At 45.5% G+C, this 120,473-nt stretch overlaps 2 protein-coding genes and 1 long non-coding RNA gene across 8 annotated transcripts; 2 read left to right on the top strand and 1 right to left on the bottom strand.

The window, feature by feature from the left end:
- Positions 1-785: 785 nt before the first annotated feature.
- Positions 786-43,038, bottom strand: LOC132534618 (uncharacterized). Of its 2 annotated transcripts, XR_009546337.1 has the most exons (4): positions 42,866-43,038; positions 41,919-42,031; positions 5,770-6,088; positions 786-2,592 (listed from the first exon to the last, which is right to left on the bottom strand). It is a non-coding gene; the product is annotated as an uncharacterized LOC132534618 (long non-coding RNA). The 2 variants fall into 2 exon arrangements; XR_009546336.1 differs by having other exon boundaries at positions 786-6,088.
- On the top strand, positions 34,167-68,648 carry SLC26A9 (solute carrier family 26 member 9). 5 transcript variants are annotated; one of them, XM_060178733.1, is made up of 22 exons: positions 34,167-34,426; positions 41,963-42,056; positions 42,222-42,366; positions 45,456-45,595; positions 45,721-45,831; positions 46,974-47,149; positions 48,540-48,704; positions 49,764-49,916; positions 50,231-50,313; positions 51,276-51,423; positions 51,647-51,760; positions 51,888-51,965; positions 52,926-53,021; positions 54,731-54,837; positions 55,536-55,605; positions 55,731-55,823; positions 55,947-56,060; positions 57,172-57,453; positions 60,607-60,661; positions 61,635-61,780; positions 65,328-65,399; positions 66,495-68,648. In XM_060178733.1, the coding sequence occupies exons 3-22, from the start codon at positions 42,242-42,244 to the stop codon at positions 66,540-66,542; spliced, it is 2,376 nt and encodes a 791-aa protein (XP_060034716.1). In that variant the 5' UTR covers positions 34,167-34,426; positions 41,963-42,056; positions 42,222-42,241; the 3' UTR covers positions 66,543-68,648. The 5 variants fall into 5 exon arrangements, with proteins under 5 accessions (XP_060034716.1, XP_060034714.1, XP_007523183.2 ...); XM_060178731.1 differs by lacking the exon at positions 34,167-34,426 and adding an exon at positions 41,336-41,782; XM_007523121.3 differs by lacking the exon at positions 34,167-34,426 and having other exon boundaries at positions 41,938-42,056.
- A 7,232-nt stretch (positions 68,649-75,880) lies between these two features.
- Positions 75,881-114,404, top strand: PM20D1 (peptidase M20 domain containing 1). Its single transcript, XM_007523122.3, has 13 exons — positions 75,881-76,137; positions 78,312-78,398; positions 88,480-88,712; positions 89,127-89,213; positions 90,695-90,828; positions 91,086-91,205; positions 92,435-92,510; positions 92,849-92,910; positions 93,168-93,246; positions 96,054-96,125; positions 110,302-110,470; positions 112,454-112,553; positions 114,067-114,404. Exons 1-13 carry the CDS (start codon positions 75,969-75,971, stop codon positions 114,188-114,190), a joined length of 1,512 nt encoding a protein of 503 aa, XP_007523184.1. The 5' UTR covers positions 75,881-75,968; the 3' UTR covers positions 114,191-114,404.
- Positions 114,405-120,473: the final 6,069 nt, after the last annotated feature.

Genomic DNA, 120,473 nt, shown 5'->3' with positions numbered 1-120,473 from the left:
GCTTCCCCACTGAACATGGGCATTCACAGGTCCATCCATACTCCCAGCCTGCCTCTCTCTTTCTTTAGTGGGGCGGGGTCCTGGGGAATCAGAGCTCCAGGACACATTGGTGGGGTTGTCTGTCCAGGGAAGTCTGGTTGGCATCATGCTAGCATCTGGAAATTGGTGGCAGAAAAGAGAGTTAACATAAAAAGCCAAACAAGTTGCTGACTAATCATGAACCTAAAGTACAGATGAAAAGTTGGGGGTGGGGGTCTCCATTCTGTAGATAGCTTGTAGGCATATTTTAGTTATATTCCAAAGGGCTGTAACTATACTAGTTTTTTGTTTGTTTGTTTGTTTGTTCTGTTTATTTTTCCCTGAGCCTGAAATATGATTTACAGGTGGATCCAAATTATTGTCTGGGGAGATGATGTCATGGCTGGGAAAAGGACCAGAAAGCTGGATCAGGGAAGAGAGTAGCTCCCAAAAATGGGTAAGGTATATAAATATTGTTGACTGTAAATCCCATCGATTTGATGTGATCTGGGCCCATATTCAGTTTAGGAGCCTATGTGACCTCTGCATCCCTGTAGGTCTGAGCTCACATTCTGTCGTCATGAGTAGGAATGTTATAAGCTGCTCCAATATCAACCAATCTTCCTCAGGTGTAGCATAGAGTATGTTGTCCATCCTCTCTTCAGAGGATGGAACATTCTCTAATATTGTTAATTCAATCTTTTTTTTTTAATGTGGTGCCAGGGCCTCAGACATATGTGACACACCACTCAGCAGCCTTACTCAGGCCAATTTTCACATAGTTTTATTTTGAAGGAGAGAAATGACAGAGTAGAGAGGCATCACAGTCCTGCCCCACTACCCATGCTGCTGCTGCTGCTGCGATCCTTGGTGCTTCCATGTGGTGCCAGGGCTGGAACCCAGAGCTTCACACACAGTAATGCATGTGCCCCACTGAGTCCCAGACTATCTGGGACTATCCCTAGTCCCAGACATTTATTTTTATTATCACTCAAGTATTCATATTTTATAATTTCAACCACAGCCTGAGCTTGAGAGTCAAGCAGGCTTGGATTTGAGCCCTGGCTTTCTTTTCTATGGCTGTGTGACCTTGGGCTTATCTCTCAGTGTGTCCACTGTCTCTTCTGCACAGTGAGCACAATGTGGGTTCTAGTTATGAACATATCACACCTCATTTACAGCAAGTGCTTGATAAATAGTGGATTTTATGGGCCAAGAACACTTGCTGTGTTAATTTTAGGTCTATTTGTGAATGGATGCTCAGAAGTCTAGAATCCCTAATGAAGGCCAAGGCACAAGAAATGAGAACAGAGCAAATGGATGAGTATTCAAATAGATGAAAGAACTTGTAGGGTCTCCTCTGGCCTTTACTTCTGCCCCTAAGGGCTCAAATCACCTGACTGGCACTGTGGTTACTTAAAGCTTAAAATGCCATTGACACACCAACTCTAGGTCTCTGGAATTGTGCAGATGGTAGCTGGACTCCAAGGTGATCTTGCTCCACCCTCCAAACAGGACATGAAGCAGGTAGGAAATCTCTGTGGAAGGTAGCCCTGTGGCCCCTAGTTCAGTCTAAGCCCACTACAGCTGCTCTGAAGACAGCGGCTGGCTGGGATCAGAGGTTGGGGAAGATGGGAAGCTTCACCAACATCTGAAGTCTTGGATTCCTTCCTCATGAATCTCAAGAATTTTTTCTTAACCTTAAAGTCCCAACAACACTTGTCATCTATGTAGCCATTTCCCATGATTAGAGGAAAATAAATGCATCTGCAAATTCTAAAAGGAGAGAGTGTTACCTTTAGACCTTTTGAGAAGCTTTTTGAGTCCCTGATATTCTCTCTCTCTCTCTCTCTCTCTCTCTTTCTCATTTTCAGACTTGATCTGGGGAGAGAATTACCTGATAATCTGTGAATCACAGAATAGTACAAGCAAAGTCAGGGGATCTATTCAAGCGCAGGTGTGCTCTGGAGTCAGTATCTATTCTCACCTGAATTTCTTCTCCTGAGCAACCGGGGCAAGAACTGTCTCCAACTCCCCTCTCAAGGTTGAGGAAAAGGCCTCATGAAATCACAAATATGTTAATCATTTGGAAGACCTGACATAACAGTAGAAAAAGCACTAAGTTTGGAGTCAAGATACCTTGCTTGACTGGCTGGTTGAATATTGGCTGGTTTATTGAATTTTCCAGTACTGTTCTGACCACTTTATAAGTGTTGACTCATTTAGCCTTGTGAACTAGGTGTTCTATAACAGCCTCCCTTACACAGGTGGGGAGACAAGTTAAGGGAGGTTAACTATGTGTCCAAGTTGCAGGCGATGTGAGTACGTGACAAAGCTGACATCAAACCCAAACAAGCAAAGTCCAGAATCTAGACATGCTCTTCTGCCTTCTGCTTGAGAAGCTGAAAGCCAACTTCTGCCATTTACTCCTCTGTCCCTCATTCATTCATTCATTCCACATGCATTTACTGAGTTCTTTGTTGTAGGACATAGAAGATACCATCACAGAGATGCATTTTGATCAGAGAGATGGGCCATGACAAGTTCTCAAGGGGGTGTCCACAAGGGCCGGTGCTATGACAGAAGAAAGCAGGTGTTTTAGTCCCTCCAGACACCCATAACAAAACACCACAGGCAGTTATAGCTCACAGTTCTCAAGGCTGGAAATGCAAGATAAGGGTGTCAGCATGGTTGGGGATTGTAGTGTGGACCCCTGGCAGAACGTAGGCTGCCAGTTTCCCACTGTTGAAATGAGAAATGCTCACAGGGCAGAAAGAGAACCAGTTAGCTCCCTGAGGTTCCCAGCAGAAGGACACTGATCACATCCAGGAGGGCTTCACCCCTATAGTTTATGTCTTCCCAAAGGCCCCACATCCTAACCTCAGCTCCTTGGGAGTTAGGACTCAATATCTAAATTAGGTTGGGGGGAGTGTATGATTTGTGATCAGTTGTGTGATCATTGAGCCTCTGCTCTCTGACCATGAAATGGACACCCTGGGGACTGCCTGGCCTGATCTAAAGGAGGTGGCTGAGTGTCTGTTAAGATCTTGTTACACACACACACACACACACACACACACACACACACACACACACACACAATGCTATTCCCTGGTATCTGTAGGAGTATTCTTGTGGTATTGGTTCATCCTCCCCTGTGTGCACCATTGCTGCATGGTCCTGCAGGCATCTATCAACACACTGTGGGTTTTGAGGACAGGAAGAGATCTCAGCTCAGAGGAGGAAGGTAACAAAGGGCTAATCATCCCTGGCAGTCATCATGACTTAATGGGCATGTCTGCATGGTGCTGAATTCATGCTTCTGTGTATAAGTTAGTGGGATCCCATCCACAGAAAAGGAGCACAGCCTCTGAGAGGAAGAACCTTGCCCATAACTACTCTCCAGTGAGTGAAAGAACCAGAAAGGAGTTTATATTTTCTTTCTCCTTATGGCTCCCAAAGCCACCATCTCTCACCTGGATATCTCTGAATAGTATTACCCACATTTACTCTGTCAGCAAGAATTTCATGAGACCCTGGACTGTGAATGAGCTAGAAATGCCTCTCCTTGCTGAAGAGCTATGAAGAAAGGAGACAGAAGGCCAGGTCCCCACTATGCATGACCTACAGGACTGTGGGAAGGACACTGGGGATGGCCCACAGCTCCCAGGCTGCAGGATGATGTAGTCTGATTTAGTTTTAGAAGAAGTAGTATCACTGCTTTGCCTTTTAAAACAGCAGTGGAGTTTGCTAACAAATACAATAGTGTTGGTTTTTTCTTTGTTTTTCCTCCTTTAGAAGAGAATGCAAAAGAAAAGGACAGGGAAGGGACAGGTAGACTGGAAGTAGAGAAAGTTATTCAGCAGGCAAATGACTTTTTCAGGTGCTTCCTTTTGGCCTGGCTTCAGCAGTTAGCACCTCTTATCACAGAGACAATGGTAACAGGCTGCAAATGAAAATAGCTATACAGATCTCCAGGCTCCACTGAGCTAGGGGTCGGATTTCTCCCACTTCTCTTCCCAGTCCAGGGAGAGAAGTGGCCCACTGCTATAGAGAGAAGGACACCTGCAGCTGTGTTCCTGAGTAGCTGGAGGAGCAATAGAGTGCATACATCACCATGCTCAAGGACCCATGTTCAAGTCCCCTATCCCTATCTTCATGAACAGTGGAGCAGTGCTGCAGGTGTCTCTGTGTCTTTTTCTTCTCTCTTCCCCCCCCCCTTTTTTCCTACTTTTTATTTTATAGGGCAGAGAAATATTAAGAGAGTAGGAGATAGAGCAGGGCTGATATAGATATATAGAGATAGAAAGATAGACACCTGCAGACCTCTTTCGCCATTTATAAAGCATCACCCCTGAAGGTGGGGACTAGGGGTTCAAACCCTAGGCCTTACACATGATAACACGGGCACTTAACAAAGTATACCACCACCAGGCTGCTCATTATCATACTCTCTATCTCCCTCTATCAAAAATAAAAATGAAAAATAAATAAATAGTCCCTGGGAGTAGTGGAGTCATAATATAGGCACTGAGCCTCAACAATAACATTAGTGGCAAAAGATAAATAAACAATTTTTTTAAAGTCCCTAAGGAAAGTCCCTTTAGCCACACCCACCCTGAGACATTCCCCAGAGACTTCCAGAACTGGATAGATTTGTATGTTTAGAGATATTGGGACAGGTCTGGAAGACAGAGGAGCTGCAATATTCATGCTAATGATATGTAAATGCAGCTGATTCCTGTTCCTTGACTTGTTTCTGCACAGCACACTGCAAAGAGGCAGAGAAAGAGAGAGAGAAGTCAGAGAGTAGCTCACTGTGTAGGCCATGTACATGACCCTAGGATTAAGCACCACAGTACCTCTGGAGCTATGGTGTCTCTCCCTTTCTCTCTGTCTCTCTATCTGAGTGAAAAAGTGGCCCAGGATCAGTTAAATCACACATTCATGCATGTGAGACCCCAGCTCCTGTAAAAAGAGAAAAGAAAATGAAAGTGCCCACCACCACCAACTGCCTGCCCATACCTCCTAGACACAAGTGACCCCTGAGTCTGACCTCAGACTCACACAGCTCTGAGTGCCAGAGTGGGGAGTTTTCAGGACAGGTGCTGTCCCCTAACCACCCCCACCTGTACAGATTGACCCCCTGGGTGCTATTATTTGCCACAATTGCTCATAAATGACAGCACCACCCAGCACTTGAACCCCTCCTGGCTCATAGCTTGCCCAGGGATTAGCTCCTCTTTGGAGAGCCCACAATAGCCCTCCAAGGCCTTTATGCCTCTGTTTGCAGCAAATATTGAAGCTCTCTCCTGAAACCCATTACAGGCCAGAAGGACAAAGGTTCCCCAGGCTGGGGACAGAGTCGGTGCCGGGATGTTCTGAGGCTGTGCCCGCACCTCACCTGCCGCCTCTTCTCCAGTTACAGTAGGGAAGCAGCAGGCAGGCAGAGGGAGGTGGAGCTGGGCATGGGGGTGGAGGGGAGACATGGAAGGATCTGGGTTGGGGAGCCCGGGATGGAGTGAGGGACACAATAGCACCAAATGCTTCTGGGCCACCAGGCCTTACTTAAGCACTGTCATTTGTGCCCAGGACACCCACTGCCACCCTCACCCCCAACCCCAGCTCCAGCCTCCTTGTCAGGCTTCCTGTGAGCCATCCCTCTGCCCTTGGTGGCTTGGACTTCATCATCCTCTCTGCTAAAAAGTGACCGGTTTCCCAAGTATCTGTGTCTCTGCTCAGCCCACATACCTGGAGTTCTAGGTGTGGGTTTCACTATTTGCCTCCCCTTCTCTAACTCCCAGAGAGTGGTTTGTTGCTGTGCTTTCAACTCCAAGAACGTGGCAGATGAAGACAGCAGCACCCAGATGACAGCACCCAGATGACATGTTCAGCACATGGGCACTAAATTTCTGCCTTTGAGTCCCTGGAATCCAGCTCCAGTGGCATTGTCAGGAAGAGTCCCAGGAGTCTCTTTGGTTTCTGTGAGGTGCCTCAGGTAGTGGAGAGCACTGGGCCAAGTGTCCATCAGGGACAGTGGGTGAGCCTAGGTACTGCCTTGGTACTGCCTCTGACAAATGAAGAAGAAAAGCATAAAAACAATGGAGCTAAAGAAGGTGAATTCACCATTTTTAAAACATTTTAAAATATTTTTTAAATTTATTTATAAACTGGGACTATTGATAAGACTATGGGATCAGAGGGGTACAATTTCACACAATTCCCATCACCAGAACTCCATATCCCATCCCCTCCACTGAAAGCTTTCCTATTCTTTATCCCTCTGGGAGCATGAATCCAGATCATTATGGGGTGCAGAAGGTGGAAGTTCTGGTTTCTGTAATTGCTTCCCCACTGAATATGGACATTGGCAGGTTGATCCATATTCCCAGTCTGTCCCTCTCTTTCCCTAGTGAGGCAGGACTATGAGGAGGTGGGGGCTCTAGGACATATTGGTGAGACTGTCTGCCCAGGGAAGTCAGGTTGACATCATGGTAGCATCTGAAACCTGGTGGCTGAAAAAGAGTTAAGATATAAAGCAGAACAAGTTGTTGACTAACCTTGAACCTAAAGGCAAGAATATTGCAGATGAAGATTTGGGGGGTCTCCATTTTGGAAAAAGCTAGTATGTCTGTTTTAGGTATATTCCAGAGGGCCCATGACTTTACTAGTTTTTTGCCCAATTATGACAACATCTCCCCAGATAATACCTTGGGTCCACCTACATGTTAGCTGTCAGACTCAGGCAAAAATTAGTAAAGCCTCGGGCCCCTTCAAATATACATAAAATCGACCTACTAGCTTTTTCCAAAGTCAACAACTTGTTCTACTTTATACCTTAACTCTTTTTCAGCCACCAGGTTTCAGATGCTAGTGATGTTAACATGACTTCCCCGGGCAGACAACCTCACCAATGTGTCCTAGAGCCCTACCTCCCCATAACACTGTCCCACTATGGAAAGAGAGGGACAGACTGGGAGTACGGATGAACCTGTCAACGCCCATCTTCAGCGAAGAAGCAATTACAGAAACCAGACCTTACACCTTCTGCTCCCCATAAGGATCCTGAGTCCATACTCCCAGAGGGATAATGAATAGGGAAGATATCAAGAGTGGGGATTAGATATGGTGCTCTGGGGGTGGACACTGTGTAGAAATGTACCCCTTATCCTATGGTGTTGTCAGTGTTTCCATTTTATAAATAAAAAATAAATAATTTTTTTAAAAAGGGAGGGAAAGCTGGATCAGGGAGGAGAGTAGCTCCCAAATATGGGGAAAGTATATAAATATTGTTAACTGTATATCCCATCGATTTGATCTGAGGTCCATATTCAGCACAGGAGCCTATGTAAGCTCTGCATCCCTGTAGGTCTGAGCTCGCATTCTGTGGTCATGGCAAAGAACATTCCAGGCTGCACTAATTTTAGGACCCATCTTCCTTGAGTGGTAGAGTATGTTGCCCAACTTCCCTTCAGAGAATAGAACAGTTCCTACCATTATTGATCCACACTGAGAGCAAGGTCCTGTAGGAGCCCACAAAGGGGTCCATTATGTTTTTACTGATGGAGATGACCAGTAGCAGTGGAGAGAGGGTCTAGGCCCATCCTGTCTGTGTGGGAATCCCAGGGCTCCCTGACTAGGGCCCCAGGTGAATTCACCATTTTTAATAGTTGAGTATTTCATTGTGTATATATACCACAACTTACTCAGTCACTCATCTGTTGTTAGACACCTGGGTTGCCTCCAGGTTTTGTCTATTAGAAATTGTGCTACTATGAACAAGATTTTTATACACAAATCTTTTTGGATGGGTATTTTTGGTTCCTTAGCATAATTCACCTTCTTTACCCAATCTTGGATGGAGCTTGAAATCATGTTAACTGAGATAAGTCAGAAATAAAAGGGTGAAGATGGGATGATCTCACTCATAGACAGAAGTTGATAAACAAGATCAGAAGGGAAAACACTAAGCAGAAATTGGACTGGAGTCGGTGTATTGCACCAAAGTAAAAGACTCTGGGGTGGAAAGGGGAAGGTTGAGGTTCTGGAACACGATGTCAGAGGAGGACCTGGTGGGGGTTGTATTGTGATGTGGAATTGTTGTGTTGTTATGCATGTACAAACTCTTGTATTTTACTGTCAACTGTAAACCATTAATTCCCCAATAAAGATTTTAAAAGAAGAAGGAGGAGGAGGATGAGGAGGAGGAGGAGAAGAAGAAGAAGAAAGAAGGAAAGAAAAAACAATGAAGTTAAAGAATAATGTTCTGGAAATAGCAAAGAACTGAAGCATAGGGTGGCATGGAAAGGAAATGGGCATAGAATGCTTTAGCTCTGGGTGAGGGAACCTCTTTATCAGAGAGAAAAGGCTCCTAGGGCAGGTGGAGAGTCTCCTGGAAGCCTCCCATCCCCACAGCATAAGTAAGTGGAGAAAACACGAGTTTCTGCCTCAGGTCTGAGGGAGAGCAGGCACCTCTGGGAGCAGGAAATGAGAAGGAAGGCAGCTGGGAGACCTTATCCCTGTTACTGAAGGACCCTGGTTAGATCAGCCTGGATCCCCATACTGGGGAGTTCTCTTTTTTATGCCACAACTTCCTTCTCTGTGAAACGGTAATAATCCCAGTGCTAACTCAGAGAGTTGCTATAAAGCCTAAGGGAAATATATAAAATATCTAGTGCTGCTCCCAGACAAAACAAGTACTCAGTCAAGACAATCTGTCCTTCCTGTCAAGTTTCTGTCCTCCCCCTCACCTGGGTTCGGGGAAGTACACATTATCCTCCCATTTCACAGAGGGAGAACCCAGAGAGGTTCCAGAACTTACTGGAAGTTATCCATGACTCAGGAACTGGGCTTGGACACCAGGCCTACGATACTATGGCTTTTACTCCCATTTCCTTGTGGGTTTGGACCTGATTCATCCTCTCATTGTCTTGTGTTGTTAAACCCAGGCCACCACACAGGGCAGACACAGATTTCTCCCATGTCCTGTGTCCCATAGCAGTGCTTGGGTGGCTGATGCACAGAGGGAACAGACAACAGTGTAGAAGCAGCCCTCCAGCCCTGCCAGGCCCCCAGAGAAGGCTGGACCCAGAGGTGTCTGGAATGTCCCTCTGTCCTGTCATGGGGACCAGTGGGGACCTGGGTGGCTCTGGAAGCCCTGAGGCTTAAGAGAGTAACTTGCAGTCTTGGCACAGCTGAGGGTGCAGACTTAGAGGACAGGCAGCTTGGTCTTAGGGAAGGAGGCCTCTGTGGAAATGTGGAAACTTGCAGAAAACCCAGCTGGCAGCTAATTTTCTAGATATTTCCCTGCAGAAGAAGTGGAGGCCGTTGGTGGAGGAACAGGACCAACCACAAGATTGAATAGCTCCTCAGGAAGGAGGGGATCTCCACAGGATTTTCCAAAAACTGAGACCCACTCCTACCAGATTTCCCAGAGCACCCTCACCTTACCACCCAACACCCCTCAGGGAGCCAGGCCTGCCCCTGCAAGGCTGTATAGGCAAAAGCCAGAGCTCTGCCAGTGTATGCACCTGGACTGGATTGTTCCACTAGAGGAAAGGCTTTCCAGGTAATAGGGACTCTGACCATGTCAGCTCATGAAGGCAGGCACCAGACACACAAAAAATGCTCATTCTTTTGAGGAGACACAGTGAACTATCTTTAGAAAACCCTGGAATAGAAGTTTTCATGGCCTTCTTCCTGGGCCCTGTTGGCACCTCACAAGTCCCTTCCTCCCATCTCACTTCAGGCATTTCTGAGGTTGTCTAATCTCTGATTCTTGGGTCAAGAATCAAACATAAGTCTCTCCAGGTTCTTGGAGGATGATAAGGTACCACCCACAATCTTTTCTGGAAAAAATGATCCTAAAAATATCTCTCACCACTTCCTTGGCTCTCCTCTTGGCCCATCTCCAAGCCCTTCCTCAGATTTCCTGCTTGGACTCAAACCTGAGCATTCTTGGCTGCTGTGCCAGGAGAGAGCCCTTGTGTGAAGAAGCCCAAGAGGCGGGGGCAACTGGGGACCAGGAGGTGAGAAAGCAATTTGCAGTTTCAAGGGCCTGCAGCCAGGGGCCTTCCTTCTTGTCCAGCCTGGCCTGTAGCTTCTATAGGGAAAGAGGTTTCACTAGTCCCATGGAGAGACAATCTTCCAGGTCCAGATGGTGGCACACCTAATTGAGCACACAAGTTAACAATGTGCAAGGATCTGGGTTCAAGCTTCCAGTCCCCACCTGCAGAGAGAAAGCTTTACAAATGGTGAAGCAGTACTGCAGGTGTCTCTCTGTCTCTTTTCTTATCACCCCCTTCCCTCTCAGTCTCTGGCTGTCTTTATCCAATAAATAAGTAAAGATAACTTTTTAAAAAAATTTAAGGAGAGATAATCTGTCCAGAAGAGAAAATCTGCCTGGTAGATAAAGAAGCTTGGTTGCTGGGACAGGGCAGGACAGAGAATGGCCCACCTCCACTCTGAGTGATCGGCCCCTCAGCAACCTTTAAGGCTGTCCACTTGTCCCTCTAGTCTCTGTCTCTCTGTCTTTTATTTCATATCTCCCTTGCCAAGCCTGACAACTCAGCTCAAGTCTCCTGAGTTGTTTGCCATCCCCAAGTCCCCCATCTAAAGGTGAGTAGCAAACTCTCCCTATATTGCCTTTCCATCCCAGTATTCTTGGGAACCCCATAACCCCTAGATTCATCAATGCCCCCACCCTCATTCTGCCCCCAGGGGAACTCTGGGAAGTTAAGGTACAGGGATCCTGGTATTCAGAACCTTGAAGGGCCTGGGTCTGTGCTAACTATGGGTTATGGTAGGGCAGCCTCCTGGCACTTCTGAACCCTGCTTTACTTTTTTTAATCTATCCTTTATTATTAGATCACTTTATTATGAAAATGATGAGTTGCAAGACTGTTATTACAGGGATACGGCTTCACATTTCCCCAAGGTGTCAGCATGCCTCACCCACCACTGAACCATTATCTTCTTCCACCATAGAGCCCTGGGTCCCCAGTCAGCCCCTCCTGTCTCCCCACTTTGTCTGCTGCAACAGCCCACAGATTATAAAGGTTCCGCCCTGTATTTATTTCTTAAATCCTCCCTGTGAGTGAGGTCATCCGGTATTCCCCCTCCTTCTGTGAGCCTGGGTTTCTTTCTCTGTGAATTGGGACCAATAATCCCCACTCCCCAAAACACTGTGGCACTGGAGTGAGATAACTTACATGGAGGAGCCCAGGGTGAAACCTTCACTCAGAATGTCCTCTGTGTCCCTACACCAGAGCCCTGCCCAAGGGAAATGACATTCCCTCTCCTCTCAGCTTCTTTGGTGCTCAGGGAGGTGACTTTCATATAGCTCATCTCCACCACTGTCTTTCTTCTGGGTAATGATGCTGCTCTCCAGGAAGGGAGTATGGAATCAGAGTGTAACCTGTCAGCCTCAGCTGGTCCAGCCACTCTCCTCAGTCTGCCTGCCTCAGTGCACACACACATGCACACATCTGCCCTACCAACCTCCTGAAGCCTACAGACTACCACTGCCATCCATTCCCCACTCATTACCCAACACAGACCCAGACTTGCTGAGAGCACATGCTAGGGCTCTTCTGCTTGAGCTCACCCTTAAACAATCAGCTCCTAAGTGGTTGGATGTCCTGAAAGACACTTCACACCAGTTACACCCCAAAGTCCTCTCTCTCTGGGCTCTGAAGCTAGCTGAGGACTGTAGAATCAGGTGATGACATAATAACCTAGCAGAGATCCAGGGTCAGGGGAGTTCCAGTTGGTGGCCTGCCAGTGCTCACCCTTCTTACCTGGGGATGCTGGTATGTGAGAAGCCTGGACTGCTATTCAGACCTTCGTATTCGCAAATGAGTGTACAAGGAGCTGGGACGCTTTAGAGTGATTTTTACTCTTCAGAGCACAGAGAAGGTTATACCAGGAAGAGGCCTTAGTCAACCATTTATTCCAACATCCCACTTCATTTTCTAGCTTAGGAAACAGAAATCATCTGCCCAAAGTGCCTCCACAGTAAAGAGTGGAACTGAGGTCTAGGTTTCCCAGCACCCTAACATTGCTGTGAACCCCACCACGAGGGAGAGCTGTGGAGTTGGGGGCTAGATGGTAGCTCACTGTAGAGAACATGCTTCTATGCATGAGGACCCATGTTCAAGCCCTCAAGCGGAAGCAGTGTGGGTAGTATGGCAAGCGTCTCTCTCTCTCTCTCTCTCTCTCTCTCTCTCTTATCCTCTATCCAAAAAAAAAAAAAATTTCAACCAGGAATGGTAGTGTCATGAAGGTACCAAACTAGTGATAACCCTGGTGGCAAAATTTTATAAAACACAGAGCCATGGAATTTACATAGTTCTCTATAGTTTTGTTTGCTTGCCTGTCAGGTGGAGATTAGTAAAACTTTAATTTTACTACTGTGGAAGGGGACACACAGGGGCTGTGGCACCTGCCCAAGGTCACACAGCTGCCACACCTGAAGCCTAGTCCCTGGGGAGTCAACCAAATAGAGACCTGAGCCCCTGAAGTTATATTGAGCTTGAGGAAAGGGCTACTTTGCCTCCCATGTGGGAGTGGTTAGGATGCTCACTTTATAAATTCTTGTCCTTGGGCTATACTGAGGGGACTATCTCAAAGTCACACAACTAGAGCCCATGAGAAATAGTGCTGGGGACCAGGCATCATGGAGGCGTTGGGCCATTGCCTCTCTCTGTAGCCCTCTTGCCTAGAAGAGTGACAAAAGAGGATGGCTTCTGGGATCCATTCTCTTACCCACTCATACAACAAGAGCATGGTGAGTGACCAGTGTGTGCCAGGCAGTGTGCCTTAGAGAACAGGACAGTACTGCAGAGCCAAAGGGGACTGGGTTCTTGTTGGAATCAGGGTACACTCTGACCCTCACCTCTAAGCCACTAATCTTTATTCCAGTCAGAATATATATATCAACAAGGAAGTGATCACTCCTGTGCTAGATGCTGTGAAAATACTGTGCAAAGACTCAAGGAGCCCAAGAAAGGGTTCCAGTCTAGGCTGGAGGTGACAGGAGAAAGTGGGGTGAGCTCAGAAGAACGTGTAGAGGTAAATCTGGCAAAAAGGGAACAAAGGGCACTGCAAAGGAGTGATGGGAGGAGATGGGAGGGACAAAAGCAAGGGAAATAACAGCACATATACACTATCTGTACATGCTTAGGAAAGATCAAGGAGGGTGTGTGCCCAGCTGCTTCTTCTTCTTCTAGCGTTTGCCTGCCCAGCTGCTAAGGCTGGTTATCTCTAGAAAATTAGATTATGGAGGTTTTTTCTTTCTTATCTCACATTACTATCTCTGCTTGAAAGTTTGACAATGAGCAAGAGTTACTTTCATAAGTAGAAAAAAATAATACACAAGGAAAGAGCAGTCTGTATATGATGAGGAGCAGAAAATTGGAGGGGTTGTGGAAGTGGAGGAGGAAATACAGGCAGCTGTCAAGACACCCAGACCTGGAGAAGGGTCTCTGACTCCCCCCAGGCTGCAACCTGGGGCTTCTATTAATTGGGTGAGAGCTTTCCTGAGGAGCCTCAGGACAGCCCAGGGGGACACCCATCATTCCAATCAGAGCTCCACAGAGCTAGGCAGATCTGGCGGCGGGGGGGGGGGGGGGGGGTGTCTAGCTTCCCCCAGATAAAGCCTCCCCTTTTAGGCTGGGCACTGTGCCAATGTGACTCCACTGGCAGAGACTGGTTTAACTCAGGTTAAAATAAGGGGTGAGGGTGTGTGTGTGTGTGTGTGTGTGTGTGTGTGTGTGTGTCTTCTGTGTCTCAGTTTCTTTTTCACAACCTCACTCCCTACCTGGACCTGAGTTAGACCAGCAGTGAAGGACAAAAGGTCTGAAACCCTTTGAACAAGGTCAGTTGCCAATGATAACAATAATAACATCTGATCTGACTGACCTTCCAAAGGAGTTTTCTATCGATGTCATTTTTTTTAACACCCTTAGTCTTGGTAGAATCTTCCTCTATTTGTCCTCTGTCAGAGAAGAAGGAAGTAACTTACAAGCTGTCACTCATGTGTGTCATTCAAACATAGACTTAAAATGTCTTATGTTTGCAGCAAGGCCATTCAGAGTGGCTGCAATTTGAGAGACACCAATAATGTCCTCAATAGAAAATTCTCACTCCTTCACTGGGCTGTGGGGCTTTATTCTGAAGCTGAGCACTGCTTATCTTCTCCTTTCTTCTCTTTTTCTCTCCCTACTAGGAACTCCCAGAGAAGTCAGGAAGGTTAAGCCTTGAGGACTTCATGTAGGGGTATAGTACAGAGCTCCTCCGTGGGGATCACCCACCAAGATGGCACCATCTATTCCTTTCCAGATCGTATTCTGGGAGAGCTCGGGAGTGCCAAGGAGTGGGGGCAACCCCAATGCCCATCCACAGACAACTGGATATGAAGCTATGGGAAGTGTATCCACTGGAATACTACTCTGCTATTTAAAAAGTGATGTTAATGGCTAGCAAAATATTGGGTTATCAGGAAACTCATGAACGTCTATGTATAAGTGAGTCATGATTGTGATACAGAACTTTGGTGGTGGTTGTGGTGTGGAAGAATAGATTGTAATCTAACAATCTTGTAACAAATGATTAATAACAAATTTTTAATGTAAAAAATGTGATTCATGACTTTTCAGACAACCCAAATAGCTTACTTAGTGCACTGCGCTGCCATGTGTGTGATTCAGTTTCAAGCCTTGCCCCCACTGCATTGAGGGAAGCTTTGGTGATGTAGTCTCTCTCCCCCTACCTCTGTTTTTATATATATATATCAACCCCTTTCCCTCTATCTTAAAAAAAATGATAATGTATCCTTTGGTACAAAACGGATAGAATTAGAAGTGATTATATCTAGTGAAGTAAGGAGGTGAGAGACAACTACTGGATGATTTTGCTTTTTGTGGAATATAGATAATTGAAATACATAAAAAAGAAAGGAAGAATTGGAGAGATAAAGAAAGAAGGAAAGAAGAAAGAAGTCAAACTGTCACTAAGACTTCGTGAGAACTATGGAAGTCATCTTGGGGCAGAGGAACCACAGAGCTTTGGTAGTGGGTGTGATGTGAAGCTATATCCCTATAATTATGTAATCTAATCACTAATTAGTAATCTAAAAAAATAAAAATAAGAGCCAGGTGGTGGCGTACCTGGTTGAGCGCACACATTACAGTGCACAAGGACCCAGGTTCAAGTCCCTGCTTCCCACCTGCAGGGGGAAGCTTCACAAGTGATGAAGCAGAGTTGCAGGTGTCTCTCTGTCTCTTTTCTTCTCTACCTCCCCCTCCCCTCTCAATTTTTCTATCTGATAATATAAATAAATAAACCATATAAAATAATAATAGTAAATAAATAAATTGCAAGATAAACATTGAGCAGATACTACGTAAATAAATGTATTTTTATATCAATGATAACACAAAAGTAAAAATTATATTATAGCTCCCAGTCTCCACTTTCAAGAAGGAAGCTTCATGAGTGGTAAAGAAGTGCTGCAGAGGCCTTTCTTACTGCTGGGGAAATGGTTCTATTGGTAGAGCACCAGGCTTGTATGCCTGGTGTTCCCAGTTTGATCATGAGCATGCATGTACCAGGGTGGTGCTCTAGCTTCTTTCTCTCACTCTATCTCTCTACCTCATGTGAAACACTCTCTCCCCCCACCCTCCTATGTAATAAACAAAGTAAATCTCTTAAGAAAATAGATAACCCAGATGGCAATAACAGGATAATTAATTAGTTCTCTATCCATCTGCAAATCTGAGTTTAAGACATTTTAAGCCAGGTGTTTGAAGGTGACTTACATGTATTATAAAACATCATTTAAAAAACCTAGTGATGTCAAAGAATTTTACTTTAGTTGGTGAAATTTTTATTTTTTTATTTTTTATTTGTTTATTTATTTTTATCAGAGCACAGCTCTGGCTTACGGTGGTGGTGTAGGGGATTGAACCTGGCTGGGACTTTGGAGCTTCAGGCATGAGAATCTCTTTGCATAACCATTATGCTGTCTACCCTCACCCTAGTGAAATATTTATTAACACACATAAAGTCATGCAGAACAAATCATTGTGTAAACAATAAGGACCTGCTAATAAAATGTGACTTTCAGTAAAAAAAAAAAAAAGGAGCAGAAAGGGGATGGATGGGGCACTAGTTGGAGTGCATCTGTTTCAGTTGGGAGGCCAGTGGGGAAAGGAGGCAGGGGGCCACACTTCTGGGTTACACACGCTCCCCACCAGACCTTCCCTAGACTCAGTGAACCTCAACATCTAGAGGCAAGGCCTCAACACATGTATACTTAGGTTTTCAGTCCTGCAGGTGGTTGCAAAGTATAGCCACATTGGAGAGAGTAAACTAGTGCAGATGAGGATGGGAGCTGGGTTAGGATGGCAGTTGGGGACCCCAAGTCCAAGAGGGCAGGACTGGAGAGAGAAGCTGATGACAGCAGTCTATGTTCATTCATGGTAACTTCCTGATGTGACCAGCCCACTAAGAAAGAGCCAGGCCTGTTGTGGAGGCAGACTCCCCTCAGCTCATTCAGTCTGCCTGGGAATGATTCTGTGGGGGTAGAAGGTGGTGGGGAGACAGTCCCTTAGCACCCTTCCCACAGCGAAAGTCCTGACACAAGGGCCAACTAGGACTTAACTTCTGGGTCCACAGAAGAGACTAAGAATGCTTTTCTGGGTCCCCACATTCCATTTCTCAGCAGTGTCACAATGCCTATGTCTCTCCACCGGGTACACACTGAAGACAAGGAGGCTCAGAGAACCCCAGATCAATGGGGAAATTCAGACATGTGGCTTTCACTCTGGGATTAGATAGGAGGGCTGGGATGAGAAGTACCTTCCTGTTACAAATAAAGAAGTGCCTCCCTATTACCAAACACTATGTATGGGGATGCCACATTCACACATGCTATTGAAGAAGCATGATTTGTCCAAGATCCTGCCTCTGGTTCCTTCAATATACCAAAACATTATGCATTGGTTAAAGAAGCTATGGCACATGTGCACAATGGAATAATGCATAGCTGTAAGAAGTGATGGCAGATTCTCCTTTGCTATGATAGGGATGGAACTAGAGGGAATCACATTGAATGAGATCAGCCAGAAGAAGGACAAATATCAGATGAGCTCACTCACTGGTTGGCTCAAAGGGACAAGGCAAAGAACAGTATAAGTCAATCCTCAATGGACTTCTGCCTGTTGCAGCAGATTTAAGGATCAGGATGGGGGGTTGGGGATTAGGGGGAGGTTGGAGAATTAAATCTCTATGAGGGGATTAGATGATGGTTTGGTTGAGGATGAAATGTCTGGATACCTCTCTTGGGAAAATGTGGAAATGTGACAATAGCTACCCTGTAAATCACCATTTCCTCAATGAAGTGATACTGGAGTTGGAAAAGCATCAACACAGACTTCATTCACCACAGTTATTTATTTGTTTATTTATTATAGTAACTCTGAGCTGCTTTGGACAATTCATTCTACCTCTCCTCAGTTTCTACCAGCACAGAATTTCTTTCACATCATTAAAGTTTATGGTTTTTTGAAAACATATTCTGAACCAGTACACTTCTTTTTCAAAAGTTTGATTTATTTTTATGAAAGAAACCAAAGCACTGGTCAACTCCAGCATAACCAGTGCTGGGGATGGAAACCAGGACCTCAGGCTTGCAAGTTCTGCACTCTCCCACTGAGCTGTTAAATGCTGATGGTGTTTGTGCTATCTCTGTGGGTTGAGGCCAAGAAGAAATCTATGGCACCTGTTCTCAGAAAGGCCACCTGGTGGGCCACAGGGCCACAGTCCTGGCCTCTATCCTTAGGGAGCCAGTCAGGGGAGCCTATTGGCCCCACTCAGAGATAAAAGTGGGAACAAGTCAACACAGGGAGAGGCAACAGCTTGGGGAGGAGGTCCAGTTACAGTGTAACCGGACTATCAGTTATCTAGTGTAAATGGCCAGCTATCAGATTCTCCTGCTTTGGGCTGGGGGGGGGGGTGAGGGGGAGAGGGTGTAAAGAAAGCAGAGCCCCAAGTGACTCAAGTGGGGGCAGCTGTGAAGGCAGTGCTCCGAAGGGCAACTCTTCAGCAGGAGGAATCCAGGGCTGTGAAGCCAAGCTACCCCCCCCCCCTTACAGATCTGGCCAGCCCAGCCCTGTGTACCTTCAGCCAGTCAAGGGCAAACAGAATGGGCGCACTGAGCATGCCCTTGCAAACACAGCTTCCTGGACTGAATGGAGATTAGATTTGGAGACAGGGGTTGTTGATGGTTGGGGAAAAAAGTGGGGGTGTGGGGGAGAGGAGAGTTGCAACAGGGTGGTCGAAAGGTACAAATTTTCAAATGTTTATACCTTTCAAAATGAATCCATTGCCGGCAAATAATTCACCACATAATGGCTGAGGTAAGGAAAAAGTTGTAAAGAAAACAAATCCTGAGAATTCTTGTCACAAGAAAAGCATTTACCTTCCTCTCTTTCTTTCAATCTTTCTTTGTTAATTAATATTTTATTTATTACTTATTGGATAGAGACATTAAGACTTCTTTTTTATTTTTTACTTATTAGGTAGAGACAGAGAAATTGAAATGGAAGAGGAAAGTGGGAGAAACGTTAGGGGAAGAGGACTCTGAAACCCAATTCCATCAGGACCCAGAAACAGAAGAGGAAAAAAGAAAATACATTTGGAAGTAGTAATAGGTATGGCTATGACGTAAAATGGAAAAGAAGACAGGACCATAGAAAAATGGGAGATAGATAGATAGATAGATAGATAGATATAGAAGTAATAGTCAACCCATATCTGTGACCTTGGGAGAATCCCTGCAGTTCCCAATGAAGGGAATGGGGGGCACAGAACTCTGATGGTGGGAATGGTATGTAATTGTATCCTTGTTATTTTTAAAATCACTAATAAAAATTTAACATAAAAAATAAAGGGAAGGGGGAGATCATGAAGGAAAGAGAGATACCTTCAGCACTGCTTCACTACTTCATCACTTGTGAAGCTTCCCCCCTCAGTTGTAAATCAGGGGCTTGAACCCATGTCCTTGCAAACTGTAACATGTATGCTCAACCAGGTAAGCCATCTCCTGGCCCTTTTTTTATTTTCTCTTTTCTTCTTGCTTTCCTTTGTACCATGCCCATATGAGTTGTTGGATATTAGCTGAGCCTGTTTTGCTCATCATGTCACAATATAACTCAGACCATCATGCTGTAGATTTAAACATAAACAGTGATGGTTGTCAACTATTTTGGAATGAGGCTGGTGGGTGGTGGGCTGACTTTATACAAAGCAGGCTCCTTCTTTCCTGGTGTGTCACTTCTTTTCACTGTGCTGCCAGGAAGAAATCTTCCCAGAGCACAAACTTCATGATTTCACGTGTCCAGATGAAGCTTTACAGAAGAAAAACAAGCCTGTAACAGGGGCCAGGCGGTAGCCCAGAGAGTTAAGCACACATAGCAGGAAGCACAAGGGCCGGCATAAGGATTCCAGTTTGAATCCCTGGCTCCCCACTTGCAGGGGGTCGCTTTACAAGCAATGAAGCAGGTCTGCAGGTGTCTACCTTTCTCTCCCCCTCTCTTTCTTCCCCTCCTCTCTCCATTTCTCTCTGTCTTATCCAACAATAACAACAATGGCAACCAAATGGGAAAAATGGCCTCCAGTAGCAGTGGGTTCCTGGTGTAGGCACAGAACCCCAGCGATAACACTGGAAGCAAAAAAAAAAAAAAAAAGATAAAGAAGAAGAAGAAGAAGGAAATCACAGCACTTGTTAAATGAGAAAGGTGGGGTTTACTGGGAAGGAGCATGAGGACACTTTCTGAAGCTATCATCAGGCTTAATGATCCTCAATAGGCATTTGCCAAAACTCATGTAAGACATTGAGACAGGAGCATTTTGTCCCATATGTAACCTACCTTACCTCAAAAGAAGTAATGGCCAAAATATTGTCAGCTATTGCCAATGGCAGGGTGTTGAACTGTTGACCTAGAGAGATGCTGATGTTTCACCTTACTTTGAAATGTGCCCATGTAAAACATAAGAGTGGTTGGTGGTTGGAAAGAGGAACAGATTGTTGAGGAGACAAGCAATAAAGCACATTTAACAAGACACTAATGGTGGATTCTAGGTAGTGGGTATATGGCATTTCTGGTAGACTTTTTTCAGATTTTCTGTTGGGGTTGAGGAGTTGGCTGGAGGCCTAGACCACTTGGGTTGGCAGATGCTGACTGAGTGAAGAGGGGTGGCATTCCTCACCATAACTCTTCTCAAGCTCCTGAGTTTTCCTATCAGGTAGACCTGATGGCCACTTTAGATACTGCTGGCCATTGGTCATAGAGTGCTGAGTTTCACTATTCCCTGTCTCGGAATCAGAGTCTTGCTCCTCTGATAATGTTCTTATTTTTATTAAGATTTATTTTATTGAAAACCAGGCAGTGGCACACCTGGTTAAGCCACATATTACAATGCACAAGGACCTGGGTTTGAGCTCCTGGCCCATACCATACAAATGGTGAAACAGTGCTACAGATGTCTCTCTCCCTTTCTGCCCCCCCACATTTCTCTCTGTCTCTACCCAATAATAAATAAACAAAAAATTAAAAATAAAGAAAAATATTTATTTTGTTTATTTATATGTCTGTTTATATTTTATCACTGCTCCAGACTGACTTTTCCAGATAAACAGAGACTGAAAGGGAGAGATAGACAGAGTGAGGGGAAATGATCACAGCACCAAACCTTTCTTCAGTGAAGTGGAGACTAGATTTGAACCTGGGCCACACATATGTCATGTCAAAGCAATACACCATCCAAATGAACTACTTTGACAACCCTATTTTTATTTATTTGTTTGTTTTTTATTCATTTATATCTCTAATTTCATGAGAGAGAAGAAGACAAAAAAGAGGAGGAGATAAAGAAGAAAGAGGGAAATGGAGAGGGAGAAGAGAAAATGAGATAGAGGCCACAGTATCAGCCCTGACGTGTGCAGCCCAATCCCTGAGGACTGAACCCAGGGCCACAGTGTGGAAGTGCTGAGGTGCCTCCCAGGTCCAGCAGATTGTCCTCTCACTGCTATATTCAAAATCCAGAATCCCCTTTCTCTCTCTCTCCCACATACTTCTGTAGGTGAGAGGCAGAGTTCAATATCATGCTTTCTCTAGAAGGTTCCACAGGAATCCCCTCATCCCAGGAAGTTCTTTGTACCCCACAAGTCCTACATGCTGCTTTTCTAAGGATACCCCCAGGGCCTGGATCCGTGGCTCTCCACACGTGGGTGTTCTCATGCTGGGTGTGCAGAGCTGTGTTTGTGTAACTGGTGGGGCATCACTATCAGGGTGCTGAGGCCACACTGCTCTTTCTTCACAAGCCCTTTACCCCACACTCCACCCAAGCACAAGGGTGGCTGGTTGTTGGGGGGGGGTGGCTGAAATATCCAGCCCCATCCTCACTCCTTTTTCTCCTCAAATACCTTTTCTCCTCAAGATACCTTTTTCTCCTCAAATCCCAGCTCCCCCAGATAAGGCCAGATCCACAAGGCAATTTACCCTGCAATCATGGAGTGAGGGCAGCAGGCAGCTATGGCCTAGCTTTGTGGGAAGAACATCACCCACCCTACTGGGGTTTCTCAGAGAAATTGAGGCCTGGGTTGGTTAAGTGACTCACCCAAAGTCAACACAGGGAGCTGGGCAGTAGTGCAACGGGTTAAGCGCACACGGCACAAAGCACAAGGGCCTGCGTAAGGATCCAGATTCGAGCCCCCAGCTCCCCACCTGCAGGGGGTCACTTCTCGCTTCACAAGCGGTGAAGCAGGTCTGCAGGTGTCTATCTTTCCCTTCCCCTTTCTATCTTCCCCTCCTCTCTTGATTTCTCTATGTCCTATCCAACAGCAACAGCTATGACAACAATAACAACTACAACAAGCACAACAACAAGGGCAACAAAATGGAGAAAATGGCCTCCAGGAATAGTGGATTCATAGTGCTGGCACCAAGCCCCAGTGATAACCCTGGAGGCAAAAAAAAAAAAAAAGTCAACACAACACCCCCTCCTCCATGTCACTTTCTGAACATAAGACAGGCAGGGGCAGAACCAAGAGCACAAAGCTGGAAGTCAGGAAACCCAGGGTCTTATCTCAGCAGGCATATCCCAGTGTGGGTAACTGATCCACAATTTCCACATATGTAAAGTGGGGCTGACTAGCTTATGTCCACGTCACAGGGCTGTGACCAGCAATTAGATGAGATAATGCAGGTGGAGCATTCTCTGAACTTTGGGTGCTCTAATGCCAGGCGTATGGGGAGCTTTCTCTTCCTTGTCACCAGCTTGCTTGCCCAGAGACATTTTATTTATTTTTTTTTCCATATCTCACCCCCTCCCCCGATAGCTTTCCCATTCTCTATCCCTCTGGGAGCATGGACCCAGGGTCATTGTGGGTTGCAGAAAGTAGAAGGTCTGGCTTCTGTAATTGCTTTCCCGCTGAACATGGGCGTTGACTGGTCGGTCCATACTCCCAGTCTGCCTCTCTCTTTCCCTAGTAGGGTGTGTCTCTGGGGAAGCTGAGCTCCAGAACATATTGGTGGGGTCTTCAATCCAGGGAAGTCTGGCCGGCATCCTGATGACACCTGGAACCTGGTGACTGAAAAGAGAGTTAACATACAAAGCCAAACAAATTGTTGAGCAATCATGGACCCAAATCTTGGAAAAGTGGAGAGGAAGTATTAGGGAGGTACTCACTGCAAACTCTAGTGTACTTCTGCTTTCTTACTTTGGTGCCATACTCCAAACTCAGTCAATTTCTGCTTTGCGTTTCTACTTCTTCTTTTTTTTTTTTTTACATGCATAACATTCCCCAGATTCCCATTTAACAATACAACCCCCACTATTTCATTCATCATTTTTCATGGACCTGTATTCTCCCCACCCACCCACCCACACCAGAGTCTTTTACTTTGGTGTAATACTCCAATTCCATTTCAGGTTCGACTTGTGTTTTCTTTTCTAATCTTGTTTTTCAACTTCGGTCTGAGAGTGAGATCATCCTGTATTCATCCTTCTGTTGCCCAGAGACATTTTAAATGACCACAGAAGTCACTAGCCCACCCGCAATGCTCCCTTCTTCTGACTCTAAGAAAGTGATAGTGTAGGTCAAACAGGACAGCTGCACCCTCCCCACAGGAAGTTCTTGCCTACCAGGTGTATCAATTCAGTGGCTTCTGCAATTAAAGAAGCACTGGGGGTGGGGGGAGCAGGGGGACAGGGGGTGGTGGTACACCTGGTTGAGTGCATATGTTGCAGTGCACAGGGACCCGGGTTCGAGCCCCTGGTACCCACCTGCAGGGGGAAAACTTCACAAGTGGTGAAGCAGTACTGCAGGTGTCTCTCTGTCTCTCTCCCTCTCTGTCACCCCCTTCTCTCTCAATTTCTTGTTGTGTCTATCCAGTAAGTAAATAAAGATAATAAAAAAATTACAAAAAAAAAGAAGCACTAGGGGTATAGGGTGAGGGGTGGAAGGAGACATTGATCCTAAACTTCAGCTCTAAATCCAAGATCTAGGCATGTCTAGTGAGCCTGTGAACCAAACATCCTCTAGAGATGCTTACTGGAGAGAGGAAGATGCCTTAAGGAGGAGTTTCTGAAACAGAGAAGAAGCCTGGAAAAGGGGCTGCAGCCAGGCCTGGAGATGGGACCAGTGAAGGGTGAGGTGGGAGCACTCAGAACCAGTGTATATGTCAGACTAAGCTGTCACAATGAGAATCCCCAAAGAGTAAAATCTGTGGAGCTTCTCTCATACAAGTCTCAAGGCAGTGGTTCTAGCTAGCTGAGTCCAGTCTCCGTCACCAGCACAAAAGGAAGAGGGAAGGATGTGGAGAACATGTGCCCTCTCTCTGCCCAAAGACCCTTTCGTGTCACCTTACCACCATGGGGAAGGCTCAGTCACACAGCCACCCTTCATGGTGATGGAGACCACAGCCCCATCCCCCCATCTCCCCATATCTCTGGGGTAACAGTGTACCACAGACAGGAGCAAAGTCAGCAGCCACATTTCTGTGTGACATGTGGGGTGACTATGGGTCTCATCTCAATGGCCTGAGATGGTGGACTTCCTGGGCTGGGGCTCTGTGGAAGGCAGAACAGAACACATTAGGAGTAAAACACCTGAGTCCTATGTTCCCAGAAACAAAGAAGTTAGCCTCTTTCAAATCATTAGCATCAGATCCCTAACAGTACATGGACAATTATCTAGTTGTGATTATCATCCAAGAATGGAACAGAAGGGTGGGTACAATCAGAGCAAACAGGATAGTCTTCATGGAAGAAGTGTGCCTTGAACTGAAAAGAAAAGGAGAGCTTTTCAAGCTGGATGGAGTGAAGGCACAAGAAAAAGGTAGCATTGGTGGCCTGCGCCTTCTGGAATGTACCAGATTCTGTGCTAACAGTTTTTTAGAATCTTTCTAGCACTGCCCACATTTTGCAAATGAGGAAATGGAGTGCTCAGAGAAGTTCAATAATTTGCCCATGATCACACGACTTCTTCCCAGGAAGCCAGAGGCTATCCTAAAATGCCTCAGTTGCAGTCTGCCCTCAGCCTCCAGCAGCAGCCTTCAAACTTCCTAGATAGACTCATACCCTTGGCAAGTGGTCCTCAAAGTCACATTACCAGCTGACAAGCCCCTGTTGCTATGAGCTCCCTGCTTGGGGGAAGCAGCCTGGGTCTTGCCCACAAGCCTGGCACCCTGCCTTGCGCCCAAAGATGTCTTCAGTGGGAATCACAGCCAATGAATGTAATGGCAGGATGAGACAAGCTAAGTGCTCAAGAGGTTCTGGGGAACAATGCAGCTCTGTGAGCAGCCGATGGCCCTGGAGAGCTGACAAGAACTAGCCCCAGCCAACCTGGGCATCCTGGAGACCTGGCCCTGCTCTTCGGGGGCTGGGACAGGTACTTCTGGAACCCTGGACACAACAGCCTCTCTCAGACCTACCTTGGCCTGCTGGTTTGGAGAAAGTGTCTCTGGTGAAGGCCTGAGAGACTGACCCCTAGTACCTCCTGTACCCTCACACATAGACTGTGTTCTAGGGGAACTCCATGCACATTTCTCATCCTCTTCTCAGAGGCAACATGGGGTTCAGATTGATTGGAGTTGAGCAGTAGAAAGAATCAAATCACCCCAGGCTTCAGCCCTCAACCCAGAATAAACAAGCCCATCTCTAGGCCAGAAAATTTACCACTCCCACCCACAGCTCAACCCTTTATCAGTGGTTCTGAGGGAGATTGTTGGAAAGAGGCAGAGGGAGGGCTCAGGGTGCTAAGAGTCTGACCTTGGAAGGTTAGGAGGAAAAAGTCAACAAGAGGCTTACTTTGGGCAGGCACTGACAAATTCTTGGACTTGACTCCCAAACACAGTCACCGGGGAAACACTCAGAGCACACACACACACACCTCACACTCTCTCTTCTCTCCCACAGGGACTAACGGCAGCACCTCCCTCCCACACACACACACACACACACACACACACACACACACACTGCCACTGCCACTGCCACCACAGAACTTCCTCCAAAGGCTGCCCATGCCTGCCTGTATCTGGGCCATAAAAGTCTGCTTTAGTCCTCAGGCAGGAGGCCTCCAGGATCTACAGACCAAGTGGCTCCACCATCCCAGTAGATGGCCAGGTGCACAGAGGCTGGACTGAGGACCAGAGAGGACTACAGTCGTGTGTGTGTGTGTGTGTGTGTGTGTGTGTGTGTGTGTGTGTGTGTGTGTGTGTGTGTGTGTGTGTGTGTGTTTGTGATGTAGAGAGTGCTGGAGCATGGCCACACCTCTGCTCTTGCTCTCTCCCCACCCACCATATATTCACACACCCTCTCCATTGGGCACCTCCTAGAGGCAGACAGACAGGAACATGGGATTCCAAGGTCAGGGAGCAGAAAACACTGTGCTGGCTCTCCCATGCGACAACAACTTGAAAGAAGAACTTTCCAGGGCCCATTCTGCCACTTGGCCATACCTGGAGATCAGGTGGGGCTCTGGCACCCAAGATGACTTATTCCCCAACTCCTCACTTATCTCACTTCTCTCTGAATTGGGGGTGGAGGCCCTCTGCACCCCATCCTTTGAGGCAGCCCCTGTAGTATGTTATTTGTAGATGTCTGGCTTAAAGTCTCAGGGGCAGCAGTAGTAGCCTAGACTAGTAGTCCCTCTGTGGAGCTGCAGCCCACCTCAGAGAGCACCCAGCTTCCAAGTAACAGTTGAGCATTGCTGAGAGTGAGGAGCCAGAGAGAGTCCTCACTTCCTGCCTTCTTGATGGAGAGAGAGCTTGGTTTGTGCCAAAAGAAAGGATTAGATTGGGGTCCTGGGTGACCAGAGAGCTGAACTCCCCCAGTTCTTTCTCTGCCTCTCTGGGGATGGGACTGGGGGGGGGGGTAGAACCATGAGTATGCCCCTCCTACGAAAAGGGAAAGCAGAACCAGAAGCCTCAGCTGCCTAGAACTTTCCCAAGGTCACAAAGCAAAGCCTTCTGTGCTAATTCTCTTGCTGCCCTGCTGGTCTCTGGACTCTGGGTTCCTCATCTGTAAAATGATAGTAAATAAGACTTTTGTCAGGCTGACAGGACAGTAACAATTCAGAGGTAGGCCAATGAAAACCCCCCAGGCTTAAGATATATTTATAAATGCAAAAACTAGCAGCCAACTGCTAGTCATTCTGAGCATCAAAAGAAAAATTTCCACACCTGGCAATTGAATAGGACAAAGATCTGCCCAGACACCAGGGTGGCTACTGACACATGCCTTCCCCTGCTTGCCCACAGAACCCAGCTTTCATTGAAATATATAACCAGTGCCCTCCTGCCCAGATGCTCTCACTCTTTGCTGACATGCCTCCTTCTGTCTGCACTTTGAGGCAGATAGCTTTTTTTATTTCTTTATTGGGGGATTAATGTTTTATAGTTGACAGTAAATAAAATAGTTTGTACATGAATAACATTTCTCAGTTTTCCGTAATCTCTACTAGGTCCTCTGTAATCATTTTCCAGGATCTGTACTCTCCCCCCTACCCACCCCAGAGCCTTTTACTTTGGTGCAATACACCAACTTCAGTTCAAGTACTACTTGTGTTTTCTCTTTTGATCTTGTTTTTCAACTTCTGCCTGAGAGTGAGATCATCCCATATTCATCCTTCTGTTTCTGACTTAATTCATATAACATGATTTTTTCAAACTCCATCCAAAATGGGCTTAAAACAGTGAAATCACTATTTTTAATAGCTGAGTAGTATTCCATTGTGTATATAGACCACAACTTGCTCAACTATTCATCTGTTGTTGGACACCTGGGCTGCTTCCGGGTTTTGGCTATTACAAATTGTGCTGCTATGAACATAGGTATACACAGATCTTTTTAGATGGGTGTGTTGGGTTACTTAGGATATATCCCCAGGAAAGGAATTGTAGAGTCATAGGGTAGGTCCATTTCTAACCTTCTGAGAGTTCTCCAGACTGCTCTCCACAGAAGCTGGAGCAATTTACATTCCCACGAGCAGTGCAGGAGGGTTCCTTTGTCCCAACAACCTCTCCAGCATTTGTTGCTGTTACCTTTTCTGATGTATGACATTTTCACAGGAGTGAAGTGATATCTCATTGTTGTCTTTATTTGCATTTATCTGACAATTAAAGACTTGGAGCATTTTTTCATGTGTTTCTCAGCCTTTTGGATCTCTTCTGTAGCAAATATTCTGTCCATGTCCTCTCCCCATCTTTGGATGGGGTCATTTGTTTTCTTGTTGTTGGGTTTGGCAAGCTCTTTATATATGTTGGTTATTAAACTCTTGTCTGATGTAAGGCATGTAAAGATCTTCTCCTATTCTGTGAGGGGTCTCTTTTGGGTATTGGTTCCTTAAAAAGCTGTGCAGAAGCTTTTCAATTTGATGTAGTCCCATAGGTTTATACTTGCCTTAGTCTTCTTTGTAATAGGATTCATTTCATTGAATATGTCTTTAAAATGTACGTGGAAAAGAGTTCTGCCAATATTTTCCTCTAAGTATCTGGTAGTTTATGGTCTAATATCCAAGTCCATGATCCACTTTTAATTCACTTTTGTGTTTGGTGAAATATAGTGGTTCGGTTTCATTTCTCTGCATGTTTCAACCCATTTTTTCCAACACCATTTGTTGAAGAGAATCACCTCTCCCCATTTAATATCTGGGCACCTTTGTTAAAGATTAGATGTCCATAGGTGTGGGGGCTTACTTCTGGGCTTTCAATTCTATTCCACTGGTCAGTGTGTCTATTCATGTTCCAGTACCAAGCAGTTTTGATGACAATGGCACTGTAATACAATCTGAGACTGTGATGCCTCCAGTTCTGTTCTTTCTTCTCAAGATTGTTTTGGCAATTCTAGATCTTTTCTGGTTCCAGATAAACATTTGTAGTATTTGTTCTATTCTCCTAAAAAATGTCTTTGGGATCTTGATGGGGATAGCATTAAATTTGTAGATGGCTCTGGGTAGTATATTCATTTTGATGATGTTAATTCTTCCAACCCATGAACATGGGATATCTTTCCACTTTTTTGTGTCTTTTTCTATTTCCTTGAAAGGTGACTCATAATTTTCAGTATACAAGTCTTTCACTTCTTTTGTTAGGTTTACTCCTAGATATTTGATTGTTTTTGTTGCTATTGTAAGAGGAATTGATTTCTGTATTTCATCTTCTAACTTAGTGTTTGCATACAGATGGCTCCTTTTTACTGTCTATTCTTTTCTTGGTGACTATTTCATAATTTTTTATTCCAATAAACATTCTATAACCTTTGTGGCATGCTGCCTTGTTCTCTCCCAGATTCCCTGTACACCACCCCCAGAAGAAGGCCAAATATTTCTTCACTAAATTCCATTCTTCTTCTCCCTATCCTATGGTTGGTGACACTCCCCTTGGGCCCCAGTTTGGGGTGAGGGAGCCGGGAGCTTCCCCCTCCTAGGGTTCCTTTTAGCACAGACCATCCTGTTGAAGAAGTTTTCTGATCTCAGACTTCCTGATACTTATTATTAGAAATCTTACTGAATTTTAACTTCACCTTATGCTCAGAAACCATGTGTGTTGTTTTTTTGTCTGCCAGGTACATTCCTTTGACTAATATACCATGAGGTCTGCATTTCAGGCTTTTTTCCATTACTACAAGAATCCTACTTAGGGCAGTCTGGGTATGTCATAGACTTTACTAGCCCACAGGCAGTGGAGGGTTGTATGGCTACATGAGAAACACCTATAATTCTGATGTCTGGCTGCTGCCCTAAGGGTCTGGAGATTGTGCATGTGACAACTAAAATAAACTCAACATTTTATGACATCAGAAGAATGTAACTTATGTAATGGCATTTAGATAATGACAGTTTTAAGCACCCTTCCTCTGATGTTTTCCCCCCTTAGAATGTATTTTGATCTTTATTTGTGTGATATAACCACTGTTATTTTTTAATCTTTTGCTATCTTAATTTATTGGATAAAGACAGCCAGAAATTGAGAGGGAAGGGGGAGATAGAGATAGAAAGGAACAGAGAGACACCTTCAACCCTGCTTCACCACTCGCAAAGTTTTCCCCTTGAAGGTGGGGACTAGGGGCTCAAACCAGGGTCCTTACACATAGTAATATTTGCTTGTGCTCAACCAGGCACACCACCACCCAGCCCCCAGAACCACTATTATTTGCACCTTAATAAATACTCCTGGAAGTTTAGGGTAGAAATGCACACATTTGACACTGTCCCAGCTAGGGATGTCCTATGTGTGTGTCCCACTGGCCTCTTCTGATCAACTGTATAATGACTGGTTGTCGTCATTCTTTCTCCACCCTGAGACACCGCTAATCTCAAGGACCTGGAAAATGGCTTCAGTTCTCTCAACCTGTACATCCCCATAGCAGTTTGCCCCTGCTCAACCTGTCATGGTGTGTATTCTGGGAAGCCTCCATTTCTGCCTGTTCCTTTCAAGGGCTTAACCGGCTAAGGGCTGGCTCTGACTGCTTCCCACTGTTTAGCACAGAGCTGGGTAAATGGCTTCAGTCCAGGGTCCCTGAGCTGAAATACTGGACACAGTGGAGCCTGACATTTTCATGCGGCCTCCCCTCTCACCTGACAGGCAAGGCCTGCCAGCTCATGGCTGGTCCCCTGGTCCTCTTGGTGTCCCTGCCAGTTCCCAGGCATTCAACAAACAGGCAGTCTCAGGCCAGGTCAGAGCCCCGTTCCTCAGGGCAAGGTGGTGAAGACCTTTCTGTCTTCAGCCTTGAGGTGTTTGCTTAAGTCACTGGACTGCTCTGCCCAAAACATGATCCTGCCCACACCCTTGGCACAAGCCCCATGCAGGCACACATGCAAGAAGCCAGCGGAACAGATAAGGCCAGAGCCCAACAATGATAAAAGGTGCCAGAAGTCAGTCTCCTTCTAGGGGGTCTGACCTCTGCTCGCACATCTGGAAATAACTATTCCTTCACTGGTGAGCCATGTGAGGATGCTACTCTGGGAGGGCTTTTATTTTATCTGTGGCACTCAGCAAATCCCCAAAACCTGTTTGGTATCAGACATAGAGAAAAAGAGAGTTGGCACACCTGGTAAGACAGTGCTACAGGTGTCTCTCCTCTTTCTATCTCCTTCTCCTCCGTCTCTCATATATATGTGCAGGAGAAATAGCATAATGCTATGTAAACAGACTCTCATGGCTGAGGCTATAAAGTCTCAGGTACAATACCCCAACACCATAGACCAGAGCTGAGCAGTGCTCTGGCAATATAGATATACCACCAAGCACAGTGGAGTGCTTTTATACCAGAGATAGCCCTAGTATAAAAAATTAGGGTGGCCAGCAGTGGTACACCTGGTTAAGCACAAGGATCCATGTTCAAGCCCCTGGTCCCCACCTGCAGGGGGAAAACTTCACAAGTCATAAAGTAGGACTACAGGTGTCTCTCTCTGACTCTTTCCCTTTCTATCTTTTCCTCCTCTCCTTTAAATTGCTCTCTGTCTCTATCAGATAAATAAATACATAAATAAATAAATAAATATTAGGGAAATTCACAGGTGGCTTCCATTTCACATCCTCCTGTAAGTGACCAACCATCCTTAGTGTTTTAGTGCTCAGGTCTCCAGGCTTTAGTAATGGCAAGAGCTCTGTGTCCCTTTCCAGGAGAAATCTCCCCAATTTCCCTTCTCCTCCCCTCACATGCTAAACTAGGAACCTCTTCTCTGCCCTTTTGTGACACCCTGTTTTCATATGATGCTGTCTTCTCCAAGGTCAATTCTTTTCAGGGCACAAAGTGTTTTGTCTACCTCATTATTCTTAGAACAGAACTTTGACATTCAGGTTTTGAATGAATCAATTAATAAATGATTGAATGAATGAACTTTCAGTCCTAGGGATGACGTAGAGAAGGCTGCTATCAAAGAAGAATCTAGACTAGTGCAGAGAGATGTAGAGAGATGATGTTTAACTGCTTAAACAACAGTAAAAAACAGAAACTGATTTAATAGACCTGAGACCGTGCGCTGTTGGGGATATTGATGTGGTTCTTTTTTTCTCTTTGTTTGGGGTTCGTCCTCTATCTCTGCTCTCTGTCCACTACTACAAATTTTTGTTTTCCCCCATCAGCCTGAGCTCTGCCCCATAGTTCAACTCCACCCCCCAAAATTTTCTAAGATGAGCTTTTGAGTGGTCTCTCCACTGCTTCTCCCACCCTCTAGGCTTTCTGGGCCTCCCAGCCATGTACAAACCCCAGATTCTGGGACCTCTACCTATTTTCCATGATAGCTTCAGAAGAATCTTTAGGATCATTTGTTTTCAGTCTGTACAATCTACCTTCCCAGACTACAGGTGCCTCTGTAGGGAGAGAAGAGCTGTTTGAGACAGTCAAGCCCCAGAATATTTTCTGCCCCCCCCATCTTAATCCAGGGTACCCTGGAAGATGCACCTGTTAGGGAGTCTGAAAGCATCTGGAAGATGGGGTGTCACATAGAGTCTCAGCTTGGCAGGTGCAAAGATGAAAGTGATATGATGGAGTAAACTTGGATTTTGAAGTAATAATAACCAAATCAAATTCCTCTCTTTTCTTCTGGTCTCTGTGACAAGTTACTCCACTTCAGTCACCTCTGTTTCCTCCCCTGAAAAATGAGGGCAGTATGCCTCACAAGGTGAACGCTACAAAAATTAAATCAAACATCCCGTTTGAAAGCTGATTGTCCCTACAGAAAGGCAGTCAGACTCGAGGGAGACTGAGTCACATTTCCACTGCACACACTGGGCCAGTTGCTAGACCAGAATGACTGTGGGAAATTCTTTAAAATCAGAGCCATGCTCAGTTCTGGCTTATGGTGGTGTTTGGGAATTGAACCTGGATAGGACCTTAGAGTCTCATATACAAGCCTTTTGCATAACCCCTATGCTGTCTCCCCAGCCCTGCCTGTGGATCATTGAAAAGAGAGAGAATTGCACCTGCAAGCATCCCTGGATGCTCCAGCCAGTTGGACTTTTCAGTCTCTGTGAGGAATCGTCTGTCCCAAGTTTCAGGCAAGTCAGCCTACCCACACCACTGAACACTGGTGGAGGCAAATGGACAGCTTCTTGACCTCTGGCTCTGCTTTGCTTCCAGACTCTGTCAAAGTGTCATTGCACAAGACTAAACTACTCTCTTCATGAGTGCCAGGAACTGTGCTTGGGAATTTGGACACAAAAGTTACAGTCTAGTTGCCTCCATGTGGAGTCCACAGTCTTTATAGAAAGATAGACAATTGATGGCATAACTGCCATCTTGTGCCATGGGTGTATTGTCACCACCATGTACTGTGGAAGCATGGCAACAAAGCCAGTATAAGGTCTGGGGAAGGGTTCTGGAAGGAAGTGTCTAGTTCCCATCCCCAGCCCCCCTAGGGCAGGCTGCACAGAAGGCTTGCTGGCTTGCCTTCTAGCTTTCCTCAGCTGTACCCAGGCCCGTGGCTACACCCCAACAACTCTGAGTGACCTGGGTGTTTCCCTAGTCCCCACAGCAATGCAGCTACAAACTCTCCCTTGGGTTGGGCGGGCAGACAATTCATTCTTTCATTCATTCAATAAATATTTATTGAGTGCCTATTATGTGCTGAAGCAAGATCATTTTGTCTTGGGGGGCAGGGGTGGGAGAACCTTCTGCTCTAACTTCCTGAGGTGACTTATGGAAGCCCCTCACTTCCTGTACTGACTCCAGCCCATCCTGGAGCTGATTTTCACCTAGAGAAAAGGAGGATGATTCAGGACTAGAGCAGGGCTACCCCCAGATGTCACTAAGGAAAGGAGATCTGTTCATGGGAAGACTCTCCCTCCTAAGGGGTTGGTATGTCAAATGAATGCTCACAGCTCACCACCTTGCTGAAGTTCTTTCTCACACTGTGCTCAGGAGCAGTGGGGAGGGGGTTGTAGGAGAGGGCTTGAGAGGCAGCTCTAACAGCCCCCCTCCCAACACATACACACAAAGTCAAGCTGATTCTTCGGACAGAGGCCTCTGAAACAGACATCACCTATCACTTCTTATGAAAGCATTATTTTAGCCCCTCTATTAAATCCCAGAACCCTGTGCTCCCCATCACCCCACCCCACCTGGGACATTATGAGGGCAGAGAATACATTCCCCATTACACTGGCAGGCAATGTTTGGTATAGAGCTTATAAGTGACTTAAGGTTGGGGACAGACCTGGGACCAGCTCTTCCAGGAAGCCCCAAATCTCCCAGGAGCCACCAGGGCCTCCTTAACAAGGCCCATCACCTTCCCCCCAACCTCCCCACCCCCAGGGGTTCAGATGTCCATTGTCCCTACCCCACCCCCAGCTCTCCAAACTTCAAAGCAAGCAGCCCCAGTACCCACCCCTGGTGACCTCAATGGGTCCTATTGTCTAAATGGCAATTTGCTTGCCCCCCCAGCCCCAAATGCAGCAGGACAAGTGGGGAGAGGGGTCTACCTGGTCCTCCTCCTCAGCCTCTGCCACTGCCTTGGGGGAGCCTTTGGGACAGGATTCCCCCCCCCCCCCCTGAATGTGACCTATTGTCTTGGGCTGGATTTAGGAAGTGCCAAACTCCCATCAAACAGCCCTGCTCCTTAGGTAAAACAAAAAAAGGGCTGTTCATTTGGGACCTTTTTCCCTCTTATCTCCTTTTCCTATCTCCTCAGACTAAGCCATGGTGTAGTTTTCAAAAACCACTTCCCCTGGGAACCAATCAGAAGCTGGGGCTCACCCCGTGGCCCTGGGGTAAAGTTATTTATAAACGCCTCCCTGGATTATTTGAGCAGAGCCCTTTCGCACACCTCTGGAACACCTTGCAGCTACTGCGCCCCAGACACACCTGCAGCTTGCCCAGCTGGCCCCACTCACCCACGGTAAGTCCCACCCAGCCGGGGTCCCACCCAGACTACCCCAGCGGGTGGTGGGGGTCAGCCCTGCAGAGGGTGAGGGAACAGACTTAGCGGAGGGATGACAGAAGCAAGCAATGGTGGAGGTGGCCTGACTGAGCATGAGGAGCCTGAGAGCAGCCCCACCCTGACCCACTCAGCACCCGCTGGGTCCTCCCTTTCTTTGAGTACCTTGGCTACAAGGCAGGAGGCTGAAGTGAGGTGTCTAAAATGGAAGCCCTAGCAGAGGGTCTGCCAGGCCCCAAAATGGAATGGGGTGAATGAAGCTGCCAGCTCTTTTGCACAGGCCTCCTTGACTGCAAAGAGCACAAATGCTGAACCTCCCTCAGAGTGTGGCCTTTGAAGCTGCTGGCTGGACCGCTCCCCTTTCTTTTCAAATCTTTAGAAGCAAAAAGCTTTCCACACTTGGCTCAGCTCGTAAGCCTGCTCTGCAGGCTGCCCCTCTCCCCTTGCCCCCCAGATGTCCTCTTTCACATCTTCTCCAGCTTGGGGCACCTGCATGGCTGTGAGTCCCATGAAGCTGAGAGGCTGGGAGAGGCAAGAGGAGATTGAGAGGAAAGGGCCCAGGCCAGCTTCCCAGACCCCAGCCTCTGAACCCTTCATCCTGCAACACAGGGAAGTCCCTGGACACTCAGAATCTTGGGGAGTCCTAGGGTCCCTGAGATCATGCAAATCCTGACTCCTCCTTGCATAAGCTCCCCACTAACACTTGTGCCACTGAGGCTGAGCACCAAGAGAAAGACCAGCTTAAAGGCAGTCCCCCTCAGATTGGCATAGCCCCCACATAGACACCTTCTCCACCCCCCTCCAAACCTTCCACATACACTCACACGCAGGCAACCTCACCATCTAGTCCCTGCCAACCTCTTACCCCTTAGGAAACCTGGGGAACAGCTCACATACCCTCTTCTCCAGGCTGGCCTCCTGGGTGCTTCTCAAGACTGGTCCAGTCTGGTCTGAATGCTCACACCTGGGGACAAGGACTCCTCTCTCTCCTATCAACAATCTAAGGAAAGTGTGTTGAAGCAGACCAAGCAAACAGTCTGGCCACCAGCACCTGAGAGATCATGGGCCAGCTCGGCACTGACCAGGCTCTTTAGCCCTTGCAGCAGAGTGGCTAGGTCATTCATGGGCCTCCTGGTCCACAGCCTACATACACCAAGGGGACCAGCCCCCCAGTCTGTGTGCAGACATCTCAGTCACCCCTTAAGTGTCCTTGCAGGGACACCATGACCTTGGTTAGATTTCACTGCTGGAAAGTGTTTTTCAAGTCTAGCCTCAATCCCTTTCGCTGGAGCTTGTCCCCTAAACCCAGCCCCTGTCCGCATCTGCAGCAGGTGAAAAGATGTGGGTACTTGGGGTGGGAACAGAGGCTTTTTCTAGCAAGTAATATTAGTCCCTAGGGCATCCAAGGGCAGCAAGACAATTCAGGAGGCACTTCGTCCACCCCACATGACTAGGGTAAAGAGGAAATGAGAACCTGCCCAAGAAGAACTGCTACAATAGAAATGAAAGAACACAGATAAAATGCCTTTGAGACCCCCCAGACCTCTCTGTTCTCATTCCTGATGAGGACATGGTGCCCAGCTGAGCCCCCAGCCCAGGGCTCTGACCCTGGACAAGGAGGGGAGGTAAAAAGTGAGCCTCAAAATGACCTTTCCACTGCCCAGAATATAGTGAGCACCCCAGCAGAGCAGTGATGAGGCCAGGATGGATTAGTAGCTCTGTGCCTGGCACTTGTGCAGCAGAAACAACCCCAGCCCAGGCTCACTTGGAGCAGGGCCCAGGAGGCAGTCAGCCTGAGCCCCAGTGGCAGGACTGCTGAAACCTGCTCATCATTCCATAGCTAGGCTCCTGCATCCCTGCTCCTAAGATGTCCTGCCTTCTTCTCAAAGGTGGGGTGGGGGGTGATCTGCTTTTTCTTTCACATGTCCTGGGACATTATGGAGGGACTGAGATGGAGAGTGGGGAAAGGAGTGCTCAGCAAGACAGAGTCACCTGCCTGAGGCTGCAGAGCCAAGAAGAGAAGTCTTCCCAAAGTCAGGTGCACAATCAGGTACTAGAAGCACAGCCAGCATTTGTCCTCTCTTAACTCTGCCTTCCTGCTGGCTGTGCACTCACAGGGGGCTCTGGTCACGGGGTTCCCAGGGTACACACAGACCCTGGCAGAAAGATAGGGGGAGAACCATCTAGAGGGCTGTGTTTAGGGTAAATGCTATGTGTTGGGAGGAGGGAGAGTCCTGGTGAAACTCCAGTCGGTGACCTCTCTACAGAGTCTGCTTGCCCTTTGACCCCTTCCTCCTACTCCCTGGATCTCTTGGCTCCCCCAGATTGGACCCATTCTGCTACCAGGCAGCTCAGGCTCCCCTCCGTCTTCCATGCTGGTCTTCCTTCACTCCACAGCACAACCCCCCCCCCAACCCAGGCCTGGCAGGCTCGTCCCTCCTTTCCTGCACATGGGGGAGGGGGCAGGGGCACCCTTTTGTTCCTCCTAATGTCACATGGCATCTGCTATTCTTCCCAGCTGGGGGTGGGAGGTGGCAGTGGAGGGGCTGCCACGCCCAGGGCAGCCAGGCCCAGCATGGAGTAATACTCCAGAGTCAGGACCTGAGTTTGTTCAGCCAGGGATCCAGCCCCCAGGCTCCCTGCACCTCTCTCCACTTCTCACTTCCTCTTCCACCTCTGCTCTACCAGCCAAGGGTTGCACAAGGCCTCTCTGGGGGTCCCCAGGAGCCCCCTAACTATCTGAGATCCCAGAGAGCCCACTTAGAGTCAGCTGCCTCCCCATCATGCAGGCTCACCTTCTTCCGCCTCTCCCTTCCCCCTTTCCTCCTGGGACCTGAAGGACTGGCTGGGGATGTAGTAACCTCCCCTTCTAAGCCCCACCCCAGCTCTCCTGTTCTCGGAATTAGGAAGTGTGGCCAGGGCACCTCCTCAGCAGGTACTGGGCCTGCAGACCTGCCGCCAGGACTGTCATTGTCTGGGGAAGCCAAGGTCAAGACAGGAGAAAGGTGCAGAGCTCAGGTCTCCTTGCTCAGCTTGGGTGGCCCAATAGGGACTCCCCGAGTGCCACTCAGGGAACAAGCCCCAGAAAGGATTTGGGTTATCCCTGGAAAGTTGGGACCATCCCAACGGGAGATTTGAGGTGGAGCTGAAGGCTTAATTCCAATTCTTGTGGGGCCTCTTCCTAAGATTCAGGTTCTTCACTCACAGTGAGAGGATGGAGGTTGGGCAATAGCTCATAGGATAAAGCACACATGCCACCACACCAGAGGGCCTGGGCTCAAGGGCCCCCATGCCACATGTGAGCACAGTGCACAGAGGAAGCTTCACATTGGAGCAGTGCTATGATGTGTCTTCTTTCTCTGTCTCTTTCTCTCTGATATTGAAAAGACAGAGTCTGCAGGGAGCAATGGAATCAGTAGGGAAGGAGAAAGATAGAGAGAGAGAGAGAGAGAGAGAGAGAGAGAGAGAGAGAGAGAGAGAGAGGGAGAGAAAGGAAAAAGAAAAGCCTCATCTTCAACATGTCTGAGACTGGCCAGCTACTGGCTTCTCCTTCACCATGTGGTATAAACTCAGCGCCCTTTCCTCCTAACACTCCGTTTCCGAAGTGAAATTGCCAGAAGAGATGAGCTTTAAACTGGTAGAGGGGGCAGGATTCATATTCTAGTAAAATAAGGGAGCATTGCTCCTGGCAGCTTGTAGAAGCAGAAAAATCTCCAGACATCTGGACTCTTGTGGAGGCAGCTGTCTTCAACCCTGAGTTACCCACTTAGAATTCCTGTCAACAGTGTCCCCTGTCCTCTCTGCAGGTGACAGCCAGGCTAGAGAGGCCCAGAGTCAAATCTGAAAAGGGAGGGGGACAGGAAAGAAAAAGAGGAAGAAGGGAATGGATGAGAAGAAGAACTCCCAAAGTCTGGAGCTGGGAGACAGCATAATTGTTATGCAAAAAGACTTTCATGACTGAGACACTAAAATCCCAGGTTCAATCCCCCACACCACTATAAGCCAGAACTGAGCAGTGCTCTAGTAAGAATAAATAAATAGCAAGAACCTCCAGAGTCTCTAAGATAGGTCTAGAAAGATCTAGAAAGACATAGTGAGGGGCTGGGATAGAACTGAGACCAAGTATATGTTTTTACATGTGTGAAGCTCCAGGTTCCATCTTTGTAGCTACCCCCAAAATATAATAAATAAAATCAAATAGACCAGATGGAGAATGAGCCAGGGATTCTCGAGTGAGGGAGAAAGTGTGGACAGAGTCCTGTAGGTAAAATTGAACCAAGGTTTGAGAGGGTGGGGAATTGGGGATTTTAGGGTGGAAGGCCAACAGGCTGGGTGGGACCCAACCAACAGAGTCCACCAAAAGAGGGCTAGAAACACTCCTTTTAACTAAAGGAGTTGGACATGTTCCTCCTGGAAAAGGAAGCTGCGACTGGAAGCTGGAGGTGTGGGCTGGAGGGAGGTGAGCAGAGAGAAGGCTAATGCAATAGTGCAGGTGTGAGATAAGATTTGACTGCTGAGGGGGTAGGAACTGGAGGGACACTAGGAAGACACAGCAGAGGGATTCTATGAGCACAGGACTGCAGGGGCTGGAGTAGGAGAAAGGTCAGGGCCAGTGAGGGTGAGCCTGGGGTCGGGGGGCAAAAGGAAAGTACCATGAGGAAATGGGAGAGACAGCCCAGCCCATATGGGCCACCACAGCCTAAAGCTGGGAGGCAGCTTGGGAGGAGTCTTATAGATGACAGTCCTACCCAGCAGCATGGAGACAAGATCAGGTTCTATCGCTCTCGGCATTTCTGTGGGGTTTTGTTCGTTTTTGCTTTTTATCTATTTATTTTTTTTAGTATATTGGGTAGGACAGAGGAATCAAGAGGGGATTGAGAGGGGGAGAGAGAGAGAGACAGACAGAGAGAGAAAGAGAGAGAGAGCACTGCAGCACTGCTTTATTATTTGTGAAGCTTTTACCCTGCAAGTGAGGAATGAGGACTTGAACCTGGGTCCTTGTAGAGTGTGTGCTCAATTGGGAATGCCACTACCTAGCCCCTCCTCTCAGTATTTTTGGCTACTTCTTGGCAAAGGGTCTTCCAGAGACATGGGAGTGGTTGTCTGAAGCCAGGTGGGAGCTCTGAGCTCCTCCCTGGGGTGGCACTACCATCCCTTGCTCCCCAAAAGCCTGCCAGGCCAACCTGGAAAGTCAGGCTGGTTTAGAGCCCAGGGAGGGTGGGGATGGGAAGGAGGGAGGAAGCCACCCAGCCTCACCAGAAGGTGAAGGTCTGGCAGGCTCAACACAGTCTCTCCAGAGCAGAAGGAAGCACCCTCCCATCTTAATCACAGTAATCACTGCCGTTACCACTGTTAGTACTGACAGGTATGTGAGTCCAAGGCCACTGCACACATGAACCCCTTCCATCTGAGGACTGGGGGCAACATTCTCCACACATCCAGATCAGTAACTGTATCTCTGAACCCAGGCTGCTCTACCTCTTCAAACTGTATGTTTTCCGTAAACTGCTGTCTCTCACTTCTCCCACAGAAACATCTCTCATGCCACAGCCCTGACTCACTTCTGCCCCCTGTCTCCTCCAAAATACCACATATTGATTCACTCCACAAGCATTTGTTGAGTACATACTAAGTGCCAGACCAGGGGCTGGGCACAGGCACTGTGGGCAGGTCCGTTCTATTTCCCTCCCAGCCAGGATGTCACCAGGGGTTTTGACGGGGACAGGTGGACCTTGGGGTGCTGTGCCCAAATGCACCAGCCCAACCTTCACCCACTTGGGTACCATCTCATTATTCTCATTAATGAGACAGTGTAATTAATCGTTCAGCCTGTAACAATAACTCACATCATTCTTCACATTCTACCCACTCTTTCTAACCCATGAAACTCATTTGGCCTCCTAACAGCCCAAGAGGTATGACCCCCATTGTGGAACTGGGGCTCACGGAGGTCTGTCACTCACCCTTCCTCACCAGTAAACCAGGGCTTGGGAGCCCAGTTTATTCTCTCTCCCTCTCCTGTGTTCTCTTTCTTCCTTTTTCCTTTTCTCTCGTTTTTCTTTTTATTTTTTAAATTTTCAATTTTTTTAAATTTATTAATGGATAGAGACAGAGAGATATTGAGGGGGAGATAGAGAGGGACAGAGACACCTGCAGCCCTGCTTCACCACTTGTCAAGCTTTCCCCCTGCAGGTGGGGACTGGGGCTTAAACCTGGGTCCTTGCTCATTGTAATGTGTCCATTTAACTAGGTGCACCACCTCCTCCTGGCTTCTCTCTCTTTTTTAAATAGAGACAGAGGGGCGGGGGTAGACAGCATAATGGTTATGCCAAAAGACTCTCATGCCTGAGGCTCCAAAGTTCCAGGTTCAATGCCCTGCACCACCATAAGCCAGATCTGAACAGTGCTCCAGTGTTTCTCTCTGTGTCTGTGTCTTTCTCTCTCTTAATGTCACTCAAAAAAATAAAAAATAAATAAAATACTTTTTAAAAATAAAAATAAATAGAGACAGAGAAGGCAGAGTCAGAAAGTGAGAGACCACAGCTTTCTTTAATGTGACGGGGGCTAAGCTCAAACACTAGTCTCACACTATCAAGCAAGATACTTTGCTGTTTTCTGTGTTCCTTTCCACAAAAGTAAATAAAATAAATAAATATAATAATTACTGAAAATACCAACCATTCTGCTGCCCAGTGATAACCTTCCTCTCACCTGGGTTCTGCCCTAGGAAGTGGGGGGGGGGGAGGAGCATCCCTACCCCTCCGTCCAAATGGTCTCCCATTTTCAGCCCATAGCAAATCTTTTGCCAAAATGGTCACAGCCACCCTGATCCCCAGGCCCCAGATAGGAATCCTCACTCTAAGCCTGCCCCATCTCTCTCCTCTTCCTCCTTCTTCCTCTGAGGTTGGGGAGTGGAGTTCTCCCTACTCTGGAAAGCAGGGAACAGGAGCAGGGAGCAGTGGCTGCAGAAGCAAAGGGGAAGGTTCCAGCAGGGAACTCCTCTGGGCCTCAGGGGCCCTGGCACTTCACTCAGCCCAGCTCAGCTCCTGGAACACCAGCGAGGTTGCGCAAAAGGCGAGGAGGAGAGAAACAGCAGTACACAAGGGTGGAGGAAAGGTTAGACACAGGAAGCCGTGGGAGAGGCAGCGTGGCAGACCATCCCGATTGCCCCAGACACTCCATTGTCTCCTGGGGAGACCTGTCGGTGAGGTCCTCGGCTTCTCAATCAAGAAGGGGCTTCCTGAGTTCCTCTTGGCCATCCCCCCACCCTCAGGCAGGCTATTTCCTCTGTTTTCTTCCCAGCTGACTGGCCAAATGGTATGAGCCTACCAGGGAAACTGAGATGGTGGGAAGGGGGTAGAGTGGTTTGTGAGGCACCAGGGCCGGGGGTGGGGGCTGGAGTGGAGGAGCCACAGCCTAAGCCACAGCTGTGACTCTTGCCTTTGTACCCCACCTCCCTTTTGCCTGGTGTTCGGCGGGGTGATGGTGATGTCACAGGTGTGGAGTGCCAGCCACGTGCTGGGCGCCAAGCAAAACAGCCAGAGTGAGTGTGTGCATCATCAGCGCCTAGGAAGGAAGGCCACCAAAAGAAGTGAGTCTGGTGGCAAGACTTGAAAGAGGGGAGGGAGGCACCTGCAGGGTGGGGGCGGGGAAGTTGGGAATAAAACTTCGCAGCAGCCAGGGCTGGAGAGCCAGAAGGCCCACACTGGCCTGGAAGAGGGATGCCCCTCACTGTCCACTACTCTGCTTCTCCCAGAGCTCATAAATGCCCCAGACATGAGCCAGCCCAGGCCCCGCTACTTGGTGGACCGAGCCGCATACACTCTCACCCTCTTTGATGATGAGTTTGAGAAGAAGGACCGGACATATCCACTGGGAGAGAAACTCCGCAATGCCTTCAGGTAATGTGGCCCAGAGCCCAGACTCCTCTTCCCCCTGCTCCCCACTGAATCCTACCTGCTCCAGGGCATGCATGGATCCTGAAACTACAATCCTAGGAGAGGCATGAAGAAACCCTGGGGAGGGAAAGTTGGGAACCTGGAATCCCACTGTCTCATGGGCTCTGATACCCACCCCACTCAGGAGGATGCAGAAGAAGCAAGTCCCATCCATAGCCTTCAAAGGTTTTAGGGCATCTCCATTCTCTGCACAAGGTCTAGTACAGTCTCAAAGTCTCTTAGACTTTGAGGCGAGCATCTTACTGGAAGTGAGAAGCAATGGGGCCCTTGTTTCTATACCCTGTCCCTTACTTACTTACTGAGAAAATCTAAAACTACCACCACCACCACCACCACCAGGAGCCCTCTGTCCTCTTTCCCTCCTGACACTCTTTCCCTCTCCAGGTCTAGAGACTATCCCAGCAAGCCCCTAAGTCCCTGAGCTGTCCACCAGGGCACCTACCAGGCTGTGGTCCCACAGGGTCCCTCCAGACTACTCTCAGATCTCCAGAACCGTTCAGGTGGAAAATGAAATTTCACCTCCAAAGAAGAGGCCATTGGAGGTGATAGAGACCCACACTCCAGAGTCCTGAGGTTATGAGGCTTCTTCTTCCCCCTTCCCAGTCTTCTGGCAGATATGGCTCATGCCTTGCTGTGGGCTAACTGGCTCTTCCTCAGTCCCCTGGGGAAACAGCTGATTCAGTTACCTGGATTGAGGTCACTGGCAATGGCTGAAGTGGAGATGCAGGTGGAACTGGTTCAGACCAGGGGAATCACCCACTTGAATCTTTACTAAAAGCCTTTGCCCAACCCTGCTTCTCCTGGGAGGCTCTATTTTTGCCCAGTTAGAAGCAAGGTTTGGGATGCCCAGTGTTCAGACCCACAGCTGGGCTCCTTGAACATGTGGGCTCTGCCAGTCTTTGTGCCCAAAGATTTATTGTTTCTGTGCTGGATTAGGGTATCTTCTGTCATCCTAAAAGACTAAGGTGATGAGGGCTGGGAAATTGGTTCATTCATCTAATGTGTACCTCCCATGCTTCCATGCTTCCATGCTTCCTGACTCCCATCTCCAGCACCAAAAACAAAACAAGTAGAGCTCCACTGATGGTGGCTTCACTTTCTTTTTCCCTAGCTCCACCTCATAAAAGTAATTAAAATAGAAAAATTGGACCATGATGCTAGTTCACAGTAGAACATGTATGTGTGTGAGGTCCTGGGTTCAATCTCCATGACTACATGTGAAAAAAAAAAAAGATTAGGATGATGAAAAACTGTAAAGCAATGTAGAAGAAAATAGCAATTCTTGAGGCTGACATGAGATCCTTGAACAGTCCTGGCACAGAGAAGGTACTCTAGTAAACATTTGCTGAATGAATAGATGAATGAATGTCTAGAAACCTAGTCTCTCTCTCTCTCTCTCTCTCTCTCTCTCTCTCTCTCCTTCCTTCTTCACTTCTGGAACCTCTGTGTGTATGTTTGGCACCTGTTTCTAGCTCTTCTCTCAGGCTTTACATGACTTTGCTCAGCATACAGAATTCTTGCAAGTGGGGACCAAGGTGGTGGCGCACCTGGTTAAGTGCTCACATTACAGTGTTCAAGGACCCAGGTTCAATCCCCTGGTCCCCTTATACAGGAGGAAAGGAGGAAAGCTTCATGAGTGGTGAAGCAGGGCTGTAGGTGTCTCTCTGTCTCTCTTCTTCTCTACTTCCCTCTCCCCTTCTCAATTTCTCTCTGTCTCTATGCAATAATAAAGATTTAAAAATCTAAAAAAAAAGTAGAGAGAACTGTTAAAAGAAAAAAAAAAGAATTATTGCAAGTAAGACTGGGCTGGTACTAACCCTCACATGAGTTGACTTTCTTCCCCTAACTAGCTCTCCAGCCATAAGGCCAGTTTTCCTTGCCACAGAAAACCTTACAGAACCTGTTTTTGTAAATAAGCTTAAACCATCCCACGGTGGGAGCCTCTTCCACCCACCACAGGGGAGACCAGGTAGTCAGAACTGTTCACAATGACTCTGTCTTAGGTGACATCCAAGGGACCCAGTTTCAGGGAAAGTCATATTGAGCAACAGAAAAAACAGAAATCAATGGTGGTCAGGAATGGAGGCCTGAGCAGAGTAAAGAGTTACCAGTTGAGATGTGAGTACTTGAGTTTTCTCAACTAGAGGAAGAAAAGACAGTGCTTGTCACCCCCTCCCAGTCATCAATCCCACAGCTGTCACCCGGCAATTTGAAGGCAGTCCCTGTTCCTTACTGCTCCTGGTTTCTGTGAAAAGGCCTCAACATATTCAACAAAACATGGAAGGGATCAACTCTCCCCACCCTGCAATGACCAGCCTGAAGTGGCATGCACTTTGACTTTTAACATCAGGGTCATTATACATAAAGATGGGGGCATCAGCAGAGGTACCCTGTAAAGACAATGAAACCCACCCTTTTACTTACTCATTCATCCATTTACTCAGTAGATATTTACTAAGAATTCCAGTGGACTGCACAAGGCATAAGAAGATGAGCAAGAGAGCCCTTACCAGAGTTGATTTTGCTGTCTGGTGGGAAGAGTTAAATGAAAAAGCAACATGGGGTACACACAAACACACATGGAGCCACAGGAATCCAGACAAGGGTACCTGGTCCTGTGTGAAGCCAAACTGGAGAAAGGCCATTGGAGACAGAACTGGACTGCACAGATCAGAAAGCTAAATCACCATAGAATCCATGCCTTTAAGCCAAGGCTTGTAGATTTCCTGTAGGAACATCTGATGGTCAGGAGACCTCCAGCTAGTGCTCAGGGTAAATCATTTCTCAAGAGAAAAGCCTGTCTTTCCTTCTCAGCATTTCTGGCACAACACAATGTGTGTTCTCACTGAATTTTGATAAAATGAGTGGATTCATGGATGGATGGATGGATGGATGGATGGATGGATGGATGGATGGATGGATGGATGATGAGTGATTGGATGGTTCAACAGAAGCAAAATATGATCTCTTCCCAACACAGAGTGTCCAAGTCATGCAGGGATCCTGAAAATCTTCTTCTCCTTCCTCTCCAGATGTTCATCAGCCAAGATCAAAGCTGGGGTGTTTGGGCTACTGCCAGTGCTCTCCTGGCTCCCCAAGTACAAGATTAAAGACTACATGGTCCCTGACCTGCTTGGTGGACTCAGTGGTGGATCCATCCAGGTCCCACAAGGTAAAGGAATTCCCTTGCCCAGACTTGGATGGCCACTGTCCCCTCTTCTTCTCCCCACACCCACCCTGTGAGATCTCCCTGATGCAGCCATGCACCTGAGCCTTCAATCTCTTTGTTCTCTGCAGGCATGGCATTTGCTCTACTGGCCAACCTTCCTGCTGTCAATGGCCTCTACTCCTCCTTCTTCCCCCTCCTGACCTACTTCTTCCTGGGGGGGATCCATCAGATGGTGCCAGGTAAGGTCTCTCTCTTCCCAGCAGGTGGGGTGACCTGGACTCTGAGGTGTGGAGAAGGGGGGTCAGGATGTATTTTCTCAGACTGTGATGGCCAGTTCTGGAGAAATCCCTGAGGTCCTCAATGACCTTGGAGAAACCACTCAGCTTCCATGAGCTCAGTTAGCATTATCTGTTCCAACTCTCTTCCTGGAATATGAGGGACACTTGGCAGACATCATGCATTCTGGGACCTACAGTGGTAAGCAGATGGGAGCTGTTACAGTCTAGACCCCAGGTTAGTCCCAGGAGGGTCCACTTGGACACCTGGAGTTCTCTGGTGCTAAGAGAGATGAAGCAGAAAGACCTATCACAGGGCCTGGGGTAGAACCTGCTTCTGCTCCTTTGTCCAAGCTCATTTCCCACTAAGCACCTGTGTCCAGTAAAATGATACTAAAACAGTTGTTTGAAAGTACAGGAGTGGTACAGGAGATGGTGCAGTAGATAAAACATTGAACTCTCAAGCATGAAGTCCTGAGTTCAGTCCTCGGCAGCAACATACCAGAGTTATGTCTGGTTCTTTCGCTCTCTCCTCTTATCTTTCTCACTGATTAATAAATAAAATATTTTTAAGAAGTACAGTGAAAAATGTAACTTGGGCAGCAGAAATAGCACAGTGATTTAATCAATGGATGATTTTCCCCCAGAGCACTGCTTAACTCTGGTTCATGGTGGTGTGGGGGACTGAACCTGGACCCTTAGAGCCTCAGGCATGAGAGTCTTTGCATAACCACTATACTATCTACCCCTACCCTGCAGTGGACTTTCATACTTGAAGCACTAGAGGTTCTAGGCTTGATGCCAACACCACCATGGGCCAGAGTGAAACAGTACTTGGGGGTGTGGGGTGGAGGAAGGAATAAAAAGGACAAAAAGGAGCTGGGGAAATAGCATAATGGAAAGGAAAAAGGAAAAGAAAGAAAGAAGAGGGAAGTGCAGCTTGGTTAGGTGTGGGTGACTGGGCCCTGCCGGAGGGAAGTGTTGGCATCATGGAAACATGGGCATCCACCCCATCCCAGGGGTCGGGGAGCATTCCTGGGACCCTTCTGGCCTCCATGAGGGAGGAACAAGCCTCTGACTTCTGCTGGCTGGGTGGGGCACTGCAGGTACCTTTGCCGTTATCAGCATCCTGGTGGGTAACATCTGTCTGCAGCTGGCCCCAGAGTCGAAATTCCAAATCTACAACAACATCACCAACAAAAGCTATGTGGACATAGCAGCCATGGAGGCTGAGAGGCTGCACGTGTCAGCAACCCTAGCATGCCTAACTGCCATCATCCAGGTGAGGAGACATCTCCAGGCCTGTCAGAGGCCCACCCCAGGGCCCCAGTTTTGACACGCAAGATAATTAAGGACTCTTCCCCATTTTGTGATGGGACCACAAGAGCAGCATGAAAAGCAGATAAAACTATACTGAATTAAAGGCTGCCTCTCTCACACCTCTGCCCAGCACCTCACTCTCAGCATAGCCCTCCCTTGTCTCCCCCCTGCCTCCTCTGTTCTAAGGCACAACATCAATGGCACATCACAGTGTACAAAGGACTCTGATAAGGTTAAGGGCAGGAAGCAGAGGATAGAATGCAAGAGCAGGAAGCCACCTTAGATAATATCTTTCAGTCATTCATCTGGTTCCTGTTTTTGAGTTATCTCCTTGTGCCACAAACAAGTCTAAGTCCCAGTGACAAAAGACAAGTGAGAAAGAGATCTGTCTTTCAAGGGGTTCACAGCTTAGCAGAGGAATCAGCCATGTCATCAGATCAATGTGCAGGCAGTGGAGTAGCAGAATGAAAGTTACACACAGATTGCTGTGGGATCTCCAGAGAAGGACCCAGGGAAGGCTTCTTCTCCAAGAGGGAGGTACCATTTGATCTGGTCTTAACAGAAGGATGGATGGAAGTTGACCAGTGGAAAAATGAACAAAGCATAGAAGGACAGTCCAGGCAGAAAGAACAGCACCCAAATCATTTATGCCTAAGAGAGTATGGACTGACCAGGACAAAAAAAATACAACAAAAAGTTTGATGTGACTATTTGGGCCAGAAAAAAAAAAAAACTAGAAAGATCATCAAATACAGTCAGGGACCAGGCAATGAGGTCTGAGATCTATCCTCTAGGTAGTGGCTCTGGCTCTAATTGGCAATCTCTAAGTCTCATTGGCATAGGCTTAGAATCAAAGCATGGAATTGTTGGGAGACTATGTGGAAGTCCAGGAAAGATCTATGGGGCCATGGACAAGAGTCTAGACAGCTGTGAAGACAGCACTAGAGAAGGGGGTGGGTCTGAGGAATGTTTTCCCAGGAGCACTAGCCACTCCTGAGACACAGAGACTGGACACAGAGGTTAGACTGGACATGGAAGATGGCACTCAGGTCTTGGCTGGTCAGCTGTGTGGATGGTAGCACCACCTGATGAGAGAGGAAGCTCTGGGGAAAGATCAGGTTTGCTTTGCAGATGAGGAAACTGAAGTCAAAGTAATGAAGTAACAGAGAGGTCCATTCCCTAACGGGGCTGAGAAGCTCCTGACACAGCAGAGGGCAAGCAAAGGTCACAAAGAACTCATTTCTCTAGAGCTGCCACTGGTCCTCTGTAGAGCGCTCCAGTCTGGGTTTGGGTTGGGCATATGTCAGCACTGCTGGCTCTCCTTGACCTTCCACACCAACTTGTTCCCTCAGATGGGCCTGGGCTTTGTGCAGTTTGGTTTCGTGGCCATCTACCTCTCCGAGTCCTTCATCCGGGGCTTCATGACAGCCGCTGGCCTGCAGATCTTGATCTCGGTGCTCAAGTACATCTTCGGACTAACTGTCCCCTCCTACACAGGTCCAGGGTCCATCGTCTTTGTGAGTCTAGGAGTGCACCCATGGGGGCGGGGGACTTGGGCAAATACTGGGCAGCAGTCACTGTGTGAAGAAGCTATGAGGGGGGCAGGTGATGGCACACCTGGTTAAGCATACACATTAGTGCACAAGGTCCTGGGTTCAAGTCCCTGGTCCCTACCTGTATGGGGGATGTTTCACTAGTGGTGGAGTAGGGCTGCAGGTGTATCCCTCTTTCTCTCACTTTGTTTCCCCTCCCCTCTCAATTTTTGGCTGTCTCTAGTTAATAAACAAATAAATATAATTTTAAAATTTTTTAAAAGAAGAAGAAGCTGTGAGGGGCTCCTTGGGAAATGTTTTCTGGCAAAGGTCACCATGTTCACTGCTCAGAGACTGTTCCCAGAGCATTCCCACTTAAGGAGGGAGGGTGAAACACATGGTGTTGGGGGTTGGGTGGTACCGCAGCAGGTTAAGCCACATGGCACTAAGCGCAAGGACCAGTGTAAGGATCCCAGTTCGAGCCCCCTGGCTCCCCACCTGCAGGGGGTCACTGCACAAGCGGTGAAGCAGGTCTGTAGGAATCTTTTTCTCTCGCTCTCTGTCCTCCACTTTCGATTTCTCTCTGTCCTATCCCACAAATAAGGAGTAACAAAATGGGAGTAACAACAAGGGCAACAAAATGGGGAAAATGGCCTCCAGGAGCAGTGAGATTCGTAGTGCAGGCCCAGCAATAACCCTAGAGGCAAGAAACAAACAAAAAAACATGGTGTTGAGGCTTTCCAGAGGTTCTCTGTGGTTAATTCCTACAGAAAAGGACTGGTGCATTCTAGAACAATTCCTCAATTGGATCAAATGTTTCCAGTATCCCTGCCTTAAGTCTAGTCCCCATTCCTCCTCCTTTAGCTGAAATTCTTTCAAGAGAAAGGCAAAGGGGTCAGCAATCCCATCCAGTCACAGACCCCCTCCACAGTGTTTGCACCTTCTCTAGCACCTATGACATCCCTTCCCTGGGCCAGACATCCAAGTGTGGGGAGACTTGGGAAGAAGGGGTTGGAGCCCTGAGCATGGTGCTCTCTCCCCCAGACTTTCATTGATATTTGCAAAAACCTCCCCCACACCAACATTGCCTCGCTGGTCTTCGCTCTCATCAGTGGAGCCATCCTGGTGCTGGTGAAGGAGCTTAACGCACGCTACATGCATCGGATCCACTTCCCCATCCCCACTGAGCTGATCGTGGTAAGAACCTTGCCCAGGGCTGGGCTAAGGGGGTTCCAGCTGGAGAGGCCCCGAGAAGAGGAACCCAGCTCCAGACACACTCCAGAGAAAACTTCTACCCTCACCCCCCAACTGCAAGTCAAGCGGTGAATGTATCTCTTCTCCCATACATATATGACCCCCACTGTGCCTGCTCTCCAGGTTGTTCCCATTCAAAGGAGGTGAGGGAAGAGGATTCTGCGGGGTCCTCAGAGGGAAGGGAGGCCTGGGAGAGACCCCCTTCCCCAAGCCCCAACTTAACACCCATCCTCACCCTCCATTTGGGACTTTTGCAGGTGGTGGTGGCAACAGCTGTCTCAGGGGGCTGTAAGATGCCCCAGAAATACCACATGCAGATCGTAGGAGAGATCCAGCATGGGTGAGTGAGCCCAAGGTGCTGGAGAGCCTGACCCACCTGCACTGCAATTCTCAGCAACACTGGAGACAGACAGACAGACAGACAGAGACAGGGGGTGGGGAGGGAGACACTCTACCACTGAAGCTTCCCCGGGTGCCATAGTGCTCCCATGTGGAATACTGGGCCCTCGAACCTGCACCTGCTCATGGAAAGATGCCTATTATTACTTATGAAGAAGAGTCACTCCCAGGTAGGGCTGGCTGGTGGGTGGTGTGCATCTAAAAAGACATACCCATCCACCACCACCCCACTCCTCCCCATCTCACTCAAGCTGTTAAAACAAAGCCTTTGACTGAGCAGCCCTTATTGGCTTCTCTGCCTGCTCTGATGCAGACTCCCTTTATCTGTGTGAACAGAAGCCAGGGTGAGGGGGCAGACTGGGGTTGGCCTCACAACTTTGGGCATCTGTCCATTGACTAGAGTCCAGAATCTGGACATTCATGGTCCTACCAACTGCTGGCTGTACCTTGGACAAGCTAGGTTCCCCCAGCCTTGGGCTCCTGTTCTGTTGATGGCAGTATGGTGGATGCCCCAGGGTTCAACTAGAAAGGGAGGTTACCGCAAAGCACAAGGACCAGCATAAGGATCCCAGTTTGAACCCCGGCTCCCCACCTGCAGGGGAGTCGCTTCACAGGCGGTGAAGCAGGTCTGCAGGTGTCTATCTTTCTCTCCTCCTCTCTGTCTTCCCCTCCTCTCTCCATTTCTCTCTGTCCTATCCAACAACAACAACAACAATAATAACTACAACAATAAAACAACAAGGGCAATAAATAAATAAATAAATAAATATTTAAAAAAAAAAAAGAAAGGGAGGTTACTATAATGATTGTGGCATACAGGCAGGGTGGGGGGCTGTTGGGAGCCTCATGGCCCTCCCCCTCCTCATGCCCCTGGGTCCTGCCTCCTCTCTGGTTCCCCGGCAGGTTTCCCACTCCTGTGTTGCCTGTGGTTTCGCAGTGGCAGGACATGATTGGCACAGCCTTCTCCCTGGCCATCGTGGGCTATGTCATTAACCTGGCGGTTGGCCGGACCCTGGCCAGCAAGCATGGCTATGACGTGGACTCCAACCAGGTAGGCGCAGCTGCCCAGACAGGGCTGAACAAGATAGGCAGGGCCAGCAGATACCTGGCAAGAGATCTCTGGGCTCGAGGGCCAGGGTCCTGAGAGCCACCCTCTGCTGGGCCCTCTGGTCATGTCAAGGGCCAGCACCCTGCAAAACAGCTACACAGCCAGCAACAGTACCCCACCACCACACCACTGCACTGCAGCTTCTTATCCTGCCCTGTCTGCACAGGAGATGATTGCTCTGGGCTGCAGCAACTTCTTTGGCTCTTTCTTTAAAATCCACGTCATCTGCTGTGCTCTCTCTGTCACCCTAGCCGTGGATGGAGCTGGAGGGAAGTCCCAGGTGAGGCCTGTGCCAGGGGAGAGGTGGCCCCCACCAGCCTGATCCCCCACCCTGCCTCTCCCCTCCCTGGTCTCTTCTGCCAGGAGTTTCACCCTGGCTCTCTCTCCCCAACTCCTCCCCTGGGCAGGTGGCAAGCCTGTGTGTGTCCCTGGTGGTGATGATCACCATGCTGGTCCTGGGGTCCTATCTGTACCCGCTCCCCAAGGTGAGAGCTTGGAGGAAAGTGGGCAGTGAGGGGTGGGACAGAACCCTCCCTCAGAGATGGACACACCTCACAGAGTACAAAGTGGGAGGTGGGGGTGGGGAGCAATAGCTCACCACATAGAGCTATTTTTTGCCATGCATGTGATCTACATTCTAACCCAGCACCACATAGGGGTGTCATGGAAAGGGGCAGGCTCCAGTGTTGTCGTTCATCCCCCACAACCTCTCTTTCTCTACCTGAAAGAAAATGGCCTGGGAATGGTGAAATCATTCATGTACAAGGTCTCAGATCAGCAGATTATTATTATAATTACAAATCCAGGCTGGTAAGATAGCTCACTTGAATAGAGCACTTGTTTTATCAAGGGCATGACCCAGGTTCAAGCCTGAGCCCCATCACACTGAGGAATAACTTCAGAGCTATCATGTCTTTCTCCATCCCTCGAAGTCTATCTCTGTCTTTCTATCTGAAAAAGCCTGAAGCAGTGAAGCTCCTCTGAGAGCCAAGAGAGATTGATTAATTAATTCACTGTAAATGGTTGCCATCATCACTCTGTCCCAGTCATAACCTATGAGGTAAACAGTGCCGATTTCATTCTCCCCATCTTACAAATGGTGGGGAGGAGGGCTGAGGCTGAGCATCTAAGTGATCTTCTCTTGGTGCAGGGATAACCTCAAATCCTAGCCTTCTGTCCTCAGAATCTGTTCTGAAGTCAGCATGTGTAGGTGCCTGCTGGTGCCCACATAGGGGGCCTAGGCATGGGCTAACTAGGGAAGTGGAGGTGGGGAAGAAAAGGTGGAGTCAACTGGGCACCCTCCAAACCTAAGACTAAATGTAGAGATCTGGAGATGCTGGTAGAGAGGGAGGGTTCAAGAACCCTAGTTCTGTTCTGGGTGTCAGAAGAAGGGCAGGAAGAAGGGGACAGCCCAGGTGAGAAGGAGCAATGCTTTTCTTCTACAGTCTGTGCTAGGAGCTCTGATTGCAGTCAACCTAAAGAACTCCCTCAAACAGCTGGCTGACCCCTACTACCTGTGGAGGAAGAGCAAGCTGGACTGTGTAGGTACCATGCACCCCCAACCCCCTGTGACCAATCTTTCACAGCCCTGAACTTCTCCTGTGTGTTATTCCTGTGCTTGGCTGCCCCCTAAGTAGCAGAGCCAAGTCTTAAGAGTCTAGGCTGTGGGAGGAGACATCCTATGTTCAAATCTCAACTCCACTGTTCACTGACTCAGGATAGATAGATAGATAGATAGATAGATAGATAGATAGATAGATAGATAGACAGATAGACGAGTGCACTGCTCTGTTCTGGCTAAGGGTGGTGTGCTGTAGATTGAACCTAGGACCTCAGAGCCTTTTGCAAAACCATTGTGCTATCTCCCCTGCCAAAATTATTTTTCTTATATATTTCTTTCTTTTTGATAGACAGAAATTGAAAAGGAAGAGGGAGATAGAAAGACACCTGCACCTCTCGTAAAGCTTCCCGCCTGCAGGTGGGGACCAAAAACCTGAACTCATATCCTAGTACATAGTAACATCTGTACCATGCTGAGTGTGCCAACACCCAGCCCTCCAAACTGCATCTTGTGTTGAATAAAACTAAGCTATTAATATCTATTTTATGTAAGTCCCCTCCCCTCCAAAGAAGTGATCTTAAAAACTAGGAAATCATAGCATGAAGTCAGTAGACAGGGACCTCATGTGAGTGGCTGGACATGTGCTGGGCTCCATTTCCTGTAGGGGATGAAGATCCAGCTGTGTCACATACTAGCTCCAGGATTAAGTGAGATCAGGATGGGAAACCCCCACAGAGCCACAGAGTGCTGTGCAAACACCACCTGCTATGGTGTAGGGTCACATTCCAACCACATCTGCCACTAAACAACAGTGATGAGGTCACAGTCTGACCCCCATTTAAACCCCTATGTGAGAAACTGAGAGGGGTTTTACCAGCCTCCTTTCACATTGCTGTCAGCAAGGCTCAGAGAAATTAGATAGCTGTCAGAGACGACCAGCTCCTGAGGATGGTACTGGTCCACAGGGAAGGAAATTCTGAACAGCAGAGAAGTGAGGTCCCTTGGTGAGTGAGGATGACCCAAGGTTTTCTTGGCCCATGTGAGGCCCTACCATGGACTTGGGCCCAGAAACTTATATAGTTCCTTGAGTTCCCACCTGATCCTTAGTTTTCCACCAAAAATGTGGGCAGATTTATTTGTAGGACTTTGGGAGACTCTAAAGAACCATGGGTGGTGGGAGGCTGTTAAAATTTCATTCAGTGCTGCCCTATAGGTGAGAAGACTTACATCTGTAGGTCCCCATTCAGTGACTCTGAAACATCACCTTTCTTAACAAGTTAGCCTTTTGATGGGGTAGGTGTTAGGATTCCATTTGTGGATTAGGCAGCTGGACTGAGCTAGTGGGCAGGCAAACTTGAAACTGAGTTGCATCTGACCTGAGACATATGCCATTACCATTACACCATTATCCATGTGCACACATCACACACACACACACACACACACACACACACACACACACACACACATGCATTCCACCCACTCCCAGTATTTGCTGGAATGTCTTCAGGGAGCCATTAGAGGAAACTTAAGGAAAATGAGCAAGTATGATCAAAGCAAGAATGCAAGAAAAAAGGAAGGGTGGATCTGGGCTTCTGCTAGCAGAGAATGGCTTTGACTAATCCAGGAAGACTTCCTGAAAGAGGCAGTTTTCTCCCCAGGCCTGCCTTGACATCTCTCTCCTCACAGTGCGTCTGGGTGGTGAGTTTCCTCTCCTCCTTCTTCCTGAGCCTGCCTTATGGTGTGGCAGTGGGTGTCGCCTTCTCCGCTCTGGTTGTGGTCTTCCAGACTCAGTTGTAAGTACCTGATGCTCCTTCTAAGTCACGGCAGCAGGGCTCCTGGGCCACCTGCCAAGAGCTCTCATGCCGAGGTTGCACCTACCAGCTCCTGGGCCTGACATTGGAGGTGTCATCAAGCATAACGAGAGTCTGACCCAGCCAGAACTAGGGGCATAGACAGAGCTACCCCACTTCTAGTGAGCCCAGAGGAAGCCACAGAGGTACTGGAGGACTGAGGTCAGAAGTAGCAGATGTGAGACTATACCAGGCCCCAGCACAGAAATGAACCAGACCAAGGAAGATGCCCTGTCCTTCTTATGGAAGCAACTCCATACACAGACCAGGGTGCTCACGGAGGGGGCCAGGGCAGGACAGGAAAGATACTGAGTGTTAGGAAAACCCTGTCTTTTCTTACTGGGAACTCAGAACCTGAAAGTAATGATTAGGGTACTCTTAAGCCTGTCACCCTGTGTGCTCCAGTCCTCTCCCTGAGCCCCAGTCTTGGAGTTCTGCCAGGGGCTGCTATCACAACAGGCACCAGGCAGGCACCTCCAGTGCAGAGAGACAAATACACTAACTTCCCTCCCCACCCCCTGCCCCAGAAAGGGGGCAGAAAGAGGCCCCATGCACACCCTCTGCCCAGCCCCAGCCCCACCCCCTTCAGGCACATTCACCATGAGCATTTTCTGATGGTTTCCTCTCCCTCCTTCTTCCAGTCGAAATGGATACGCCCTGGCCCAAGTCATGGACACTGACATTTATGTGAACCCCAAAACCTACAACAGGGTAGGTAATCCAAATCCATGGTCCCCCTTTTTTGCCCTGGCTCCACCCCAAGGAGGATTGACTCTGAGCTTCTTTTTAAACTGATAAAGCAACTTTGCTAACTGAACTCATTCTCTCTCTTTCAGGTTCGAGAAATTGAAGGGATTAAGATTATCACTTACTGCTCCCCCCTCTACTTTGCCAACTCGGAGATCTTCAGGCAAAAGATCATTGCCAAGGTACAATTCCAGTACTCTGGAGTCCAGCAGAAGTTGGGCAGAAAATAGCTGAATGGTATAAGAAGGACTGGGAGCTGAGAGCAGGTAAGACTGTCTGCCACTGTCACACCCTTACCCCCACAGACAGGTGTGGACCCCCAGAAGGTCTTGCTGGCTAAGCAGAAGTACCTCAAGAAGCAAGAGAAGGGGAGGAGGATGCCCACGCAGCAGAGGAAGTCCCTATTCATGAAAACCAAGGTGAACAGCCTACTCCCCTGCCCACTTTCGTCTGGCCCCAGTGTCCCACTTCCCAGAAAGGGAAAGACAGAAAGTCTGTGACCACAGCCTGGTCAGCATTGGGCCTTCTTCGACCTGGTGAGGTTGCCTATCCCCCTGGGTAATTACTGAGCTCCTACCCCCCAGCTCATTTTCTGGCTGAAGTAAGAATAAGCCTTGATGGGCAGTAGCTGGGAATTTCCTGAGACATGTAGGTGATCCCAAACTAGACAGGCAGTGTAGAGGTGGGGATCCTTCAGGGAAACAAGCAGACACAAACCAACATGATAAAGAGCCCTCCATGGCTGGAAGATGGCACACCAGGTTGAGCACACACTACCATGCACAAGAACCCAAGTTCAAGCCCCCTGTTTCCACCTGCAGGGGGGAAGAAGCTTCATGAACTTTGAAGCAGACCTGAAGATGCCTCTCTCCCCTTCTCTATCTCCCCTTCTCTCTCAATTTCTTTCTGTTCTATTAGAAAACAGAAAGAGAGAGTCGGGGGTAGCACAGTGGGTTAAATGCACATGGCACAAAGCGCAAAGATCGGTGTAAGGATTCCGATTCAAGCCCCCAGCTCCCCACCTGTAGGGGCGTCACTTCACAGGCAGTGAAGCAGGTCTGCAGGTGTCTTTCTCTCCCACTCTCTGTCTTCCCCTCCTCTATCCATTTCTCTCTGTCGTATCCAACAATGACGACAACAATAATAACTACAACAATAAAACAACAAGGGCAACAAAAGGGAATAAATAAATATTTTAAAAAACCAGAAAGAAAAAAACAAAACATAAAAAAAGGAAGGAAGGAAGGAAGGAAGGAAGGAAGGAAGGAAGGAAGGAAGGAAGGAAGAAAGGCTTCCCCCCCAGAGCAGAGTGGGCTGGGGCTCCAGCGTCTCTCTAAGAAGGTTCTCCCAATTTTGAACAAGAGAGACTCAGCCTAATGAGGGGTTCAGGAACCTCCCTCACATGTGGGATTTTGGGGCTCATCCTCACCACCTCCAGGCTCAGAGAGCACCACATCTTCACATGTGAGTCCCCCAATGGCTGGCCCAGTGGGAAGCTCCTTGACTCTGCTCCCCACCCCCACCCTCCAGACCATCTCCCTGCAGGAGCTCCAGCAGGACTTTGAAAATACCTCTCCCACGGACCCTAACAACAACCAGACGCCATCCAATGGTGCAAGTGTGTCCTACATCACTCTCAGCCCTGATAGCTCCTCTGCTGCTCACGGAGAGACACCGGCTGCTGCTGAGGCACCGGGTGAGCCCCTGGACCTGCTGGCCAGTGTACCACCTTTCATCACCTTCCACACCCTCATCCTGGATATGAGTGGAGTCAGCTTTGTGGACCTGATGGGCATCAAAGCCCTGGCCAAGGTGAGGCTCTGGGGGCTGCCCCCAACACCTTCACCCCTTCTCTCCCATGCACCCCTTCTTTGGAGGCTTCCTACAGTCAAGATAAAGGTGGAAGTTCACCCTGAGAGTAAGCAAGAGGCTCCTGAGGGTCCCGTCCCTTCCCCCAGATGCAGCAAGGACAGGATGGGACTCAAGATCAGGCCCAGATAGCCCACAACAGTGAGTGGCTGGAGAAGGTAGCACAACTCTGACCTCCTTACCTCACCCCTCCCCAGCACCTCTCTCTAGCCAAAGTCACCCCATATTCCTTCACAGACCACCAGGAACCCAATGCAAGATCCTCTAGGTCTGCAGGGTCCAGCTCGTCCTGGTTCCTGAGCAGCTCCCCCTCACCCATCCACTCTGTCATCAGAGCCAGTGACCCAGGAATGGGAAAGAAATCATTCAAAGGGGCAGGCAGTAGCACACATTACCATTAGCTGGGACCTGGGTTCAAGTCCCTGGCCCCCATCTGCAGGGGAAGTTTCACAAAAAGTAGAACAGTGTTACTGGTGTCTCTCCTTTTCTCTATCTCTCTCACTCTCTCTGTTTCTCACTCACTATCAAGATGAAAGAAAAAGGGAGGGAAATGGATGCCAGGAATAGGGAAGCTGTGCAGGCACTGAATCTCAATGATAACCCTGGTGACAATAAAAAATAATATTGAGGGGGTTGGGCGGTAACGCAGCGGGTTAAGCGCAGGTGGCGCAAAGCACAAGGACCGGCATAAGGATCCCGGTTGGAGCCCCCGGCTCCCCACCTGCAGGGGAGTCGCTTCACAAGCAGTGAAGCAGGTCTGCAGGTGTCTATCTTTCTCTCCCTCTCTCTGTCTTCCCCTCCTCTCTCCATTTCTCTCTGTCCTATCCAACAACAACATCAATAACAACAACAGTAATATATACAACAATAAAAAAACAAGGGCAACAAAAGGGAATAAATATTTAAAATAATAATAATAATAATGAAGGGAGTCGGGTGGTAGTGCAGTGGGTTAAGCACAAGGATTGGCGCAAGGATACCAGTTCGAGCCCCCGGGTCCGCATCTGCAAGGGAGTCGATTCACAGGCGGTGAAGCAGGTCTGCAGGTGTCTATCTTTCTCTCCCCTCCCCTCTCTGTCTTCCCCTCCTTTCTCCATTTCTCTCTGTCCTATACAACAATGAAGGCATCAGTAACTACAACAATTTAAAAAAAAAAGGGCAACAAAAGTGGAAAAATAAATAAATAATAAAATAAATAGTAATGATGAAGAAAAAAGCCTTTGGGACTGGCCGGTACTACATCCAGTTGAATGCACACATTACCAGTCACAGGGCCCAGGTTCAAGCTGCTAGTCCCCACCTGTAGAGGGAACACTTTACAAACAGTGAAGCAGTGCTTCAGGTGTCTCTCTCTCTCTCTTTTTTCTTTTTTTGCCTTCAGTGTTATCCTTGGAGCTCCGTGCCAGCACTATAAATCCACTGCTACTGACAGCCATTTTTCATTTTTTAATTGGATAGGGCAGAGAAAAATTGAGAGGGGAGGGGAAGACACAGAGAGAGAAAGATAAGACACCTTCAGACCTGCTTCACTGCTTGTGAAGCAACCCCTAGCAGGTAGGGAGCTGGGGGCTCAAACCGGGATCCTTGTACGGGTCTTTGTGCTTTGTACTATGTGTGTTTAACCTGATGTGTTACCTCTCCATCTCCCCTTTCCTTCTCAATTTCTCTGTCTGAACCAAATAAAAAAATAATAAAACTTTAAAATAATAATAGTAACAATAATGAAAATTAAATTTGAAAAATAGAAAAGAGGTAGGAGAGCATAATGGTTATGCAATGGTTATAAGGCTCCAAAGTCCCAGGTTCAATCTCCAGCACCACTGTAAACCAGACCTGAGCAGTGTTCTGATAATAAACATAATAACAATATGGCCAGGGGTAGATAGCATAATTGTTATGCAAAGAGATTCTCATGCCTGAGGCTCCGGAGTCCCAGGTTGAATCCCCCGCACCATCATAAGCCAGAGCTGAGCAGTGCTCTGGTAAACAATAAAAAATATTTTTAAAAGTAAAAAATAAAAATGGGAGCTGGGCAGTAGCGCAACAGGTTAAACACACATGGCGCAAAGCACAAGGGCCATCATAAGGATTCCGGTTCGAGCCCCTAGCTCCCCTCCTGCAAAGGTTCACTTCACAAGTGGTGAAGCAGGTCTGCAGGTGTCTATCTTTCTCTCCTCCTCTCTGTCTTCCCCTCCTCTCTCCATTTCTGTCCTAACCAACAACAACAGCTATGACAACAATAGCAACTACAACAAGCGCAACAGCAAGGACAACAAAATGGGAAAAATAGCCTCCAGGAGCACCAAGCCACAGTGATAATCCTGGAGGCCAAAAAAAGTAAAAAAAAAAAAAAAGATAAAAATTTTAAAAATTAAAAAAGAAATAATAACAATAATAAAGATAGAAAGAACCTCAGTACCCTACTTCCTCAGCCCAAGCAGGCTGCCCACCTTGAATATAAGTGTCCCTCTAATAACTTGCAGTGTCCACCTCAATAGCAGGGAGTCAGCATCCTCAGAGCTGGCTTCCCACGGCACAAGGGGAGGTGGGGGGGGGGGAGCAAGAGTGGAGGGCGGGCAGTGAACTAAGAAAATAAGGAGTACACAGACTGCTGCCAGCACTGACCAATGCACAGAAGACTTCATCCCAGACCATGGGCTCATCCTAGGCCCCCAGACAGGCCCCCAGACAGGCCCCTGGAACAACACAGGCCTTGACTTAAGTCCTGGTCAGGGCCCCAGGTCTCCCCTTCAGTTTCAGCCTGAAGCCACAGAGGCAGGACAGAGGCCTAAGGACCTGGGCTACTGACAGCAGAGGCCTGGCCCTGTAGGAAGGGGTCCTGGAGACTGAAGTGCCCTCCTCACTGGCAAGGTCCCACTTCCTCCCTGAGGACTCTCCTGAGGGGCCCTCAGCCAACACTGCAGGCAGGAGTGGTGTGCTTTCACTGCTATTTTTATCTCCAGCTGCCAGAACTCTCAGGATTGCTTGTTTGTTTGGCTTCTCCTCTGAAGTCTAGTGTCTTGTGAATGGCTTTTGAGACCCACTCAGAACATTCCTTTTGTCTCCCTCCCCCAATGCCCTCCCCAACTTTTCTAGCTGAGCACCACCTATGGGAAGATCGGGGTGAAGGTCTTCTTGGTGAACATTCATGGTAAGAGCAGGGGACCCACGGGGACTAGAAGACTGGGAGAGGGGCCTGGAATGGGATTCCCTCCCCCTGGGTTGGTGGGACACTGACTAGAGATGGGTGGAAATGAGAGTACCCAAAGATCCCTCCTAAGCTGCCTGCTCATAAGGAATTAAGAGTGTGGTTCAAAAACACTGTGACCAAAATGCGTACAGCCTGGGAGTTTCCCCAACAAAGTGGGGATCCTGGAGTTAGGGAGACAACAAGAATTCAAATATGCCCTACCACTGATTTTCTATGTACCTTTGACCAAGTCATTTTATTTTATCAATTAGATAAAGTCAAGAATTTGGCTAGATGAATGAGAGAGGTCTTCTTCAAAACTGAGAATCTATGAATCTGTGTGAGCATAATATTTTCTCTCTCTCTCTCTCTCTCTCTCTCTCTCTCTGCCCAGGGGACACATAAATACATGGTTTTATATACATACAACCTCCAAAATGCTCTAGTAGCAACCTACCCATCAGGACCTGCCTGGGCATCCCCAGTCTCAGTAGTGCTCCTCTTGAGGAAGCAATGGCAATGACACTCTGTGTGGGTGCTTCAGAGTCAGTCCCCATGCTGCCTCCTACCTTGACTGAACACTCTCAGCCGTCAACTCCAGGATTTGGTGGCAGTAAGGGCTCTGTCTCACAATGGAGGATGCATGACAGGTCTAAGTAAAGAGAGGAAGGATGGACCCTCAGAGAGCAGAATCCACTGTGGCCTCCAGCCTTTACCTCTCCACTGCCACACAGGACCTTCTCCTTGAGTCAGACTACTTCCTTCTGCCCAGGGTTGAATATTCTCAAGCTCCTATTGCCCTCTGCTGTCCATACCTGATATTACAAGGGCAACACCAAGGCCTTGGAGGGCCCTCCTCTCCCTGCCCCTCACACCCTTCAGCCCCCATCCACAGTGACTGTGGTCTTGCTGAAGGGCCTTTCCTTCCTTCCAGCCCAGGTATACAATGACATCAGCCATGGAGGTGTCTTTGAAGATGGGTGTGTAGAGCACAGTCACATCTTTCCTAGTATACACGATGCAGTCCTCTTTGCCCAGGCAAATGCCAGAGCCGTGGCTCCAGAACATGACTTCCAAGAGGTAAAGTCCCTGCAGCTGGGGAATTTAAGGCCACAGGGCAGCTAAACAGCAAGACAGGAGGGGCAGGGCACTAGAATCAACAGAGCAGCCACCAGAGAGGAGGTTCAGTGCTCAGGTGCAAAACAGGCCTTGACTACGGTCCCTGGCCCTACATTTGGCAGGGTGAGGCTGCAGTTCCCAATCTCGAGAATAAATAAACGAATCTTTTGAAATAAAATGGCCCAGGAGGTGACACAGTGGATAAAGCATTGGACTTTTCAAGTCCTAAATTATATCTCTACCACTCGGGGGGGGGGGGGGGGGAGTTGTATTTCTGGCATCACACTGCCAGAGCAATGCTCTGGGGCTTTCTCTCTCATTAATGAGTAACTAGTTTTAAAAGAATATAAAATAGAGGAGAAGTTTTAAGTTCCATTACCAAGTTTGTAATTTAACTTTTCTGAAGTTGTCATGGAAGCATTTTCTTCTCCGTAAAATGGGCATCTGAAACCAACATTGCCTACTTCACCTGGAGTTTTCTTTTTGTTTTCAGGACTGATGATTATCTCTATGTCACCTGAAAGTGTTTTTGCATACTGTAAAGTTCTTTATCAATATTAATTCCCAGGGTTAGGGAAATAGAATAATGGTTATGCAAAACCACTTTTTTAAAAAATATTATTTGTATTTATTTTTATTATTGGATAGAGACAAACAGAACTTGACATACAAGGAGGAGATAGAGAAGGAGAGAGACAGAGAGATACCTGCAGCCCTGCTTCATCACTCATGAAGCTTCCCCCATGCATGTGGGGACCAGGGGCTTGAACCCAGGTTCCTTGTGTACTATAATGTGTGCATTTAACCAGGTGTGCCATCACCTGGCCCCCACCACTTTTTTTTTTATAGATTTAATAATGACTGACAAGATTGTAGGATAAGAGGGGTACAATTCTATACAATTCCTACCACCAGAGTTCCGTATTCCATCCCCTCCAATGGAAGCCTTCCTATTTATCCCTCTGGGAGTATGGACCCAGAATCATTATGGGGTACAGAAGGTGAGAGGCCTGGCTTCTGTAATTGCTTCTTCACTGGATGTGGGCATTGACAGGTCAATCCATAACCCCAGCCTGTCTCTATCTTTTCCTAGTGGGGTGGGGCTTCTGGGGAGGTGAGGTTCCAGGCCACATTGTTAAGGTTGTCTGCCCAGGGAAGTCAGGTTGTTGTCATGGTAGCAACTGCAACTTGGTGGCTGAAAACCATTACGATATAAAACAGAACAAATTGTTTAATAATCAGGAACCTAAAAGTAAGATTATAGCTGATGAGATTTGGGGTCTCCATTTTGGAAGAAGCTAGGAAGTCTATTTTAGGTATATTCCAAGGGGCCCATGACTTCACTAGTTTTTGCCTGAGCCCAACAACTAACATGCAGGTGGGCTGAAAGTATTGTCTGGGAAGATGGTGTCAGAGTTGGAAATAGAACTAGAAAGCTGTATCAGGGCAGAGAGTAGCTCCCAAATATGGGAAAAGTATATAAATACTGTTAAGTACAGACTTCATCTATCTGACCTGAGGCCTATGTCTACTCATATTCAGCACAAGAGCCTATGTAACTTCTGCATCACTGTAGGTCTGAGCTCACATTCCATGGTCATAGCTAGGAATATTCCAGGCTGCACTCTTTTCAAGACCAGTCTTCCTCGAGTGGCAGAGTATATTGATCCAGCTTTCCTTCTGGGTATGGGGCAGTAGCAAAACCATTTTCATGCTTGCAGCTCCAAAGCTCCAGGCTCAAATCCCACACCACCATAAGCCAGAGATGAGCAATGTTCGGGTAAAAATTACTGTAATAATAAAATTAAATTAACTCTCAGATCTCACCAACACCCAAAGTGTATTGTCTTTGCCTACCACGCTGGCACTGCTTGCCCCTCCTCTTTCACTCTTCTCAGAAGACACTGGAGGAAGGGAAGGAGGGTTTAATTTAGCAGAGCTCAGAGATTTCCGGCTGGTGATGGATGAAGAACCTGAAGCCAGGTTTTGTCTCAGCTTCTTGACATTTAATTTACTAGCTCAGTTAAGTGGTATGCAAATGAGCTACAAATAACCCTGTCTACGACTCCAGAAAGCTAAAGAAGCAGGAAAAGGTTTACTCCAAGGCACCCCTGGGGGTAGGGGCCCCCTTCTGGGTCAGCATCTGCCCTCAGCCTCCCAAGACTGTGACTTAGACTCCTATTTCAAACCCATACACACATCCCTCTGGGTCACAGGAAAGATTTTTCTGGCCCTAGAGGAATCGCTTGCTCTTTGCTTCAAGACCCCAATAAGGTGAAACCATCTGTTGTAAGCATTGAAAGATTGCCTGAGAAGCACAGGGCCTTGGCTGTCCAGCACACAGGGAGGGGAACTATGGGAGCAAAGCCTTCCTGGTCACCAGGACAAAGAGAGATTCAGTAAGGGTCCTTGTCATTTTTTATGGCAAAAATAGTGTCCAGGTGTGAATTCATACATTCAAAGTAATTTTTATTGTACATGACATATTGTATATGTTCATATTATAGAGTGTATTGTGCGGGCAGGGCAGTGGTAGACTATTACTATGTGCAAAGACTCAGATTTGAGCCCTCACTCCCCACCTACAGGGGGAACATTTCACAAGTGGTAAAGCAGGTCTGCAGGTGTCTCTCTCCCTCTTTCTCCCCCTCCCTTCTCAATATCTCTCTGTTCTATCAAATAGAAAGAAAGAAAGAAACATAATATAACTGCCAGGAATAGTAGATTCATAGTACAGGCACAAAGCCCCAGCAATAACCATGGTGGCAATAAAATAGTAAAAAAATAAATTAAAAAATAACAGAGTATATTGACATGTTTATATCTTATATGTGCAACACAATGAGTTAGAAAGCAGCAAAGTGAATTTGCTTTTACAAATTCCCAGAGAAGGGAAATGATTCCCCAAAGTTAGTTAGCCATCTTTCTTTAGATTTATTTTGTTTTATTATTTTTATTTATTTTTTGGATAGAGACAGCCAGAAACTGTCTGAGAAGGAAGAAGAGATAGAAAGAAAGAGAGACAGAGACACACTTGCAGCACTGCTTCACCACTTGTGAAGCTTTCCTCTTGTATGGGGGGACTGGGGGGCTTAAACCCAGGTCCTTGAGCATTATAGCATGTGCTCTCAGCCAGGTGTGCCACCACGCAACCCATTTTATTTTATTTCATTTTTATAGTAGAGAAATAGAGAGACCAGAGTGCTGCTTAGTTCTGATGGTGCAAAGATTAAACCTAGAAGCCCTGGGGCCTGGAGCCTGGGGCCTCAGGCCCTTCAGCCAAGTGCTCTACCACTGTGTCACATCCCCAGCCCTGAAATGCCCCTGAAGCATACCTGCTAGTGTAAGAGGAAAGACCCACAGCTGTGGAGCAGGTGAGGGAAATCAGGGAAAGACTGGGGAAGGAAGACAGGTATTACAAAACATGGTGCCCTTGGGCACTGCCATTTGCACAGACTTTGTTATCCAGGGCTTGGGGCTCATCTTATACCACTTTTCTCCTTTCCAGGCTCCAGTGGACACTGAACTGTCCTTGTACGATTCAGAGGAGGACAACCCCAGCTACTGGGACTTAGAGAAGGTAAACTGAGACTGGCCATGAGAAGGGAGAGGAAACAGACCCTTAAAGTCCAAGGTGTTTACTAGGCAATCTCACCTCAGTCCAGTGCAGTCACCTTGAAGACAACAACATTTCTCATCTTTCTTTTAATAGCAAGGCTTAATTCTTCTCACTCCCAGACTAGCTCCGGGGAGGAGGGGGAGAGACACTGGACAGAGTCCTAGAGAACCAATAGCTATTCTTAACTCTCCAACACATCAACCACATGATCTTGGACAAACCACATAACACCACAGTTTCCAGTTCTTATCATTGTAACCTAAGAGGAATAAAGTAACACTCCTCCCTTCTACCTCACAAGATAAGCAGGAGATGCATTTGTCCTTTCATTAATTCATTAATTTAATAATGTATGGAGTGCCTAAGGTAGTTCCAGGGCAGCACATGTCAGTGAATGAATCCCTGAAAAACATATTCTGGGAAAACTAGAGGAATTCTAAGGGTATGAATTTTTTAAGTATAAATATTAATGCATATAGTCAGGGCCTGGGAACTGAGAGCTATGCAGATGTGAGAGGTTATTGTGCCCACAGGGCTCTAAAGTCTTGGCATGCACAACAGCACTACTGCAGTGCCCTGAATGAGGAGAAACCAGATGGTTAGGTTTAGAGACCTCTGGCTCTCTGTTAGAAATAACATATCACTTTGTGTCTCTTTCCATTTGTTTAAAGCTTGAGAATCCATGGTCCTCTCCCTGAGAGTGCTGGGAGTGCCTTTCCTGTCTTCACATGCACATACAACTACACACATACACACTCACACACACACACTCATATATACCCACACTCACTCATACACACTCATAAACCCACACACTCACATACTTACTTGCACACTCATATATACATATACACTTACTCATACATACTCTCAATCAAATGCACACTCACATACTCTCAAGTACATAATCACACACACACACACACACACACATAAAACATGTGCATGTAATGCCTCTTTCTGGGTCCACAAGGTCACTTGGTGGTTGTAGTCACTCTGAACCCCAGCAGATCTCACTCTCCCCTATTCCCCTTTTCCTTCTTGTGATCCCCACAGGAGATGTTCGGGAGCATGTTCCATGCAGAAACCCTCACTGCCCTGTGAATTCCCAGGCCCCACACTGCCTCCTGAATGCCAGGCTCCTGGGACTTCTGGAAGAATAAGCCTGGGATTGTAAGGAGTGGTGGGGAAAGGAGTGCGCCACCCCCAAGATTCTCCTCCTTCTCTCTTGGCATCACTAGAGCAAGCCAATCCAGCAGCAGGGCAAGTCACCTCTTCCCCTGACCCTGACCCCTAGGAGCCCAATCAGCTAAGCCCCTGCCCACTCTGCCACTCCCACCCTATCCTGCCCATGGCAGCTGATGGGACCCCTGACTTCTGAACCCTGTGAGCCAAGGAAAGAGGGAAAGTATGACTGCTGGCCTGAAATACAAGCTTCAAGAGGGTTCTTGGGCCTGCATGCCTTAATGTCACAGGGTGTCACAGGGTGTCACATTGTCACAGGACACAAGAACAAACTTGATTAGGACTCTGTGACTTGTCCCTTCCCCACTTACCCACACTGTCCTGGCAGCTCTATGCCCCACAATCCTGTGTACCCTTCCTCCTCATCTCAAGGCAGCTTGGACTTATCCAGCCATCAGATTCTAACCTGGCAGGTGACAGAGTCCTCAAGGCCATCAGAGCTATCAGTGTACCAGCCTCCTAAAGCATTTTTCACTAGCCTATCCTTGGAGGCTGCTCCCTTCCATTTGAAAACTGGGAAGGAAACCAAGGGCACAGGCAGAATCCTCTGGCAACATAGCAACAGGTACTAGTTAACCTGCACAAAAGCTTTTGGGATCCTTTTTTTGTACTTGGACCTCCTATGGGGGAGAGGGTGCTAAGTGCCAACCCAAGGTGATCCAGGGAACTCTGGTCCCTGAGAGCACCCCCACCCTGACCTCAAAGCCCATCTGGAAAATACCTTCCCCACTCAGGAAATCTTTCATGTCCTTCTTCATGTGCAAAGAATCAATGACATGATTCTCCTTTTTTGGCCTGTGGCACCAGGCCTTCAGGCAAAGGAGGAAGTCCCCATGTGACCCTTTATGCAGACCATGGAGAAGGGTTGAGATGAGTGGTTCTTCCTGTCCAGGAGTGCCTCCATAAACTCAGGACATGAGGCCACCTTCTTCTGGGGAAAGTAAGAAGAGGGGCTGTGTCCTCAACTAGATAAGGAAGTAGCTAGACCCCTCCCCCCCACTGCTGACTTGAAAACCTTTCCCATTTGCAAGTGTTTTGGGGGAAAAAATCTGAGAAAATGCACAAGACACCTGCTGGTCTCTCCCCACTGCTTCTACCAAGCTCCTTCAACTTCAGGAACCCTGCCAAATAGGCTGGGCTGGCCCTGCCTCCAACTCCTGACATCTACCTGATCCATGCTGTGTGTCTATCTGAGCACTGAGTGGGCTGGTCCACTAGCAAGTCCTCCTAGAGTTAAAGGAAGAGGCTGCTGGTGAAAAGCCAGCAGATTCTTGGCCTCCAAGTGTTGCTTCTCTGTGAATCTATTATGCCACCTAACCACCAATGGAACTCAAAACTTGGAAGGCAGAAGACAATGTTATCTGGGATTCACTGCGTGCATTACCAGAGTGCCAAATTCCAGAAGGATGAGAGCCTTCACCAATGACAACTCGCCCTCCCAGAATCCACCTCTTTCCAAATCCAGCTCAGGCTGGAGAGGTGGGGGAAGGTCAGAGAGCCTTAGGATATTGCAAGTCAGAGTCCCCTCTGATCCAAGTATCTGGATCCTGAGGACTTGAAAAGACTACTAAGTGCCACCACACCCAGATTTGCCAGGGATTTGGTGGCATGGTGGGTGTGGCTTTAGGAAGACCCCTCCGTGGTGTACAAGGGAGCAGGTGAGATTGGACACAATGGGGGTGAGATTAGACATATGGAGGGAAGAGAAAGACATTGAACTTCACTGTTGGAATATTTTGGAAAGAACACAGACTTGCACAGACGGCTCTCAGGGCAAGAATGAGAGTAAGGTAGAGGAAGAATCCAGAATTTCAATACTTTTTGAATGTTCTTAGTGATAATGACATGTGGTGATGTAGTCCTCAGGACAGACTGGGACTCTTGAGATATTTGTGTAACTTATTTAATTTAAACACTGTTCTCCTTTTGTTTTGTTAATAAAGTAGTTTTTGCAATGTGGACAAAGGCATGCATTTGTTTGGGTGGTTTGTACAGGACAGCACAACAGATCACCAACTGGAAGAACTGAGCTCCCTCTTCCCCCCTCCTGGCTGAGACTTCTACAAGAGTCCTCCTAGTCTTGGTTTTCCATTCCTGGGAATAAGTGGACTACCATCAGGAAGGGAAGTGGGGAGAGAAGAGCTGAGCAAGGTAATCGCACACTCAACACCAGTGCCCTGAAGCAGTGTGGACATATGGGAGAACCAAGTCCCATCATCTCTTCCCTATTGCTTTCAAAGGCAAATTCTTAACTTTATTTATTTTTTTTTTTGAAAGAGACAGAGAGAAGTAAAAAGGGAAGGGGGAGATAGAGAGGGAGAGAGAAAAAGAGGAGGGGAAAAAGACTCTTACAGCACTGCTTCACCACTTGTGAAACTTCCCCTCTGTGCAGGTGAGGACTGGAGCTTGAATCTGGCTCCTTTTGCACAGAAAGTGCCCACTCAACCAGGTGTGCTACCACCTGGCCTCATGGCTACTTCTTCAACACTCATAAGTATCTGTCAAGGGCCAGTCCTATCAACATTCAGTAAATCTTCCAGAATCCTTGGTTTGGGGAAATCTACAAATGAACTTAGCATTTCTCACCCCAGTCTCTGAGACAATGCCAAAAGGACACAGCATTCAGGAGTCCAACTCTGTTTGCAAACAGTAAAAAAAAAAAAAAAAAAAAAAAGCGGATCAGAGGAAAAGACAAAGAGCAAATGTGTGAGACAGAAAGAGAGGAAAATGAGAGGAAAGACAAAGCAAGAAAGGAAGAGTGGTGAACAGTTATCAGGGAAGAGATACGCTGGAATGAGGAGACTAGGAGAGCCAGAAAAGGGAGAAATGGCTGGAGGAGAGGATATACTTCAGAGAAAGGGGAGTTAACAAACTGCTTTACCTGTTACTCACTGTCCTCAAAGATCTGAGTAAACGAGCGATTAGCGTCTGCCCTCCCTCTCTCCCCCCCTTCCTTCTCAATTTCTCCATCTCTGTCCAACAAATAAAATAAAATAAAATATTTCAGTGAATCCTTTTTTTTCCCCCTTTGGTCATCAATAAGCTTTCACTAATCTGGATCTACCTTTTTAGACAGGAAGAGAGAAACATGGAGAGAACAAAAGAAAAGAGACCATAGCACTGAAGATTCCCCCAGAGCAGTAAGGGGTCAGGAGCTCAGACCTGGGTCACATACATGACTTTTTTTAGAATAATAAAAAAAAATTAAAATTAAAATCTTCCTTTGTTTTTGTGTAAGAATAGTTTTTATTTGGCCTTAATTTGCCTTTGTTTACAAGTCTATAGATATTACAATTTTATAGAAGTACATTTTTTACCTCCTCAAAATACATTACCCCCACCACCACTTCCCATTGATCAATCACCAAATCCTTTCACGAAAGTCCATCAGACCACCACTACTCCTACAAACTCCCTCCTAACCCCAGTAATCCTTTGTTAGCCTGAGTACTGCTGTTTAAATGCTTAGTCTTTCTTGGGCTTTGCTTATTAATCTGGCTTTGTTCCCCTCCCCACCCCATGGGTGAAGTCATTCTATATCTGCATTTCCGGAGTCCTTCTAGTATCTCCTGTAGGTCTTGTTTAGTGAGAATAAATTCCTATATCTGTAGCTAGACTCATAAACTCTCGTTGTGTCTCCTTCAAGCCTGATGGATAGCCTCGTGGGATGAAGTGTTGTTGGGTGGAGTCCTTTTTACACTTTAGAATTTCTGTTGACAAGTCAGCTGATAGTCTTACAGAACTTTACTGGTGACTTACTTTTCTCTAGAAGACTTCAAAACTGTCTTTGGTCATTTGCCATTTTCACTATTCATGCCTTGGTGAATTATGTTTGGATAAATTTTGCTTGGAGCCTATAGACACTCCTGGGTTGGGGGGGCTATCCTCTAATTTGGTATAACTTCTCAGCTAAATTTTAACTTTTTTAACTTTTTTAAAATTGTATTTGTTTATCATTGGATAGAGACGGACAGAAATTGAAAGGGAAAGGGGAGATAGAAAGGTACAGATTCAGAGAAATACCTGCAGCTCAACTTCACCTCTACTTTCCCCCTGCAGTTGGGGACCAGGAGCTTGAACCCAGGTTCTTTCACAATGTAATGTAGGCACTTAACCAGGTATGCCACCGCCTGGCCCCCTCAGCTAAATTTTTTTCAAAAATTAATTTCTCTCTCTTTCTCTCTTTCTCTCTCTCTCTCTCTCTCTCTCATTCTCCTTTTACCTCTATGACATGAATGTTGTTCTTCTTGATGCTGTCCCATAACTCTCTAATATTATACTATTATCCTCATTGGTTTTACTGGATGGGGTTTTTTTGTTTGTTTGTTCTCTTTTTTTTTTTTTTTTTCTGGTGGGGGTGGGTTACTTCTACTGCCTTGCGTTCTTGTTCTAGCTCTTTGGTGTCTGTCTTCTTGTAGATGTTGAGAGAGAGAGAGAGAGACTGCTTAGCTGTTACTGCACTCTTTATTCTTCTGTCCCTCTGATGACTATTATGAATCTATCTATAAATCTCTTCATTATTTCTCTAAATTTGTTTTAGTCCTCCATAATTTTCAATTTAGCAAGCACCTCTGGGACTATAACTTCAAAATCTTCATCTAGGTTTATATAGCTCTGTTGAATTGTCTACTGTCCTGGTTCAACATTGCAAGCAAATTACTTTATCTTCTTATTATGTGTTTTCCATGAAGATGATGAAGCAGTTGGTGCCAGGTGAGCGAGATGGTGGCAACAGAGACAGGGGGCCTAGCAAGAACTGGGCAAGCAGTTCTTAGAGCAAGGAGTGAGTTGAACTGGGCTTGAGCTGAACCAGGCATGGACTGAGCAGGTCTAAGCCGAGTCCAGAAGCAAGGAGCCCAGCTGGAACCAGAGGGGCTGAAGCCAAGCAGGCTGAACTGGCATGTATTGAGACAGTTGCAAGCTGAACCCAGTAGCACCACAGAGGCAGCTGGCCTGCAGTCAAGGGCTATGGCAGAAGCAAAGCCCACTCAGGTGGCTGTAGTAGAAGCAGTCAGGAGAAGTAGCTAGAAATGGCAGTGGTGCAAAATCCTGGCTGGGTGATGTGGAGACAAGCCCAGACTAAAAGTTCACCTGGTTAGGAGAGCCTCTCTGTCCTCTCCACCTGGATTCTGTTCTGGGCTTCTCCCTTTGTTGTTAGTTTCTTTGAGCTCCAAACTCAATGCTGGTTTTTTATGTTGTAGTTTTTGTTTTGATGGTGACAGAGCAAACAGAGGCAAACTCCACTGCCATGTTGGCTAGAAGTCTTCAAAAAATAAAATGTGTGTTTCAAGGGACTCCCAGAACTGGCCTCTTATGATCCCATGCAAAGGAATCTGACAAGAGATCAAACCATCGCAGAGATGGCTTTACTGTTGGCTCATGTGTAGGCACGGGGAGGCCCTGGGGCAGCAGTACAGGTGCTGGCTCATGTGGGGAGCTCACACCAGGGTATGGAGACAGTTCCTGACCAAAGGAGACCTTCCATTCACCCTTCACAGAGAAAGAAGGAGTAGGTTGAGCCTTCCAGTCAGTGTGTAGGCAGTGTGGGAGTAGATGGGACTATCCATCCAAGGGTAGATGACCAAAGTCCTCTAGACAGGGGCAGCTGGCAGCAGTCAATCAACAATTGGGGATGGTTTATTGCATAAGGGTCAGGAGGGCAGGCACCTTCATAAGTTAGAGCTACACAGTATGTATGTATGTAATATGGTAATGTTGCATATCAACACTTGTGTTGTTTGGGGTCAGTAAGATAGCTCACCAGGGAAGGCACCTGCTTTGTCATGTGCTTGATTGAGATTCAAGCCCCTGGTACCTCACATGGGAGTACTATAGCACTGAGGGAAGCTTTGGTGCTGTGGTTTCTCTCTCTATTGCTCTCTCATTTCCCTGTATCTGTTCTCTATCTATCTATATCTATATCTATCTATCTGAGATGATATAGAGATAGAGATAGATAGAGATAATGACTGAGTTGCTGTTAATATATTGCTGTAGCTCTTTCAGTAGACATTTGATGTATTTAGATAGCTTCTCATTGGGTGCATAGATGTTAATAAGTATTAATTCCTCTTGATTGACTGATCGTCTGAGCATTAAGTAGTGTCCATGCCTATCTTTTTTAATCTTATCTATTTTAAAATCTATCATGTCAGATATGAGAATAGCTGTTCCTGCCCTTTTTTGTGGGCAATTGGCTTGTATGATAGTTTTCCATCCTTTTGCTTTGAGTCTGTGTTTGTCTTGTTGAGTTGGGTGGGAGGTGGTGGTGCACTTAATTATATATATTATATATAGTGTGCAAGGACCAGAGTTCAAACCCCCAAGCCCCACCTGCAGGGAGGAGTACACAAGTAGTAGGGCAGTATAATAATTAAAAGACTACAGGGACAGATTTGGTTTAGGAGTTAAGGAAATGGGGAGCTTATTGTTATGCCCAGAGCTTCGAGTCCCAATCTCACACAAAGAAGACCAGAATCACATGCAAGACCCTTTATTAGCAAGCTTAATCTTGGGCCGCTAACACCCTTACACGCAAAGGGAGAGTCTGCGACCCCGATCATTTTTCATCCCACCTTTTTATAATTATCACAGTGTGGGTACAGGTGGAAATATTTACACAGAACAAGGAACAGTTTGTTTCAGGTTAACGGATGTTCTCAATATTCGGGGCTTTTCTCTAACCTCACACTTAATACATTGGGGTATAGTGGTATGTTATATAAGCAATGGGGCAGAAATATCTGCTAGTCATAATGTCAAAGAGCCATGAGTCATTTAAGTTAGTTTTACCAGAGCTGAGCTCCACGTGTGCAGCTCCCAGAAGAAGGCACCATGGCAGGGGTCAGGAGAAGAAAGCAGACACCCAGAGCACGAAGAAGTTAGTTGTAGCTGAGTTTGCAGGAAGTTAGCTCTGGCAGGCTGGCGCTTAAATAACTTCTGACACACACACACTCTCTTGCGGGTTTGGCTAGCAGGTTGATGTCAGCCATTTGCTAATTACATCCCAAAGTCCTGTTATGAACAATGGGAGCTGTGTTCCAACAAAGCAGATCTGCAGGTGTCTTTCTTCCTCTCTTCCTATCTAACTCTTCCTTCCATTTTAGTTTTTCTTTGTCTCTATCCAATAAATTAATTTAATTTAATTTAATTTAAAAATACATTTGAAGAAGAGGAATCAAGCTGCAAGCATGGCCATTGCTTTACTGGGTGAACCATACCTTAGTCCTGCAGATGGAAACTTCCATCTTGTCTTTTTTTTTTTTTTTTTTGTAAATAGTTTGGAGATTAAACAGGACCAGGCTTTGGAATTATCAAGTTATATGACCTTCTGGATAACAATGAGTTATTTTATTTTATTTTATTTTATTTTTTATTGATAGAGAACCAGAGCTTTATAAAGAGAGTGAGAGAAGAAAGAAAATAAGAGAAAGAAGGGAAGAAGGATGGAAGGATGGGAGGAAGGAAGGAAAGAAAGAGAGAGAGAGAGAAAGGAAGAAAGAAAGAGAGAGAAAGAAAGGAAGGAAGAAAGAAAAAAAGAAAGAAAGAAAGAGAGAGAGAGAGAAAGAGAAAGAAAGGAGATTACAAGTAGGCAGGGAAATAGTTCAACTGGCTAAGAATTGGATTTGTATGCCTGAAGTTCCTAGTTTGGTTCCTGGCACCGCATGTACCAGAGTGATGCTCTGATTTGTCTGTTTCTGTCTAATATGAAAATCTCTGTCTCTCATATGTAACAAATAAATAATTTTATACAGGTCAGTCAAGCTCATAAACAGAACTATGAAACTCCTGGGGACCCGGCAGTAACACACTGGGTTAAGCGCATATGGCTTGATGTGCAAGGGCTGCTCAAGGATCCCAGTTGGAGTCCCCCGGCTCCCCACTTGCAGGGGGGCAGTTTCACAGGTGTCTATCTTTCTCTTCCCCTCTCTGTATTCCTCTCCTCTCTCAAGTTCTCTCTGTCCTATCCAATAGCAATAACAACAATACAACAACAAAATGGGAAAAAATGGCCTCCAGGAGCAGTGAATTCGGAGTGTAAGCACAGAGCCCCAGCAATAACCCTGAAGGGAAAAGAAAAAGAAAAAAAAAAAAACTTCTAAAGGATAATCTAATAGTGGTTTCATCCAAACTGAGTTTAGCCCTGGATTGTGAGCATAATTTATCTTTAAAGTTTACTGATGATATCCTTATAACTTAGTTACACTAGGTGATGAAATGTGCACAGGAAAGCACATTCTATAAGATAGACATATTTTAAAGCTATGATAATTTAGATAGTCATATCAGGCTAGGAAAAAGCAAAGCAATCAGTGGAACAAAGTAAAAACCCTAGTAGCTGCCCATTCAGATAGGGAAAATTAGTGAATTACAGAGTTGGCAGATCACTGGGGGTAATGATAGACTGTTTCATAAACAGTACTGGGAAAGTCAGTGATCTGGCTGGAAAAAAATAACCCACATGTAGGGAGGAAGCTTCACTAGTGGTGAAGCAGATCTGCAGGTGTCTCTCTCTCTTAATATCTCTCTTAATCTCTCTCTCTCTCTCTTAAATATGTATTTAGTTAGTTATTCTACCATAGCACTGCAGGGAATTAAACCTGGGACTTTGGAGTCCCAGGCATGAGAGTCTGTTTGCATCGTATGCTATCTACCCCTGCACTCTCTTCCTCACTATCCACCCCCCTTTCCCTCTCGATTTCTGGCAGTCTCTATCCAATAAACAAATAAAAAATAATAATAAATATTTTTAAAAAGAAAAAACTCAAAGTGAATCATTTACCAAAAAAATCAATAGAAGTTTAAACCTTTAAAATATATCGTATTAAAGTATGTGGCAATAAAAAAGACAAAGAAAACAGGTCACTAACCAAAAAAGAAAGGATTGCCCAATTTAGCTATCTTATCTTATTTGCTATATTTATTTATTTTATTCAGTCATTGCATTTTACTTTGCTTTTCCTCCCTTTGGCTTGCTGTCAGAGTAGAAGACACCGGCAGGCATGACGTGACAGTCGCCTGGAATCCTATCTCATCTCTGGGGCTACACGGTCAAAATAAAGGGCAAGATACCACAACCTCCAGAAGGCCTTGCGGCTCTAGGGGCGGAAACGTCTCTTCAATTGGTGGTTCGCAACCCTGGTCAGACTGTGATTTGCCTTCACTGCGAAGGGGATGGGACTAAGGCAGTTGTGGGAATTGGAAGAGTAACTGGGTGGGGAACGTGAGCTGGGTATTAAGGTACAAACTCCATCTGCAGACTCTCAGCCAAGACGTGGGACAAGCATGGCTCGGCCACTCGTGTGCGCGCTGGCACTGGCTGCTTTGCTATTACTAGGTATCGCCGCTGTCTCCAGAGCCAAGGGCCTGCGGGACCAGGAGCCTCGGCAGGGTTCTCGAATCCCTTCACAGTTCAGCGCCAAGGAGCGCGTGGGGATGAAAGAGGCGCTGAAAGGTGAGCCCCGTCCCCGTCACCTGTTAGATATGCAGGGACTTTTCCTCCTCCAGACCCCGGGTCCCCCTCTGCCGGACAAGGTCTACTTTTGGAGCTCCACCTCCGCGACAGACCTCAACCATTGCCCGAACCCCCACCCCAATCCCCCACACTCCCAAACCCTCGCCCGGCTGGAAGCTCCAACTTCGCTCTTTCTGGCATGGCTGTCACCCACCATCCATGTTGCTTGGGTAGCTTTTATTTATACTTTAAGATCTTCAGAATAATTTTCATTTCTTCATTATCTTTATCTGAAATCTTAATCTTGGAGTGGGGAAATAACATAGTGGTTATGCAAAAAAGACTTTGCTATTTGAGATTTCAATTTTTTAATAATAAAAAGAGAAATAAGAATAAAACAATCTTATCTGCATAGAAGGAACAGTGAAGCCTAGGTCAGTTCTCGGATCTCACGACCCCACCACAAAGAGCAGACATCTGTAGGAGCTCTGCTCCAAGGAGTTTCCAAAACAAAAATGTGAGTGGGAGGTTATTCCTAAATTCCTCTCCCAATGAAAAGATAGCTCTCCCCTATACTTCAAATCAAGGCTTAAAACTCATTGACCTAAATCTGTATTTTTCCAGTAAGAGAGAAAAGTTTCTGTTGAGTGCCAGAGTCTGTGGCATAATGAGATGTTTCCTCTATTGGGCTTAGTGCCAGTCCTTTCCCTTTCATTAAATAGTGCATTGAAAGAAACTGCCTACCTAAACATGTGCAAGCAGATTCAGGGCCTAAGGGCTAACCCTTGCAATAGTCTATAAACGGTGCTGGGGACTAAGGAGATAGCATAATGGTTATGTAACACACTTATGCCTGAGGCTCTAAGGTCCCAGGTTCAATCCCCAGCAACACCATAAACCAGAGCTGAGCAGCGCTCTGCCATCTCTCTATATGTGTTACTTAATTAGAACAAAAATAAACTATTTATAGTTATAGTACTAGGTCTGGGCAGCAGGGCAGGGCTCCCCAAGTTGTATTACAGTGGACAACCACTCTAGAAAAAGTCTTTGCACAGAAAACAGAAAAGCTCATAAAAACCTGAAGTTGATACTTTGTAGCAACATAGTTTTGAACTCTAACTGACCAGAGGATAAAACTCTTGTCTGGGGTCTGGCCCTCATGGGAACAGTTTATTTCATATTTTAAAATCTTGGTTTTTTTTTTTTTTTTTTTTTACAGAGCACTGCTCAGCTCTGGTTTATGGTGGTGCAGGGGATTGAACCTGGGACTTTGGAGCCTCAGGCATGAGAGTCTCTTTGCATAACCATTATACTATCTACCCCTGCCCTCATATTTTAAAATCTTAACCACTACCTTAGCCAAAGTTTAGTACAGGTTTAAATCTGCCTTTCAGCAAATTCTCCCTCGACACCAATCTGCCCTAAGTATGTTTGTTCCCACAGTATTTAGATTGCTAGTCTCTAGAATATTTGTTGTCCTCACCTTGAAGTTTGCAGTGGAAATGGTAAATCTTTACCAAGTTAAAACTTTCAAGTCCCAGTTGGTTGCACCTAGTGGTGATTCAGGAACTGAGACATCTGAGTGGGGTGGATAAAACTATTTAGGACTGGGGGACTTGATTGGGAGTTTCTCGGTCCACTCCTTCCCAGGCTTCTGTGCCCCAAAAGTTGGCCTTGGTTGAGGAATCAGAGTTTGGTTGAACCAGTCCTTGGGAAATAGGCCTGCTCCACACAGAGGACACAAAAAGCCTCATTCATGGGGACCCAGGAAAAGCAGACTCCTTGCAGGCACCAGAGGGATGGCGGGTTCAGATACTCAAGGTGGCCTTGGGTAGCAATATTTTTTAAACACTTTCCCACTCTGACTCAGGGCCCAAAATATACCCATCCAGTCCCTGTGAGCCTAATTCAAACTCCAAGACCTAGTTTTCAACCCCACTTCTGTTGTTTGTTTCTGGGCATCTTTGAGCAATTTGACTAACCTCTCTCAGCTTCTTTCCTGACTTGCTAATCAGGTGAAATAACAGTACCTACTTCTCAGGATTGTTTTTTTCTTTCCACAAGAAGATAATAATTGCAAAAGGACTTATTTTTTTCATACACAGAAGGCTATGGGAAAAATCAATGGCTGTTATCATCCATAATCTCACCTCTGACTGTATGACTTTTAACAGGTGCTATCCAGATCCCAACAGTATCCTTCAGCAACACAAAATCCAACACAATGGCCCTGGCTGAGTTTGGAGAATTCATTCAGAAAGGTCAGTCACAAACTGGTGGAAAGAGGGGGCAAAGGTATATCTGGAGAGTTTTCTTTTGCAAGGTGATAGATAAAGAAGTCTGTTGTGTCACTAATCAGCTCTAGCTTCCATAGGCCTCTTTTGCATTTGTAGTAGTGGATAGGAATAGGAGCCCAGAAGGTGATACAGTAGATAAAGTGTTGGGCTTTCAAGCTTGAGGTACCCAGTTCAACCTCCATTATCCCTGTGTGTCAGAGTATTGCTCTGGTTCTCTCTTCATCCCCTTTCTCTCATCAATTAAAAAAAAAAAAAAGCTTTAAAAAAATAGTGGAAAAGGGGAGCCAGGTGGTGGCACACCCAGCTAAATACACACGTTACCATGTGCAAGGACCTGGGTTCCAGCCCCCACTACCCACCTGCAGGTGGGAAGCTTCATGAGTGGTGAAGCAGGTCTGCAGGTATCTGTTTTTCTCCCTCTCTATTTCCCTTCTCAGTTTCTCTCTATTCTATCAAAGTAGGAAAAAAGAAAAAGGAAAATATGGCTATCGGGAGCAGTGGGTTTATTATGCTGGCACTGAGCCCATGGTGGCAATAAATAAATAAATAAATAAATAAATAAATAAATAAGGAAAGGTATAGAAGGGAGAATCCAGGACTTAAGAGTAGAGACAGACTAGAGACTATAGATTTGCCCTTGGAAGAGCTAAGGCATGTAACTGTTGGGCTAGAGTTTGAACTCTCAGTCTTTGCCCTCAGTATGTATCAATCTGTTAAGTGTGATGTAATCGAAAGATAGGAATAGGGATTCCTTCTGTGCAAGTTTCCAGAACTATAACCCAAGCTATTCTCACCCCTACCATGTACACACCTATACACACACCACCACCACCCATGTCCAACTCCACGTTCACCGCTAACACATTTCTGAGCTTCTGTGTACTCAAGAGCTCTGAGTTGTCACATCAGTCTCTCCTCCTCCCTGCCCGCACCACCACTAATGGAGCTGAAGAAGGATGGTTCAAAGGGAAAAGAGACTAAGAACTGCTACACACACACACACACCCCATACACATGGCAAATAGGTCACCTTTGTAAATGAAATGGAAATCAGCTAAATTGTCCAGGGTGGGGGCTGGGGAGGTAGCATAATGGTTATGCAGGAAGGTTTTGACGCTTGAGGCTCCAAAGTCCAATGTTCAATCGCCTGTCAAAGCCAATCAGGACTCTGGTTTTAAACAATTATAAATAATACTGATATCAAAGTTGTCCAGGGTGGGAGGAGCTGGTCTAGGAGGCAGCAAAGAACCTCTACTCTGGAACAGGGGGGTCTGGAGTCAACCTCCAGCATTCAGACTGAGGCCAGTCTTACTAAGTAGGAGATTGAAATGGTGAAGTAAATACAGAGTGTGAGTAAATTAGATAAGCAGACTGGCTAAAATAGAAGCAGATTTTGCTTCAGTTTTCTGTTCTTTTCAGGTATTCACAGAGGGCTATGTGGATTCTTACAACTAATCCTCCCCCCAAAACTACATAAAAGTGGGCAGGGGTAGATGGTATCTTAGTTATACAAAGAGACTCTCAAGCCTGAGGCTCCAAAGTCCCAGGTTTAATCCCCACACCACCATAAACCAGAGCTGAACAGTGTGCTAGTTAAAATAAATAAATAAGGACATAAAAGTGCTTTCTCCTATGTGTCTAAGGCCACCTGTGCTAAAATCTATGGCACCTGAACAATTATCCCTAAGAACATCCACACCTGCATACAGAAGTATGACCTTGTGCTAGAGAATGCATTCTTAGCTTCACAGAACACAAATAATAGGAGAGTTGTTTGTTAAACAAAAACCTTAAGTTCACATTAAATTGGGTAAATTTGATAAATTGGATACTATTGAAAATTTAACATAACCATTCATAGTCTGCATAGCCATATAATATGCACTTGAGATAACATAAGTCACGCAAGTTAGACCTTGAGCCATTGGCTGGCCTGATCATGGAGTCTTAATGGGTGTGTTATTACATAACACAGGGAAACAGAGGCAGCAATTATTTCAGAGATGCCAAGGTAAATCAGGAATTAGATTGATTTTTGCCCTGAAATATGACATGTTTATAAAACTGGGTGTTTCCAGGGGCTGGGCAGTAGAGTATACATATTACCCTGTTCATTAGAGTGTACATGTTACCCTGTTCAAGGACCCAGGTTCAAGTTCCCAGTCCCCATGAGCAGGAGGGAACTTCACAAGTGTTGAAGTAGTGGTGCAGGTGTCTCTGTCTCTATTCCCCCATCCTACTTTCCCCCTTTCCTATCAATTTCCCTCTGTCCTATCTAAAATATTTTTTCATTTGTTTTTTAAAGTTTTTTTTACATTTATTTATTTTCCCTTTTGTTGCCCTTTGTTGTTGTTGTTGTTGTTATTGATGTCGTCGTTGTTAAATAGGACAGAGAGAAATGGAGAGAGGAGGGGAAGACAAGAGGGGGAGAGAAAGATAGACACCTGCAGACCTGCTTCACCACCTATGAAAGGGACTCCCCTGCAGATGGGGAGCCGGGGACTCGAACCAGCATCTTTATGCTGGTCCTTGAGCTTTATGCCACATGTGCTTTAACCATTGAGCTACCACCTGATTCCCTCATTTATTTATTTTTTATTATTACTATTTTGACAAGAGCACTGCTTAGCTCTGTCTTATGTGAGATTGAATTTGGGACTTTGGAGCCTCAGGCATGAGAGCCTTTTGCATAACCATTATGCTATCTACCTCCACCCTTCTTTTTGTTTTTTATGTTATTTGTGATTATAGTGGGTTACCCGATTATAGTCCCACACCATACCCACTACCAAACTTGTGTGTTCTCACTCTCCCAACTCCCAGAGATAACTACCTAGTTTTTACTAGGTAAAAATTCTCAGAAACAGTTTGCTTGCTTGCTTTTTTTCTTTTCTTTTTTTTTTTTTTTTTGTGTGTGGGAGTTTGCAAGTTCATGTGTATCAGTTCTCTAGACTCCAAATATGAGTGAAGCCATCTGATAGTTGTCTTTTATCTCTTTGCTCAATTCACTAAACATAATCACATCCACTTCCATCCATTTTTGTCCCAATGGATAAAATATCTTTTTTTCATGGCTGAATGATAGTCAATAGCATATGTGTTCCGTAACTTCTTTAGCCAGTTATATGTTGATGGGTACTAAGGCTGCTTCCACTTTTTGACCACTGTGAATAATGCTGCTATGAATATGGGGGTGTTTCCTGTTTTGTTGACGTAAACCATTTTGGATAGGTGTTTATGTGTCCTTTGTATAAATGCCTAAGAGTGGTATTGCCAGGTCATAGGGTAATTTCATTTTATTTAAGGGCTCTCCATACCATCTTCCACAGGGGCTGCACCAGTTTGCATCCCCTGTTTTGTTGTCATTTCCTGTTTATTGATGTAAGCCATTCTCTCAGGTGTGAGGTGGACTCGAAGTGTAGTTCTGACTTGCACTTCTCTAATGATGATTGATGAGAAGCATTTCATACATCTGTGAGCCGTGTTTGGGGGGCTACCTGTCCAGTTCTCTAGTCAATTTATTTTCTATTTTTAGTGACTTAATATTGATTTACAAAATTATAAAGGTAATAAGGATATAATTCCATAAAGTTCCCACCACAAGATTTCTATGCCCCCATCCCCTCCATTGGAAACTGCAGTAGTTCTCCAAAGGCCACAGCTAAGGGCTAATTCTGTAACTCTATGTCTATATTAGATAGATAGATAGATAGATAGATAGATAGATAGATAGATGGATGATAGGTTGTGGTTTAGTATTAAGTTATGAGGGTTCTTTTTTAGGTTTATTAGTATTTTTAATTTATTTAGGTGGAATGTTAGTTGTGTTTGGTTATACAGCTGCTAGATAGATAGCCCATTTTTTAAATGATCCTACCTTCACTTTCTTTTTTCAAAATTTTTTTTTTATTTATAAAAAGGAAACATTGACTAAACCATAGGATAAGAGTGGTACAACTTCACATAGTTCCCACCACCAGAACTCTGTATCCCATCCCCTACCCTGATAGCTTTCCTATTTAACCCTCTGGGAGTATGGAACCAAGGTCCTTGTGGGATGCAGAAGCTGGAAGGTCTGGCTTCTGTAATTGCTTCCCTGCTGAACATGGGCGTCGACAGGTCGATCCATACTCCCAGCCTGTCTTTCTCATTCCCTATTGGGGAAGGGATCTGGGGAAGCAAAGCTCCAGGACACATTGGGGTTGTCTGTCCAGGGAAGTCTGGTCGGCATCCTGCTAGCATCTGGAACCTGGTGGTTGAAAAGAGAGTTAACATACAAAGCCAAACATATTGTTGACCAGTCATGGAGCTAAAGGCTGGAATAGTGCAGATGAAGTGTTGGGGGGGGGGGGTGTCTCTGTTTTGTATATTCCAAAGGGCCTGTTGTGGCTATACTAGTGGTGCTTTTTTGTTTGTTTGTTTGTTTTGTTTTGTTTTGTTTTGTTTGCCTTAGCCTGAAATCTGATATGCAGGTGGATCCTAATTATTGTCTAAGGAGATGATGTCATGGCTGGCAGAAGGACCAGAAAGCTGGATCAGGGAAGAGAATAGGTCCCAAATATGGGAAAGGTGTATAAACATTGTTGATTGTAAACCCCACTGATTTGATGTGATCTGGGGCCCATATTCAGCTTAGGAGCCTATGTGACCTCTGCATCCATGTAGATCTGAGTTCATATTCTGTGGTCATAAGTAGGAATGTTCCAAGCTGCCCCAATATCAGGACCCATCTTCCTCAGGTGTAGCATAGAGTATATTGTCTAGCCACCCTTTGGAGGGTGGAACATTCTCTACCATTGTTAATCCAAGTTGAGGACAAGGTCTTATGGGGGCCCCAAAGAGGTCTATTGTGTTGTTTCTGATACAGATGACTGGTAACAACGGAGAGAGGGATTTATTCGAGGTCTAGGCCTGTCATGTCTGTTTGGGAATGTCAGGACTCCCTGACTAGGGCCCCAGCTGATGGGGTGGCCTGATAGTGACTAAAGAGTAATTGTTAAAGTATGCCAGTCTCTTGTCCTTATTCAGCTTTTGCAGTCTTTGCTTTGATGAGGTTAGCTTTGGAGTGAGTGAGAGAACTGTAATAGGAAGTAGATGAGGAGGGTATCTAAGTCTAAGTAGGCACTATTTCATTATGAACTTTATACTGACTCACTACAGTCTGTTGTATATTTTTGCTTTCAGGTATATATTTTGCACTAATTTATGGATACATGTGAACATATGCTCTATCTCATGGGACCTGGTCTATATCTAGGATTTGAGACTTTGTTAGGAAGTGAACCTCCTGGAATGGAATTACTATCAAAGGAAAAGTCTCACCCAAGTAATGGGGATGAAGGGTTGACATTCCATGCCTGATGTCTCTGGACACAGTCTGAAGTGAAGAATGCTGAGGTGGTACTCGTTGCATTGATTAGGTTGGGATCAACAGATGCAATATCATTTGATATGAATTGAGAGAAGCATGCAGGAAATTGAGCCATTCCCTAGAGGTTCCAGGGCTTGGGAAAATATAGGCTCTATAGAGGAAGTGGGAGGTTTCTGCTGTCTTAGGATTTAAGAAGACAATACATAGTTATTGCTATAATCACATTACTGGGCAATTGGGTTAACTTTAAAATATCCCTTTGTTAGGATTTGCTATATTATACACAACCTCACCATAATTTATGTCCTTTGACATTATTTGTATATAGTTGTGCCACCAGTTGTTTCTGTTCTCCCTGGTCTAAGCTTTTAAGAGAGTCAACATATCAAAGACTCAGCCTATGTATTAAAAAGACTCACTCTGTGATTTTAAAAGTTTGAGACATTAAATTAGTTTTTACCCTCTCATATTAATTAAATAGTGATTTATCTGACTACAAATTGATAGGAGTGTACATAAACACCATTCCCGCCATCAAAAGACCGTGTCCCATTCCTCTCCCTCTCCCCCCCACCCTGTGAAGCTGAACATCCACCCTCACCCTCAACCCAGAGTTTTCACTTTGGTGCCCTACTCCACTACCTTCACTTTCTAAATCACCTCTATACCTACTACTACTTCCAGGTGTCCTTCCTTTTTTCTTCTTCTCTCTCAGATAAGAGAAAACAGTGCCTGGCTTCCTCTGGTATTTTCCAGAATTACTTCCCTTTCAGTGATGGTATAAAAACAGGATTACTAGGGGGTTGGGTGGTAGCGCAGTGGATTAAGTGCACATGACACAAAGCACAAGCACTGCACAAGGATCCCGGTTCAAGCCCCTAGCTCCCCATCTGCGGGGTGGTTGCTCCACAAACAGTGAAGCAGGTCTGCAGGTATCTGTCTTTCTCTCCCCCTCTCTGTCTTCCCTTCCTCTCTCGATTTCTCTCTGTCATATCCAACAACATCAATGGCAACAATAACGAAAACAACAAGGGCAACAAAATGGGGAAAAATGGCCTCCGGGAGCAGTGGATTCCTAGTGCAGGCACTGAGCCCCAGGAATAACCGTAGAGGCAAAAAAAAAAAAAAAACCAAGATTACTGGTGACAAACACTTGAGATCCTGGTGGAATGGGGATACGGAGCCCTCTAGTTTTCTTCCCCTATAACTTACCCCCTTGGGAGTATGGACCAAAGTTCTTTTTGAGGTGCTGAATGTGGGAGTTCTGGCTTCTATAATTGCTTCTCTGCTGGACATGGACATTATTGGCAGGTCAATTCATATCCCCAGCATGTTTCTACCTTTCCCTATTGAGATAGGGTTCTATGAAGTTGAGATTTTAGGAAGCAGTGGCTACATGACATGCACAGCATGTAATCATATTAGAATCTGGAGCTTGGTGGATAAAAGGCAATAAGTTAGAAAGCAGGAAAACAATGTTTAATAAACAGAGACCATAAAGTATGAATAGAGCAGATGAAAGTAGGGATATTAGGGTGGAGGGAAGCTAGGAAGTCTATTTTAGTTATGTTCCTAGGAGCCCATGGCTTAGTAACCTTTGCCTGAGCTTGATAGCTAATATGGAGGTGGATTAGAAATATTTTCTGGGAAGATGGTGTCAGAGTTGAGAATAAATGAGGAAGCAGGATTAGGGTAAAAAGTTGCTTGCAAACTTGGAAGAAAATATGTAAATGCAATTTGTCGTATGCTTTACATTGGTTTGTCCTAGCCCTCCCCCCGCCAAGAGAATTGGATCAGTCCTGTTAATTTCGCGGGCCTGCTTGGCCCCGCCCCAAGGAACCCCGAGTGAGGGTTCCTGAGTTCCTGAGTTCCAGAGTAAGAGAGAGTGCTTGTGCCGCCGCAAAGAGACAGCAGAGTTCTGTTTGGTTATTAGTTTGTCTTAGTTTATGAATCGTTGTTCCTGAATAAAGAAATACAGCTTCCCTGCCCAGCTGTTGTCTCCGCGTCTCTGTTACCCGCCATGAAGCAAGCCAGCCCGGCAAGAGCCTTCTGAAATTTTAACAACAGCAATTAACTGTTTACCACATCGATCTAAACCAAGACCCATATCTATTCATATTTAGCACAGGTGCCTGTACAACCTCAAATCTCTGTCAGACTGAGCTCACAGTCCATGGTCAGAGTTGAGAACATTCTAGGCTGCACTCATTTCAGAACCAGTCTTCCTCGAGTGGCAGAGTAGGATGACCCAGCCACTCTTTGGAGAGGGGGACAGTCCCTACCATTGCTAGTTCATAGTAGGGTAGTTCATGAAGAAGCCAACAAAAAGGCCTATGATGATGTTCCCACTGGATATTACCAGTGATGGTAGAGAAAGGGATTGATTAAAGGTCTAGGCACATATTATCTATGAAGAAAACCAAAAACCCCCTGTCTAGTACCCCAGCTGATGGGGCTGGCACACTTCTTTATTAGGTTACTGCTTTGTTTGTTGTTGTTAAACTGTATAAATTCTTTACAGATGTTTGCTATCAGTTGTTTGTCTGATGTGTAGTGTGTAAATATCTTCTCCCAGTTACTGAGTTGCCTGTTATCCTTGGGTAGTTTGCTTTTGGTGTATAAAATCTTTTCAATTTGCTTTAGTCCCATTTGTTTACTCTTGTTTTCATTTTACATGCCTATGTACTCAAGTCTCCAAATATGTCTTTGGTGTTAAGATTCTTCAATGTTTCACCAATATTTTCTTCCATAAAATTTATAGACTTTCTGGTCTAATATCTAGATCTTTGATCCATTTTCATCTGATTTTGGAGCATGGTATTAGATAATGATCTGGTTTTATCTTTTTAAAGGAAGGAAATTCTTTTTTAAAATATTTATTCTCTTTTGTTGCCTTTGTTGTTTTATTGTTGTAGTTATTATTGTTGTTGTTACTGATGTCATCATTGTTGGACAGAATAGAGAGAAATAAAGAGAGATGGGGAAGACAGAGAGGGGAAGAGAAAGATAGACACCTGCAGACCTGCTTCACTGCCTGTGAATCAACTCCCATGCAGGTGGGGAGCTGGGCTCAAACCAGGTCCTTGTGCTTTGTGCCACGTGGTGTACACTTAACCCACTGCACTACTGCCTGACTCCCCTAGTTCTATTTTTTTTATATGTGACTGTCCAATTATTCTAGCACTATCTGTTGCAGAGGCCTTCCACCTGAGCCCCCTCCCCATGGTTTGGGCCTTTTTGTTGTTGTTTAGGTGATTATATAGTGTGGGCTAATTTCTGGGTTTTCAGTTCTGTTCCATTGATCCCAGTGTTGATCTTTATTTCAGAAGCATGTGTCTGAATTACTATTGCTTTGTAATATAAACTGAAGTTTTATACTGCTGAAGTTGAGCATGAAGCCTCCATTTTTATTCTTTTCTGTCAAAAGTGTTTTGGCTATTTATGTTTGTTTGTTTGTTTTGTGGACCCACACAAATTTCTTTAGGGAAAATAAACAAATAAAAGTTTATTAAAAAGAAAAAAAGATTGGAGGGGGATAAAAGTCAGTTACTCAAATCATTTCTTTCTTTTTTATTTTCTATTTTTTATTTTCTCTTTTTTTTTTTGCCACCAGGGTTATTGCTAAGCCTTGGTGCTGGCAAATGTTGAGCTGTTGTAGGTCCCACACAAATTTTGGGGCAAGTTGTTTGATTTCCTAGAAAAATATCATTGTAGATTGCTTTTATAGAACGGTCATTTTAATAACGCTTTTTCTTCCAATCCAGGAACAAAGAATATTCTTCCATTTCTGTGTGTCCTTCTCTATTTCTTTTATCAATGTTCTATAGTTTTCCTTGTAAAAGTCCAATTTACCGGTAGCACAGCGGGTTAAGCACACGTGGTGCAAAAATGCAAGGATCCCTGTTTGAGCTCCTGGGTCCCCACCTACAGGGGAGTCACTTCACAAGTGGTGAAACAAGTCTGCAGGTGTCTACCTTTCTCTCCCCATCTGTCTTCCCCTCCTCTCTCTATTTCTCTCTGTTCTAACAATGACATCAATAACAACAATAATAACTACCACAATAAAAAAAAAGGCAACAAAAGGGAATAAATAAGTAAACAAATATTTTTTTTAGAAAAAGTCCAATTTGGGATCTGGGTGGTAGCACAGCTGGGTGGTAGCACAGCAAGTTAAGTGCACGTGGCGCAAAACACAAGGACTGGTGTAAGGATCCTGGTTCGAGCCTCTGGATCTCCACTTGCAAGGGAGTCGCTTCACAAGCGGTGAAGCAGGTCTGCAAGAGTCTTTCTCTCCCCCTCTCTGTCTCCCCTTCTCTCTCCATTTCTCTCTGTCCTATCCAACAATGATGACATCAATAGCTACAACAATTAAAAAAAAAAACAAGGGCAACAAAAATATTTTTAAATAAATATTTAAAAAGGTCCAATTTACAATAAATAAATTCAGCAAAGTAGTAGGATCCAATATTAACACCCATAAATCTATGGCCTTTCTGTATACAAATGATGAATTAGAGGAAAGGGAGTTGAACCCCTCAAAATAAAATAGCTTGACATGAAAGGAGGTGAAGATAAAATATTTTTAATAAGTAAATAAAAGGAAAATTGGGCATTTTCCACACAATTGTAAGAAAACCAAGAGAAACTGAAATCTGGCTTTCTCTCTGCCTCCAGTCTTCCCCACAGTGTTCCAAACCAGCTTCATCCAGCACGAAGTTGTGGGAACGTACAGCCACCTGTTCTCTGTGCATGGCTCTGACCCAAACTTGCAGCCCTACCTACTGCTGGCTCACTCTGATGTGGTACCCGCCTCAGAAGAAGGCTGGGAGGTGCCTCCCTTCTCTGGGTTGGAGCGTGACGGCTTCATCCACGGCCGAGGCACCCTGGACAACAAGAATGCCGCGATGGTTTGCACTGCTGGGTTACCTCTGCTTCAGGGCTCGGGAGGTTGTCCCAGGACTGGGTGCTTAGCAGACCCTGAGGGTGCAGGGGGTGGGGTTGGAGGACAAACTGATGGCCAAAAAGGTCTTGGCTCTGGGAGATGGGGTTCCACACATCAGTTTGTCGTTTCCCTTTTCTGTGCCGTGATTTCTCAGCTGGGAAATGAGGATTCTAGTTTGCCCAGGGCTCTTTTGGCTCTGACATTACAAGGTGTGTAACTCACCTCTAAGTGGTAAAGGATTTATGCAGGGTTCTATCCCCAGTCTCGTACTGGATGCATTTGATCTTCTGTCTTTAAAGAGTCTATAAGTCCAGGTCTGGGGCTGAATTTCTGACCCTCTGGATAATGAACCTTCTCTCCCATTCACCTCTGCCCACAGGCCATCCTGCAGGCCTTGGAGCTCCTGCTGGCCAGAAACTACATGCCCCAAAGATCTTTCTTCATTGCTGTGGGCCATGATGAGGAGGTAGAGCTTCCCCAAACCTATTTCTGGGCCTTGTAAGGGGTGTTCCAAGTCTAGTCTGTTCCACACCGAAAGGGTTCCCAGTATTTCTGTATATTCAGTGTGCTAGAACCATCCCAAATCTGCCCAAAATGTGGATATTTCCCAGGCTTTGTGTTAAGTATCTGAAGTTGTTTTCATTTTTCAGTGCTGGAGCCTCATACATGCACAGTTCTGCCACTTATATACTGATTGTTTTTATCATTGAATTGTTTCAGAGAGAGAGAGGGAGGAAAGGAATAACAATTCAGCATGGTAAGGAGCTTCCCCTGGGTGCTGGGGAGCTCTTGGTGATGCCAGGGTTAAAGCCAGGGCTTTGTGTATAGCTCACCTACCTGGTGAGCTCTCCTAGCCTCCTGAGGTTTTTTTTTTTTTTTTTTTTTTGGCAGGTGACAGGTGTCACTGGGTCCTCATGCATGCATAATTTCACTACTCTTGGTTGACTTTTTTTAGTGAGAGACAAACATAGTACTCCCATGTCCTAGAGATAAAACCTGATCCATTTGCACAGCCAGGCAGGTGCTCTTCCAGGTGAGATATGATATGAAGATATCATATCAAACTTCCAGATATGAAGTTTTGATTTTAAGGAATCCTCTGAAAGTAATTTTAGGTTCACAGCAAAATTGAGGAGGCTCAGGATTTCCCTTCTTCTCTCTGCCACTATGTACGTTCCCCATTATCACCTCATCCCCCAGTGGTGGCTCACTTGTTAAAACTGATACATGGATACAAAGCCTGTTGTTGACAGTTGATGTTGTCTGAATCGGTGGGTCTGAACAATTGCATGATACCATGTGTTAGGTTGTCGGAAAAGTATTTTTCTCTATGCAAAAAATGCATCATCACTTTTCTGACAACCCAGTCGCTATCACTGATTTTCATGCAGAGTATGAAAATCTGCCCAAACTACCTTCTCTTCTCTGCCTGTTTGTCCTTCTCTCCCTCCTTCAGCCCCTGACAACTGCTGAGTTGTTTTTTTTTTCCTTCTCATAGTTCTGCCTTTTCTAGAAGGTTGTGTTATGTAGTTGGGGTCATACAGTATGTAGCCTTTTCAGACTGGCATTCATCACTTGGTTGTACATAAGAATTTTTAACCAACTACCTGATAATACTGGAGGAAGGCAAGCAGTGATGGGAAGAGAACTGGACAGGGATAGAGAACAGTGAATTCTCCTGGTGCTGCTTCTTAGGTGCTGGACCATTCACTACATTCTCTGAACCCCACCTCTTTTGTTCATTTATAAACAGAGAAGGGTGGGACCCTTCCAACTTGCATAGCCCAGGGCTGGGGGGGGTGCAGAATTGGTTAGAGCCTTGCTGTGCTTTCTCCAAAAGACTGCACAGGGGTGTTTTAGGGGCCCTGCTAAGATGAATGGGTCTCCATTTGCTACCTCTGGAGGTCTGGCCAGGATGGACCAAGACTCCTGGCTCAATGTCCACAGGTGTCAGGGCTGAACGGAGCTCAGGAGATGTCAGCGCTGCTCCAGGCCAGGGACATCCAGCTAGCCTTCATTGTGGATGAGGGTGGCTTTATCTTGGATGGCTTCATTCCCAACCTCAAGAAGCCTTTTGCCATGTGAGTAAAACACCCCATTCCCCACCCAGGACTGCATATTTACCCTATATGCCAAGACCCCATGGAGACAACTCCTCTTGCTTTAATATCCCAACATTTCCACCAGGTCTGGACTCCCCTGTCCATCTTCCTTTAGTGTAGACTTCTGTAAGCATCATGGAGCTGTCCCCTGCTCCTCCAGGCCACTTCTTGTGAATTGTCCTATGGGATGATTCAGGGAAGGAGGAAGCCAGCCACTCTCTGATCCTCTCCTCCAGGGTTTCAGTTTCTGAGAAGGGCGCACTTAACCTCATGCTGCAAGTCAACATGACTCCAGGCCACTCTTCAGCTCCTCCAGAGGAAACAAGCATTGGCATCCTGGCAGCTGCTGTGAGTCGGTGAGTAGCTCCCAGCCCTCACCCTCTCAAGAGTTTGGCATGGAGCACCTAGCACTCCCTTCCCTTGAGTCTGTAGAGCCTAGGTCTCCTGCCCTAAAACTAGACTGTAGGTACAAAGGGCACCACGAAAAGGACAGAGCCACCAAGAAAGAGGTCAGAAGAGGACCTAGCAGTAGCACATGGAAATGGCAAGTGAGGGTCAGCAGACGAAACAGTTCAAAGGGAGTCGGCTGTAGCACAGCGGGTTAAACGCAGGTGGCTCAAAGCAGAAGGACCAGCATAAGGATCCCGGTTCGAACCCCGGCAGGGGAGTCGCTTCACAGGAGGTGAAGCAGGTCTGCAGGTGTCTATCTTTCTCTCCTCCTCTCTGTCTTCCCCTCCCTCTCTCCATTTCTCTATGTCCTATCCAACAACGACAACAACAATAATAACTACAACAATAAAACAACAAGGGCAACAAAAGGGAATAAATAAATAAAATAAATATATAAAAAAATAAATAAACTACATTTCTTTAAAAAAAAAAAACAGTTCAAAGTCCAAACCAGAAATTAAAGAACTGAAGCTAGCAATGATTAGTGGAGCAGTCTAGAGTCTTCACCTACTCTAGCAGGATAAATAAGGCTTCTGAACTTGGATCTGTGACCACTGAGTTCACCTCTGATTGAATTTCTCAGAAAAATTGGAGGAGAGTATATTCATTCAGTTAAATATTTAACTAACTCTCTAGAATGTTCAGGGTTTCATGATAGACATATAGCTGTGAACAAAAAAAGAAACAACAGTGAACTCAGAGTTAGTGAGGAAATTGACAACTGCACTTCAGGATGGTAGGTAATCTGAGATAAGAAGGGACAGCCTCATTGGTGGCCAGTGGATAAAACGTTAGACTCTCAAGCACAAAGTCTCTAGTGTAATCCCCAGCATTGCATGTGCTAGAGTGATACTCTAGTTCTATCTCAATAAATAAATAAATCTTAAGAGATAAAGAGAGTGGTAATGAGGAGCCTTGTCTTAGACTCCTAGACAGAGGTGGTCCTTTGAGACTTTCAGATGGTTGGGTGGTGAAGGTGACTGGAGAGTGAAAGGAGATGCCCTGGCCAGGCCTGGTAAAGTGTCCTCCTACCTCCTTCCATCTTTTCAGGCCACTGACCTTCCATAGGTGAAAAAGAGGCAAGTCTCACCACCCACAGGAGCTGGGTAGGTTTTAAGAAGTCTTTCTCTTCCAGCCTGGAACAGACACCATTTCCCAACATGTTTGGAGATGGGCCATTGAAAACAACATTGCAGCTACTGGCAAAGGAGGTAAGGGAAGAAGTCCTGCACTGTGGAAAAGGAAGGCAGGGTGGCAGGGAAGTCCCCTTTGCAATAATAAAAGTGTCCCTGTGCTCTACCCACCCTCACCTATAAGTAGCCAGTGACTGCACCAGGACACAAATTTGACTTGTTCCAAAGACCTAACCCACCCAAGCACCCTTTGTGATCTGGTTCCCACTTAAAAGATTATGTCCACTTCTCCTTGAGGCTATTCTTGAAGATACCCAAGACAGATCTACACTAAGGAGAGACCCAGAACATATTACCGGTGATTCTGTTGTGCTGGTCCCTCTGAAATCCTTCTGACCAGGTTCTTTCCCTTTCAGTTTTCTTTCCCTACCAATATAATTTTGAGCAACCTGTGGCTGTTTCGGCCCCTTGTAAGCAGGTAAAGTTTTTCTTTCCTTTCTTCCCTACCTCAAACTCCCTTCCCCCGTCGACCTCCCTTCCCACCACCCAGCAGTCCCCTAAACCTCAGTCTGACTAAATAATCAGATATGAGTTACATTTATTCCTTTCCAATACATCTAATCTCTCCTAGCCTTAAAGGTCCACAGGGTTCAGGAGAGTGGGGGATCTTCCAACTAGTTCTTTCTTCATTTAGGAAGTTGTTCGTCACATCTGACATGGGTCCTCTTTCTTTAGGTTAATGGAGAGGAATTATATAACCAATGCGTTGGTCAGGACCACCACAGCACTCACCATGTTTAGTGCAGGAGTCAAGGTAACGGGGCCTGGTTTCTCCTTCACCCCTTAACCCTTTACCCTCTGCCCATGTAGCCCTCTTTGGCTTTATCTCCTAGCTCTGTCCTTCTTTCTCTTGTAACAGTTCAAATGGGAAGGGCTGATGCCGAACTACTCTGGGTAAGCTGCAGGAGCCAATGTTCTAGCTGAGGCCTACAAATTATCTGAGACCACCAGCCATATTTTGTATAGGTATATTTTAGGGAGTACTTACAGCATCCTTAGGTTAGTACCCTCTCAAAAACACAGCTAGTATATGAGTTTAAGAAGTATTATTTAGCAGTTCGTTCATTCAACATACTATATATTTACTTGTTTAATCATGAAGACTAGGTCACACTTTTTTTTTTTTTCACTACCGACCACTGCTCAGCTCTGGTTTATGGTGGTGATCCCATAAACCTGGGATTATGGAGCCACAGGCATGAGAGTCTCTTTTGCATAATCATTATACTATCTACCCCCACCCTAGGTCAAACTTTTCTACCAAGAATACTTCTATTATTCTCATATTTTAAAACATTTATACACCTAGAAAATTTGAGTGATTAGTGTATTTTCTGCTAGACCTACCATAAGAGAAACTTAACTGCCATTTACAAACACTATAAACATCTATAAAATTTTATTCATTCATTCATTTATTTATGAGAGAGAACCAGATCATCCATCACTCTCACACATGATGATGCCAGGGATTAAAGTCAGAACCTCATGTTTGAGAGTCCAATGTTTTACTACTGAGCCACCTCCCAGGCTGCCTATACTGGTGGTATACACAATACTTAAAACAATTATCATTTCACAGAATCTGCTAGATATTGGGTAGCTTTGGCAAACATAAATTCTGTATGTAGTTCACTCATATAAAAATAAACTTCAGGTAAAGCTATTCTTATTCAAAGAACTTCTTTTCTGCAAACTAATTTAATTCTTTTTGGGTTTGGCCGCACTAATAGCCACACTAATCAGTCTCAGCCAAATTATTATTCTTTATTGGGGTAGTAATTTTTTACAGCCAACAGCAAATAGAATAATTTGTACATGCATAACATTTCCCAATTTTCCACATAACAATACAACCCCCACTTGGTCCTCTGCCATACTGTTCCAGGACCTGAACTCTCCACCCAAACCAGCTCAGAGTCTTATACTTTGATGCATTCAGTCAAATCTTTTTTGTTTCTGACTAGAGCATGGTTCAATCCTGGCTATTGGTGATGATGGGAATTGAAGCTGGGACTTCTCAGTTGTGTTACCACAGTGCTACCTCCCAGACACTGCCTTTCCGGAATCTTGAAATCAGGAGGCCATTCCTGTCACCACCAGTATCACCAGCACAATGTCAAGGTTCACTCTTCACATAGAATGTAACATGGCCTTGAGGACCTCTGGTGATCTAGAAGGCTGATTGAATATATGTGGGTGACTCCTCAGAATTCATTCCTAGCATAACTGATTGGAGTGCCCCTGTGTGTCAGCAGGACTAAGTTATCCTCATCAACTGCCCATATTATTTTGTGCCAAAATAATAACATCTGAATGGTGTTCCCCCCCCCCATCTCTTTCTTTATTTAATACCAAAGCTCTCCTTAGCTCTGGCTTATGGTGATAGGGGATTGAACCTGAGACCTTGGAACTTCAGTCATGAGAGTCTTTTTGCCTAACTATTATGCTATCTCCCCTGCTCTTAAATGATGTTCTTATCTATTCAGAATACTTTCATTTGTTACTCCACATATTTCTCCTAAAAGTTCTGAGTATCATTGCCCAAATTGCCAGTTCAAAAAGGAGGGGGGGAAAAGGACAAGAAGTTGCAGTTATTTAAAATCACACAACTAATTTGTTAACATCTCACTTCTCCTGTTGCTAGTCCAGTGCTTTTTACACTATTCCAATTCAAAGAAAGGCCTGGTGTTGGAAAATCGATTTTCTTGTGACTGCCAAGGGGTAATAATCCCTTCTCAGATGAGTCTGTGCTCATCCTGGTCAGATAAAGACCAGAAGCAAATTTTGTAACTGGGCATGAGAATGCCACCAGCACCCGCATCATCGCTGTCCCTCCCAGGGGCTAAACACATCTTGGGGTGGGGACCTGCAGAGCCTCTGGATGCCCTGTTCTGAATAAGAACTAGTGTAACAGCCACAGAAACATCATAGGCATCTGGGGACAGAGCTCACACAGACGACAGCCAATGACTCTGCATGGGGCCCAGACATGCTGACACATTGAAAACAACCTTGCTGTGGGCAACCCTCCATGACCCCCTCCAGGACCAAGAAGCATGAAAGTCTAGCCCAAAGCAGACTCCTCTAGCTCTGAACACACATCAGGGTCCAGAGCAGATAAGAAGTTGACTTACGGGAGTTGGGCGGTAGCGCAGTGAGTTAAATGCACATGGCACAAAGTGCAAGGACCCTATGAAGATCCCGGTTTGAGCCCTCAGCTCCCCACCTGCAGGGGAGTCACTTCACAGGAGGTGAAGCAACTCTGTCTATCTTTCTCTCCTCCTCTCTATCTCCCCCCCTCATTTCTCTCTGTCCTATATAACAATGACAACAACAATAATAACTACAACAACAATAAAAACAAGGGCAACAAAAGGGGAAAAAATTAATTAAATTTTTAAAAAAGGTTTAAAAAAAAAGAAGCTGACTTACATCATTAATTTTGGTATCAAATCAGCTCCCTTTCCCCACTACTGTGGCATTTGTCATCTCTTAGACAGGGACCAGATGTTGTGGACTTGAAGTTGCCTTAAGCCAAGTTTGTGGTTCTCTCACCAGGTGAATGTCATTCCCCCAGTGGCCCAGGCCACCATCAACTTCCGGATCCACCCAGACCAGACGGTCAAGGAGGTATGTAGCATCTGTTCCCAATAACTGGGAGCAGCACAGCTTCAGGAGCCAGGTTTAGCTTCAATTCTGAAGCCGTTTCTGTCCCTCAGTTATGTAACCAACACTTCTCAAAGGCTTCCTATGCACCATCTCCTTCTCTAGGCTGCATCTCTGAATTAGAAGGACTTAAGAGTCTGGGAATGGGAAATGTGTACTAGTAACAGCAATAGCAACAAACACACTTAATGAGCTGGTACAGAGTTTAGCACTGTTCTAAGGTGCCATTTAATCCACACAACCCCCCTTTCAGGCTGAAACTGTATTCTCACTTAAAAGGGGGAAGCTGAAGCACAGATCAACAGAATGCCGGTAACACACCAGGGTTATACATCTGGGGTCTAGTGCCAGTCTTCTTTCAGCCACCAGTCTCAATGATGACAATTAGGGGTGAGCAGAGCACCAGGGAAGTCTTTTCCTGACCTCTAGAAATTTTAGCTTAACAAGTATGACTTTGGCTAGAAGTTGGGCATTCAAGAGTAAGGTTAGAGAGCAAGCTGAATTGGGAAGAAGTGATGGGAGACTGAAAACAGAGTTAGTGTGACATAGTGGGTTAGTGTGTATCTCATGCTGGAGAGTCTGGACAGAAAGGAATTTATAAAGGTCTTCTTCCTTCCCTTGGGGTGGTAGCATGAGGGCAAGGGGGATAACACAGTGGTTATACAAAAAGACTTTCATGCCTGAGGTACCAAAGGTTCCAGTTTCTTTTCCTTTTCTTTCTTTCTTTCTTTCTTTCTTTTTTTTTTTTTTTTTTTTTACCAGAACACTACTCAGCTTTGGTTTATGGTGGTATGTGAGACTAAACCTGGGACTTTAGAACCACAAGCATGAAAGTCTTTGCATAACCATTATGCTGTCTGCCCTGCCCAAGGTCCCCATTTCAATCCCCAGAACCACCATAAACTAGAGCGCAATAGTGCTCTGGAAAAACAATAATTTTTTTCTTACATAGAGACAGAGAGAAATATCAGCTGGTGGTGTTCCCAGTTGAGTGTATATGTTACAGTGAACAGGTACCCCCACCTGTGGGGGGAAGCTTCACAAGCCATGAAGCAGTATTGTAGATCTCTCTCACCCTCTCTTCCACTTTCCCTCCCTCTCCCTTACATCTCAGTTCCTCTCTGTCTCTACCCAATAAATAAATAAATAGAGAGAGACAGACCACAGCACTGAAGCTTTCTTTGAGGTGATAGGGGCCAGTTTCAAACCTGGGTCACACACATGACAGCAGAGTTTCCAAGTGAGCTATTTCACCATACCCACAAATCTGCTTGTAGGGAGACAGTGCAGGTGGTGGGTGATTCAGAGGAAGTAAGGGAACAGCAAGAGACAGAAAGCTGTTTGTAATATCTTGGGCACCAAGTACGAAGGACTGGTGTGAGGCTATGGTCATGAGTGAAGAAGGAGCACCACCACCCAGAGGTGTGAGAGATGGGCTTAACAGGATGTGTGTATGAAAGAGAAAATCAGGATGGACGGCTGCAAAGAGCACTACTTAGTCATATGCAATGCTGAGGAGTGAATCCAGGGTCTTACATATACAATGCATATACTCTACTTGCTGAGGCACCACAACTGAAAGGTCCTCTCTTTATTTCTTTCTTTTAATATTTTATTTATTCATGAGAAAGATAGGAGGAGGGGAGAGGGAGAGAGAGAAAGAAAAGGAACCAGACATCACTCTGGTACATGTGCTGCCCAGGGATTGAACTTGGGACCTCATGCTTGAGAGCCCAATGCTTTATCCACTGCGCCACCTCCTGGACCAGTCATCTTTATTTCTTTACTAATGAGTGAGGAGAATCAGAGCATCAATCTGAAACATGCAATGCAAAGTTAGGACAAAAGGGTATGGACAGAGCCTTGCAATGATATATCAGGAACGTCAATTTAAAAATTATTAAAATGGGGGCCAGATGGTGGTGCACGTGGTTAAGTTCACACATTACAGTGTGCAAGGACCCAGGTTCAAGCCCCTGGTCCCCACATGTAGAGGGAGAGCTTCACAAATGGTGAAGCAGGTCTGCAGGTGTTTCTATGTCTCTTTCCCTCTCTATCTCCCCCACCACTCTCAATCTTGGGCTATCTCTATTCAATAAATAAAGACAATAAAAAATGTTTTTAAAAAGTTACTAAAATGAATACAGGGAAGACAACATAATTATTATGCAAATAAATTTTCATGCCTGAGACTTCAAAGTCCCAGGTTCAATCCTCTGCACCACTGTAAACCAAAGCTAAGCCAAATAAAAATAAAGTTATTAAAATGGGTTCATAATTTCAAATCACATTATAGCAAAAAAAAAAAAAAAACACCAGGTATTATTAGAAAATTTAGCAAGGAATGAAACCTTGTGTAGAGGTTAGATCAGGCTTCCCTGAGCAAGTGACATCAGGATGAGTAGAAGCTATACAAGATGGCTCTCACTTTGAAGAAAAAATCAGTTTATTTCAACATCAGGCTAAGGGACCAGAGAGGACAGGGATGGAAGAGAGAGAGAAATCTCCTAGTGTAGTGTGTATGCATTGCCATACACAGAGCTCAGGTTAAAGCCCCAACACTCTAGTACTGTGGGATCTTTATCTTTGTCTGAAATAAATGAAATAGCCCAGGAGCAGTAAAACTGTACAAGTCCACAGAGCCACAAAAATGATAAACTGAAAGGTAAACCTATCCTTCAAGAACTGATCCAAAGAAGCAAAACATCAGTCCTAAAATGAAGACTTCCACAGTTCAGCAGGGTTAGGGGTTAGAGATTAGAGATTAGGGCAGGAGGTAACTGCTCAGATCCCCAAATGAGCTACTCACAGATTCTGTAGGCCTTTCTCCCAGAGTTCTTTCGAGTAGAGAACTTTGTTTATCCTCACAGGGAACATGGCACACCCTTCAGTGAAGAGTTGGGGAAGAGATTGATGGCCTGCCCAGAGTCCCCCACCATTAGGGGGTGCTGGGGCCAGAGTGAGCCCTGGGCTGTGCTGTTGCTTTTCATCCGGTGCCAGCCTTTGTCCTCTTCCAGGGGGCCCCAGGGGCCAGGAAATCACTGGATTCCCTCACCCAGCTTCTTTCCACCAGTTTTTTTCCAGCCTCATTCCAGCTCCATGCTCTTTGCAAGGGCTATTTTCCACCAGCTGGGACTTTCATTTCCCTGGGTCCTGGCACTCATCCCTCCTCTCCAGTCCCCTGCTGCCTTGGCCTTCCTTCCCGGTGGGCTATCTGATCAACTCCTGGAATCCCTCAGCCCATCCTGCCTGCTTGCCCCAGTGAGGAGTGGAAAGTCTCCATCATCCTGAGCAGCATTGTCCTGTGCTCTCCTCTCCCTCTTAACTGCCCCACACAACACATACACTTCCTGCAGGGCTGAGGGCTGTGGTACAAAGCCATGGATCCTGTGGGGACATACAACTCCCAGAATCCTCTCCCTTCATCCTTGACTGGCCTTCCAGCTTGTAGACCCAGGAGGGTCACTGTCATGAGGAGCAGAGACCTTCAATAAATTAACACACTGTGTGTAAAGGAAAGTCAGCTCTGAGCCTAAAGACATATAAATTAATAGGAAATGCTTCAGAATACCCCATTAAAAGAAAGTTCCAGAATATGACACCATTGGTGGTGGTGAGCACCTCAGAGGCTGGATGTCTACCTTTCTGGAGTATGAAGATTCCTTACTTCATTCATTTACCTAGTATTGAGCACATACTATAGGCTAGACAGTCTTCTTTTTTTTTTTTTTTTTTTTTAACCAGAGCACTGCTCAGCTCTGGCTTATGGTGGTGTGGGGGATTGAACCTGGGACTTCGGAGCCTCAGGCATGACAGTCTCTTTGCATAACCATTATGCTATCTCCCCAACACTAGACAGTCTTCTAAGAACTTGGGGAATTGGTGAACAGGATAACCAATATTCCCACTTCTTTCTTTTTCTTTTTTTTTTTTTTTTTTTTTTGCATCTGGAGTCACACACATGTGCAATGGCAAGTCCATTCTAGTAAAAAAAAAATAAAAAATAAGAGGCCCAGGTGGTAGTGTATCCAGTTAAGAACACATATTACCATGCAAAAGGATCTGGGTTTGAACCCCTTCCTCCCGTCTGCAGGGGGGACACTTCACTAGCAGTGAAGCAGGTCAATGAGTGTCTGTTCTTCTCTCTCCCTCTCTCCCTCCCTCTCCCCCTCTCAATTCTTTCTGTCCTATTCAATAAAACAGAAATGGAAAAAAAGTGGCTGCCAGGAGTAGTGGGCTCAATAGTGCTGGCACCTAGCCCTAGTAATAACCCTAGTGGCAATTAAAAGGAGGAGGAGGAGAGAAGGAAGGGAAAGGAAAGGAAAGGAAAGGAAAGGAAAGGAAAGGAAAGGAAAGGAAAGGAAAGGAAAGGAAAGGAAAGGGAAGGGAAGGGAAGGGAAGGGAAGGGAAGGGAAGGGAAGGGAGGGGAGGGGAGGGAAGGGAAGGGAAGGGAAAGAAAAGAAAAGAAAAGAAAAGAAAAGAAAAGAAAAGAAAAGAAAAGAAAAGAAAAAAGAAGGGAAAAGAAAAGACAATAAGCTAACAAAGCCTAGAGTTTGGTGTCACTCAATTTTTATATGGACTCCTGTCCACATTCAGACTTTGTTTTCTGGGTTATTATTATTTTATTTCCTTTATTGGGTGATTAATATTTTACATTCAGTAGTAAATATAATAGTTTGTACATGAATAAGATTTATCAGTTTTCCACATAGCAATACAACCCCCAATAGGTCCTCTGTCATCTTTTTCCAGGACCTGTATTCTCCCTCGACCCACCCCAGAGTCTTTTACTTTGGTGCAATACACCAACTCCAGTCCAGGTTCTGCTTAGTGTTTTCTATTCTGATCTTGTTTTTCAGCTTCTGCCTGAGAGTGAGATCATCCCATATTCATCTTTCTAAGTCTGACTTATTTCACTTAACATGATTGCTTCAAACTACATCCAACATGGGCTGAAAACAGTGAAATCACTATTTTTAATAGCTGAGTAGTATTCCATTGTGTATATAGACCACAACTTGCTCAGCCACTCATATGTTGTTGGACACCAGGGTTCCTTCCAGGTTTTGGCTATTACAAATCGTGATGCTATGAATATAGGTATACACAGATCTTTTTAGATGGGTTTGTTGGGTTCCTTAGGATATATCCCCAGGAAAGGAATTGTAGGGTCATAGGGTAGGTCCATTTCTAGCCTTCTAAGAGTTCTCCAGACTGCTCTCCACAAGGGTTGGACCAGTTGACATTCCCACCAGCAGTGTAGGAGGGTTCCTTTGTCCCCAAAACCTCTCCAGCATTTGTTGTTACCTTTTCTGATGTATGACATTCTTACAGGAGTGAAGTGGTATCTCATTATTGTGTTTATTTGCATTTCTCTGACAATCAAAGACTTGGAGCATTTTTTCATGTGTTTTTCAACCTTTGGGATCTCTTCTGTGGTGAATGTTCTGTCCATGTCCTCTCTCTATTTTTGGATGGGGTTATTTGTTGTCTTGTTGTTGAGTTTGGCAAGCTCTCTCTATATATTTTGGTTATTAAACTCTTGTCTGATATATGGCATGTAAAGATCTTCTCCCATTCTGTGAGAGGTCACTTTGTTTGGGTATTGGTTTCTTTAAAAGCTGTGCAGAAGCTTTTTAATTTGATGTAGTCCCATTGATTTATTCTTACTTTAGTCTTCTTTATAATAGGAGTCATTTCATTGAAGATGTCTTTAAAATTTATGCAGAAAAAAGTTCTGATAATATTTTCCTCTAAGTATTTGATAGTTTCTGATAGTTTCTGGTCTAACATCTAAGTCCTTAATCCACTTTTATGTTTGGTGAATTATAGTGGTTCAGTTTCATTTCTCTGCATGTTTCAACCCATTTTTTCCAACACCATTTGTTGAAGAGAATCACCTCTTCCCATTTAATAGTCTGGGCACCTTTGTCAAAGATTAGATGTCCATAGGTGTGGGGGCTTACTTCTGGGCTCTCAATTCTATTCCACTGGTCAGTATGTCTATTCATGTTCCAGTACCAAGCAGTTTTTGATGACAATGGCCCTATAATACAATTTGAGATCTGGAAGTGTGATGCCTCCAGTTCTGTTCTTTCTTCTCAAGATTGTTTTGGCAATTCTAGGCCTTTTCTGGTTCCAGATAAACATTTGTAGCATTTGTTCTATTCTCCTAAAAAATGTGGTTGGGATCTTGATGGGGATAGCATTAAATTTGTATGTGGCTCTGGGTTATTACTTCTTCCAAGCCATGAACATGGAATATCTTTCCACTTCTTTGTGTCTTTTTCAATTTCCTTGAATAGTGACTCATAATTTTCAGTATACAAATTTTTCACTTCTTTGGTTAGGTTTATTCCTTGATATGTTATTGTTTTTCTTGCTATTGTAAAAGGAATTGATTTATGGATTTCATGTCCTTCTAACTTACTGTTTACATAAAGGAATGCCACTAACTTTTGTACGTTAATTTTGTAGCCTGACACAATTCCCTGATGATTTCCAAAAGCTTCTTGCTAGATTCTTTAGGTTTTTTTATGTATACTATCATGTTGTCTGCAAATCAGGAGAGTTTGACTTCTTCTCTTCCAATCTGTATGCCTTTAATTCCTTGCTCCTGCTTGAATACTATCACAAGAACTTCCAACACTATTTTGAATAGTAATGGTGATTATGGGAAGCCCTGTCCAATACCTGATCTGAGGGGAAATGCTTCCAGTTTTTCACCATTGAATATGATGTTGGCTATAGGTTTGCTATATATAGACTCCACTATCTTGAGGAATTTCCCATCTATTCCTATTTTTTACAGTGTTTTGATCATAAAGGGATGTTGGGTTTTGTCACAGGTTCTCTCTGCATCTATTGGTATGACCATGTGGTTTTTGGTCTTGCTTTTATTGATGTTGTGGATCACTTTGATTCATTTACGTATATTAAACAAACCTTGCATCCCTAGGGTAAACCCTACTTGGTCATAATCTTTTTAATATGCTGCTGTATCTGGTTGGCTAGAATTTTGTTCAATATTTTAGCATCTATGTTCATCAGAGATATTGGTCTGTAGTTTTCTTTTTTGGTTGTGTCCCTGTCTGCTTTTGGTATCAGGGTGATGTTGGCTTCATAGAAGCTGGCAGGGAGTATTCCAGTGTCTTCAATCTTCTGGAAGACTTTTTAAAATTAGAGATATTAACTCTTCCTTGAAGGTTTTTGTAGAATTCATTTGTAAAACCATCTGGTCTAGGACTTTTATTCTTGGGAAGGTTTTTTGATAACTGTTTCAATTTCATTAGCTGTGATGGGCATGTTTATATTATCTAGTTCCTCTTTATTTAATTTTGGGAGTTCATAGGTATCTAGGAAATTATCCATTTCTTCCAGGTTCTCTAGCTTGGTGGCATATAGTTGTTCATAGAAGCCTCACATGATATGTTGAATTTCTGTGGTGTCTGTTGTGTTATCTCCTCTTTCATTTACAATCCGACTTATTTGGGTCTTCTCCCTTTTTTGTTTTGTGAGTCTGACTAAAGGTTTCTTGATTTTGTTCACTCTTTCATAGAACCAACATTTACTCTCATTGATCTTATGTATGCTTTTCTTATTTTCAATGTTATTGATTTCTGCCCTAACTTTAGTTATTTCTGTCCTTCTGGTTGCTTTAGGGTTCCTTTGGTCTTCTTCTTCTAGGTCTTTAAGATGTGTAATCAGGTCATTTTTCCTTTTTCTTGTTTCCTAATGTGTACTTGTATGATTTGAACTTCCCTCTCAGTACTGCCTTAGTTGTGTCCCAAATATTTTTATAGCTTGTGTCTTCATTTTCATTGAACTCTCAAAACATTTTGATTTCCTCCTTTATTTCCTCTTTGACCCAGTTGTTGTTAAGGAGTGTACTGTTGAGCTTCCACATTTTGGAACCATTACTAACCTTTTGTGAATTGTTAAGTGTTAGTTTAATACCACTGTGGTCTGAGAAGATGCTTGGGATGATTTCAATGCTCTTGAATTGGCTGATGCTGTCTTTGTGGCATCTATCCTTGAGAATGACCCATGCAGACTTGAGTAGAATGTGTATTCCAGTTTCTTGGGATGAATGACTCTGAAAATGTCTAATTGTTCTAGTTTATCTATCTCCTCATTCAGCTTCTTCATTTCTTTATTGATTTTCTGCCTGGATGATTTGTCAAGTTGAGAAAGTGGGGTGTTGAAGTCCCCTATTATTACTGTGTTGCTGTTAATATACTGCTGTAGCTCTTTCAGTAGATGTTTGATGTATTTAGATGGCTTCTCATTGGGTGCCTAGATGTTAATAATTGTTAATTCCTCTTGATTGACTGATCCTCTGAGCATTAAGTAATGTCCATTCCTATCTTTTAAAATTTTATTGATTTTAAAGTCTATCATGTCAGATATGAGAATAGCTGTTTCTGCCCTTTTTTTGTGGGCCATTGGCTTGTATGATAGTTTTACATCCTTTCAATTTAGTCTGTGTTTGTCTTGTTGAGTTAGTTAGGTTTCCTGTACAGCATATTGTTGGGATGTATTTTCTGATCCATCTTCCTACTCTGTGTCTTTTAATAGGTGAATTCAGGTCATTGTCATGTGTTGATATCATAGATTGAAGATATTTTGATGTCATTCTTGTAGATTTTTAGAGTGTTCTGATATATGGCATATTTGTGGTGGTCTGACTCTTTATAGGAGAGCTTTCAGAACTACTTTCAGGGCAGGCTTGGTGATAGTTGATTCCTTCAACTGTTGCTTGTCTGAGAAGGTTTTTATGCTTCCATCTACTCTGAATGACAGCCTAGCAGGATACAGCAGTCTTGGTTGAAAGCCCTTCTCATTGAGCACTCGATAGATATCTTGCTTCTGGTATTTGTGTGGAGAAATCTGCTGCTAATCATATGGGTTTTCCTCTGTAGGTGACTATTTGTTTTTCTCTTGCAGCCTTTAGGATCCTTTCTTTATGCTTATTCCTTTTCATTCTAAATATGATGTGTCTTGGAGTGTTTAAGTCTGGGTTAATTCTGTTTGGGACCCTTTGGGCTTCTTGAATCTTTATGCCTTTTATGTTGTCTACATTAGAGAAGTTCTCAGCTATTATTTCCTGTAAAATTCTTTCTTCCTCCCCCCCTTCTTCCTCTGGTAAGCCAATAATGTGTATGTTATTTCTTTTGAAGTCATCCCATATGTCTCTGTTGTTATTTTCAGTATCTCTTAATCTTTTTTGAGATCTCTTACTTCTTTCTTAGTTTTCTCTAATTCATCTTTGATCTTTCTAATTCTGTTTTCAGCCTCATTTAGTCTATTCTCTCTCCCCTCTGCTGTTTTCTATAGTTCTGCTATTTTGTTACCCTATTCTGATACTGTTTTAGCTTGTTCAGCTAGTTGTGCTCTTAGCTCTGCTATTTCAGCTTTCAGCTCTTTAATTACCTTGAGATAATTAGTGTTTTCTTCCAGAGTCTCATTTGTTGTTTTCCCATTTCTGATGACAATTCTTTTTTTTCACTTTTTTTTAATATTTATTTTATTTATTTATTCCTTTTTGTTGCCCTTGTTGTTTTATTGTTGTTGTTGTTGTTGGATAGGACAGAGAGAAATGGAGAGAGGAGGGGAATACAGCAAGGAGGAGAGAAAGATAGACACCTGCAGACCTGCTTCACCGCCTGTGAAGCGACTCCCCTGCAGGTGGGGAGCCGGGGTTCGAACTGGGATCCTTATGCCGGTCCTTGTGCTTTGCGCCACCTGCGCTTAACCCACTGTGCTACAGCCTGACTCCCCTTCTGATAACAATTCTTTCAAACTCTTTACTCATTCCTGTGACTATTTTCTTAACTAGTGTTTGAATGTTGACCTCATTATTTTGTGCTTCAACCTTGGGGGGCTTTTAGGTGGACTTTTGTACTGGTCCATTTCTTCAGTATTTCATGGTTTAACCATTCTATGTAGTATGTTATGAGGTCCCTCTCTCAGTACCTTTCAAACTACTGAGAACTCTTTCCTAGATTGACTTGCGTCTAAGTAAGGTACTTAAATAGTTCACAGTTGTGGAAATAAACAGTTGTTTCAATATTATTCTAGTCCCTGAGTTTGATCACAGTGGCTGTTAAAGCCTCCTTTGTTCTTTTTCTTCCTTGTAGGCTATGGGAGCCTTAGGGCTTTTTAACTATAAGTAGGCTTTTTAGCTTAATTACTCACTCCTGACCAAGAGATAAGTCAGGGTGAAGGAGAAATAACACAGTGGTTTGCACAGAGATTCCTACGCCCTGATGATCCAAAGCACCAGGCTCAATTCAGCTGCTCTTCCAGCAGCAAGAGCCAAGCTGAAAGTACTTGGCCCTTGTCCCATATATACTCTGTGGTTTCTTTAGCAGTTATTCACCATGTCTCCCCAATTCATTAGGAGAACAGTGTGGAAAGGTTCTCACTATACAGCTCCACCTCTAGCCCACCAGGGTATAGAACTTTTCCTGAGTTTCTGGGCCAGTTCTCTACTCCCCCTTGTCGGCACAGGGCCTTCTGGCTGCTGTTCCAGCTTCTGAGGAGCAGTAGAGATGGAGATTCACAGTTGCAATTGGTGAGCCTTAGTGAGTCCTCTCTTCCCTTCAGCAGTCTTTTTGTTAGTAAAACAGACTGAAGGTGGCGCTTCAACCAGTAAACTGCTGGACTGTTACCAGCTGCTCCAGAGTAGATATGGGCTTTTGCCCTAAGAATCTCTCCTTAGGCTTTTCTCTGTCCATGAGCCACACATGTTTGCACTCACTGGTGATTTGGTGGGTTTTCAAAGTCATTCTAGTCCTGTCTTGTTGCATCCCAGGTGGTCTCCTTAGATGTTTCTAGTTGACAGGAGAGGAGAGAAGAGGAGAAGAGAGGAGAGGAGAGGAGAGGAGAGGAGAGGAGAGGAGAGGAGAGGAGAGGAGAGGAGAGGAGAGGAGAGGGGAGGAGAAGAGAGGAGAAGAGAGGAGAAGAGAGGAGAGGGAGGAGAGGAGAGGAGAGAAACACAGCTGCTGCTGCTCTGTAGCCCTGCCTCCAGAAGTCCTCCCACATTCAGACTTTGTTTTGTTTGTTTTTTACCAGAGCACAGTTCAGTTCTGGTTTATGGTGGTACTGGGGATAGAACCTGGAAGGTCAGAGTCTCAGTATGAAAGACTTTTCATATTACCATTATGCTGTCTCCCCAGCCCCAAACTATTTCTTGCCTCCTCTGTAGCAGTGTTGCACTCTTGCTTTAAATTTTGGCTCAAAATTCATCTTGAAGAAACACATCTTGCAGTCAGAGACCCAGCCAGCGGTGCCCCAGGAACCCTGGGCATGCTACTGAATGAACTGGCTCCCACTGTTATGTTTTAGAATCACATTTTAAAATTCCATATAGCAATGTCTATTGTCTGTCTTTCTTGTTGTTGGTACCAGAAATATAGAAATGAGGAAGATGGGGCAGGGAAATAGCTCACTTGGATAGCTCACTGCTTTGTCATGTGTTCAAGCCCAGCCCCCAATACACTGAAGGAAGTCTCAGTGCTGTGGTCTGTCTCTTTCAGTATCACTCTCTCACTCAGGCTCTCTGTCTCTCAGAGAGACAGAGTGGACACAGAGCCTGCCTTAAGTCAGATGTTGGCCTCTCAGTGAGTGGGAAACCTAGATTTCTCCACCTTTTCATTAAAAGGGTGCAGTACATATGCCTCCTTTTTCTAGGAATGGAGAGCTATGATTTGGCACAGGGGACAATAGTCATAGTCCCAACCTACCTTATATAAGCAATAACTTCAGGAACCTGGAGGTGAGTGGAGACTATACTGAAAGATGATATTAATTCTTATATTAGGATATTTGAGACATGGTAGGTGGGGTTTGATTGCTCCTCCCTACCTTCCACCCATTACACACACACACACACACACACACACACACACACACACACACACCAGCCAGGAATTTGATTTGGCACAAGCAGCCCTAGTTTCTTTTTTAGTTTGAGTGACTTTTTCCTTTTTTTTTTCTTGTTGTGTTGTGTTGTGTTTACCAGAGCACTGCTCAACTCTGGTTTATGGTGATGCTGGAGATTGAACTTGGGACCTTTGGTGTCTCAGGCACAAAAGTTTTTTTTTTTTTTTTTGTATAACCTTTATGCTGTCTCCCCAGCCCTTCTTTTTGATTTTCAATCCAATATTTACTTAAGCAATAAAACATATAGAAATCATTGTTAGACTTAGTTTGAGAGATGTTAGAATGTTCTACCCAATTTTCCTTCCTGAATAAGTCTTTCTTTCCTCTCGGTTTTTGGAGCATAATAGAGGCGGGGGTAGATAGCATAATGATTACACAAAGAGACACTCATGCCTGAGGCTCCAGAGTCCCAGGTTCAGTCCCCACACCACCATAAGCCAGAACTGAGTAGTGCTCTGGTAAAGAAGGGAAAAAAAAACCATAATACTAGAAGGGTCCAATTCCGACCAGGGATCCTAAGAGTGAGTCTGGAAGTAGATCTGAAACTGGGAGAGACATTTGCTGATCTTGCAGAGGTCCAACAAACAAGGCAGGATCTTTGTTAAGTCCTCGGTTGCCAGGGTCATTATGCTGAAGCAGATACTACCATTTAAGACTGCTTCTGGGGAGTTGGATGAGGTAGCACAGGGGGTTAAGTGCAAGTGGTGCAAAGCACAAGTATCGGTGTAAGGATCCCAGTTTGAGCCCCCGGCTCCCCACCTACAGGGGAGTTACTTCACAGGTGGTGAAGCAGGTCTGCAGGTATCTGTCTTTCTCTCCTCCTCTCTGTCTTCCCCTCCTCTCTCCATTTCTCTGTCCTATCTAGCGAAGACGACATCAATAACAACAAGAATTTTTTCTAAAAAAAAAAAAAAAAGGGCAACAAAAGGGAAAATAAATAAGTAAAATTATTTTTTAAAAAAATGACTGACTCAGATGGCTAGTGTCTCTCAGCTTCCACACTCCACATTTCCAGAGATGCATTTTATTCAGCAGGGCTGGTGCAAGGGAGGGGTGGTAGAGGAAACAGTGGCCAGAGCAATGCTCTGTACTTAAAGAATGACACCATGGCAGCCCCATCAATCAAAAAATGATTTCTAAGCTAAAAATAAAAGCCTAAATCCAGCTTCAGATCCTAGTATTCTTCTAGATGATACTGACTCTAAGGGAGTGCTCTTGATGTTGTATCCCTCCACAAGTCCATACAACCCCAGCTATTGGACGGGTACCCCTCTTTCTGAGCAGTAGTTTGGGGTTGGGTTGGGGTGTGGTATGTGTGGTATGACTGGATGCTCACACATTCATGATGTCACTGCTTCAGGAGACTTTTCATTCATAGAGTCATAGAGACAGAGACTCAAAACAGCTTCTTATAGTGCCACAGCATTTGAACCTGGGTTACAAGTATGTCAATGCAGACACCCTACTCAGTGAGCTATCTCTGCCCCCCCCACTACACTGGAGGTGCTGTGGTATCTTTTCCTTGCCATATCTCTGTTTCTCTACCTAAAAAAAAATTGATCTGGAGTGGTGAAACTCCAACAATAACAAAATTATAAGTAAGTATAAGACTAGTACTAGGTTTTCCTGTGTGCTTGGTGGATTTGGGGGGCCACCTTAAGTCAGCCTCCCACATTACTCCACCTGACCTAATCATCAGGGTCTGGTCTATATCCTGCCTGGGACCAAGACTTGCTGAATTCAGCTCTGAATTCAAACTGAATTTCTAGGAGCTTCCTCAGGTTCCTTCCTGAGGAAAAGAGGCAATGAGAGAAAATTTGAATACCAGCCCTCCAACTCCCCAGTCTTTTTATTCTTTTTTTTTTTTTTTTTTTTTTTTGGTCTGTGTTGAGATCATCTTCCTGGCTCCAGTACAGTGGGTTGCAAACAGGAAGCAGGGATGCTCAGAGAGGGAGAAGGAAAGAAAAGTGTGTGACACTCACCCCCTCACCTTCACCACCTGAGACTCAGTTGAAGCAAAGTCATTACATCCATTTCAAACCTGGTTCTCTCTCTCTCTCTCTCTCTCTCTCTCTCTCTTTTTCTCTCTCTCCCTCCCTCCCTCCTTCCCTCCCCCCTTCTCAATTTCTCTCTTTCCAATCAAAACTAAGTGAAAGAAAGAAGAAACCAAACTCCCTTTGTCTCCTGCTTAAAGGTCCTGGAGTTTGTCAAGAAGGTGGTGGCTGATGAGCGGGTAAAGATGCATGTATTGAATTCTTTCGAACCTCTGCCTGTCAGCCCCTCTGATGATCAGGCCCTGGGCTACCAGCTACTCCGCCAGACTTTGAAGTCTGTCTTCCCAGAAGTTGACATTGTTGTCCCAGGTAATCAATCAGCTGTGGTTGGGAAAAGGTGACAGCAGCTGCTTCTCTTCCAGTGTCCCCTGCCATGCCCCCAGCCCAGATGTTCTGCCTGTAAACAGCTGGCCACTTCCCCTCCTGTTGAGACTGGAATAGTCTTTTCCCCTCTAAGTAGAAGTGAGGAAGCAAACAGGAAAGGAACAAAAACAATACATGAGGTCAGGCAACCCTGGGTCCTTGCTTGACCTAAGCCAAACATTCTGGAATGGGGATTGGCCCAGGATTGCCCGTCCTCTGGAGCAGACCAAGGTCCTTCAGGTCTGGTGCTGATCCATTCCAGGGTACTGGCTCAGATTCTGCAGCCCAGGGGCACTTCCAGGCCCCTTACCACCACCACCCAGCACCTTTCCTGTCATAGACTGGCCCAGTAGCAGTGTCTCTCTACCCTCCCCCAGTCCTACAGTTCACCTTCCAAGTCTTCTTGGGCAGACAGAAGTTCTCAGAGTTCAGAGTAGAAGAAGTCTCCCAGGAAGTTACTAGAATGCAGATTCCCTGGTACCAATTCCAGTAATCTGGGTTAATCAGAATTGGAGATAATTGTGGAATTGATGGCCTCAATGATCCAATAAGTATGAATCAAACCTTCTGTTTCAGACAAGATTGAAGCTCTAAAGCATTCCCATTTGGCTCAGGCCTTGGGGCCTTTTGCAGCCACCGAAGGACCACTATTGACCTAGCTACAGTTTTCTTCAGGCTAAAGAGGGCCTCTGGTTCCCTAGCCTGTCAGGGAAGTAGAGTTTTTTACTCCAGGTGTGATCCCACCTCCTGGAACACACCAGGCAGTCATTCCCACTGATGTCTGCACCTCCTTGGAGCCTTCTTGAACTCTTGCCCCAGAGCAGGGTCTGGCTCCCAACTACCCAGGGGGCTGTGAGTCTCATAGACCCAGACCCACCTCTGTGACTCTTGAGAGACTATCTACTTTACTTTCTCCCTTCTGAGGCACCTGGCATGATTTCTTAGTGGGTTATAGAGTTTTACAAGGGAAGAAAAAAAAAAAAAAAAAGATGGGGGGGAGAGTAAAATCCCCAGAGTTGGGCATTTGAAAACAGACTGGGAACAAAACACCAATTGTTGTCTCAGATCACACACCACCACCACCACATATTTTAATTGACATTCCAGGGGATCTTTTCCCAAAGAACATTCCTACAGGGAACAAGTCCCAGTCCTGGCAAGGGAGAGGAGAGAGCTACTACTACTTTCAGAAGGGACACTGGATGGTGTCCCAGGACTTTCCAAACTTAAGGTTGGACTCTCAGAGAAAAATTTTAAACTCTCCAGTGAAAACAAATTGTACTCTGCTCTAAGAGAATTGCCTTTCAAGCAGTGACATTCCCTGGAGTGTGTTTACTTCTGACCTGGGGTCCTGCTGAAGAAAGTTCAGGCAATAATGAAATGAGAACTGTGGTTAGCAGGTGGCTCACTAGGTAGAGTATACACATTACCATGTGCAAGGACCTGGGTGTTAGCCCCAGATCACCACATGTGAGAGCCTGCAAAGGGGAAAAAGCATCATGAGCAGTGGAGTCGTGCTATAGCATCACTCCTTCTCTGTCTCTCTCTGTCTCTTACCTAGAGAAAAGAAGAAAATGGCTGCCATAGCAGTAGAGTTGTACAGGCACCAAGCCCCAGTCATGACCTTTGTGGAAAGGGAAAAAGAAAAATAAAAAACCTAAACCTCTGTATATTTAGATTTCAGAAACAGCCTGGCTGTGGGGTATGAAGTGAAAACATTGGTTTTCCTGGTGAGATAGGACACTTTGCCCATTTAGAAAATGTCACTGATGCCCAGGGAGAAGAATGCATGTCTCTGGCTGAGAATGGGTCCCTGAAGATGAAAACCCATAACTATGGGCTCCCACCTGCAGACTCGGCTATTGCTCTTTGTCCTGATAGTCTAATGACACACTTAAGGCCCCACCCCTCTTCCTCTTCCTCTTCTAGGTACTTGTATCGGCAATACAGATAGCCGACATTACACAAACCTCACCTCCAGCATCTACAGGTTTAACCCAGTCTTCCTGCAGCCTAGAGACTTCCAGAGGTGAGTCAGTGGAACAGGTGTGAACAGGGGTGGGGAGTGGCCATTGGCAGCTGACCTGTCCCTTTCCTGCCCATCCTCTGACAGTTCAGCCCCCACCCCTCTTCTGCATAAACTAAAGTGTATCCACTGTAGAATCCCAATGGCTCTCTTTCCTTGCCGGCAAAGTCTAGCTCCTCCCCCCAAATGTGTGGGAATTAATTGGCCATTGTTTCTCAGAAATGAACATAATGACTATTGGAATCAGGACCCCTGAGTGTGAATTCCATAAATTCAATCACCAATTTTGACTGCTATATGGGATTGCTATATCCTAGGTTCTTCTGCCAGTCTTTATTTAGAGTATGGGAGTGCTGACTTCCTCTTCCCTCTGCTCCTTGGTTTCTTCAGACCTGGCTCCCTCACTGCAGTCAGTTGCCAACAGAATGAACATATTTGAATATGAACTTAAGAGTAGGTTTCATGGAGTTGTTCTTACCAGAGCACTACTCAGCTCTGTCTGATGGTGCGAGGGACTGAACCTGGGACTTTGGAGCCTCAGGCATGAAAGTCTCTTTGCATAACCATTGTGCTACCTATCGTCCCCTCATGGAGTTTTTTGTTTGTTTTGTTTTGTTTTTTTGCAGGGAAAAGGAGAGTAGGTAGTGACTTTATTTCCTTTCATCTTTGAGTTTAGTCACACATGTGTTTGGATTGTTCATTGTGCTGTATGGTGGCTTGTGGTGGGGAGGCAGGTAGATGGACACTAGCTCTGAGAGTGAAGCAGAGAACCCCTAGGTATCCTGGACAGTTGTCCTCATTCTCTTCTGCCCCTAGTAATGTGGGGACCTTGCGGAAGAGGGGAGGGCAAGGGGGGATCCTTGGCCTGGCTTAGAGGTGAGCCTAACTGGGACCCCTGGCATAAGAATTGGAAAGAAAGCATGCCCACACAGGAAAAATTATCAAATGGATTCCAAAGTAGAAAGTGATTTTGAAACACCCCATCCCAGTAGTGTTTTTGTTGTTGTTTTGTTTTGGTTTTTGTTATGATTTTTAAGAGAGAGCAAGTGAAAGAGACCACAGCACCAAAACTTCCTTCACTGCAGTGGGGCAGCCAGGCTTGAATTTGGGTCGTGCACACAACAAACAAAACTGGTAGTGTTGTTATTTTTTTTTCTTTTAAGATTTTATTTATTTATAAATGTAAAAGATAAGAGGAGAGAGAGAAAACTGGACATTACTCTGGCACATGTGCTGCCGGGGATTGAACTCAGGACCTCATGCTTAAGAGTCTGATACTTTATCCACTGAGCCACCTCCTGGACCATCAGTGGTGTTGTTCTTTTCTATCATCTACCCCCACAGTTCTTAGCCAGAGATATAGAACCTGGCCTATCCCACTTTGCCCATTTCCTGTCCCAGAAAATCAAAGGCCAGTGGCTCAGGGGATGGAGGATCAGAAGCTCTGTAGAAACACTTGTGCTCTAGCAGCGGGCCCCCCCCCCCACCCCTACCCCAACCCCATCTCTTTCACCAGCATCCATGGAATCAATGAAAAAATCTCAGTCCAAGCCTATGAGAACCAGGTGAAGTTCATGTTTGAGCTGATACAGAATGCCAACGGAGACCTGAGGCAGGTTCCTCACCAGCACGAACTGTGAGGCCGAAGGGCCAGGACTCAACCCAGGAGGAGCAGCAGAGCCCACGAAACTTATGGCTAAAACCATGATATGTTGCCCACATGCCTTGCTCACTCAGCAAGATCCAGGCCAGGATTGGGGGGAGGTAGCAGTAGAAATCTGGCTTCTTGTGCTGGTTATTTAACTGCTTCACTCTCCAACCCTAACTAACAAATGTAAATTTGAATTATCTCAATGAGGTTTTGTGATCTCTAAGTTTTCATTTAAGGCACTCTTGCTGGGCTGTCTTTTCCATGGCTTATATATTTCTTCTTGCTATAACTACACACACACTTCTTGGGTTATTTAACTGGCTCCAGAGGTGGAATCCTGCTTTGCTCCTGCCGCTCACTGCCATGGTGTCATCCCACCTGCAATGATCTATGAGAACATTCCCTGGTCCACCCTACAGCCTGAACTTCCAGGGAAGGACACTTGTGATTCAGCCTCTTGGTGGAACCAGGACCTGCATTATGTCCCAGCCCAGACTATAAGAGGGAAATGGAGGAATGGGGTGGGGCTAAGGGGAGACGCTGATCTGGGGAGCTCAGTGCTGGCTGATGGAGCTGTTAGGGGACATCACAGTTCCTGTCTTATTTTTCTCTAGAATCCAACCCTGAGCAGACTTGAATCTGCTCAGGAACTGCCAGGTAGAAAGTACTGGAAGGCAACACTTCTTGACTCAAGGGTGACTCACAGGCAGTTGGGTCATGGAGGGAAGCCCAGAGGAAAGGGGGACTCAGGACAAGGCTCTCCCGTGCCTTGGGCAGCTTGTGGACTCCTCTCTTCACCTGCCCATCCTGCTCTAGTCCTCATTCCCCTTGCTAGATATTAGCTGTTCCTTGGAACTAGTGAGAACTAGTGGAAGTGGGGATTATTCAGGTCTTTGAGCAACTCCTCCTAAGCATAACATTTCTTCCCTCACCTTCCTTTTTTTTGTTTGTTTGTTTCTTGCCAATTCAGCACTTACTCAGCTTTTGTTGGAGGGGTGAACTGGAGAACAAAAATAACTGTATCACATTCATGTTACAAAAAACCAAGATCAAAAGAAAAGTCCCTCATATTTGTACAAAGCTGTACCTTATCTCATCAGAGGCCCATGAAGAACCCTTGCTTCCAGAGAAAAACTGGTTCTCTGGGAGGTCTCTGAGCATCTAGTGGGAGACAGATCCAACCCCCTACTCACTGCTGTTCTGTGAGTTATTGATGGACTCTATTTCCCATCCATTACCTTATCTAGCCATGAAGGCAAGTCTAGGGTGTTATGGCCTACATTTTACCCATGAGGCAATTGAGATGCAAAAGTGATGACTATTAACCCAACATTGTGTAGGTGTCAACCTGAAGTCAAAACCTGTGCTGATAGGATCAAAGTGAAAGCTGAGATTTGAAGTTATTTCCCAAAGATCATACAGTTCTTCTTCCTCTTTTTTTTTTTTTATCAGCATTATAGGTAGGGCTCAGTGCCTGCATGACTCCACTGTTCCTGGTAGCCTTTTTTTTTTTTAATAGAGGGTGAGAAACAGAGAAATATAGAAGAGACACCTTCAATGACACGCACCACTCATGAAGCTCACTCATGTAGGTGGGGACTAGGTGCTTGAACCCAGGTCTGCATGCATAGTAACATTTGTGCCCTACCGGGTGGCTCACCACCTGGCTCCAGATCACTCAGTTCTTTCAAAGCAGCCCCCAAATTCAAATGCAAGTCAAAAAATCTCCAAGTCCAGAATTTGTGGCACATGATCAATTCATTCCAGTCCAGGGAGACCTCAAGGATAAAGGCTGCCCCGCTGTTAGTTGACTCATAGCTCAAGCTCATGGTATTCTCCTGGCTGACCTTTCCCTATTCATCTTTCCATCGGTCTATCTGCCAAGATTTCTTACCACCACCTCCTCTGGCTTCTGTGTTCAGCTCTTCTGCCCTCTCTGAGTCTGGGGACTGCTGGGTCTCTAATGACCCACTGAATAACTCTGAAAGGAACAGACAGAGGAAGTGTCTCTTCCAGCTCCACATCTCAATTTCTGCATCAGAAATATCCACCTGAGCCTCAAGAGTAGGAAAGAAGATCCTTGAGAGAGAACTAGGCCATATCCTGACCCTGGTAATATAAATAGGCCACCCTTTTGGGTAGGGTTCCCAAAGTGCTGGCCAGGCCAGCCTGAGCCCCAAGACTCTGAATAGGATGGAGCAGTGAAGGGTGACTTCTCCCTCCCCTCCACCCGCCATCATCTGCCACTCCTCAAATCTACCTGCAAAGCTCTCCATCTGATAATCACAGGAATATCATTACGCCCATGAAAGGTTTAACTCCAATGCCATAAGGTTGGAAGAAAGGTAGACTATTCAAAAGCAAAGAGAATGAGGAAGACAAAAAGTGATATCTGCCTAGAGTTCCTTTAGCAACTTGGGTTGCTAAAAGCATCACCACTCTAGATTAGTGTTCTTAGTGTGGTGTGAAGAAATGTACCAAGGGCCTCCTGCATGCAAAGCAGGCACTACACTGCTGAGCCACTTCCCCAGACTCTTTATTTTAGATAGAGACAGAGAAGTTGAGAGGGAAGGAGAGAGATAAAGGGAGAGAGAGACACCTGTAGCACTGTTTGACCACTCATGAAGCTTCCTCCATGCAGATGGTGACTGGGGGCTTGAACCCAGGAACTTGCAAGCTGTAATGTGTGTGCTATAATAGGCTGAACTGCCTGGCCTCTTTTTCTTTTGTAAACTTTTTAAAAAAATTTTTACTAGGATTTCACAGACCTGCATGATCCCACCACTCCTGGTATACTCTGTTGTCCCCCCCCTTTCCCTGTCAATCACAGGTGAAAACAGAGAAAGAGAACCTGCAATAATAACAAAACAAAACAAACAAACAAACAAGCCAAGGCCAGGCTATAACACACCAGGTTAAGCACACAAAGCGCAAGGATCTTGGTTCCCCACCTGCGGGGGGGGGGGGGGGGACACTTCACAGGCAGTGAAGCAAGTCTGCAGGTGTCTGTCTTTCTCTATCATCCCCTCTTCTCTCAATTTCTCTCTATCCCATCCCAAAAAATAAAATAATAAAAAATAAGTGGCCACAGGAGCAGTAATACAGACACCAAGTCCCAGCGATAACCCTGGAGGGGAAAAAAAAAAATTAAAGGTGAGAAACTAAGTAAATGGACTGGAGAAGATTAGTTGAATATAAAATTTGGGGGGGATTCTAAGAATCCCCTGTACCAGAGTGATGCTCTTTTACTTTTAAAAATAGTTTTTAAAAATAGAAATACTTTTAAAAATAGTTATTTGGGGAAATAGCATAACGGTTGTGCAAAAGGCTTTCATGACTGAGACTCTGAGTTCCCAAATTCAATCCCCTGCACCAACTATAAGCAGTGCTCTAGTTAAAAAGAAAAAAAATAGGGAAATGAAATTAAAGCACTTCACATCTGTGTTGACCATGACTCAGCATATTTTCAAGGTTCATCTATGCTGTAATACTTATCAGTACTTGGTTCCTTTTCATGGCTATATGACAGTCCACAGGCAAGTGAACTAGATCACTTGGATAGCGTGCTGTTTTGCCATATGTGTTACCCAGGTTCAAATGTCCTTTGTTGGTAACATGTGTAAGCCTGATAGAGATTAGGGAGAACCACCCCCATCTCTGGATGGAGGTCTGAGAAGATAACCTCTTGGTAAGTCTCTCTCAACCGAGGTGAGCAAAAGGGGGGAAACTCAGACTTAGTTCTTTCCTTCTTGACTCTCAGGCCCACAGAAACCCCAATACTTCCCTCCATTAACTGCAGGCCACATGGCCACAGATTCACTTATTCAAAGTCACCTTCTGATCACAGAAGAACACACTTCATCACACACCTCAGACCCCAGACAAGAGAAATTCCAAACTATATGGCCTTTTGATATTCATCTTCTCTCTGTCTCACCCTACGGGTTTAACCCCTGTGCTTCTCTCAAATACCTTTGGATAATTAAGTTGCTTGTGTTATGGAGAATAACTGTCTTGTATCTCATCAATTCCTGTCATACCAGCCTACCTTAGGGGCATGCTGACTGTTAAGAAACCTGTAATTTCTGTCATATTTCAACAATAATTAACTTCATTGCTTTTCTATTTAACTCATGTCCACTTTGCTAATAAACAGACTCTAGGATTCTGAGATTCTTGTACTCAGATTCTAGGCACGCTAAGAGTCCCCTGGTGTCTTTTACTTCGTGTCACCCCTGTCGTGAGCGAGAAAGAACCAGCCCGTTACTTTTCCCCTGGAGACCACCCTGCCGGAGAAGGAGAGAGACACCCCGAAAGTCCTTGACCACTTGAAGGAAGCTTCAGTACTATGATCTCTTTCATAGTCTCTGTGCCTCTGTCAGAAAACTCCAGTATCCCATATGATGGCTATAACTTCTTTTTTAAAATATTTATTTATTATTCCTTTTTGTTGCCCTTGTTTTATTGTTGTAGTTATTATTGTTGTTACTAATGTCATCGTTGTTGGATAGGACAGAGAGAAATGGAGAGAAGAGGGGAGGACAGAGAGGGGGAGAGAAAGATAGACACCTGTAGACCTGCTTACCACCTGTAAAGCAACTCCCCTGCAGGTGGGGAGCTGGCAGCTCGAACCTGGATCCTTAGTTGGGTCCTTGCGCTTTGCACCACGTTTGCTTAACCCACTGCGCTACCGCCTGACTCCCGGCTATAACTTCTATTACCCAACTGCTGATGGACATTCCAGCTGCTTAGTAGTGCTGCTATGGGAAGGCAGCTGCACGACCTGGGCTTGAGTCCCCAGGTCTGGCATGGAGATGTATTGGTGCCTCCTTCCTTCTCCACACACCTCTCTCTCTCTCTCTCTCTCTCTTCTGTCTGAAAGACTGATTCAGATCAGTGAAGTAGCAGTGATGACAAATGTGCTGCTATGAGCATTTATGTACAAACTTTTGTTTGGATACTCTATTCTTTTTGAGTATATACATAGAAGAGTTGTGTGGTGAATGGTATTTCTTTTTTATGGTTATAATTCATGTTCAATTTTTATGAAACACCAGATGATTTTCCAAGCAGCTAAACCCACCAGGAAATGTACAGGGGTTATCATTTCCTCACTTCCTCACCAACACTTGCTATTTTCCATTAAAAAGTCATGGTCAACACAGATGTAAAGTGCTTTAATTTCATTTACCAAATGGCATCTTGTATGGTTCATTTTATAAGAACAGTCTAGAATAGAGAGATTCACAGTGATTTCCAGGGGCAGAAGGAGCTGAGGTGCAGTGAGTGACTGCTTATGTAAGAGGTTTCCTTTGGGGACAATGAGAGTCTTGGAGCTGGATACCGGTGATGGCTGCACAACTTTGTGACTATACTAAAATGCCAATGGATGGTATGATTTAAAATGGTTGGTTTTATTAGAATCTTAAAACAATAAAAAAATTAGGAGATGAAGTTATATGGATAAGACTAGGTGGTTTAAGCTAATGAGAGTCAGGAGTCAAGAATGACTCCCAGGTGAACAAATGGGAAAGCAACTATTTACTAAGACACGAGAAACTGGAGAAAGAGCATCACATGGAAGGAATAACAAGGTCCACTTTGGGTGTTTTTTTGTTTTGTGTGTGTGTGTGTGTGTGTGTGTGTGTGTGTGTGTGTGTGTGTGTGTTTTACCAGAACACTTCAGTCTGGCTTATGGTGGTGCTGGAGATTGAACCTGGGACCTTTGGTGCCTCATCAAGCAATGAAAGTTCTTTTGTATAACCATTATGCTATCTGCCCAGCTCAGTTGTTTTCTTTTTTCTTTTTTTTATTTTTTTACAATGCTAAGAGAATAGTCAAATCTAGAGCTCAGAAAGGTTTAAGACTAAGCTATTTAGGGTGGTCTGGGAGGTGGCACAGTGGATAAAGTGTTGGACTCTCAAGTATGAGGTCCTGAGTTCAATCGCCGGCAGTACATGTACCGGAGTGATGTCTGGTTCTTTCTCTCTCTCTTCCTATCCCTCTCATTAATAAATAAATAAAATATATTTTTAAAAGCTATTTAGGAATCATAAGTTTAATACCATAAGTTGACACCATAACTAAGAATCTGACCAAAACTTGCAAGGACAAAGAAAGACAAAACTTGTCAAGTTTAAATTAGAATTTTAGTAAGTATTCTTATCCCTATTTTGTGAATAATATATTGCACTATGGTAAAAAAAAAAAAAAAAGCAGATCTTATCTTCACAGGGAAAAATAATGAGAATGTTAACAGACACATCTGATGA

The sequence above is a fragment of the Erinaceus europaeus genome, chromosome 19 (assembly GCF_950295315.1).
Source record: "Erinaceus europaeus chromosome 19, mEriEur2.1, whole genome shotgun sequence".
In the NCBI taxonomy this organism is placed as follows: domain Eukaryota; kingdom Metazoa; phylum Chordata; class Mammalia; order Eulipotyphla; family Erinaceidae; genus Erinaceus; species Erinaceus europaeus.
Note: the sequence above shows the minus strand (reverse complement) of the source record. Positions and strands in the feature narration are given on the sequence as shown.

Coding starts and splice junctions, on each gene's coding strand:
- SLC26A9 (XM_007523121.3), top strand. CDS start 41,948: ATGGTGATGTCACAGGTGTGGAGTGCCAGCCACGTGCTGGGCGCCAAG. Junction 47,150..48,539: donor GCCTAACTGCCATCATCCAG/GTGAGGAGACAT, acceptor TTGTTCCCTCAG/ATGGGCCTGGGCTTTGTGCA. Junction 55,606..55,730: donor ACCCCAAAACCTACAACAGG/GTAGGTAATCCA, acceptor TCTCTCTTTCAG/GTTCGAGAAATTGAAGGGAT.
- PM20D1 (XM_007523122.3), top strand. CDS start 75,969: ATGGCTCGGCCACTCGTGTGCGCGCTGGCACTGGCTGCTTTGCTATTA. Junction 78,399..88,479: donor TGGAGAATTCATTCAGAAAG/GTCAGTCACAAA, acceptor CTCTGCCTCCAG/TCTTCCCCACAGTGTTCCAA. Junction 89,214..90,694: donor CTGTGGGCCATGATGAGGAG/GTAGAGCTTCCC, acceptor CAATGTCCACAG/GTGTCAGGGCTGAACGGAGC.